This window comes from Piliocolobus tephrosceles, chromosome 20, assembly GCF_002776525.5.
Source record: "Piliocolobus tephrosceles isolate RC106 chromosome 20, ASM277652v3, whole genome shotgun sequence".
NCBI lineage: Eukaryota > Metazoa > Chordata > Mammalia > Primates > Cercopithecidae > Piliocolobus > Piliocolobus tephrosceles.
Window position 1 is genome coordinate 2,941,853 of NC_045453.1, and position 139,256 is coordinate 3,081,108.

The 139,256-nt window shown below is 44.6% G+C and overlaps 2 protein-coding genes and 1 pseudogene across 5 annotated transcripts; 1 reads left to right on the plus strand and 2 right to left on the minus strand.

Annotated features, from left to right (window-relative positions):
• The first annotated feature begins 2,731 nt into the window (after nt 1-2,731).
• Nucleotides 2,732-8,070, plus strand: TMEM74B (transmembrane protein 74B). Of its 4 annotated transcripts, XM_023220215.1 has the most exons (3): nt 3,971-4,360; nt 4,714-4,891; nt 7,066-8,070. In XM_023220215.1, exons 2-3 carry the CDS (start codon nt 4,861-4,863, stop codon nt 7,803-7,805), a joined length of 771 nt encoding a protein of 256 aa, XP_023075983.1. In that variant the 5' UTR covers nt 3,971-4,360; nt 4,714-4,860; the 3' UTR covers nt 7,806-8,070. The 4 variants fall into 4 exon arrangements, with proteins under 4 accessions (XP_023075985.1, XP_023075984.1, XP_023075983.1 ...); XM_023220217.2 differs by lacking the exons at nt 3,971-4,360; nt 4,714-4,891 and adding an exon at nt 2,732-3,506; XM_023220216.2 differs by lacking the exons at nt 3,971-4,360; nt 4,714-4,891 and adding an exon at nt 2,964-3,271.
• Nucleotides 8,071-20,300: 12,230 nt separating this feature from the next.
• On the minus strand, nt 20,301-64,402 carry PSMF1 (proteasome inhibitor subunit 1). The gene is made up of 7 exons (XM_023220357.1): nt 64,031-64,402; nt 57,262-57,414; nt 55,404-55,486; nt 47,472-47,657; nt 24,730-24,783; nt 23,449-23,607; nt 20,301-22,893 (listed from the first exon to the last, which is right to left on the minus strand). Exons 1-7 carry the CDS (start codon nt 64,157-64,159, stop codon nt 22,842-22,844), a joined length of 816 nt encoding a protein of 271 aa, XP_023076125.1. The 5' UTR covers nt 64,160-64,402; the 3' UTR covers nt 20,301-22,841.
• LOC111548106 lies at nt 24,792-27,422 on the minus strand (annotated as a pseudogene).
• Nucleotides 64,403-139,256: the final 74,854 nt, after the last annotated feature.

Sequence of the window (139,256 nt, forward strand, 5' to 3'; positions counted from 1 at the left end):
TGTGTAGTGTGTGTTGCATGTGTGTATGTGTGTGGTGTGTGTGTAGTAGGCATGTGTAGAGTGTGTGTGTTGTGTAGTATGTGTGTGTAGTGTGTGTACAGCATGTGTGTGGTGTGTGTAGTGTGTGTGTGGTGTGTAGAGTGTGTTGCGTAGTGTGTGTGTAGCGTGTAGAGTGTGTGTGGTGTGTGTGGTGTGTATGTAGTAGGTATGTGTAGTGTGTGTGTTGTGTAGTGTGTGTGTAGAGTGTGTGTGTGTAGCATTTCTTTACTTTCTGGCACTATCAGATGCTCCAGGCTCATCTTGTAGTATTTCCTGCCCAAGTCCTATAAACAGCAATTTCTCCAAGGAGCCTTGGATCCTTTTATTGGAGAATGGTATTAGAAACCAAATTTCAGTGCTACGTGTGCTTGTTGCTACGGAGTATCCTTGCTTCTAAGCCCTCTCGCCTGACAGTAAGGAAATATATGTGTGTATACTAGCCCGTGTGTGCGTGTGTGTGTGTGTGTATATATAACTTTCTATATGTAATAATCTGCATCTATATTAAGCTAAACATGAGTTCATTCTGGTATCTCCAATTCTAATCTGTTGCCACATGGATCATTCTAGCCTCCTCCTCAGGGGTCATTTTTATCAGAAGCAATGTTGCTTAGTAACATAGCAGACATATGTTTATCTGTTTCTAGGAAACAGAGCTTCCAAAGGTCAAATTCTCATGCAAAAGAGGAAAAGGTTTTGTTAACCCTTTACTTATATTTATCAGTGAGGCTCTCCACTGCTCTGAGGATAAAGAACAAATTCTTTGACCTGAAAGGCTCTGCAGTGACCTGGCCTGGTAATTCCAGGCTCATCTCCCACCACGTTCCTTATCGAGCCCTCCATGACAACCACACGGGTCTCCTTCAACTCTCAAACTCATCACACACTTCCTTCTACCCCAAGTTCTTTGCCTATGCTAGGCCCTCTGCTGGACTTCTCTTTCCTCCCCTCTACCTGGCTGCCTTCTACTCATCCTTCTGATTCAGCTCAACCCACACTTTTACAGGAAGCCATTCCTATCCCCAAGACCAGGTTGGCGTCCTTGTTTGAGGCTTGCACTGTATACTTTTATTTTGTAGCACTTACTATAACTGCAATGTTACATTTACTTATCCTTTTCTTCCACTAGAATATGAACTATTTGAGTGTACGGTTGGAGTCTACCTAGCTAACTAGTGTATAATATCTGCCCATTTTCTCTGTTCTTTATTCAATGAGCACTTATCCAGAGCTTCCTAGGTGTTAGCCCCTTTTCTAGTGTCTGGGCATACGGCAGGGAGGGAAACAGGCAAAAACTCTCTTCTCTTGGCACTTATTTTTTAGTGGAGGCGGCAATAAGCAGACAGAAACTAATGTCAGTTGGTAAATGCTGTAGAGAAAAATTCAGAGTGAGGGAGTAAAGAGTGCTGGGGCACTGCTATTTTTGAAAGGAGGGCCTGGAATGGTGTCTCTGAGAAGGTGGCATTTGAGCAAAGACTTGAAGGAAGTGAGGGAAGGGGGTGAGGGCGGGAAATATCAGAAAGAAAAACATCCCAGGCAGAAGGAACAGCCAGCGCAAAGGCTGAGGTTGGACAGCGCATGACTGAGGGAAGGAACAGTGAGTGCTTTAAGGGAGGTGTCTCATCCCATTCCCATAAAGCTTCCCGCATCCATTTCACAGAGGAGGAAACCGAGCTCCAGGAGGGGAGTCCTTTACACCAGGGCACCCAGCTGTGGGGGTGGAGCTGGGGTTTGAACAGTAGTGTGGTGCCAGGGCTAGCATCCCTCTGAAGTCTCTAACAACAGGCCAGGCCTCTGCCAGACTGGGAGGAAACGGAGGCCTTCCCAGCCCTGGTGGACCTGCCTAGAGCTAGGCTATGCTGGCCTTGAAGGCACAGGCATCCATCATCCAGGGTGACTTCCAGTCTCCTGGTTGGTGAGGACTGCACAGAACTTTGGAGGAGGATAGGTTAGGCTCCGCTCATGAGGTGGCCGAGGAGGACATGGCACTCATTTGCCTGTCCTTCCACATGGCCAACTTCTGCTGGCCCTCCCACAGCACTTGAAGCCTGCACATTCACGATCCTCATGGACAGAAGTGTACACAGGCTCAGAGGCCAGAAGTACTACCCGAGGCCACACGATTCAGCTGCTCACCGTGTCTTCCCCGAACCTGCACGATTCAGACCAAAGCTTTCTCTGGGGTTGGCGTGTGTTACCCCAAGAGGGAATGTCTCCTTGAATTTGGTACTCTAGGCACTTCACTCGACTCATCTTAACTCCAGCCCTGCCCTGCAAAGGAAATAAGTGAAAGTCACTCCTATTCACAGCCTGTTCACCCGCACCCACCTAGGTCGTTCTAGGCGATCAGACATGGGTCCTGTTCTCCAGGAGCTGCCAATCCAATGGAGGAGGCTGACACTGAAACAAAATCACGACCGTCAGAGATCAAAGCAAACAGTGCAGGCAAAAGGAGAGCCCAGACGGAGGGGTCCCTGGGGTGAGTGGGTGTGTGTGCCCAGGGAGGGCTTCCAGGAGAAGAGGCCCCACAACTGGGCCTTGGAGGGTGAGGGTGTGTTTGGCCATTGGCAATGCCCCCAAGAGAACACCCCTCTTGGGCGGTGCACTCCACTGTCCCACAGAGAAAAAATTGCAGAGAAAAGAGGGAGGGGGCTCGTCAGATTCTTTCTCGCAGCCTTCAGGTGGCGCCCTTGAGCCACGGAGTCGCAAGCGCCGGAGGAGACTGTCCCGACCTGAGGACCTCAGAGAGGACCCAGGGTCCTACCTGGGGGCTGTGTGGGGTGGGGGGTGGGGGGAAGGGGAAGTGGGAGAGTGGGAGTGAGCAGGGGGGAGGCACCTGGGCTTGGGGCAATAGGGGCTCTCCAGTGGTGTGGAGAGGCAGGCGGCGGGGGAGGGGTGTTCTCCAGCACCCCCCCGCCCGCCCCGCCCCTACGCCCGGGGACCGCGGGCTGGAAGCCCCAGTTCACTAAGCCCGGGCGCTGGCGATCCAGATCTGCCTGGAGGGGAGGGGAGGACGATGGATTGGAGCCCCCGCACCCTCACCCCAGACCATCACACGCCTTCCAGTCCCTCTCTGTGCTAACTCTCCGGGCGTCCTCGCCGGCTGCGGGCGGAGCTCGCTCCGCTGCGCTCGGCGATCCCCGGCCCCCGCCCCTTCTCCTGTCCCTCTGTCCCCGGATCCCCCCCCCAGCGGCCGCCACCGCCGCCGTACAGCTCCGCGCGGCGCGAGCAGGTACGTGCGCCTCGGCAGCTGCTCCGGGCCGGGCCGGGAAGGGGGCGGGAGACCGGGAGGGCGAGGCAGTGGCGGCCAGGCCCGCGCCCTCCGGGCTGCGCCGCAGGAGAGACCCCCGCAGGCGGACGCCGGCTGCTGGAAGGCGGACGGGCACCGGGAGGACGCACCCTCGCCCGCCGGCCGCCGGGCGCCCTTCGCCCCCGCGTGGGGGGGCAGGGAGGGAGGCCCGGCACAGGTACGCACGCGGAGAGGGGACTGCGGGGGGCAGCTGGAGGCCGAGGGCCGGGGGCGGGGAGTGGGGGCGAGGGACAGCTAGACTGACCTCGCGGCCCGCCGAAGGACATGCGGCCAGGGGACCCGGCCTCCCCGGGCCTCCGCCTGGTCCGATTCGGCCTGCCCCGGCCCGCGCCTGTGGTCAAGGGCAGGAGCAGGGGGTGTGGACTGCGGGCCAGCGGGAGCTGGCGCGGTGGGCAGCCAGCGTGCTGGGGCTTTCTGCGCGCAACTTTGGGTAGAACAGCGTGGACCTGCGTGTGCGTATCTACGCGCCCCAAGGCTTTGTGTACAACTCGTGCGTGTGTCTATCGATTGGGTTTTGTGAAGCTTCATCCACAGCCGCTGTGCGTCCCTCTCTCCGGGTGTCAGTGCGCGCGGTTGGTGGGGTATTGGGCTCCTGCGGGTCTTGGTGGATCTGGCTTGGATCTTACTCCCAGGGGCACTTAAGAGTGTGTGTGTGTGCGTGTGTGTGTACTCGCGCGTGCGTGTGACCAGTCCTACCCCCTCCCAGGGTATGGGTAATCGTGTGGCCGGAAGATCTGAGGGTCACACTACGTGGCTTCTGGGTGTCTGTGGGTACTGCTGTGGGAACAGCTGCTGGGGGAGTGAGTGTGGAACTGGAGTGTTCCTTTCAGGACCTGTCTGACTGCAGATGAAATTAGTAACTGGTGGGGTCGTGGGGTGTGAACGGTGAGCAGGAGCAGCTGTGTCAGTTGGTGTGTTTCTGTTTCTGTTTGGGTAACTGGGCACGGCCTTTGTGTAACTGGTGAGTATCTCTGAACCTGTGCATGAAACAGAGAGATGTCCTAACTCTGGGTGAGAGGAATCCTCTTTTTTCTCTGCCCTCTCACTGTGGCATCCTAAGAAAAAAGTTTTGGGGTCCTGCAGCATGAAGGAGAGCCCTGCTCCCAGAATTTGGGAGCCCCAGATTTCTTCCAGGTTATGGAGGCATCAACATGTCAGTCTGGGAAAGGGGTTCCTGGGCCACTCCAGGAGCTAAGTTGGGTGGAAGGTGCTGAGGGTGTGGTTGGGGGCCACTTCTGAGCACCCACGTGGCACCCACTGCTGGTACTTGTTTGTGGCTGGGCACTCAGGAAAATATTTTTGGTGCTGAGAGTAAAAAGCCAACCAATAAACAAATCTCCTTTTTCTGTCTATTCACTGGAAAGTAAGAGGAGTCTGGGCCCAGGCTAGGGACCCAGATGGAACTGAAACTTATCCCTGCTCTCAAGGTGCTCACGGTTGCTGTTAAACAGCCAGATAAAATGAAGGGTCTATGAGTGAGGGATGCAGAGCCAGGGAAGGCTGGTGGAGTGATGCCACCAGCACGGGGGTATGAGTTTGCAGGTTTGTACGTGATACTAATTCTTAGGGAACCTGCATTCAATTCCTGTCCCACCCTCCCATACAGGCCATGGGATCTTGGCCATGTTTTATGAAATGGAGACAGTAATTCCGGATCGTGGGGCTGGGGAGGGTGATATGAGATACTCCTGCATGAAGTGTCGGGTACACGGCTCAACAGCTAGTAGGTGCTTGGTAAACATTTACTAAAATGGGACTCTGGAAAGAGAGATGTAGTGATAGAAACGGGTTGTAAAGGGAAAGGAGCTTTGTACTCACATGAAAGGCCCTATATGTGCTAAGAGGAGGTGTTTGATGCTAGTCCATATTGACAGGAAGGTCAGAAAGATTGAAAAACATGTCTTCCTGCAATGAGGCTCTTTGAGTTTCATTCATTCATTCCATTCATCCTCACTTCATTTGCTCACATTTACACATACACACACACAGACAGAGAGAGAGACTGAGACAGAGAGAGAACCACAGTGCACTGGAGAATAAACTCCAACATGAAAATGCAGAGAATCATGTGTGTGTGCATGTATGTGTGTGTAGACACACTGGAGCATGTGAGCCACTTTGCACCTGGGGGTCTCTAGCCCGTGGACTTGTGTGCCTAGGGCTCTGAGTGTATGTGCATGTGCCCTCAGGCCATCAGTATATACAAGAAATGATGCAGTTCTGCCGTGGATCAGGAATGACACATGCCAGGCAAGAAAGGGGGCTGAGGTAGGACCTGCCAGGGAGAGGCTAGATCTGCCTAAAAGCCCCGATTGCCAACTCCAGGTGAGTGTTATAAGGGAACAGGGGCCTAAGGTGGCCAGACTCTTTCATTTTGCAGGAGAAGCCAGGAATCCAACATTTAAAATGTAAAATCTAAAATCTTTTGCTTTTTATACATTTGCAACTAATTCACCAAAAACAAATGAACAGGCCAGGAACAAAACAAAGCAAAACTTCTGTCAGCCAAATATGGTCCCCGGGCTGTCAGTCAGTATCCTTCAGCGGGAATGCACATGTGCTGTGTCTGGGTGGGTGTGTGTTCAGGCTGTTGGGGGGGGTAAGTCCTCTTGCAGCACAGAGAGTGTCCCTCTTCTCACCTCTCCCTCCTGGTTCCCCTCCTGTGGTCCTAGTCCAGGTCCCCACCCTTCTGTTTACATAAAAGCATTTGGCTTTGACCTAGTCATGGCTCTCCAGTCTGCCCCTTCCTCTTGGCCCTTTCAGCCATGCCATCCCCAACCTGCTGGCTTCCTTGCTGGACCCCCGTCCTTTACTTTGCCCCCTCCCATCCCATCAGTCCTCCTTTCTTCTGAAGCCGAGGCAGATGTCAGCACTTCCCGCTCCAGCTCCTCAGCTCGCATGGCTCTCAGGCTCCTTGGCCTGGCTTTCAGAGTCCTTTGTGAGCCGGCCCCAGCTGGCCTCTGAGGCAGTCTGTTCCCCTTTCCAGAATGCCCTCATCACCTTCCATTGCTGGGAAATATCCAATTCATCTTCTGAGATCTGGCTCAAATGCCACCAACTCCCAGAAACTTCCCTTCCTCTGTTCCCACAACTTCTGCATTTCTACCCCCTCCCCCACCTCTGTCATCCTTCCCTCATACAATAAGTTTCATGGATTGCACTGGCCAGGGTCTTGCATGCACTATTTTATGAAATCCTCACAACAGCCTTATGAGGGAGGCATTTGATTCATTACCATTTTACAGATAAGAAGAAGACCGAATCTGGAGAGGTCACATCACTTGCCCAAGCTCAAGTGGTAAAGCTGGGATTTGAGCCTGATGTTCACGCTATCTACATTCCCTCCATCATAATAGGAGCTCATCGCTAACACTGAGCACTCAGGGTTCTGAGCATTTTGCATAGGTTATCTCGATCCTACTCCAGCTTTGTGAACTAAAGGGGAGTAGTAGGATTATTTTATAGGTGGGGAAACTGAAGCCAAGACAGGATTAGTGAATTGCCCACAGCCATACCCCAGCTGGTGGTGGAGTGGGATCTGGGCCCGGATCACACTGTTCTGTCATTGTCTTATTCCCTGTCTTCCCCTCTGTCTGGCAGACACCCCCAAGTGGGAATCGTGCCTGACTCACCTTCATGTGCTTGGGGACTGGTGTGATGTCCTCCACAACGGGGAGAGGTTGCTACATTCAAATGACTTCTGTTTTCTCTTCCAGCTGCCAAGGGGCCAAGGGATGAGCTGGGGCCCTCCTTCCCAATGGCATCTCCCCCTGGTCTGGAACTGAAGACATTGAGCAACGGTCCCCAAGCCCCAAGGAGATCAGCTCCCCTGGGCCCGGTGGCCACATCCAGGGAGGGTGTGGAGAATGCCTGCTTCTCCTCAGAGGAGCACGAGACCCATTTCCAGAACCCTGGGAACACGAGACTGGGCAGCTCACCCAGTCCCTCTGGGGGTGTCTCCTCACTGCCCCGATCCCAGCGGGATGATCTGTCCCTGCATTCAGAGGAGGGGCCAGGCCTGGAGCCCGTGAGCCGCCCGGTGGATTATGGCTTTGTTTCCGCCCTCGTTTTCCTGGTGAGTGGGATTCTCCTGGTGGTGACAGCATACGCCATCCCCCGTGAGGCTCGAGTCAATCCGGACACAGTGACAGCGCGGGAGATGGAACGACTAGAAATGTACTACGCCCGCCTAGGCTCCCACTTGGACAAGTGCATCATCGCAGGCCTGGGGCTGCTCACGGTGGGCGGCATGCTCTTGTCGGTGCTGCTCATGGTCTCCCTGTGCAAGGGCGAGCTGTACCGCCGGAGGACCTTCGTCCCCGGCAGGGGCTCCAGGAAGACCTATGGCTCCATTAACCTGCGCATGAGACAGCTCAATGGGGATGGGGGCCAGGCCCTGGTGGAGAATGAAGTTGTCCAGGTCTCAGAGACTAGCCACACCCTCCAGAGGTCTTAAGTACTCCCACCTTATCTGGCTGCTTTAGCTCCATTGCCACAAGATCCCCCCACACCCGCCCCCCGCCAAGGCCTGGGGTTTCAAACTGAGCTCACATAGGGGCTTGTGGAAGAAGTACTGGGTACTGGAGGGAGAGCTCAGGGCCCAGCCCATGCCCCACATGGGCAAGCAGCCCACTGATCCGTTTTGTAGCTGAGGTTTTGCATACGGTTTTGTTTGGAGGATGGCTTCTGCTGCTAAAAATACAAAAGTTTGGAAACCGCTGCTCTTGGAGGATGAGGTTTCTTGGCATTTCTGAAGACCGGGAGCTGTTTGAAAGGTCGCCCATCCCGTTCCCTCATGCCTTGGGAGTGAGGGACCTCTTCTGTCCTTATCGGCTGAGTGAGGGTGTTGAGGGGTCCCTTTCAGCCCTGACCATCTGAGGTGGGAGGTGGCTTCATGATGAGGGGAGAAGTCAGCACCAGTGACCCCCAGTACCCCCACTGACTAAACTGTGATCCTACCCTCACCAGGCCTCAGTTGCCCTGCCTTCAAGTGAGGGGGTTGGACTGGATGACGCCTGAGGTCCCTCTAGTTCTTCCCTGGGAATGGGAACCCAGTCTCTGTCTCCAGTCACCCCTCCAGGGGAGGAAGGCATCCACCAGGCACTAACCATTCTCCCTGCCACTTTCTGGCCTGACTTCAGGGACCACCACAGCCAGCAGCTCTCATGGTCTCAGGAAAGAGCTCCCTGGTGGGGTTGGGTTCAGTTCAAAGCTTGCGACAGCCTGGTTTTCATCTTGGGGTCTAATTTCTTGCAGTGACACATTTTTACAAAGCCAAGTGCACAATATTCCCCAGTTCTTTGGGCAAGAAGGATCTTTTACACAGGAAAGGGTGAGGGCTTTATTGTATTTCTGTGGGCATGATGCAGGCCTTGATCACCTTCTCCTCAATAGTATGTCTCTTGCTCCTGACCTTATTCGGATAGCAGGAAAAAAATTTTTTTATGTTGAATTTGTAACCTTAATCTCCCCCACTCTCCCACTGTAAAGTGAAGCCACAGTTTATTCGGGGTAGAAATCAGGCACATTTGGGTGGCCTAGACATGCTGGCCACATTGCCATTTGTTTTTTTCTTATGAAATGTTTCTAGGTTCCTGCAGACTCTCTTTAAACTCTTGATAAGGAAAGGAAGTAGGCCCTGGGGCAAGAAGATATAGGTGTTTGAGGACTGTGGGGAGGCATCCTTCAGTTTGAATGGCCCCCGAGGGCTTCGAGAGCACATGCCTTATAAGCCACTGGTGTAGAGACCCTACAGGAGTCATTTTAGTGAACCCCCTGCCCACTGTAGGTCCTACTTACTCCATCTCAGTTGGCCACATGGGCCGAGGATCCTGGTTCTTGGGGATGGGAGGGTGGGGTGGGCATGGAGTCTGCAGGGTAGAGAGGCCCTGATGAGCTGTAACTTGAGCCTTCAGTCCAGTAAGTTGAACATCTGGGGAGTGTAATATCACAGCTTCTATGACAGATCAAATATCTGCTCCTACTGGTAGGTTTTACCAATTGCTGAGAGCTAGAGGAAGGCTGGAAGGGACAAGGGTTGTTTATCTTGGCTTCCCAGATTTTTGTTGTGGTACTGAAGGGGTGTGGTTTGAAAAGAGCAAAGCTCCAAGATGGTAAAAGATTGACAAGTCCTAGGCTTCCGCTGTTGTGTCGCTTTCTCCCAGGCTCCAAGCAGGCACAGCCACAGAACGTGGCATGAGCTGTTCTAAGTAAACTACAGAGGATTGGACATCCCAAATCATGGGCTAAGGCTTTTCAATCCATAATGATAATAAAAAAAAATATCAACCAAGTCATATGGATTACTGTGATGGTGGCAGTCTCATTTGGATACTAATGATCTGTCATACCTGTTGAGTGAATGCATCTGGGACCATCAGTTCATATCAGTTTAAATGCAACGAGTTTATTTAGGGGAGAAATCAGACACATTTGGGTGGCCTGGACATGCTGGCCACATTGCCATTTGTTTTTTTCTTATGAAATGTTTGGTGTTAATCATCAAACAGATTTAGGGGCTAAATCTGTTTGATGATTAAATCCCAGGAATCTCAGGTTTTTCTAAGCCAGAGAAGTCTGCTTTGCATTCTAACGTTGAAACTCTTTTAGAAAATGTGTATAATGGACCAAGGCAGTTATTACCTTGTCAGTGAACTAAGAAAGCTTGAGAGATGACAAAAACATTTCCCATGATTACATCTGAGATCTGCCAGCTGGTGGATCAGAAACAGGTTTAAGGAGGAGGTGATTAGGAACATGGAGTAGGGTGCTGAGAACTTTCTTTGCAGGCATCCCAGGGGCCCCTGTGGTTACTGAAATGTGCCTCTCCTCCAGGAACTGCCTCTCCCACCCAACCCGCTCCTAGGGCCCCAAACCTTGCTTTTCCTGGTGCATCAGAACAGATACCGATTTTGGAATCGGTAAGACTAAAGTTGGAATCCAGGCTCTGCCACTTACTGGCTGTGTGACCTTGGGCAAGTTACTCCACTTCTTTGAGTCAGGATTTCTCTATCTGTGAAGTGGGTTTAATGAAAGCTCTGCCTCAGGGTGGTGGTGCAGATTACAGATAAAATGGAGAACTGCATAGTATAAGGTCCAGGAATGATGATGCTCTCCTTCCCCACCTCAACTGGGGATAGCTGGATTAGGCCTCAGATGCTGTGGCCAACCCTTCTGCCTTTCTCCTGTCACACTTCACATCCCAGATCAGCACATCTTGTCAGCTCCACTTTCAGAATCTGATCGCTGTCCACCCTCGGCTGTCACTGCCAGTCCGGGGTTGCTCACTGGTGTTCTGGCTTTCTCTCTTACCCGCTTCTCCTCCCCTCCTCGCCGTCCCACCACCAGGGTCATCCTCCACTCAGCAGCCAGAGGAAGGCCAGAGGGTGGTCAGGTCATGCCACTCCTCTGCTCAAAACTCTCCTATGGCTCCCTCTCCAGGCAAAAGCCAAAATTCTCACCACAACCAGTGGCAGATTTATAGCAAGACTGGCAAAGCGTAAGTGTCCGGGCCTCTCTCTAGCACAAGCCCCTTCCAAGGCCCTGAATTATCTATCTTGAAGATGCCCCCCTTGGACTGCATAAGCTTCAGGTAACCCCAAACCGGGGTTCATCCCTCACAGTGGCCTACAAGGCCCTAAGCAATTGGGCCCCTGTGCTTCTCTGACCTTCTCTCTCACCCCTTACCCTCTTGCTTACTCACCCCGGCCACACTGGCCTCTTGACCATTCCCCAACCTTACTGGGCACGCTTACATCCAAGGGACTTCAGACGTGCTGTTTCCTCTGCCTGGAAGGTACTTCTCCTCAATATCTGCAAGGCCCACTCCCTCACCTCCTTAGGGGCTTTGTTCAAATATCTCCTCTTCAGTGAAGCCTTTGCTGAACACCGTATTTAAAATTGTACCCCACCCCACCTCATTCCCTTTTCTCCTTCGTGGCCTTATTTTTCTCTGATCACTAATCATGACCCAGCAGGCTGAGCCTTGTACTTGTCTTTCCCACCCACGACCTCCCCTACTGGATTACAAGCTCCATGAAAGCCGGAATTTAGGTCTAACTGGTTCTTGCTGTACTCCCAGTGTTAGAAACATGTTTGGCACATTATAGGTGCTCATTGTTGAATGGATGGATGAATACATGTAACAAAAGCTTCCTATACCTGCCGGTGCTGCAGAGCCATATGCAGGACTCAGAAGGCCCATGGCTCCTTCTCAAACTCCTGGAGCCCTCTAGGGGTGATGATCAGTTGTGCAAAGGATCACATGCCTCAAAGGCGCTGATTTTGTCACTGGACCCTGCAGCTGGGAACTTGGGAACCCATTTGCCTTCCTCTCCCTGGGCCTTGGTAGGGCTTTATGTGGAAGGGTTAGAGGGGTCTCCCTCATGAAGACCCTTCTCCCCCAACCTTGTTGGGACATAGCCAGCTTCCAGCTAGACCTGGGAGACATTTGCTGGGTGTTTAGGGGCCTGTGAGATAAACCAACTGGATTCTTCCCATCCAAGGACCTTGAGTGCCCAGGCCTGGCCCTTTGGAACCCCAGTATCCATGATCACATCTACTCACTTACCTCAGGCATCTCCCAGCCAAAAATGCCAGCTGCCTGAGATTCCACCATTATTATTACTCCCTTCCTTGAGAATGAGCATTAATTTCCCTGGGATTCTCTTTAAAATGTCCTCCCTATATGTACATATCTATACACACGTGCATATGTGCATGAGCACACACATGTGCATGCACGTACACACACACACACACACACACACACACAGAGCTTTCTCTTGTCTGACTTAGCCCAGAGGCCAAGGACACCAATCTTGTAAAGCAGCTTCAAGCCAGGACATCCTCTGGATGATTGACGATATTTTCTGTTTCTCCACCAGCCATAGGCCTTACAGTTCCCAGGATGCCAACCTCACAGCAACAATCAAGTTTCTCCTCCCCAGGTGAAGCTGGTTTCTCTGTATTCTTCCTGCTCCCCGCACCCTTAGCAGGATGGGGAGAGATGTCCAGAAGCGTTTCTGTCCTGGCATTTCTGGAGGGGACTGTGTGGTCCTGAGCTGGGAACCAGAACTAGGTCCTGCTGGTCACACCTTCTCCCTGTGGGCCTTTAGGCAAATTACTCCATCTCTCTGGTCTACCAGAGGAAAATTGGAAACCTTCCCACTCTGTCGTCTCTGAAAGCTGGGGGATCAGAGAACACAAGCGGAGGGCTTTCCGAAGTTGAGAGCTTGGTACTCTGGGTCTGGAGAGCTTTGAAGGGGCAGGAGTAGGGGGGAAAGGAGGCATTATTAAGAAGCCACAGGAAATGGGGTTCTGTGTCAGGTTCTGTCAGGAAGCACTCACAAAGTCAGGGAGGCCCTCCATCTGGGCCTGCTCATCTCTCCTGCAGAATGGACTCCTTTTGACGGTCCCCAGGAGGTACATTTCAGCTAGAGAAAGAGAAACTTGCTGAGATTTGGGCTGGAGTGGTAGGGAGCTTCTTGTCAGTGAAGGTATGTTAGCATCTACTGGTCAGGTGTTGGATATCTTAGGGATGGAGCACAGTGGAGATGGGTAGGATTTAGCCAAGAGACTCCCCAAGCTTCCAACCCCCGCTTTGAGGGGAGCCAATGTCCCAATGGCCAGAGGCCTGGCTAAAGACAGTAACAACCCTGGCCCTGTAGTATCTTCTTGTCTTTGGCCCAAAACCCCTCTTCGCCACATTATTTCTCTTCTAGATCAAGCTGTTCCATGAGCAAATGGACAGGACCAGGACACCTAAATGGTGCAGAGGGTTGCAGGATGACCATCTTCCTCCTCCCAGAGGGCCAAGTGATTCTGAGCTTTCTCCCTACTCAAATCTCAGAGGGCTTGTCAGAGGCAGAGTCCCTTACAGAGGAGGTGCACTGAGGATGGTCCGTCAGATGAGTGGGACTGCCTGGATGCTTGGTTGTAGTTTAATGCCTCTTAGCCTGTTTCCTCATCTGTAAAAGGGTGGTGCCAATAACAGTGCCTTCCCCATAAGGCTGTGGTGAGCAGAAAATAAAATGATACCTGTAAAGCACTTAGCACGGTGCCTGGCACCCCATAATTGTTTGATGTTAGCTATTCGTGTTCGTTTTCATTCATTCATTCACACACAATCTGCATTCCTCCCTGAGCTAGGCGCTGTAGGGTACACATAGACCCTGCTCTTGAGTTGGTCACAGGCTGTCTGGGGAAACAGGACAGTGATTGCTGCTGTGATGGTCATGCACAGTGGACTCTGTGTGTGGAGGAGAGATCTGATTGAACTGGGGTCAGAAAGCGTCACCCTTCTTCCAGGAAAGAAGGGTGTGTCTAATGGGAATCTTAAAACAATGAGGCAGTACCAGTGTGAAGAGAGAGTGGAGAGAAGGAAAGGCACTCAGGGCAGAGGAACAGCATAAGCAGAGGCTCAGAGGCTACACAGCCTGGCATGCACTGTGGTGGTGGTGGCGGGGGGGGGGGGGGGGGGGGGGGGGGGGGGGGGGGGGGGGCGGGGGGTGGAAGGGAGGTCTGCATTCTGGGCTGGAGTGTGGGATGAGGCATACTGAAGGGCATGCCTCAGCGTTTCATCATCTATAGAATGGGGACAGCCACAGTACTGAAGTCACAGGGCCATTATGAAGACTCAGTTCACACAGAGACAATGTATAGCACATGGAGAGAGGTCACTGTCAGCTACTATAAAGCTTGCAGATGTGTGTGGCAAGAAGAATCTTCTGATGTCATGCACTTTAGGGGTGACACTGGCACTGGGGAGGCCCATCCATGGGACTGTGGACTCCAGTATCCCCAGCCCTTCTCTCAGAGATCCTGCTGCAGCCAGAGGACATGACCTCAAGCTCCAGGTACTTCATCTCAACAACCTGTCCCTACTTGGGCTCTGAGCCACCAAGGTCAAGGTGGCGGCCGCTGCTCTCCTGGGCTGACGGGGAGGTTAGTGAGTGCAAGGAAAGCTGGCCCCAGGGGAGCAGGGAGGGCAGAGGAAGAAGGCGGCTTCCATGCCAACCTCTTCCCGGGTGGCTCAGTGTCTGGGCCAGTACTGACTTAGGGCCAAGGGCATTTAGCAAAAGCCATTTCTCTCCCATCTCATCTTTCTTCTCCTCCTCCAATCTCCCCCTATTCCTCTCTTTTTGATTCCTTTTTCTGTCCGCATTTCATTTTATTGAAGTCACTCATGGGGGTTAGGCACCCACGGGAGAGTTGTTACTACTGCTGACTCTCCTCCTGACAGTCCCCACCCTTCCTCATCAGATTAAAGCAGGGACCCAAGTGCAAATGCCTGCAGGGCTCGGCAGGTGACATTAACAAACTAAGCAGGTGGCTGTGACAGCGGCAGGATTAAAGGGGAGGTCTGCTTCAATTCCTGCTGGCTGATGCCCTGTGGTGGATGGGCTCAGGGTTACCAGAAGTCCCGAATTTTCAAGAGCAGCTGGACTGCTGGACTTTTGTGTGGGTAAAAGAATGCTGAAAGGGATTATCCCGCTGCCTGAGAATGGTGGTTGAGGACAAGGAAGTGTCCAATGAGATGCCACCTGCTGGGACCAGACCTCCACACCCTTCCCCATGCCCAGGACTTACTAAATCACTTAAGAAGGGGACTGATGCCTGCCTCCCAGCTGCAGGGCTAAGCTGCAGGGCCTGTGGACCACCTGAGTGTTACCCATCCAAGCACCCTTTATTCATTCTTTCAACAAAGATTTGAGCACTCTGTGCTAGGTTTTGGAGATACTGCACTGAACAGATAAAAAATGTAAGGAGGGTATTCTTGAGAGGGCTTGAAATGTATCTTCTGGAGCTCAGAAGAGTTTGTGAACATGGAGATGAGGTCTATTTCTGACCAGAGAATTCCTGAGGTGGGAAGGGCCCCGTGGGAACAGCCCATGCTGACTTGAAGGGATGGTGGTATTGGGGATTAGGGAGGAGGAGGGACAGTCCTACCTCCCCTCGCAGTGTCCTAAGGCCCTTGTAGGTAGGTAGAGGACCCCAGTGTTCCTGGGGCTCCAAGCACTGATGCAGCAAGGTGAGAGGAGGCTGAGCTGTGGGTTGCACAGGTGACTGCAGCCCAGCATACTACGTCAAAGAGATGGGCTGTGAGCCTCTTAGATAGGACAGAGATCCCCACTCCTCTCTGAGGGTCCAGGACAAAGCACTCGCCACCACCCCCAAATTATCCATATACTCTACTGAAAACCCCAGCATCAAACCAAACCAAACCAAACCAAACCCAAAACCCTAGCATGAATTAGAGTAAGAACACCTGTAGCTAGGCATAGTGGCTTGTGCCTGTAATCTCAGCTACTCCAGAGGCTGAGGCGGAAGGATCACGAGGCCAGGAGTTCAAGACCAGCTTGCGCAACATAGCAAGACTCCCATCTTGAGGATCACTTGAGGCCAGGAGTTTAAGGCTGCAGTGAGCTTTGACCATGCCACTGCACTCTAGCCTGGGCAACAGAGACTCTGTTACTTAAAAAAACAAACAAAACAAAAAACAAAAAACAAAAAACAAAATCTCCTCTCACCAACATCATCATGGCCACTGAAGAAACTTTACTTTTCTCCCTTCCTCCCCCTCACCCACCACAATGGAGGAGCAAGAGACCTCAGAAGAAGCCAGAGACTACCTCTTGGAAGTTTGGGAGTTGGAAAGTTTAAGCTGGGCTGGACTGAGTTTGAAAACCAAAGTGCCCAGTTAGTTACTGGCTGGGCCCAAGATGTTAAGAAAGGAGTATTTGATAGAGGTCAGCTGGATAAAAAGAAAACACTTCATGTTTGTACACTGCAATGAACCAGTTACTTATTACACACATTAAGTCACCCAATTTTTAAGCAATAGTGTTCTCTCTGTGCCAAGCCCTCATCTATGTCTTTACATGTACTAGATCACTTAAAACTCACAACAATCCTATAGAGGGGTCCTATCACTACCTCCATTTGACATATGAGGATGCTTTGGCATAGCCAGATTAAGTGACTTGCTGAAGGTCACACCACTGGTAAAGAACAGAGTCAAAACTCAAATTTAATAGCTGCCATCATGCATCTTTCAAATTTAATAAAATGCCGCCAGTCAGAGCACATTTGTGGGCAAACCTGGGCTATCAGCTGTCACTTTGATGCCGGTGGTTTACATGTAAATTGGGAAGCTCTGTGGGGAAGAGGAGGAGGGCAGGTTAGGGGAGCACTAAACTCAGTCCAGCCCATGGCCCACTTAGTCATGGACTCTCACAGACAGGCAGGATCTTGGGGAGGTGGGTCCATCCTTATCTACATTTTACAGATGGGGAAAGCCAAACTTGTCCAAGGCCACCATGGCTGAGGGCCCCTGGGCCATCCCTCTCTTCATAGGCTTCTCACTTGAATTTCTGTCCTGAGAACCAAGAAACCTAGAGGATGGAACTGCTCCCATGCTTCCTTCTGAAGGAGGAGAGGGCAGGGATCTGTATTGGGTGGCAAGAAGCCTAGGTCCAGACCCCCTCCTCTCAGGATGCCTGCCTGTCCCCAAGAGTGGGCCATCCTGGGTGAGGAAGCAGCAGACACTGACCTGACCTAGCTCCAAAGGCCTCCTCCAGCACCTTTAGGGAGGCTGGCCGCTGACCAGGGTGCTGAACCTGTACAGCACTTTCCTCTTCTCAGCCTAGCTGCGGGAACTGGGACGGGGAAAGAAGGGGTCCCTCATATTTTTGTCACTCAGGGACCTCCATGACTGATTTGGGCAGTGCTCACTGGAAATGCCTTGGACTTGGAGCCACAATTTGTGGTCTGCGTGGCCTTGGGAAAGTCACTCAACAGCTGTGGACCTGCTTTCTCATCTGTCAATAGGGAAGAGTAACTGCCATCCTACTGAACTCAGAAGGCTGAGGTGAGCAGCACATGGGGCCAGGTGACAGAGCCCTGCGCAGAGTCTGAGCCCATTCCTGCGGCCCAGGGAAGTCTCTTAGGAGCTCCCTGTCACATATGGGCTTCTTGAGCCTGTTTCTTCCTCTGGGGAATGAAGGTTGTGCAGGTGGTTTCAGATGCTCCTCCTAACCACGTGCTCTGGGCACTGTGGCTGCAGGTGGAAGTACTCAGGAGCATAAGGCATGCTGTGCAAACAGGACTGACTGAGGAGCCTTAAGACCATCCTGGGGATTATGAAGAACACAAGTCCTGACGTGGTTTCCCAGCTTCTGGAATGGGTTTTGCCAGGGACCCATGTACCTCACCTAGAGAGGATGTGAGGTCTGGGTACAGCAGTTCTACTGAAAAGAGCACTGACATGGGTTCCAATCATGATTCTGCCACCCCAGGGGGTATGTGCAGCATCTCAACTAATGCCATTAGCTGTGTTTACCTTGGGGTTGTCAGGGGTAATACATGTGATGAGGAGAAGCCTAGCACACCGTGTGCACCAGATAAATACTTATTTCCTGCACCGGGGGATATTCCAAGGTTCTTCTCTTGTCCTTGAGTCCCACCCTTATCTACCCATCTGACTTCAGTAACAATTGCAGCAAGCACCCACCGAGCCCCAACTCTCTGTTAATAAGACACATTATTTGGTTGGATCTTGCAAGAATCCTGCAGATAGGGGTGATGCTCATTTTGCAGATGAGGATGGCCACACACTGACAAAGGGAAGGCTGTGAGTAACCCATGCTTGACAGAGTCTGAGACTCCTGCTTGACCTTGAGCAAATTACTGGACCTTTCCAATCCTTTCTTTTCTGGTATAGGAAATGGGGATAACACCTCATTATGGTTATGATTTGAAGATACAATGTATGCTATAAAGGTGCTGAATTTTAAAAGATACATGAAACACATTTGAGTGACCCATGGGGGCAAAGGAATGGAGTGGATCCTGGGGGAAAAATCAATGAAAACTTCAAATCAGAGTTCTAATGTGCCATTAACCAAGAGGACTGACTGACTCAATTCTTTGTACTTGATATTCACGTAAAGGAAAAAGACATAGTACATGTGAGCTTCTCACACTTTAAGTGTACACAAATCTCATGGAGAACTGTTTGCGTCAGCAGCATCCTCTCACTACCTTGTCCCTCTAAACCCATGGTGACTCTCACAACACTCACCTTAGGTGGCTCATCTGGAGCACAGCTGTTCAAATGGCCATCCAGTGTCTTCTACTGCACTGCACCGTCAGCCTCATGCTCCTCTAAGCAGGGGCTGGGCCTTCCACTTTGCGCCTCCCACAGGCACTGCCACTTGTGCGGTGTTCAAATCTCCTATCATTGTTGCTGGGTCTGTCCTCAGTCAGCTAGGCCTTGCCACCCCTCCCTGCCTACCATCCTACCTGCCACACTTGCCTTTTGACCCACCCTCCAGGACAGATTCAGGACCAAGCACGGCTGCAGTGACTTGGTACATGTGTCCTGGGGTTAATACAGTGACGCATTAGTCCTAGGGCTCAGCCGCAGTAAACAGAAATTTACCTTTTATAACCAAAAAGGTTATGGTCCAGAGAGCAGCAGGATCACATCATCATTGCTACAATCTGGGGATTAGGAACTCCAGAGCCACACAGCAGCTGCCTATATCTGTGCCTTGTGGTATCCCAAGGGCAATAAAGGGCTGGGGACTTGGATGTCTGTCTTTGAATATCTCCTTTGGTACAAAAAGTCAATAGTGGTTTACACACATACAAGTTTTATGACAGATACACTGGGGATACACATGTGGGGAATCTTCCCTTGCCCTGGTGGAGCCTTATTGGAAATGTACAGAAGTACACAAATTTAGGTGACAAAGAATACAAACTGCTCCACAGATTCTAATTTTCTCCTGTGAAGAGAGGCATGGATCATTAACAGAATGTTATTAACAGTAGAAAGGGAGGCCATAGGAGAAACGAGGTTCCAAAGAGTGAGGCTGCGTGGAACTTGCTACCTATTTCCTAACTACATGTCAACAACTAATGACCATCCAGCACAGGCACACCACCTCCACTGGGAGCACAATACATTCTTGGAGTTTCGGTCTCGAGAGACGCATGACTTCACAATGAAGGCTGACAGACACTGATGACTGAGGAGATGAATGCAGTAAGAAACACAGCTAACTCTTAAGAATTGGGGAAGACACAAGCCTCGGAAGAGAAGGTGAGATGTGGGGGCTGCTGGTACGTCATAGAAATGGTCCGAGATGGTCTATAGCACTTCACCACCAAAAGACAATTTAGAACTAGATCTTTATTCTACTTGTAATTCACTGGATAAACAAAGAAATTTCAAACCAAACCAAAGTGATGATGTGAATCTCATTAGATCTGAAAAGGTCATGAGAACTTTCTCTAGAGACAGAACCTGCCCTGTATCACATCCAGCCCAGAACCATCCCCAAAAGTCTAATCAACTCCTCTGCAGCTCACCAGCCATGTTCATCCCAAGGTGGTGATTATCAAAACCATAGACTGCTCCCCAAGGGGCACTGATTCTGGTCTCTGCCTTGCGTGGTGTAGGTCAAAATTCTTTTTTAAAAAATGGAAGAGAAGACCACAATAAGATGCCACTTCACACTAACTAGGATGGCCATAAGCATGAAAAATAACAAGTGTTGGTGAGGATGTGGTGAAACTGGAACCCTCATAAATTACCAGTGGAAATGTAAAATGGTACAGCTTCCGTGGAAAACTGTCTGGCAATTCCTCACAAAGTAGAATATAGAGCTACCATGTGAATCAGCAATTCCACTCCTCGGTATATACCCAAATGAACTGAAAACATTTGAAACTCAAACAACTGAAAACTCAAAAACTGGTACACAAGTGTTCTTGGCTGCATTACTCATAATAGCCTTTTTGTAGAAACAACCCAACTGTCCATCAACTGATAAAAGGATAAGCAAAATGTGATACATCCATACCATGGATACATGCTACAGCATGAATGAATCCTGAAACCATCACATGAAATGAAAGAAGCCAGACACACAAGGCCATAATATTGAGTGATTCAATTTATGAGAACTGTCCAGAAAAAACAAAAAGAAATCTTTAGAGATAGATGTTAGTGGTTGCCTGGGGCTGGGGGCAAGGTAATGGGGAGTCATGCCAATGGGTGTGTGGTTTCTTTCTGAGGTGGTGAAAATGTTCTGGAATTAGAAATGGTGGTGGATGTGCAACACCGTGAACACACTAAAATCCACTGAATTGCATACTTTAAACAGGTATGTAAATTATGGGTATGTAAATTATATCTCAATAAAGCTGTTATTTAAAAAAGGAGGAACAGGTCACTTAGTACTGATGTTTATTGCTAAGGCTCCAATCTTTTGGGTTCTACAAAATATACACCTGAAACGTTCCAACCTCCTGCTTGATGATTACTCATGACTGGAAGGAGGGAAGTGGCCCAGACCAAAATAAGCACCATCAGCTTGACCAGGAAGTTCCTAAAGGCTCTATTCACTTCCTCCCATAGAACACCAAAGAAAATGACTGTGTTTCTCAGTGTCCTTGATGCAAGGAAACTCACAGAAAATGGCTGATTCTGCAGATGAATCACAATTTTCTGTTTTCAGAAAACAGAATTTTGTATATGACTATCTTTTCGACCTTTGCCACTAGAAAATCTAAGTGGCAAATTTATTGTTTACATTTTATCTTTTCCTCACATCAAGATCCTAAAAGTTATCTACCTTCCCTGCTTCTGTCTGATGGTCCCTATCATCCTTTAAATATTTCCTTTTATAATAAAGGATGTTTTTATGAGCAAACTGCTCTAAGTCCTTTTGGCTGCAAGTATGGTTCAATTCCAAAACAAAAACTAACATTCCTCCCATTTGCCAGCTCTCAAAAGTTATGAGTAATGATTGAATCTGCACCTCTGCCTGATCTCTGGGTCTTTCTTCAAAGCAGAGATGTTCTAAAGGTTTCAAGGTGGTTGGCTTCCCTGTCTCTGGGGTCTTTTACTAAATCACTGCTTGCCATGGGGACTGACAGAAGTACCCAGGTTGTTGCGCAGGACAGCCTCCCCACCCAGGCCCAGCTTCCATCTGAGACTGACCCTGGGCCTAGGCATCGGTTTAGTTTTCATCTACCTGTTCTCAGGCTAAGAAGATAAGCAATCTGAGGCTACAGAAAACAGCCCAGCAGATACCTCAGAAGAGCTACAGTAGCTTGTTTACCTGCAGGTAAATAATAGGTCCTAATTTAGGGGAAGGAATCCAAGGAGCTGAGAAATCAAAGGACCTACATATGGTTGAAATGCTAGCTGCAGAGCGGAAGTGACTACCGCCTTGATCTCGTGCCTCTTAGCCTGGTGCTCTATCGTGCTCTTTCCACTCCAGAACAGGGCTCATCACTGCCCGCGTCTGTCAGGCCTCGGGCTGAAAAGGATCCGGAGAACACCAAAGGTCAGGTGGGCCAGGACGCAAGGCACAGGACTACCTGCTCCTCCCGAAGTTCAACACCATACTCAGATGTAGTCCAAGCTCCTGTGCTCGGTCTGGGCCCCATGGGGTCCAAAAACCAGAGTTAGGCAAGAACCACACAAGGTTCAAGGGAAGTATGGCCTTGAATCATCATTCTTTTCCTCTGCCCCAGTTTACAGGGGTTACCAAACACCGAATGAGACATCCAAATGCTTCAGAGCAGGAAAGCCACCTCCAATTTCATAGGGTTGGCACAAGGCCCTAAGAGGAAGGGACTTGCTTAGAGAAGGGACTTGCTTAGGGTCAGTCACTAAGTTACTGGCAAAAATAAATTAGCCTTCAGGTCTGCTCTGTTTTTTCCTTGGCTTTTTGACTACTGCTGCCCATGCACAGATGGACCTACAAAACTGGCCCAGACAGGAATAGCTGGAGGATTTTGTCTCATCAGAATGATGCAGTCTTTCCACAATGTTCCTGCCCTTGTGAAAGTCATCCTTGTGGCCTATGGGATTCCAGTCACTCACTTCCATTCATGCAGCCAGATGGGGACCCATCTTAGTGATGTCAGAAGCAATGGCAATTAATGAACGGAAGGTGCCTGCGAAGCAAGAATGGGCCCTGGGCAGGAAAAAGAGTCATTCAGCCCTACAGAAACTCAAACTCTAAAGTCTCATAAATGGAAGGAGCTATGCATTAATGTACAAAGAAAAGTGGGAAGCCGGCAACAGGAATTCTGTATTGACATTTGGTTCTTAATAATAACATCCAAAATGCATTCTGTTCTTATAGCACTGCATCTGGTGGAGGATATATGTTGCTGAAGGTTGCCGGAGTCTCCCTTGGGAAGTGGGGAGGAGTTGGTGGTGAAAGGGGAGGAGCTGGTGGTGAAAGAGACACACTGATTTCTCTTTGGGAGCTATCCGCAGCTAGGTGGAGAGCTGCAGCGGGTGTCTTGGCTCTGGTAAGGGGTGGGGAGGCTATCCCAGCCGGCTTGCAAACATATGAGCAGAATCCCGTGCCCCCAGCCTGCAAGAACATGGTTGCTGATGGGGACAGCAGTGGCAGCTCCAGGAGAGTGGAGGGAAGCCTGGGATGTTACATTCTTGAGGCCTTCACAGGTACATGTCATCGTAGCCCGGCGGAGGGAGATGGTCTGGGTTAGGTCTGGAATGGAAAGAGGGGCTGATGAGTTGGAGTGATGGAGAGACCAGGGGGACATGGGCAGACGTGACCCTGCACTGAGGGAACCTGCCCTTCAAAATGATGTGATGGTGTGAGGAATTTAAAAACATGCACTCAAGAGCCAGACAGCCTGGGTTTGAATCCTGACTCCCCCACTTGGTATAAGTTACCTAATCTTTCAGGGTCTCACTTTCTGCATCTATAAAATGTAGACACCACTATCTACCCAAGACTGCTGAAGAAAGGATCCAATGAGTTTCTGACACATACTTAACTTTCAAGAACTGTTAGTTCCTCCTCCTACTTTGAGTTCTCCCCAGAGGGGAGCTGGGGAAAGAGAGGCACTGAGGGATAGGGAGCTCCTAGAAGGCTCCAGGGAGGCATCAGGCAGGGACCTGGAGGAGGCTCCACTCTCCTGGCAGCAAAAGGTGAAGGCAGAGGCAACTGTGTGCCTGGGGCTAGAAACCTTCGTTGCTGCCACACTGAGCCAAGCTGCCATCAGGTCCTACTTCTCAGCATACCTGAGTGACTACCTACCCAGGTGGGCTGGTCCCAATGGGTCCGAAGGGGTCAAAGCGAGCTCCTGGGGGCACAGCGCCTGGAGGAAGCCGGTTTGGGAGGCCTGAGGAAGGGTCAATAAGTGCTCTTGGGAAGCCAGATCTCAGGGGATCCACAATCATGCCACCTCTCCGATGCCTAAGGCAAGAAGAAAAGCTGGGTAAGCAGGTGTGGTAAGGACTGCCCTTGGAGAACAGGTGAGGGAGGTGAGAATGGACCAAGAATGGCTGGGTTGTCTAATGTGGATGGCCCAAGCAGACATGTGGATGGCTGCCTGAGAGCCAGCAAAAAGTGGGCAAGGGCAAGAACACAAAGCCTATACGAAGAGCATACTTCACAGCTGAGTACTTTTGGCTCTGCAGGGGTTGGTTCTTCTGCACAGTGCTTTTGGTTCTGTAGGGCTCCTCAAAATTGAGATCCCTGCCACATCCTGTACCTAAGAGGGCCAACTTGATCCAAGACCAAGAGCCAGAACTTGCCAAGGTCAACTTCAATGCACTCACAAGGTTCTGCAGGGTGCTACTTTAGGTTTAGGACTAATAATAGCATTGAGAAAATTTGTGATGTTGGTTTTTTCTGCTCTTTCCCTTAAGGGCCTCAGGGCAATTTCTGACTGCCTGTAGATTGCCTAAGTCTGGCTCCTGACAGCACCTGTCCCTCATGGAATTCCATGGACCTGACCTCATGTGCTCAAACTAGGATGAATGAGCTGATGGTTCCCAAAATTTTGAGGTCACTGCTTAGTTGTATCCCCACTGTCTATGAATGAGATGCTGAAGTTGGGGTCACTTTGCAGCAGAGGTTAAAATCTAGTTGGAATCATTCAGGGAAGAGAGTGGAGAGCAGAGGCTATAGTAACTTTGTTGGATGCATGATAAGAACCATCCAGAGTCTAATGGGGCTCAGAGGCTCCCTTTATCAAGTAGGGTAATCTCTGAATGGCCCTGAGCTGCCCTAAGGCCCACCATGTGCTCTTCACTATACAGTTGATAAACTAGGGTGGGCAGGGGGACCGGGAAATGGCAGAAGAGCTGCCTGCTGGGCTTGCTCACCTCCTTGCCAACACTCAGCGCTCTCCTGCACTGCTCTAGCTGAGGAGGGGCAGCGCATGTGGCAGTGCTTTCTCAGCCGCTCAGCAACAACTCCCTCCTCCACCCCAAAGGAAGAGACTGACTGAAAACTCTAAAATTAGAAGACGAACTGGGGCTGAAAAGCCACAAGAGCAAGTTGTGTGGCTGCCACCTCCCCAGCAGTACTCACCCAAAAGGGTCTAAGTCTTCTCCCCCGACAGCAAATGGGCCCAGGGGATCACACCTGAAACAAACAAGAGATAATTACTGCAAGTCCCAGAGCAGCCAGGCACCTGATACATGTGGGATCAGAAACACATTTGCAGGCACGGCAAACCCCTGCATGAGACCATAACACAAAGGATATTTCAGGGTGGTCCTTGGCTCAGATGAACAGTGATAATCCTACAATGACAATTATGTAAGAAGGGCGGAACACAAACCTAAAAACATAGATTAAAATATTAAATAGTAATATTTTAAAATAGTAATATTGGTAACGTCCAGATAAATTTTATTCACATCTTTCTCAGTTTCTTCAACTTTTTATAATGAACCAATAAGTTTTACATCAGAAAAATATTATTCTTAAACCCAAAACCAAAATCCCAAAGCTAAGATTCAGACAGAAGCTTCCAAGGTAGAGACAGGTGCATGGAGTCACATACAGCTAGAACAGTGCTTCTCAACCTTTTTGTCAATATAGCCCCTGTATAAAATTTTAGTACTATAGATGTACTGCGTATCTGCGTATCTGTTTATGCATTGTACCTGAAGGAGGGCCACAAACCACTGTAATCTCTAGGACTGCCCCTGACCCCAATAGCCGATTTCTGCCTTCATGGAGAATGCATGAGCTGGAAAGCACATAAATGACTGCATGCTTTCTGGAGAGTAATTCTATATTATCTCTGTAATATATATAGATAGAGATACACATAAAAAAACATAGTCCTTCAGAAGTTTTATATGTCTTTTTTTTTTTAATGGCAGCACTTTTATTTTTTCTTACACAATGATGTGCTGCTAGGCCTAATGTTCTCACATAACAGTAAAAAAAACAAAATTTGTTGTCATCTCTTAAAGACTCAAGAATTGCATACCAAAAAAAAACCTTACATAAATGAAAAGGATGAATAAATTTACAGGTGTAAATGCAAACTGCTTCCAACTCAAGGCAAGTAACAGCCCATGGTGTTCTGGCAGGAAAACATCAGCTAAGAAAGGAAACTGGGTCCTACAGGCAAGACAGAAATGACAACTGGTTCAGGAGCCCTTGCCAGCCTCTAGAGAAATCCCAGAATACTCAGCCCTGATACATTAATACCCTGCACCAGTGGGAGACTGCCAGCCACACAGACCCACCAAGTCATGGACTTGTCCTCCACAGGCATGTTCTCCATCTCAGTCATGAAGTGCCCAAACCACATGTGCCAAGGGTTGAAATCAAAGACATGAACAGAGTATTAAACAAATACCAAGAGAACAGTTAACTTGAATACAAGGTCAGAATCAGCAACAAGTTCTACAATCCACTGCTGATCAAGCTTCAAGGACAAATTTCTTTCCAAAAGCTTATTCCAGTTTTGTGAGACTGGCATGAGGTGTATACATTTGTCAGGGGCAAATTTATACATCTGAATTACCCTATGCAGCAAATGCTACACATCTGCTTGTAGTCCATTTAGAAGCATTTGCGGTGGACATGGAGGGGCCCAACTCGTCATACTCCTGCTTGCTAACCCACATCTGCTGGAAGGTGGACAATGAGGCCAGGATGGAGCTGCTGATCCACACGGAGTACTTGCGCTCTAGGAGTGCAATGATCTTGATCTTCCTTGTGTTGGGCACCAGGGCAGTGATCTCTTTCTGCATCCTGTTGGAGATGCCTGGGTACATGGTGGAGCCACCGGCCAGCACCGTGTTGGTGTACAGGTCCTTGTAGATGTCCACATCACACCTTATGATGGAGCTGAAGGTGATCTCATGGATGCTGCAAAATTCCACGCCCAGAAAGAAGGGCTGGAACAACGCCTCCAAATACTGGAACTGCATGTTGCCAATGGTGATCACCTGGCTGTCAGGTAGTTTGTAGCTTTTCTCCAGGGAGGAGGATGATGTGGCGGTGGGCATCTCCTGCTCAAAGTCCAGGGCGACATAGCACTGCTTCTCCTTGAGGTCATGCACGATCTCCCGCTCGGCCGTGCTAGTGAAGTTGTAGTCACACTCTGTGAGAATCTTCATGAGGTGGTCAGGTTCTGGCCAGCCAGGTCCAGACACAGGATGGTGTGGGGAGGGCACAGCCCTCGTAGACAGGCACTGTGTGTGACTCCATCTCCAGAATCCATGATAATGCCAGTAGTGCGCCCAGAGGCATAGAAGTATGGCCTGGACTGCCACGTACATGTCCAGGGTATTGAAGGTCTCAAACATGATATGAGCCATCTTCTCTCTGTTGGCCTTGGGGTTTAGGGGGCCCTCAGTCAGCAGCACCAGGTGCTCCTCCAGGAACACATGCAGCTTACTGTAGCCAGTGTGATGCCAGATCTTCTCCATGTCTTCCTGGTTGGTGACAATCCTGTGCTCGATGGGGTACTTCAGTGTCAGGATGCTGTGCTTGCTCTGGGCCTTGTTGCCCAGGTAGAAGTCCTTCTGGCCCATCCCCACCATCATGCCCTGGTGTTGGGGGCACCTGACGGTGGAGGGAAACATGGTTCGAGGGGCGTCATCCCCAGCAAAACCAGCTTTGCACATGCTGGAGCCATTGTCAATGACAAGTATGGCAATCTCTTCTTCCACTGTGACTGGTGGAGGAGCGGGAAGAGCTCCTCCTTCTAGGCGGCAGAGCAGCGGGAAGATGTGGAGCACAGGCCGGCAGTAGTGAGTGAGACCCTCTTATAGATCTCTATATTCTTTGATCTGATAATTTTATGTCAAAGTGTTCATTTTAAATAAAGAATAAAGAATTTAAATTAAAATATATTCACAAAGACATCAATCAAGGAAACTGCAGTCAGCTTAAATGGAGACCAGTTAGGAACGTCATGGCAGGTTCCTAAATGTAGCCATGGAAACAATAAAAACCATGTTCTGAGAATGTTTTAAAAATGATGTGGAAAAACACTCATGCTGTCGTGTTAAGTATCGAGGGGAAATGGGGTTTATCAACAGCCTAGGGAAGTTAACTGTGAAAAATGTGTGTATGCAGGGTAGTGGTGGTGGTATGTATAATTACAACTAGAAAGAAGCGTACTGAGAGTGTAAACAGTGACAGTTACTCCTGGGTGGCGAGGTATTTCTTTATACTTTCCTGTTTTTTCTGTAATGGATATGGATATAATACAACAAAAATCTTTAGTATTTTGAAAGATGTGCTTTGGAATCTTCGCAGAGCCCTGGCAAGCAATACAAACCTGACAGTTTCGGGGCAGTGGCAGGTTCCTGCCAGACCTTGGGAAAGCCTTATATACAGCAGCTAATCTAAGCTTACAGGTAAGAAGCCATTAATTAGAGAACTGGGAAAAAATCCAGAAGTAGGTGCTCCTCCAGTCAGTTCCACCTGATGGGTTGGAATCGCAGAATACTGTGATTTAAATGGACAAGGCCAGGTTTCCTAGGGAAGGAATTTTTCCTGACCTAGGTTACTACTCCCAAGCCACAGTTCATGGAGCTAGCAGTCAAAGTTTCTAGCAGCCTCCAATATCCTGCCCAACTGGAGGCAGACCAGGTGGTGCCAGAGGGCAGTGAGCATCTTACCTGACTCCATGAAGTGCCCCCCGACAGAGTGGCAAACATAGGGGGCTTCCAGTGGCTGTTAAAATGCTTGGGAATAAAGAGTCTTGATTGCTCTGAAATATGCAACCATCTCTATTTTTTTCTCTGGACCACGAAATATGGGGAGGAGAGAAGAAACAGAGAACCAAGAAAGGCCAGAAAGGCAGTTGCAGGCTGGGCATGGTGGCTCATGCCTGTAATCCCAGCACTTTGGGAGGTGGAGGTGGGCAAATCACTTGAGGCCAGGAGTTCGAGACCAGCCTGGCCAGCATGGCAAAACCATATCTGTAAAGGCCGAGTGCAGTGGTTGATGCCTGTAATCCAAGCACTTTGGGAGGTCGAGGTGGGATGACTGAGAGTCCAGGAGTTCGAGACTAGCCTGGGCAACACAGTGAGACCCCCTATCTCTATTCCTAAGGAAAAATAGGTGCTGTATTTCCTAAGTTGTTTTTGCTATTAACATTTTTAATGGCCAATACATATTCAAGAGAAGTAAATTTTAAAAATTTACTTAATTTTCTATTGCAAGCATTGATGATGTTTCTGGGGTATGCATGTGTAACTACAAATAACACTGTACTTAATACCTTTCATGTACATTTTTTTTTCTCTATGTTAGAAAACACAGATATCTTACCTTCTGTCACTCCACTACTATATGATGGGAACAAAGAACTAATGTTTCTTTGGTCAACTAATTGAAAGGAGTTGTGCTCAGGAGCCTCAACTACACCTGACTGAGATGATTAGGCCTTGGTCCTTCAAGTTAATGAGATCTAGATAACATTTTAGACTGAGTTGATGCAGTAATGGGTTAAGACTCTTGGAAACCTCAGGGGAAGAAAGATATATTTCATATTTGAGAGGCCAGAGAAAAGACTGTGGTAGATGGAATTCAATCCCCTCTCAAGACTCCACAACTCCTAATCCCCAGTACCTATGAATGTGATGAGAAAGCAATACTGTGATTGTTTTGTTATATGGCACAGTTGACCTCAAAAGGGCACATTATCTCAGTGGGCTAATCTAATAAACAGGACCCCTTAAAAGCACAGAACATGGAATGTGGCAGAAGAAGAATGCCCAAGAAGAGACTCAACACAGCACTGCTGGCTTTGAAGAGGAGGCAGCCACATGAGAAGAAATGCAGAAGGTCTTATGGAACTGAGGGAGAGGGATAGGAACCTTAGTCTTATAACCACAAGGAACTGAATTCTGCTAATGACCTGAATGAGCCAAGCAAATCCATATTCTTGACCTAGAGAATTATGACATAATAAGTGGGTGCAGTTTAAAGCCACTAAGTTCGTGGAAATTTATGATGCACACATATGCTGCAAACACTTTCCTCACTTTACTAGCCTTACACTTTGAGTTCAGTTAGCTAACAGATGTTACGAAGACACTGTTTTTCTAAGTAATTTAAAAGAATAATGAGACTGACTCCAGCATTGGTAAGGATAGGAAAATGACACTGAAACATAGAATGTCAATTAACACAACTGTTTAGAAGGGCAACTGAGCAATAAGTATGAAAATCTCTATAAACAGACTTGGTCCTTAATGTAGTAATTCTATAGGAATCTATTCTAAGGAAACATTCAGAGACGTGCTCCAAATTGCATAAAAGTATGTCCATAAAAGTAATGAATCATTAGTTATAGTAGCCCCAAACCAGAAATGACAGGCTAAAAAAAGAACTTGCATCGTCCTTGAGTTTTCTTCCCTTCATTAAGCCAACCCATCGGCAAGTCCTGCCAGGTGTACTTCCAAACAGACCCTAGAGCCACCTGTCTTATATACCACCATCTACCACCGACCACCACTATTCCTTGCCTGGCTGCCTGTGTCAGCTTCTTCTCTGGGTCTGTTTTTACTCTTGTCCCTCTATAATCCATCTCTACAAAGGAGCCAGAGGGTTATTTTGTTTTTTAATACAAACAATATGAAGTCCCTCCCTTGTAAAACCTGCCTAGTGGCTTCCCATTCTCCTGATCTTGACCCCATGGGCTACATGCACTGGCCTGTGCTTACCCCATGGTGTCATCTCCTATGTCTCTGCTCCACTGCTGTACTGTGTTCCAACCAGTACTTGGAGCAATCCAAGCCAAGCCCATTTCTTTGTTCTTGGAGCAATCTAAGCCAAGCTCATTTCTTCTGAAACAACTGCCAATATATGTATCAAAAGTGGGAAATACTAAGGGCTGAATCCTGCTCCAATGCTCATGAGATATGTTGCTTTGGGCAAGTCAAGCTCTTGGTGCCTCAGTTTTCTTTTGCACAAAACAGAGATATCAAGAGCATCTACCTCATTCTCTTACGAGGCTTAAAAGAGATTGTTTTACATATATTTTACACTTACTGTAACTGCTCAGCCCACAGTAAAAGCTCAATAAATATAAACCATGTTAACATGTACACTGTCAGAATATGACTGGGATTCTTCAAGAGAAAAAAAAAAATCCGTGGTTAACCGAGTCCCAACCACATAACTTTTCAAAACATTGATGGCTCCCATCACCCCATGGATCAAATCCAGCTTCTTAGCACACACTGGCCTTGTGATTTGGTCCTCACATTCATCTTTTCTCCCTTCACATGCTGACATGAGTGAAACAAAAACTCCCCCACTTGTACAGGATGATTTCACAGCCCCATTGGTACCCATCGTTCCCTCTGCATAAAAGTCAATTACCGTCAATACCATAGAACTTTTATTGGTCCTTTAAAACTTAGCTCATCAGGCATCATCTCTATGAAACCTTTCCTTCTACCCTTCAGATTAATCACTCTTCAATGAGGTTCAGCAGATCTCAGACATACTTCTAAAATTGTTTTAAAAAGATTTATGATCCGGAATGAAAAGGGCAATTAGCCCCAATCAACTGTGAGCTCCTTGAAGGCTGAGTCCACACCTCATGACATACTCCCAGTAAGTGGCACATGATGGACTCAGGTTCAAATTCTGGCCTCACCATTTCACAGCTGTGTGACCCAGGGCAAGTTATAAAATCTCCAAGCCCTAGCTTTCTCTTGTGTAAAATACAGATAATAGTATCTACTTCACAGGGTTGTTACATATATACTAAATGAGAACGCTTACAAAAGTGTAGTGCCTGTACATTTAGAGTCCAATAAGTAGAATTCAATAATTTACTATTATAATACAACTTTTCCTTCTTACTGTTGTGAGGAAGTTACTTACTGCACATGAACTTCAGCTTCCTTACCTGCAAAATGGGGAGAGCCCTTATCAATCTCATGGAATTGTTGAGGGGATTAAATAAGAGCACAGGGATTAAATGCCCAGCATTTGTCTGGAATCATTGGCACTTAATAAATAAATACTGGCTATATAAATGTTATTGAACTTTGCTATCCACAGGAAAAAACCAAAGGGATATTATGTGACTCCAACGGGAAAAGAATGAAAACAAATTTTAAGAATAGAGAATAGTTTCACAAGTAATGAAAAATGAAAATTAAATTATTAAAGTAACATAGGTAGAGGACAATCTTTTCAAAATATGGTGCTGGACCAACTGGATAGCAATGTGGAAAAATATAAATCTCACACCACACATAAAAAATATTTTAAATGGATTATAGATCTAAATATAAAAGGGAAACCATTAAAGCTTCTAGGAGAAAATATATGAGGATTTCTCCATGACCTTGGCATAGGGCAAAGACTTCTTAAACAAAAATCAAAAGAGCATGAAACAAAGAGAAAGAACTGAAAAGCTAGATTACATAAAAATTAAGAATGTTTTAACAATAAAGAGAACCCCATTAACAGGGTAAAAAGGCAAGCTACAGAGGGGAGGAAGACATTTGTAATGCATTTACTTAACGAAGGACTTAACTTCAGAAAGTATAAACAATGTCAACAAGTCATAAAAAGACAAGCCAATAGGAAAATGAACAAGAGATTTGATTACCTCTTCACAAAAGATGAAATCCAAATGGCTAGTAAACCTCAAGAAAAAACAAATTCAAAATGTGGCTCATGGACATGAGCCACATTTTACCATGAGGTCAAAACTATTTTATCTCAGAAACTATTTGCTTTTTTTGCTGTGTTGACATTTGCACTGATGGTGCAAAAGCAATAGTGGGTGGAACTGCTGATGCCATAGTATGACTCAAAGCAGTAGCACTAACCTGGCAGTCACTGCATCCTCCCTTACCACTCACTCACCCACATCTAGCTTTACTTTAGCATGTACTTGATGAAGAGGTATAGATTGTCAAGTTTTGTAAAATTTCAATATTTGAATATGTCTTTTTAATATTCTGTGTGAAGTGGGAAATGGGCATAAAGCACTTCTTTTTTTGTTTTTTTGAGACAGGGTTTTGCTCTGTCACCCAGGCTGGAGTGCAGTGGTATGATCATGGCTCACCACAACCTCCACCTCCTGGGCTCAAGCAATCTTCCCACCTCGGCCTCTCAAGTAGCTGAGACTCCAGGGCCACGCCACCACACCCAGCTAATTTTCAGAGACAGAGTTCACCATATTGCCCAGGCTGGTCTCAAACTTCTAGGCTCAAGCAATTCACTTGCCTCAGCCTCCTGAAGTGCTGGGATTACAGGCATGGGCCATCACACCTGGCCTTGCATAAAGCACTTCTACTGCACACAGAGGCACAATGGTTGTCTTGATGAAAAGTACTTGTGCAGTTGTTCAAGTCGCTAGCTGAAGCAGTCATTTTTTCACAGAAAACTTTTTTTTTTACTTGAAAGAATGACAAACCATGCTTATTCAGACTTGGCTACATAGCAGGCATCTTCTCCAAAAGGATGTGAGCCCATTACTTCAAGGAAAATAATGAATGGTATTTACTGCCAATGTGAAAATTCAAGTTTTCAAGCAAAAATCAGCAATGATATTATATAATAAAATGTGTCAACTTTGAGAGCAGATCTGCATATCTCAGTGAATCAATATTTTCCAAATGACCAAAATACACGATCTTCTATAACAGTATTATACACAGGTAAAAGGTCCATTCAAAGGGCATGATAGACCAGTGGATTTTAATGTAACAGATATATAAAAAAGTTCACTGATATGGATTCAGATTCCACATTACAGTTAACCCTTACAAAAACTACTACTTGTCAAGTTGGTTCAACAGTAAAGAAGAGGCCAGGCGTGGTGGCTCAAACCTGTAATCCCAGCACTTTGGGAGGCTGAGGTGGGCAGATCGCGAGGTCAGGAGATCGAGACCATCCTGGCTAACACAGTGAAATCCTGTCTCTACTAAAAATACAAAAAAAAAAAAAAAAAAAAAAAAATCAGCCAGGCATGGTGGCAGGCACCTGTAGTCCCAGCTACTAGGGAAGCTGAGGCAGGAGAATGGTGTGAACTCGGGAGGCGGAGCTTGCAGTTAGCCAAGATCGCGCCACTGCACTCCAGCCTGGGCAACAGAGCGAGACTCCGCCTCAAACAAACAAAACAGTAAAGAAGAATATCTATAATTATTTGAAAAGGTTATTAAACTAGTCCTTTTTTCAAACAAGTGATATGTGAAAGGCTTCAATGAAAACAACATATCCCCTACAGACTGAATGCAGAAGCAGAAACGAGAATCTAGTTGTCTTTCATTAAGACAGACATTAAAGAGATTTGCAAAAATGTAAAAGAATGTTAGTCTTCTAAATTTTGTTTTGAAAAGATATTTTCAGAGAAATTTGTTATTTATATTAACAGTTATGGGCTTATTTTTAAATGAACGAATAAATGTGCATTTTGAAAATATCATTTGTAACTGCTAATGCAGTAAATATTGATACATATAACCCATATAAGAGCTCTCTGGGGTCCTCAATAATTTTTAGAGTGCTAGAGGGCTCCTCAGAACATAAAGTTTGAGGTCCTCCAGTGTAAGTAATATAATTCAAGGAAGTAAAAGAAAAAAAACCCTAATACACAGGGATGTTCATAGCTGTACTATTTACAATGAAAAATTAGAAATGCTTGAAATACCCCATAGAAGTGATATAAACCATAGCATACTAGTAAAATGAAATATCAGATGCTAAAAGAGTTATGTTTAGCACTTTAGTAAATGGATTACGAAATTTAAAAAGAAAATGCAGAATGCAAACTATTTGGAACATTTATAAATATGTAAAGATACAGACTGGTAGGGATTAAAAATGAATTCAGAATGACATAAATAAGAGCTTTATATCTAAAGATTTATTTTTAGAGAAGCTGGTTAAGCATAGAAAAACTGTTTTTTTCAAAACATGGAGCAAGATTTGGGGCATACAGTCTCCTGACTATCAGAGGACAGATGAAGCAAAAGAAAACAGGTTAGATTTATAATGACAATAAAAAGTTAGGCTGGATAAAAAAATATTTTCCTTACAGATGGGTTGTTTTCAGTAATTCTTTCCTAGACATCTCAGGAGTAGGAAAGACCTGCCCACCTCCAATTTTCCACTACAATGGAATGTCTTCTCTAGCTATACTCCTCGCCTAGACACACCCAGTATCACAGCAGACCTAGAATCCTTTACAAGCTGCAGCCATACATCACTACACACCTAGGGAAACAAGTCTCTACGCTCTAGGGCAGACAATCCCAACTTTAGTTTGTATTTGGAAATTTCCAGGTGTGAGATAGGCAAAACAAGAGCGTTTAAGGCGAGGGGTGAGACACAGGACTGTGTCCTATGGGAAGGAGCAGAGGCTGCTATTTCTGCTCAGAGCACCAGCCAAGGGTGTTCAGTGATGGCTGCTCAGTGATGGGATAATTAACACCCTGCAGCAGACAGAGAGGCCAGCTGCTGTGCTGCTTTTTGCCTCCTTCCTGCCTGTAGCTTCACCCCAAAACTAGGCATTTCAGGGAGAAAGGAAATGGTGGAAGTTTGAGTGCCTGGTTGCTGAGCAACGTGGTGGTGATGCAAGCTGAAGTAAAGGAACCACAGCTATCTGAGCTCACGGACAAATGGGGCTGGCCAAGGAACAAGCAGAGAGTGGGGGCAGAGGCAGGTGAGGTGAGTACAGAGGGGAGATCTGATAGGCTGCCAATTTGCTAGAGGCTAAGAAAAAGGCTCCTAAACATTCTGCCTCCTCTTCCAACCATCTCTCCAGTTCAGTGCCTTAGTCTTGTGAAATAGGTCTGCCTGAGAAAGATTTAATTGAGGAGGGGAAAGGAGATAGGCTTTTCTCCATAATCAGTCTACACTACATTGAATTTGTACACACACTGCTTATTACATGAACTAACGCCGACAGGTGCAGTGGGAAAAGCACGAGCTGCTGAGTTAGACCCACTTCGGGGTAAATCCCAGTGCTCACCCTCCCAGCGAGGTAACACTGAGAAGCTACGTGCTACCTCTCTCAGCCACTGTCTCTTCCACTGTAAACAGGGATGCCACTGATCTTCTTGTAGGGCTGTCCAGAAGATGAGCAACCATATATTAACATACTTGGTTCACAGACCAACACACGTTGAACAGCCAAGAAAGGGAAATTACTTCTGTCCTCAACACAGGGTGATGATGATGATGGTAACGGAAACAATGTCTATAATGGACCTGGGCCTGGGCCTAAATACAGTTGCTGAACACCCTCTCTGGGCTGACACTCTCACACCTAATCCTACATCAAATCTGTTTTGGGGGGAAGATGGTAGTATTTAAAAAAAAATAAAACAAGGTTATTTTTTGAGAGACCCTCTACTCATTAAACCTTCAACCTTCTTCTCATCTTTGCCAGCTACCTGAATGGGAATCCACTGAATATTTTTTTTCCAGTGACCAGTTACTAGACCACTGAATAATTACTGAATGTCAACATGTGACATCCATCATCACATTCAATCCTACAAAACCTCTGAGACAGCTGTAATTATTCCCAAGGTGCAGATGAGAAACCTGAGGCTCCAAGAGGCTAAATGTGCTAAGAGACAGGGAAAGGTACAAGCTCAGGGTTTGAACACAGCTGATCAATCTCCAAAGCCTGTGCTCCTAACTGCCACAAAATACTCTTCGTGACATGGAGGGAGAGGTGAGGCAGCAAAGGAAGGGGACCAAGTTCTTCCTTCAGAGTGGTATGGAGGAGGGACAAGCTTGATCTTCTGCCTGATCCTCTCCAACCCACCAGGCTCTTTAGCCAAAGGCACTGTTGCCCTCAGAATCCTTCAGTGGTTTCCAATTGTCCACAGGGAGATTCATGTGCTTCACATCAGGGGCTTCCCCAAATCTGGCCCCATCCTCCCTAGCTGGTATATGCTAGGATTCCAGAAAAATTATTTTTGTCCAGTTGAAGTTCAGGGACAGCCCCATGTTTTTAGACCTTGATGCCTCTAATCTACTCTTTCCTCAATCTGGAACAACCTTCTTCATTAAAAAAAAAAAAAAAAAAAAAAATCTGTTATGTAGTAATTCACACATGAAAAGGCCGAGAGAGTATAAGAAATAATTCCCTTTCCCGTGAGACACAGCACAGGCAGCACTTCCAAGTAGCCTTTCCCAGGATACTCATGAAGTATCTCTGTGTTAACCTCTGTAACAAAAATTCTCTCTCTTAACTTACTTATTTCCCATGCCACAGGGGAAGTGCATGCCTCTGTAGTAGGGGCCTAGCCCTAGGAATCCCTGAACCCACAGAGAAACAAATATTTGCTGAACAGAGGACTCACCAAAAATGTACAATGCACAGGTCCAAGCAATGGGTGAAAACACAGAGCAAAGAAAATACGCGCTTGAAAAAAGCCAGTAATCTTGAGATCAGACAAAAATAACTGAGTGGTGGTACTGTCAAAAGTAGGGTGAACTCCAGAGACAGAGAACCAGAGGTTTCTGCCAACCAAAACCAGGTTGGGGCAGGACTTGCTGGACCTGCAGTAGTCCAGTGGTTGACTGGTACCCTCCTTATTTTCTGGGCCTAGTAGAATATCCACATCTTCTCTGAAGCCTCCTCAGACCAGAGACTCAGAGCCTTCACTTAGTATGGATTCACTGAACTGAGGCCTACATCACTTCTTGGTAATTTTCTACCCTGGTAAAGAGTATTGTATCCTTTCCCTTACCCTAAGTGGGGAAGCTTGACCTGGTCTCAGCAACCCACTTAACGACCCCTGCCCGGCTCTGGCTCCACTGCCTGTCCTTCCAGGGCTCTGTACAGAACAGGCCTTCAGGCTAAGATGCCCCTTCTGCCCTACTCTCTGTCTGGCTAACATCTCTTCCTTATTCTTTAGGAGTCTGCTTAGTGGTCAGTCCCTTCCTTGGGGAAGCCTTCAGGTACAGCTCAGATTCCTTTCCCTATGTGCTCCCAGTCCATTGCTTATCCCTGACTAGATGATATGAGGACAAAAGGCCTCACTGGCCTTTGTGAAACACTCAGGGCTAGAGCCACTGTCCCCCTACACACAGCTGACTAAATACCATGGACTTAAGAACCTAAGTGGCTCTTCAACATCTAAATTTTGAGAGCTCTTTTACTGTCAAATAATTAAAGATTCACAGGGGCCCAGACACAGTGGCTCATGCCTGTAATCCCAGCCTTTTGGGAGGCTGAGGTGGGCAGATCACTTGAGTGCAGGAGTTTGAGACCAGCCTGGCTGACATGGTAAAATTCTGTCTCTACTAAAAATACAAAAATGAGCTGGATGTGGTGGCAGCCATCTGTAATCCCAGCTACTTGGAAGGCTGAGGCAGGAGAGTCACTTGAACCCAGGAGGCAGAGGCTGCAGTGAGCCAAGATAGTACCACTGCACTCCACACTGGGTGACAGAGGGAGACTCTGTCAAAAAAAAAAAAAAAAGATTCACAGAGGTTGGAAAAACAGTACAAGAGGTTCTAATACATTTCACTCAGTTTTCTCTAACAGTTAAACCACCACAAAGATCTCTCTCATGCTACTCCCCTTAATAACCACACCTACAACTCTGCCCTCATAACCCCTGGCAACCATTAATCTGTTTAGCACCTCTATAATTGTATCATTTAAAAAATGTTATATAAGTGGAATCACACAATATGTGACCTTTTGGGAATGGCTTCTTTCACTCAGCATACTGACTTTGATTAAGCAAATTGCTGTGCTTCAACAGTTCATTCCTTTATACTGCCGAGTAGTATTCCACAGTACGGATACACCACGGTTCCTTTAACTATTCATTACCGGAGGAGGGACATCTGGATAATTTCCAGCTTTTGGCTATTACAAATAAAACTCCTCTGAACATCTGTGTACAGGTTTTTCTGTGGGCACAATTTTCATTTTTCTGAGATAAATGTTCAGGAGTGTGATTCCTGGATCTAACTATTAAGTACATGTTTAGTTTTTTAAGAAACTGCCAAATGATTTTCCAGAGTAGCTGTAACACTTGACATGCCTGCCAGCAGTGTACATGATTCAGTTTTTCTGCCCTCTCTCTAGAATTTAGCATCATCACTATTTTTAATTTTAGCTATTCTAATAGGTGTGAAACATCCCATTGTGGTTTCATTTGCATTTCCTCTAGCTTAATGGCTAGCAATGCTGAGGATCTTTTCATTGCTTCTTTGACATCTGTACGTGCTTCTCAGTGTATCACCTCTTCATATCATTTTTCCATTTTTTCTTTTCTCTGGGGGGACGGAGTCTTGCTTTGTCACCCAGACTGGAGTGCAGTGGTGCCATCTCGGCTCACTGCAACCTCCGCCTCCCAGGTTCAAGTGATCCTCCTGCCTCAGCCTCCTGAGTAGCTGGGAGTACAGGCATGCACCACCATACCAGCTAATTTTTGTATTTTTGAAGAGACAAGGTTTCGCCATGTTGGCCAGGCTGATCTGGAATTCCTGGCCTCAGGTGATCTACCAACCTCAGCTTCCCAAAGTGCTGGGATTACAGGCATGAGCCACCATGCCTAGCCTTCATTTTTCAATTTTCTAATTAGATAGTTTCTTAAGCGGTTGATTTTTGAGAGTTCTTTATCTAGATATGAATCCTTTGTTAAACATACGGTTTTCTAGCATTTCCTCCCAAACTGTAGGTTATGCTTCTATCCTCTTAACAGGGTCTTTCACAGAGTAAAAGTTCTAAATTTCGATGAAGTCCAATTTAGCATCTTTTTAAAACACTGTGCCTTTAGTGCTGTATCTAAGAACTCTTCACTAAGCCCTAGATACTGAAGATTTCCTCTTGTGTTTTCTTCTAGGAGTGTTGTAGCATTGTATGTTACATTTAAATCAATGATCCAATTTGAGGTCATTTTTACATAAGGTTTAGGTCAAGGCTCATATTTTTGCTTTTGATTATCCAATTGCTCCAGCACCATCTGTTGAAAAGATGTTCCTTCCTCCATTGACTTGTTTTTGTACCCTTGTCAGAAGTTGGCTGATCTTATTTCTGTGCTCACTATTCTGTTCTACTTATCTATATGTCTGTCCCTCTGCCAATTCCACCATCTTGATTACTTTAGCTATATAATTAGCCTTAATATTGGGTAGAATGACTTCTACTCTATTCTTTTAAAAAATTGTTACAGCTATTCTAGATTCTTTGACTTTCCATATAAATATTAGAATTATCTGTTATATCTTGCTATATCTACAGAAATTCTTGTTGGGATTTTGATAGGAACTGCATTAAAATAGTATATCAATTTGTGGAATATCTGACATTTTTACTATGCTGAATATGTTATGTCTCCCCATTTATTTAGATCTTCTTTGATTTCTTTCACTAGCATTTTGTAGTTTTCAGTATAAAAGTCTTATACAAGTTTTATTAGAATTATATCTGAGTATTTCAGCTTTTTTTGGGGGGGGGGGGAACGGAGTCTTGCTCTGTCGTCCAGGCTGGAGTGCAGTGGTGCAATCCTGGCTCACTGCAACCTCCGCCTCCTGGCTTCAAGCGATTCTCCCACCTCAGCCTCCCAAGTAGCTGGGATTACAGGCATGTACCACCATGCCTGGCTAATTTTTCTATTTTTAGTAGAGATAGGGTTTCACCATGTTGGTTGGCCAGGCTGGTCTCAAACTCCTGACCTCAGGTAATCCACCTTCTTCAGGCTCCCAGAGTGCTGGGATTACAGGCATGAGTCATCATGCCCAGCATACCTGAGTAGTTTTTGAACAACTACAAACAGTATGGTATTTTAAATTTCATTCCATCTGTTTATTGCTAGTATATAAAAATATAATTAATTTTTCTATGTTAATCTGGTATCCGGCAACCTTGTTAAACTCATTTTTATTATAATTTTAGGTAGATTCCCTGGGATTTTCTATGTAGATCATTATGTCATCTGCATATATAAACTAGTTTATTTCTTCCTACCTTATCTGTATGATAATTCTTTTTCTTGTTTTAATGTGCGGGCAAAACTTCTAGTATTATGCTGAATAAGAGTGGTCAGAGTGGTTATCCTTGCCTTGTTCCTTAGGGGGAAGGCATTCAGTAGCTAACTTTAAATAAATCACTTCTGCTGGTATGATGATGAATCCTTAAAATATTGTTTAGGTACTAACAAACCACTCTCTAGCTGAAGGAAAAATATTAAAAAAAAAAAAAAAAAAAAAAAAAGCCCCAGTCATGGGCAGTTATTATCGATTCTCTTGGACTATGGTTTGATCTCAAGGAAATCATTTCTATCATTATATATTTGTGTTTCCAATTAAGCCAACTCTAGGACTTCTGTAAAATACCCATTTTTTACAGCTTTATTGAGATACATTTCACTTAAAAAATTCAACCAGCTAACATGTATAATGCATGGTTTTTAGATGTTCACAGAATGTGCAAATATTCTAATTTTTTGGAACATTTTCTTCACCCCAAAAAGAACCTTGTACCCATTAGCAGTCTCTCCATATTCCTGCTTTCCCATCCTCCACCTCCACCCCGGCAACCACTAATCTGCTTTCTATCTCTTGCCTATTCTGGACATTTCACATTAAATAAATCATATAATATATAGTCTTTTATGACTGTCTTCTTTCACTTAACATGATGTTTTCAAGGTTCATCCACGTTATAACATGTATTTCATTTTTATTGCTATAATATATTCAATTGTAAGCATGTATCATATTTGCTGTTCATCAACTAATAGACATTTAGGTTGTTCCTACTTTTTGGCTATTGCAAATAATGCTATTTGTTGGTTTGGATTTTCATTTCCCTCATGACCAATGTTGTTGCACATCTTTTCATGTGCTCATGGACTGTCTGTACATCCTCCTTGGAGAAATATCTATTCAAATCCTTTGAACATTTTAAAATTGGGTTTTCTTTTGTATTGTTCAGTTGTAAGCGCTCTTTATACATCCTGGATACAAGTTTCTTGTCAGATATCTGATTTGCAAATATTCTCTCCCATTCTGTGGATTATTTTTTCACTTTCTTGATACTATCGTTTTATGTACAAAATATTTTAATTTTGACAAAGTTCAATTTGTCTATTTTTTCCTCACTGCTTGTGCTTTTGACCTCCCAGGTGCTGTGTCTAAGAAACCAGTCTAACCGAAGGTCAGCGAATAAGACTACCCAAGGTAGACTTATTACTAGGTCTAGAAGTTTTATAGTTCAAGCTCTTACACTCAGGTGTGTGATTCATTGTGAGTTGAGGAAGCGACCCAACTTCATTCTTTTCCATGTGGATATCCAATTGTCCCAGCACCATTTGAAAAGACTATGGTTTCTCTACTAAACTCTCTTGGCACCCTTGCTGAAATCGATTCCCTATGAATGTATGGGTTAATTTCTAGACTCTCAATTCCATTTCCTTGCTCTATATACATGTTTATTCTTATGCCAGTGCCATAGTGTCCTGATGACTGAAGCTTTGTAATAAGTTTTGAAATTGGGATCTGGAAGTCTTCCAAATTTGTTTTTCTTTGAGATTGTTTTAGCCATTCTGGTTCCCTTGCACTTCTACCTGAATTTTAGGATCAGCTTGCCAATTTCTGGGGGGAAAAACCCAAAATCTGCTGGGATTTTCATTGGGATCGCACTAAATACATAGATCAAGTTGGGGAGTATGGCTGATATTAACTCTTCCTAGTCGTGAGCACAGAATGTCGTTCCTTTATTTAAATCTTTAATTTCTTTCAATAATGTTTTATAGTTTTCACTGTACAAATCTTGTACAATTCTTTCCCAAATCTTTCACAGTGCACAAATCTTTTACAATTCTTCTTTTGTTAAATTTATTTTTAAGTATTATATTCTTTGTGGGGTTGTTATAAATGGGATAATTTCATTAATTTTTAAATTGTTCATTGCTAACGTATAGAAATACAATTGATTTTATCGATTTTTTTTTTTTTTTTTTTGAGATGGAGTTTCGCTCTGTCGCCCAGGCTGGAGTGCAGTGGTGCAATCTCAACTTACTGCAAGCTCTGCCTCCTGGGTTCACATCATTTTCCTGCCTCAGCCGCCCGAGTAGCTGGGACTACAGGCACCTGCCACCACGCCCAGCTAATTTTTTGTATTTTTAGTAGAGACAGTGTTTCACCGTGTTAGTCAGGATATCAATTTTATATCCTGCTACGTTGCTGAATTTGCTTAGTTCTGTTTTTTTAGAGGATTCCTTAGGATTTTCCGTATACAAGATATCATGTCATTGACAAATAGAGATATTTTTACTTCCTACTTTCCATTCTGAATACCCCTTATTTTTTTTTCTTGAGTGATTGCCCTGGCTAGAATATCAAGTAAGTACAATGTTATATAAAAGTGGCAAAAACAAAAGCAAACATGCTTGCCTTTTTCCAGATCTTAAGAGGAAAACACTCCATCTTTCTCCATTAAGGAGAGTGTCAGCTATGAGCTTTTTGTAGATGTTCTTTATTGGCTTGAGAAACCTCCCTTCTATTGTTGTTTTTGTTGTTGTTGTTTTTGTGTGCATGTTTTTTGAAACAGTCTTGCTCTCTTGTCCAGGCTGGAGTGCAGTGGCGTGATCTCGGCTCACTGCAACCTCCACCTCCCAGGTTCATGCAATTCTCCTGCCTCAGCCTATCGAGTAGCTGGGATTACAGGCATGCGCAACCATGTCCAGATTATTTTTACATTTTTAGTAGAGACAGGGTTTCACCATGTTGGCCAGGCTGATCTTGAACTCCCGACCTCAAATGATCCACCCACCTTGGCCTCCCAAAGTGCTGGGATTACAGGGGTGGGTCACCATGCCTGGCCCCTTCTATTGCGAATGCGTTTTTTTTGTTTTGTTTTGTTTTTTGTTTTTTTTGAGACAGGGTCTCACTTTGTTGCCCAGGCTGGAGTGCAGTGGTGTGATGACAGAGTGCGGCCTTGACCTCCCAGATTGAAGTGATCCTCTCACCTCAGCCCCCTAAGTAGCTGGAACTACAGGTATATGCCATCGTGTCTGGCTAATTTTTAAATTTTTTGTAGAGACAGGGTCTCACTGTATTTCCCAGGCTAGCTGAATGCTTCTGTCATGAAAGGGTATCGACTTTGTTAAATGCTATTACTCTATCGAGATGAACACGTAGTTTTTATCCTTTGTTGTATTTTTTTTTCTTTTTCTTTTTTGAGATGCAGTCTTGCTCTGTCACCCAGGCTGGAGTGCAGTGGCACCATCTCAGCTCACTGCAACCTCTGCCTCCTGGGTTCAAGATATTCCTGTGCCTCAGCCTCCTGAGTAGCTGGGATTACAGGTGCCCACCATCACACCCAGCTAATTTCTGTATTTTTAGTAGAGAAGGGGTTTCACCACGTCGGCCAGGCTGCTCTTGAACTCCTGATCTCAGGTGATCGACCTGCCTCAGCCTCCCAAAGTGTTGGGATTACAGGCATGAGCCACTGGGCACCTGGCCTCCTTTGTTCTATTGATATGGTGTATTGCACTGATTTATTTTCAGATGTTAAATCAATCATTCCTGGAATCAATTTCACTTGGTCAGGGTATATAATCCTTTGTATATGTTGCTGGATTTGGTTTGTTAGTACTTTGTTAAGGGTTTTTATATCTGTATTGATAAAGGATACTGGTTTGTAGTTTTCTTGTGATGTCTTTGGTATTGGTATCAGGACAATTCTAGCCTCATAGAAGAAGCTGGGAAGTATTCCCTCCTCTTCTATTTTTGGAAGACTTTGTGAAGAACTGGTATTAATAAAAAATCCTTACTAAGGAAATTTTTTAACATACCAAAAAATAGTAACAACAGTATCATGAGTTCCTGTGTGTATTCCCACCTAACTTCAATAATTATCAATAGTCCACCATTCTTATTTTACTTATACTTCCCCTCTCCCACATCTTACTCTTTTGGGGGGCTGAAGTTATTTTAAAGCAAATCCCACACACATCATTTCACCTTTAAATACTTCAATGTATATCTCTAACAGATAAAGACTTCTTTTTTTTTAACATAAGCAGAATTATTTCACCTAACAAAATTGGCAGTAATTCATAATGTTATCTAACACCTGGTCCATGCTAAAATTTCCCCAAATGTTTAAAAAATAATTTTTTGAATTGGTTTGAATCAAGATCTAAACAAAGATAGTTGGCATGACTCTTTCCATAACGGCCTCTTTCTCCCTTTTCTCCACACGCGATTAATTTATTTGGTGTAAAAACAAGGTCAATTTATCCTATACAATTTTTCTGTATTCCAGTTTTGGATGTTGTATCCTTATGTGTCTGTTTAACTCATTCTTCTGTCCTTCATATTTTGAAACTGGGAGTTAGATCTAGATTGAGGTTGCTGTGAACTTACTATTGCATAATATTAGAAAACCGTATCTGGCTATCCCACTTTTAGCGTTAAGATTAATCAATGGGTTCAGACGCTACTCGCCAGATCCACCTATTATAAAGTCCCCTATCAACCTTTACTTCATAGTTTTATCAACCATTGACAATTTGTGACTAGGTACATTATTTCAGCAGAAGTTGCAACATAGTGATTTTCTCATTCCCTCAGTTCTTCCAAGCCTAGGATTTTTACTTTCACAATTCTATACTCTAGGTCTATGATTCCTAAATAGGGAAGCATAACCTCCAGGTGCCATAGTGCAAGCCCTGGGGTCATTTTTGCTTGTCACAGTAGTTGGAGGGCCTTCTCGGCATTTACAGGCAGAGACTAGAGATGCTGGATATTCTACAATTGATAGTAGAGATTGACGAAATGCAGAATGACCTACATCCCACACAATTTTCAAATGTCTTGTTTAGATATTCATGGAGGTGTAAGCCTAAATAAATAATCTGAATGTAAGGCCATTTTATGTATGAACACAAAGTATTTTTTTTCTGCTACTTTAAAACAAGCACATTTTTCCAGGAATGTAACTATGGCATAATTGAAGAAACAATATTCAATCACTATTTTGTTTGCAATTCTCCTAACAGCTGTTTACCATTTCAAAAAAGTCATGTTAGTAACAGCAACAGAGTTTTGTGGTATTTGAGTTGTTGACATAATACATCTGTATACAACAGCTTTTGTCACTGTTGAATTCAAGATAATATCACATACACATGTAAACATCTATGCTCTCCAGTGTACTCATGCACCTACACATGGAATATACATCATCATCTTATTAATTACTCTCTTTTTCTAATTTATGTTATAGTTAGGACTTTATACTGATTTCCTCTGAAATGTGCATGAGGTAAGTTAGAATACCTATGAATTCCATTTCAATATAGTAAGAGCTATTTCACAGAATATTTGTTTTGAAATGGGCATTGGGTCTAATAAAGCTGAGAACTACTATTTACTTCAGGTATAAAATTTTTTCCCAACCTGACTTCTGACCAGGGCTTATTCTTAAATCTTTCCACCATGGAAAGGTGGTTAGATCACATCTGTTTACATCACAGGCAGAGCACTGTGCAGGGAGTAAGGACACCTAGACCCCAGCCCTGGCTCTACCTCTTTATTGGTGGCTGGTGAACTCAGGCAGGTCATCTTATCTCTATTTCCTTTGGTAAAATAAGATATATCAGACAAGTCATTTTCAATCTTTTCAGCCACTTTTTCTTATTCTCCATTGTCTTCACAGGTCTCAATATTTTTGGTAAAGACTTTGCCAGAGGCCGGGCGCGGTGGCTCAAGCCTGTAATCCCAGCACTTTGGGAGGCCGAGACGGGCGGATCACGAGGTCAGGAGATCGAGACCATCCTGGCTAACATGGTGAAACCCCGTCTCTACTAAAAAATACAAAAAACTAGCCGGGCGAGGTGGCAGGTGCCTGTAGTCCCAGCTACTCGGGAGGCTGAGGCAGGAGAATGGCGTAAACCCGGGAGGCGGAGCTTGCAGTGAGCTGAGATCCGGCCACTGCACTCCAGCCTGGGCGACAGAGCGAGACTCCGTCTCGAAAAAAAAAAAAGACTTTGCCAGAGAGATATGCCAATCATTACTTGTAATAATTGAACTGATTTCCCATTTTTAGCTAACTAAAGGCATATAATTATGCACCAGAATAAAATAACAATGGTAGTCTATATTTATTAAGTGCTTATTTATGTCCCTCACAGTGAACTCTGTCCCTTATCCCCACCAACAGTATGTTTCCACAGTATGGGCTCCACACTGAGAAGTGGTATCTCAGCTAGAGACTAGGGTCTCCTGGTCCTTGTCTCCTCCCTCTCTGAGCAGAAGTCTCCAGTCCTAATGCTGCCATCCTAATCTGCAAAAACCTTGGAATGTGACTCACTCGCACCCCACGCTATTTTGGAAAACTTCTGAAGTTGATAGCGAGAGGTTGGGGGACTACAGTGAAATGAAACGAAATGGGCAAGACACTGGGACTGCATCTCCTCTGGGTTAGTACCTCTGCATCTTTGCATTTTCTCAAACAGACTGGCCCAGGGTCCTGTCTAGACAAAGAGCTCTGGGATGAATTAGCTGTGAATTACCTGGGCAGCAACCCTGGACTACTGCACATAAGCCCCAGAGGCACTCACTGATCCTTGGATAGACTCAGGGGCTCTGTGTGGCCTCCAGAAAGAAGTCAGGCAGGCTTAAGATGTTGGGTAATCAGGGTGACTAGTAGCAGTTCAAGAACTCACTGCTCCACTTACGTCTCCACTTTCTAATTCCATGCACCCCAAGACATTGATCATTTTGTTGAAAACACACACGGGCCAGAGATGGGGTCAAGTGGCAGGATGGGGATAGCTGGCTGGAATCCCTCTGCAGAAGCATGGGCTTCCCGCTGGACGCTCTGTACTCACCAGGTAGGCTGCCGGCTGGTGTGTGGGTGGTGTGGAGGAATCCGGAGTGGGTCCACCTCTCTAGCGGTAGCAGGGGGGAACTCCCGGTGGGGACTGCTTACACTAGCCTTCTCCCACTGCTCATGGATAGGTGTGATGATTCCAGACACAATACGAGACCGAAGCTCCTCACTGTTCTTGTAGGTCCTGCAGGAAGCAGACGAAGAGTCAACTGCTTGCAGTTGGCTAGGAACCCTGGAAGCGGTATTCTGGCTGCAACGATGGCAGCGGCGGCCCTGATAGCTCCTGGCGTTGCGCTTGGCCTGTTTATAAGTGGGGGAACAGGCCGCCTGGTGGACCTGGGTGAGGGGGGCAACAGCCCCACGCTGTCTCTGAGATTTGGGCCTAAGCTTCTTAGGCATCTGAGTTGCCCCTCCTCATTACCACCCCATTAGAAAGAAGTGAGGGTGTAGGGGCACAGAGCCTGGACTGGCTACTCCTCTGTTCTCACCCACCTCACCCCTCCCTCAGCTTCATTGTGTGTTCATCACGTGTCATGGGAAGGGTCATGGAAGGCAAAGGCTCCACGGGGAGGATGAATCAGGTTCCTGGTCCAGGCAGGCAGAGCTCTGGGGGCTCAAGGTCCAGTTCTGGCACTAACTCAGGAGTCCTCAGAAGGCTGCCCCTAACACCTATCCCATCCTGCCTGGGCCTCTTTTTCTTTGCCTGTGAGAGACAAGTGATGTAAGCCACAGCTGAGGTGTGGAGGCAGGCTGAGGTAGCAGAATGGGTAGGACTCCAGGCTTCCTAAAACACTGGTATTTTAAAATGAACCACATCCTGCCCATAAGGCAAAGCTCACAAATGTAAAATAACTGAAACCATACAAAGTATGTTCTCCAACCATATGGAAGCACAACAGAAATCAAAACAAAAAGTTAACTCTCTAAATATATGAAAATTAAGCAACATACTTCTAGAAAATCCTTAGATCAAAGTCCCAAAAGAGAAATATATAGCACTGAATTAAAATGAAAATAAAAACATATGAAAATATGCAGGATATAACTAAAGGATTGCTGAGAAGAAACCTCATAGCACTAAATGCTTACATCAAAAAAGAGGAAGGAACTCAAATCAATAACCAAAATTTTGACCTAAAGAACCTAGAAAAAGAAGAGCAAATTAACCCAAAGCAAGCAGAAGTAATAAAGGTAAGAACATAAGTCAATGAAAAAGAGAAACAAGAGAAAATGAAACAAAAAGTCAATTCTTCAAGAAAAAATGAATACAATTGACCAACTTCTAGCAAGACTGACAAATATAAAGAGAGGACACAAGTCACCAGTAACAAGAATGAAACAGAAGATATTACAATAGATCTGTAGCCACTGAAAGGATAATAAGAGAATACTAAGAACAACTTAATCCAACAATTCAGAATAGACCAATTCTTAAAAACCGTAAACTACAACTCAGCCAAAATGAAACAGATAATCTGAATAGTTTCATTAAAGAAACTGAATTACACTTAACATTCTAAAAAAACAAAAACAAAAAACAAAAAACAAAAATATCCAGCCTCAGATTGTTTCAGGGAGAATTCTACCAAACATTTAAGGAAGAATTAATATCAATTTTACCATCACTTCTAGAAAATATACGAGGAGGGAATACTTTCCAACCCCTTTCATGGGACCAGTATTATTACTCTGGTATCAAACCCCAGGCAAAGACCATACAAATAAATAAATAAATAAATAAATAAATAAATAAATAAATACAGACTATTATATCCTATGAACTTACACACATAAAAAATCCTCAACAAAATATGAGCAAATTGAATTTAAAAATGTATAAAAAGAATTATATACCATGACCAAGTATGACTTGTTCTAGGCATGCAAGACTGGTTAGTAGTCACAAATCAATCAATGTAATCTACCATATCAATAAGCTATGGAAGAAAAATCATATGAATGATCATATCAATTGATACAGGTAAAAAAGCTTTTGACAAAATCCAACATGATAAATCCATTCAAGATTAAAAACTCTCAACAAACTAAGAATAAAGGGGAACTTCTTTAATCTGATAAAGAATATTTACAAAAAACCTACCCATAACAATAGACTTTACTGTGAAAGACTGAATATTTTGCCCCTAAGATTGGGAACAAGGAAAGAATGTTCTTTCTTGTCATTCTTATTTAACGTAATATTGGACATCCTGACCACTGCAATAAGACAAGAAAAAGAAAAGGCATTCACATTAGCAAGTAAGTAATAAAACTGTCCCTATTTGCAAATGACATGATAGTCTACCCTGAAATTCCCAAAAAAATTCAAAAAAAAAAAAAAAAAAAAAAAAAAAAAAAATCCTAGAATGCCTTGAATTCAGCAAGGTGACAGGATACAAGTTCAACATAGGAAAATCAACTACATTTCTATATACTAACAATGAACATCTGAAAACCAAAACAAAGGACAGAATGCCACTTATAATCATCTCCCTTTCTGCTTTAAATGAATAACAAAGTATGTACAGGATCTATATATTGAAAATTACAAATGATACTGATGGAAATCAAATAAAACCTAAACATTAACATGGAGAGATAAGATACACCATGTTCATAGCAAGAATGTCAATTCTCCCCAAACTAATCTATAGGTTTAAGGCAACTCTTATCAAAATCCTAGCAAGGTTTTTCATAGATATAGACAAGCTTACCCTAAAGTTTATATGAAAAGGCACAGAGGCCAGATGTGGTGGTTCACGTCTGCAATCCTAGCACTTTGTGAGACTAAGATGGGCAGATCACAAGGTCAGGAGATTGAGACCATCCTGGCTAACACAGTGAAACCTGGTCTGTACTAAAAATACAAAAAGTTAGCCAGTCATGGTGGCATGCGTCTGTAGTCCCAGCTACTCAGGAGGTTGAGGCAGGAGAATCGCTTAAACCCAGGAGGCAGAGGTTGTAGTGAGCCAAGATCACGCCATTGCACTCCAGCCTGGGAGACAGAGTGAGACTCTGTCTCAAAAACAGAAAAAAAAAGAAAAAAAGAAAAAGGACAAGGCACAGAACCTAGAATAGCTAAAACTATCTTGACGAAAAAAAAGGTGGGAGGAATTATTCCACTCAATATTAAGGCCTACAATAATCAATACCGGTAGAGTAATACTGACAGAGGAAGAGACATAGAGATCAATGGAAAAGAACAGAGGATCCAGAGATAGATCCACAGATGTACAGACAACTGATTTTTGACAAAGTTTCAAAAGCAATTCAATGAAGGAATAACAAATGATGTTGGAGCCATTGGACATCCATGGGTAAAAAAAAAATGAGCCTTGATCTAAATGAGTAAGTAAGCCACTGGACATCCATGGGTAAAAAGATGAGCTGCTTGCCTGCCCAAGCTGGGTGCGGGGGTAAATTCAAATCCTCTTTCCTTTTAGTCGGATCAGAGGGAGGCCTCTGATATCCCTAGGCATGTGTAAAATTCAGGCCTGATTAAAAAACCACCAGGTCCTGAAGGAGAGGTTCTCACATAATTTCTAAGCCTTGACAGAACAACTGCGACAGCCTATCATCTCATCTGACACAGAAAGGGTATAGCAGAATGGAACACAAGAGGTTTATATTTCTTAGCAAATCACAGTTTGCTCACTGAGGAGCAAAAATTCGGTGGCTCAAGCTTGTAATCCCAGCTCTTTGGGAGGCCGAGACGGGCGGATCACGAGGTCAGGAGATCGAGACCATCCTGGCTAACACGGTGAAACCCCGTCTCTACTAAAAATACAAAAACTAGCTGGGCGAGGTGGCGGGCGCCTGTAGTCTCAGCTACTAGAGAGGCTGAGGCAGGAGAATGGCGTAAACCCGAGAGGCGGAGCTTGCAGTGAGCTGAGATCTGGCCACTGCACTCCAGTCCGGGCGACAGAGCAAGACTCCGCCTCAAAAAAAAAAAAAAAAAAAAAAATTCCTAGAAGAGTCAAGACATGCCACAATGACCTAACAAAGAGGGCTACGTGGAGGAAGCTATGGTTGAAAGGCAAAGGAGGGAGAGAGGGCCTCTGATCAGGAGGCAGAGCCATACCTCAGCTTTCACCGCCCATTTCCACGGAGATGATTCCTGGTGATCAGATTTTTTTCCCCTTTGTGTATTTTACTAAAAGCTGGACTAAGCACTAAGCACTCTATGTGCTGACATCTCATTCCATTCTCAGAAAAACCCTGAGGTAGTACTATTGTGTCCCTCATTTCACAGTAATCAAAAAACAAAACAAAACACAACACACATCCTCTCCCTCACACAAAAACCCCTCAAACAAATGTACTTAAAAAACAGAGACAAGATCACAATTCTCTCTCAGTATTACTGAGCAGACGGAATGCTCTAATGAACATGAATGGCCAATATAATGCCTAGGTTCTTCCACAGGTTTTGTCAATTTCTCTCCCAATGGAACTCCAGAGTGAAGAAGTCAAGAGACCATTCTCCAAATGTCCCTCCCTCACCCACTAAGAGGGTTCAGTGTCAGGGTGTGTGTAACACCCAGAGGAGCAGCATTCTGCTGGTCAGGCCTGGCTCATTTCCCCTTTTCCCCTCTTTGTCTACAGTACGCAAAAGTGACCCAAGCCCTGCCCTCAAGGAGATCACAGGCAAGGGAAGACCAACTCTTAAGGAGGCAAATGTAAAATATCTACTGATTGATTAAATGCTTAAAAAATGATGTTTTGAACCAGGGCAACACAGCAACTACAGGTCTTTGTAGAGAACTCATCTCTACAAAAAATAAAAAACGGGCAGGGCATGGTCGCACATGCCTGTAGACCCAATTATTTGGGAGGCTCAGGTGGGAGGGTCACTTGAGCCCAGCAGGTTGAGGCTGCAATGAGTTGATTGTGCCCCTGTACTCCAGCCTGCCTGGGCAACAGAGGGAAACATGTCTCCAAAAAAAATTGTAAAATGTTTTGAAGCTTTAAGCCTGGGAGCCAGAGGAAGCTTCTCTGAGGAACTGACATTTAAATTGGTAACCAAAAGATAAACAGGAGTTGGCTACATGAGATCAGGGAGAGCACTTTATGCAGAAGGAAGCAGTCTGAAGAGGGCAGAAGAATGACACTGTGGCTGAAGCACAGGGATGTGGGGAAGGCCGTACAAGGTGAGACTGAAGGGGTGAATGCTAGGCTTTAAGGCCTCATCAAGGATTGTGTTCTTTATCCTAAGAGCAATGAGCATTCCCTGAAGCCTTTTAATGGTGGTAAAATATGCATACAATTTACCATCTTAACCATTTTTAAGTGTTCAGTAGTGTTAAGTACATTAACACTGTTGTGCAATCACCTACCATCCACCTCCAGATCTCTTTTCATTTTGCAAAACAAACTCTGTACCCATTAATCCCTAACTCCCCTCCCCATTCCCCTCTTGCCCCAGTATCTGGCAACCATGATCTACTTTCTGTCTCTATAAATTTGACTAATCTAGGTACCTTTTATAGAATCATACAGAATTTGTCCTTTTGTGAATGGCTTATTTCATTTAGCATAATGTCTTCAAGGTTTGTCCATGTTGTAGCATGGGCCAGAATTTCCTTCCTTTTTAAAGCTGCATAATATTCTACTGTATTTACATACTACCTTTTGTTTATCCATTCATCTGTCAATGGACAGCCAGGTTGCTTTCACCTTTTGGCTACTGTGAATAATGCTTCTATGAACATGTGTGTACAAATATCTTTTCAAGACCTACTTTCAATTCTTTTAGGTATATGCCCAGAAGAGGACATGCAGGATTATACAGTAATTTTTTGAAGAACTGTCATATTGTTTTCCAAAGTGGCTGCACCATTTTACATTCCCAAGAGTGCACAAGGGTTCCAATTTCTCCATATCCTTGACAACGCTTGTTTATTTTCTGGTTATTTTGATAGTACTCATCCTAATGGGTGTGAAGTGGCATCACTGAGGGGTTTTAAGCCAGAGTTGTAACCATGATCTGATCTATGTCTGAAAAAGACTGGTCCGACTGCTATGAGGGAAATACACTGGAGAGTGGCATGCAGGAGGGGAATATGTAAAAGACCTCCTCACACAGAAGCTATTTATAGTGATGCCAAGCTTACTCTAAAACCCTGAGGATGGCTGGGCGTGGTGGCTCACACCCGTAATCCCAACACTTTGGGAGGATCACCTGAGCTGGTGGAACACTTGAGGTCAGGAGTTTGAGACCAGCCTGGCCAACAGCAAAACTCCATCTCTATTAAAAACACAAAAATTAGCTGGGTGTGGTGGTGCACACCTGTAATCCCAGTTACTCGGGAAGCGGAGGCAGAAGAATTGCTTGAATTGTCACACTGTACTCCACCCTAGGTGACAGTGCTAGACTCCATCTCAAAAAAATAAAATAAAATAAAATAAAAAATAAAACCCTGCGGTGGTCAATGAAGATGGGGGAAAATTCCCTATAATGGAATAAAGCAGACATAAATCAGCTTAACTATCTATAAAACAGATAACTTCATTATACTGATTTAGAAAACAAGCACTAATCTAAGTACCTTTGGAAGACACTACTCTGCCTACATCTTTTGTGGGACATAGTTAAAACACAAAAAGAGGGCCGGGCACGGTGACTCAAGCCTGTAATCCCAGCACTTTGGAAGGCCAAGACGGGCTGATCACGAGGTCAGGAGATCGAGACCATCCTGGCTAACACGGTGAAACCCCGTCTCTACTAAAAATACAAAAAACTAGCCGGGTGAGGTGGCGGGCGCCTGTAGTCCCAGCTACTTCGGAGGCTGAGGCAGGAGAATGGGGTAAAACCCGGGAGGCGGAGCTTGCAGTGAGCTGAGATCCGGCCACTGCACTCCAGCTGGGGCGACAGAGCAAGACTCTGTCTCAAAAAAAAAAAAAAGACAAAAAGAACTGGAAATAAATCATTTGGAACTTTACTTAGTAGGTTTGTTCTTGGTAGGCACTGATGTAGTTCAGAAAGTATTTGTGTGTATTCTAGGATAAAGTAAATAAGTAAATATGTTGATGCTGTTGGGAATCAGGGTTCTCACCACAGCAGAAGGGACATATAAGTACGGAATAAGAGAAAAAGAATCCTGTAGTGTTATATTAAAAACAGAGGTGGCAATTTAAACTCATAAGGAAAAATTTTCCTAGCTCTATCTGCTGAAAAGGCCTAGAATGTACTACTGTATGATACCAACTATATGACACTCTAGAAAAGGCAAAATTATGGAGACAGTAAAAAGATCAGTGGTTGCCAGGAGTTAGTGAAAAGGGAGTGAAGAATAGGAGGAACACAGATTTTTAGGGTAGTCAAACTACTCTGTGTGATACTATAATGGTAGACACACATTCTCATCTATCTGTCAAAACCCACAGACTGCACAACAGCAGGCTTGAGCCCTAATAATGATGTGTCAATGTAGACTCATCAGTTGTAAGGAGTGTATCACTATGTATGGGATATTGACACGGGGAAGCTATAAGCTGTGGGTGTATGGGACCAGGAGGTAATATGGGAATGCTCTGCACTTTCTGCTCAATTTCGCTTGTACCTAAAACAACCCTAAAGAAAATAATTTTTTTTTTTTTTAAGTTGGAGATTGGGGTTGGGGACCCAATGAGGCACACATTCTCCCAGGAGTCTGCTCTGGCTGAATGAGTTGGCCTGGCTCCACCTCTACTCTGCAGCCACCACAGCACTTGTGGACTCTTGATTGCATCATCTTGTCTCATGTGGCATTTCCTATGTGAGTCTCCTCTTCAAATACATAAAAAACAGAAAAGAAAATTAGGAAGTTGTGCCCAGAAATAAAAGGTTCTTCCATTCACCTTCCTTAATTTTCTGGACACATCTACCCTATTGCTTATATCTTGCCATTGGTTCTCTCTTTCCCAGGGAAGAGACATCATTTAGAAGTACCTGTGGAAGTCACCCAGGTGTTCTGCATCGATATAATCATCCAAGTTCAGGGTCAAGTCTGCCACTTGCTGTGAGCCATATTCCTAGATGAGTGAAAATAGAAAGTGAGAGACTGGGATATTTCTAGGCTAAGAGTGGGAGGGTGGAAGGAGAGTCACAGAGTCTTCAACCTAAAGAAATATTCACATATGTCCACAAAGACATATATAAGGACTGTTTATATAAAATACCTTCCTAAGGCTTGGAGACTTCTCTAATTTAGGAATATTGCCTTTCCAAGGCAGAGGCTAAAACACCTACTTCCCAGGCTCTTTCACAAAAGGGCTCAGGCATGGTAATTGAGGTGTCGAACTGATGCATCAACTTTGAGTTGCAAGTGAGAAACATGAAGAGGCAGATCCAGCAAGGGGCAGATATCTTGCTAATGAGGGTAGCAGCAGAGGCCAGGGGGTCATATCAGCAGCTTAACAGAAGGGTGCACCAGGGCAGACAGAATCAGCCAGTACCTAATACTGGGCAGTGTTGGTGGCAGCAGCGGTTTCTGGGGCATGATTTGGGACACTGCTTCTGGAAACCTAGCCTTAAACCTGTTTCAATGAGCTATCCTGGTTCTTTTTGTTTTGTTTTGTTTGTTTTGAGACAGAGGCTCGCTCTATCGCCCAGGCTGGAGTTCAGTGGTGCAATCTTGGCTCACAGCAAACTCTGTCTCTTGGGTTCAAGGGATTCTCCTACCTCAGCCTCCCAAGTAGCTGGGATTACAGGAACCCACCACCATGCCTGGCTAATTTTTAAAAATATTTTTAGTAGAGACAGGGTTTCAGCACATTGACCAGGCTAGTCTCAAACTCCTGACTTCAAGTGATCCACCTGCCTTAGCCTCCCAAAGTGTTGGGATTACGGTGTGAGCCACTGCGCCTGGGTGATCCTGGTTCTTTTAATAAACCCTTTTTGATTAAACTAACCCAAGAGGTTTTTGTTGTTTGAAACCAAGAACCCTATCTGACACAAGATCTAAATGTTCATCAAAAGAGAAAGGAATAAAGAAATTACGGTGCTATGAGAAACTACATAATAGTTAAAACAAATAAAGTACATCTATATGTATTTCCATGTCAAGACCTCCAAAACATTGAGTGAAAAAAATGCAAAGTGCAGTATAATACATATAGCAGGATACTTCCACATGGTCACACACAAACCACTAAGACAAAAGTTAACAAAAAGAAAGTCCTTGTGGCACATACAGTCCCATGGCAGAATAAAAGCAAAGCACAAATAAGTACACAATTACAAGCTGCAATGAGTGTCAGGCAGGAAAATAAAATGATGGCGTAGAGACATAATTTAGATTTTTTTGGCAGTAGGAGTGGTAGGAGTGGGTAGTCAGAACTGAACTTTTTGAGGAAGTCAAACATGAAAAAGAATTGTCCAGGCTGAAGGAATGGTGGCGGGCTGTGAGAGGGGCAGATGGGGGAGGGGAAGAGCCTTCCAGCATAGGAAATATAAAGTGCAAGGGCTCCAAGGCAGCAAAGAATTCAATTTATTTAAGGAACTGAAGCAGCCCACTGGAGTTACCTAAGTTTTTTCCTTCTATCTTGTCACTGAATAGATTTACCTTATTTAACCATTTCCCTGTTGACAGAAAGCCCCTCCTTTTTAATTCCAGGTGGTGAATACCTTTGTGTACAAAGGTTTTTTATACTTAGGGTTCTCACCTTAAGATAAATTTCCAGAAGTGGGATCACTGGGTAAGGGCTACAAGAACATTGGAGCTCTGGATCCAGACTGTTAAATGGGTTTCAAAACAGCCATTCCTATCCTCATCTCATCAGCAGACTCACGTGTCTCAGAGACTCACCAGCACATTGAGGATCATGCTGCTCTCCACGGTGATGGCTTTCACAAGGAGCTTTCTGGACCCATCCTTATACTCATACCGGAGGACATACAGGTCCTTATTGTTGTTCCACCCAGCTGGCAGCAGTTCTGACTTCTTATCATCGGGACCCGGCTGGGAAGACACCACAGTTGAGAGGAGAAAGATCATGACCTCAAAACACAGAATTATAAAGAACCTCCCAAGATAAGCTAATCTTACCCGCCTCACTTCACAGATGAAGATGTGGAGGTCAAGAGAAATGACTTGCCCAAGATCCTACAGCGAGAGAGAGGTCTAGGGCCCAGGTCTCTGGGCTTCTGTTCTACTGCGCTCTTCCTTTCTGACACAGCATTGGAACCTGTCAAGAACCTGCAGTGTTGGTTTAATAATCATCTGTTCCCTATCCCTCTGCTAACGATTAAGCCAGTCACCTTGAGGAACACTGAGAAGTTCTAAGTAGTGTTTTTCAAAGTTTGGACCTCAGGCTAACTACAATAGGATTACCAAGGTGTTAACTAAAAACACAGATCCTAATACACCCTAACTGACTGCAGTGATATACAAAAATTATAATTTCATAGTACACAAAATGTAGCATATGTACAAATAACAAAGAATTATAAAATGTCTCTACCACCAGCTTAAGAAATAGAACATCAGCAATACTGCTAAAGCCTTGGGTAGCATACTCCAATAAATGTCCCTCCTTCCCCTTCAAGGGTAATCACCACTCTTAAACAATTTCTTTAGTTTACCCTAGAGTTATATTACTCTACATTGCAACCATAAAAATATACTGTTTCAAATGTTTTTGAATTTTAAATAAACAGCATCACTTCTGTCATTTGCCTTTTTTATTCAGTATTGCTTTTGGAAAGGCATCCATGTCAATGCATTTAACTACAGCTGATTCACATTCACAGCTACAAAGCATTCTGTATGACTATGCTGCAATTTATACATCTACTTGTTGATGGTGATTTGGAGTATTTCCCAGCTTATTTGTTTTGCTATTATGAACAATGCTGCTATGAACATTCTTGTACACATCTGGTACATATGTGGATAAATTTCTTTTTTTTTTTTTTTTTTTTTGAGACGGAGTCTTGCTCTGTCGCCCAGGCTGGAGTGCAGTGGCCAGATCTCAGCTCACATATGCATGGAGGAAAAGCTTTTAATTTATAAGATAAAGTCAAGTTGTTTTCTAAAGAGTTACTGATTTATACTCCCACTAGCAACCTATGAAAGCTCCTGTTGCTCTGTGTAGCTGGCAACATTGTTATTGTTGCTTGCCAATCTAGTAGGGGTAAAATGCTTGCCATTTTCATGCTTGTCAGCCTGGTGGGTGTAAAACACATCTTTTATTGTGAGTTGTGATGTCTTCCTTTTTTCTTTTTAAAAAATCCTAAGACTTTCTATACTAAAGTTTGAGAAATAGTTCTCAAATTATTTCTACAGGAAAAATAATACAGTGATTTCCAGGTGGGGAAGATTTCTTAAACAAGATTAATAAAAGAAAAAAAAAGCTGCCTTTGACATTGTAATTGAAAGCCTCTGTTCAACAGAGACACTACTAAGTTAATAAGCAGCCACAGGCTAAGAAGAGACATTTGCTATGGCTGCAAAGGAAAGAAATTAATAACCTCTACATAACGGGAATGCCTGGAAAATGAACAATAACAACTGGGAACTCCAAAAAGTGGCAAAAGATACGAACAAGAAAAAGAGCAGTTAATAGTATCTAAAGAGTTATTCAATTTTACTAGCAATCAGAGAAGCAGAACTGAAATAATGAGACACTAAGTTATACGATTCGGACTGTTATTACCCAGTTTTCTATTTTTTGCCAGATGTCTGTGTAGGTGTGGGGAGAATGGGGACCTCTAGTCCCTGCTGATGGGCATTTAAACTCGTACAGCCCCTTTGGGAAGCAATCTGGCAGTTTTTAGTGCAATTAGGTAAGCCAATATCCTATGATTTAAAATCCCTACTCCCAGAAGAAACCCTGTGCACAGGGTCCATAACAAAGGATCTTCATTATAGCCTTGGCTAAGGTAGCCAAAGTGGAGATAAAATGCAGAATATGCTTACAGTGGAATACTATTCAGCAGTCAGAAGGAACAAACCAGATCTAATGATAGTATTATACGTAAAATAAAAAACATGATTTAAAGAAAAGTTCCCCCCAAAATGAGGTTTACACTCCAGTACCTTTATGTAAAAATTTTAAAAAGCACAAAAAAGTTAGAATCTTTTTTCATGGATGTATGTTTATATTGCTCACCATGGGTCAGGTGGACTGGGAAGATCTGCAGTCATGAGAATACAGCAGGAGGGAGTGGGAGATGAAGAAAATGGAAAAGACAAAGGTCCAGCAAAGCAAAACTTCACACACCAAGGACAAGGGGAGACCACACATTGAGAACAGCTGGCCTGTCCCCTTTGGTCACCCCTGGTGCTCAGAAATCCTTTGGGGAAAGAGAATCCAAATAAAATTCAGGATGTCACAGCTGGCATGGTTTAAAACCTGGCTGGATGAGGATGAAATTCACAGGCCTGAAGCACAGAAATGAGAGTGAGGAAAAACAAAAATGAAACTAATCAAACCATTCTTCTGAGAAAGAGAAACTATCCCCTCACCCCAAACTGGGTAACTTTCCCAAATACGTTTAGTGTTCAGTGTTATGGATTTGTTTACTTTGGAAGCCAGAAATTTGATGACATCCTCATCTTTGCTCTGTCAAAGGCCTTTAAATTTATATTATATCCTCCATGTACAGCATTCAAACCACCACAGTTCTCTCTTGGAATAGAAACAATTTGGTCTGCTCACCACCCCATCACCTTTGGCTTCCAGAGTTACAGAAAATCCCTGAAGTCAGGTGAAACTGCTGTCTCTAACTGCAGTGCAACTGATGATTCCCAGTAAACAGAGCACAGACCCTGGGGATATTAGGCCAAACACGGCATGCAACTGCCCTGTAAACCCTGACATCAAATATCAAAAGTTCCAGAAAGCCACAGTTGGAAAGTAGCCTAAGTACACAGTCACATGGTTTAACTTCCTCTGATGAAAAATCAAAGGCCTGAGGCTGAGTACAGTGGCTCATGCCTGTAATCCCACCCCTTTGGGAGGCAGAGGCAGGTAGATCACTTGAAGTCAGGAGTTCGAGACCAGCCTGGCCAACATGGTGAAACCCCGTCTCTATTAAAAATACCAAATAAAATTAGCCAGGCATGGTGGCGGGGACCTATAATCCCAGCTACTGGGGAGGCTGAGGCAGGAGAATTGCTTAAACTCAGGAGGCAGAGGTTGCAGTGAGCCAAGATCACACCACTGCCCTCTAGCCTGAGTGAGAGTGAGACTCCATCTTGAAAAAAAAAAAAGAAAGAAAATTCTAAGGCCTGAGAGGGTCAGAGAGCTGACCAAGGTCTCAGCAAGTCAGCTGTAGGGTTGTACTTGGAATTCAGAGCTCCTGATTGCCCAGGCTATGGCTAGAGGTTTTCCCCAGCCAGGTCCATAAGACTGGCCCTAAAAGAATAAAGATAACTGTTTTCCTAGGCAAAATCCTGGTACTGGAAGCGTTCTTTAATGGCCATGAGTTTGACCCAATGCCTCTGAGCTAAAATGCACCCAAAGAAACTTAAACAGATCATTTTGAGCATTTTCTCTCTTTCACCACAATCCTTACATTCCCCATAACAGAAAACAAAATTATCTAACTTATGTTGATGACCACCTAAGTCATCCCTTACCTATCTATCCCCTTGCCACTTAAACCACTTGACAAAGCTGTAAAGTTCTTGCAAGGAGTGGTTCTGACATCAAGAAAGAAATCCAAATTCTAACATTGGATTTTTCTTGAAGCCAGTGGCTGCATTGGTCTTCTAATCAAGTTTTACGTACATAATTCCCCTGTAACAGAGGAGGCAAAACCTAAGAGAAAGCAGGCAATCTAGCTTTCCATTTAACTGTCAACTTGTGTAGTCAAGCATACACTCTTGGACCCTCCTCTCATTATCACTCCCAGAAGGGTGGAAACAGGAGATGGCAGGAGAGGCAACACAAATATCCTCTGAGCTTGGAAAATACAATCAAGTCAGCTGAGTTGGCTGGCCCCAGGCTGAAAAATTGAACCTCCTTTTAAATAAACTAACAGGAAAGATGCCTCTCCAGCTTCCACTCTGAATGAAAGTAGACTCAGCAGAAGTGACAGGAGGACAAGTGTAACCTGAGCCCCACTGGCAATCAAGGAGAAAAGGCAGACAGAAGCAAAAATACACCACGCTCTAGTTTGCAATCCAAACACCCATTCCTTCAAGGGCATGCAAGATTCAGGAAGAAAGGTGGCAATGCCTTAAAAAACCCCACTCCCCAGGCTCCTGGGCCTCCCCAAAGATTTCTGAAACCAGCATCTTTTTCTGGCCTGCAGAAGCTCAAAAAATAGCACCATGAACAGAGAAAAATCAGATGGACCTTGGGGAATTGGTCAAGGACCTTTTTTTTGAAAACAACAACAACAACAGAAAAAAACAGTATTAAAATGAGATTGTATTCTTTCTGTACATTTCATCTGAAAATTTTGCAGCCTTGAGTGTATGGAAAGGTGATAATGCCAGCTAAAAGAAGGTATCGACTTATGTGAACTGATGTTCCCAAACTGTCAAAGTGATTCAACAGGATGAGTGAGGGTAAGAATGGTGGGGGCAGATTCACAGTGATTGATATTTATTTGTGGAATGGCAAGAAGAGAAGGGCATCAGGCACGCGCTCTAGAACAAGTTCCGGAGCAGAGGTGGACAGGGTTCTGACAGTGTGGCAGAGTAGAAGTAGCTAGCTAGGGGTATATAAGGGGAATGAGGTCCATGAGAAGGGACAGTGCAGAGCACAGCTGTTCCATCTGAAGGACAAGGGAGCTGAGGGCCAATGGAGGAGCTCCCAGGTCAAAATCAAATCTTACTCCTCTTCTCAGCCCCACTGTCCCCTGCACCATCCCAGATACCAGTTTCTTTGAAGAATCTAGGAAAAGTTGAAATAAAATGACTGGGGCAAGTGAAGAGCTGCTCAAGATTAAAAAGCTGGAGTAGGGCAAGTGGGGAGACAAGATTTCTGTTAGGGGGACTATGCACTGAAAGAGGGGCCTGACACCGAAATGCGGGGGCGCTGTCTCTACCTGGTACTAAGGTCTGAAATGCTGAAAGGCATTTGGAAGGTATGTGGAATGAAGAGCAGCACAAAGAGAAGGGACAGGGACAGACGTGTTTGGGAAGGTGAAATGGTTCCTGCTTCCAGGTATGTGCGTGTGAAAGGCTGGCTGTTCTTTTCCATCCTCATCTCCAGTCATAGAGCCCATTTGAGAGATGAAGTGTGTGTGAGTTTGGAGGTGGGACTGGGGATCCTGAGTGTGTACCTGGGGTCCCAGTGAGATAACTGAGGTTTGGGGTGGGAGGGGGGGAAGAGCCAAAATCCCTGACAGTTCTTGGACTCTGATTCCTGCTGAAGGAGGTAAAGTGTGAGGGGGTATTGTGGTCTTGGTCTTTAGTTCTAAGAGTGAGAGGAATAGGGATAGCAGTGAGGGGTAGGGGAAAGGGGACACTTGCCTAAGTGCTCAGAATGTACAAAACAAGTTTGAAGACAGATCCCTAAAGCTATGTCAGAAGAGGAGAATTAAGACTCTATTTGAGAAGCTAAAAAAATGATTAGAGGAGTTGAGAACTGAAGCAGTCAAAAAGGAGAGGAAGGGTGAAATCTCACTGCAAGATGCAACAGGTGGGGTGGTCTGTTTCCCATAGCTGGTCTTGGTTCTGAGAGTGAGAGAACAGTGACAGTGAGGGGCAGGCATGGAGGCAGGCCCAGTTATCCCAGGAAGCAGATGTCTAGGATGATGTGGATGTGGGGGATGAGGGTCACAGGGAAGAGACAGGAAAGACAGAAGAATGCTAGAGCAAAGAATAAGTGAGGTGGGTTGGGCCCAGCGGTCCTGGAACTCTGTGGGGATGACAACAACGTCCCTAGCTGTAAGAGGTGGAGCCTGGGGATGGGAGTGGAGGGGGCTGGCCCTATGGGGACAGCTATGAGGAGAAAATCTTATATGCCTCTCACATCAGTGTATGTGTATACGATTCTGGGGGGAACTGTTTCCTAGAGCTTGAGCTGGGGATGGCAGTAGCGAGTGGACTACGCTGGGCCCTTCAGTAAAGCGTGAAAGGCATGTGAACTCTCTGGGCCCATGCTAAGGGGTGCAAAAAGGGCCCTGGCCTGGGGCTGAGTAGGTCAAAGCTCACTCCCGTACCTGTGCTTGGATCCAGAGTTTGGTGGAGGCTCTAGTGTGGTATGAGGGCGGAACTGAGTCAGTCCCCTCACCCCGAGGTTGGGTGGGAAGGAATTCAGAGGAGATTAGGTGGGTGAGGAGTGCTCTGGGGAGCTAAACTCCTGTCTGGATTCTTTTCCATTCTATGGAATACTAGGTCCACACAGTCCTGGCCTGAGAGGCTGCCAGGCTGTGTTGAAGCGAGTTTCTGCCCTTGAGTTTACAAATCATGTTGTGCCAGCTGTGCTGTGAGGGACTCTGGGCTGGGTTGGAGCAGGTGAGCAACCTCCGACCCGCGGGTTTTACCAACGCTGTCATGTGCCCCAGGCCCTGCATTGGGAAAGGCGGGGAAATCGGGCGCTCTGGACCAGGCCTCCGGTCCTGAGTTGGGACAATAGACAGTTCCCTCCTCCACCCTGGCCGGCTGCGTGGCGTACCTGGTCACCGACACCCAAGCCGTAGTAGCCGTGTGTCACCATTTCCCAATGCAAGAAGCAGACGAGCGCGTCCTGCGTGCAGGTGATGGCCGGCGCTGCCGATGCGAACAGTACCTCCAGGCCCGCCATGAGCGCCAGCGACTTCGGCGTCTGGAGGAGAGAAGGGGGAGGGGATAGTGCAGTGAGCCAGCTCCGCGGCCGGGATAGCTATAACTCCGCTTCACTCCTGCGCTAGCTCTGGCCGAGTCTACACCTGAGACCAAAATGGAGACGCCCAGGGGCGGGGCGGGGCGGGGAAGCCGGAAGTAGCCCCAGGAGCGGGCGCAACTGCTTGAGGCGCGCCGGGCTGGCAACGCTAGCGCAGAACTAAAAAGTTCCGCCAGCGACCGCGCGGGGCGTGGCCCCTCAAAGCTGGAACCTGGGTCTTCGCCGCGGCGGACAGGATCGCTTCACGCAGGCACAGCGCCCTCCAAGAGGCCACCTTGCTGAGAGTCAGACTTCCCATGCACAAACTGGGTTATGCTAGGCCGGGGAAGGGGCTGGGAAATGTGGCTAAAATACATTCTTAATAATCGTTAATACGTACGCAGTGCTTACTACCGGCCACATTATTCTAAATGCTTTACTTGTATTCATTTATTTAATCTTCACAACCCAACTGTATGCAGTTGATATTAACGATTAATGTGCCTCATTGCACAGATGAGGAAACTGAGGCACAGAGGGCTAATTTGACCAAGATGACAACAGCCAGCCGGTGAATGGCTGAGATGGTTACAGGAACCTAGCAGTCTGGCTTCTAAGATAACATTTATTAAGTGTTTATTGTGTGCTACATCCTGTACTAAAACCTTTACATCACCTTCTCAACAACTCTATGATGTACCATTATTATCCCCATTTTGCAGATGACAAAACGGCTGAGAGTTGAAACCATTTCTCCAAGAAGACACAACTGCTGCCCGCAGAGCTGAAGCTCCTGACCCACTACCAAATTTCAATCATTTATTTGCCTACCCCCTTTGTGATTTTTACCACCCATTACGTCAACAAGTTTCATGAAATTCACTTATTGTTTTTACCCGAATAAATTTAGTTTCCGCATCCCAGTCACCAACCCGGTTCAAGCTCCTGTCATCTTTCACTTGGATGCCTGGCATCAGCCTCGGAACTGCCCATTCCATTCCTGTCTCTCTCTAGTCTGTACTGCACTTCGCAACCAGAGAGATTCTGTTAGAAAACAGGTCAGGGCCGGGCGCGGTGGCTCAAGCCTGTAATCCCAGCACTTTGGGAGGCCGAGACGGGCGGATCACGAGGTCAGGAGATCGAGACCATCCATCCTGGCGAACACGGTGAAACCCTGTCTCTACTAAAAAATACAAAAAAAAAAAACCAAAAAACAAAAAACAAAAAAACTAGCCGGGCGAGGTGGCGGGCGCCTGTAGTCCCAGCTACTCGGGAGGCTGAGGCAGGAGAATGGCGTGAACCCGGGAGGCGGAGCTTACAGTGAGCTGAGATCGGGCCACTGCACTCCAGCCTGGGCAACAGAGCGAGACTCCGTCTCAAAAAAAAAGAAAAAGAAAGAAAGAAAGAAAAAAAGAAAACAGGTCAGATCGGCCGGGTATGGTGGCTCACGCCTGTAATCCCATCACTTTGGGAGGCCGAGGCAGGTGGATCACTTGAGGTCAGGAGTTTGAGACCAGCCTGGCCAACATGGTGAAAACCTGTCTCTACTAAAAATACAAAAATTAGCTGGGCATGGTGGTGCACGCCTTTAGTCCCAGGTACTCAGGAGGCTGAGGCATGAGAATTGATGGAACCCGGGAGGTGCAGGTTGCAATGAGCCAAGATCTCACCATTGCACTTCCGCCTGGGCAACAGAGTGATACTCTGTCTCAAAAAAGAAACAAAAAGAAAAAAGAAAACAAGTCAGATCACATCCCTTGGCTCAAAATCTCACAGGGTTCCCATCACACTCAATGGAAAAGTCAAGTCCTCTCCGTGGTCTGCAGGAACCTGCATGTGGTCTGCCACCTCCTGCCCCAGCCCTGCCAGTCCTGTACCTCTCTGATTCAATCTCCTTCAACTGTCCTCTCATCCCCTTTATACCTGCAATGACCTTGGCTCCCCTTCTTCTCTCACAGCTACATCTGGTCCAACAGCAAAGCTAGTTGACTCCACTCTCAAAATATATTATGAATCTGACCACTTCCCATCACCTTCACTGCTTCCACCCTGGTCTGATCCTCCAGCATCTCACACTTAGACTATTGCAGTAGCTTCCCAACCACTTTCCCTCTTTCATGTGTTCTTTTTTTTTTTTTTTTTTTTTTTTTTTGAGACGGAGTCTGGCTCTGTCGCACGGGCTGGAGTGCAGTGGCCGGATCTCAGCTCACTGCAAGCTCCACCTCCCGGGTTCACACCATTCTCCTGCCTCAGCCTCCCGGGTAGCTGGGACTACAGGCGCCGCCACCTCGCCCGGCTAGTTTTTTGTATTTTTTTAGTAGAGACGGGGTTTCACCATGTTAGCCAGGATGGTCTCGATCTCCCGACCTCGTGATCCGCCCGTCTCGGCCTCCCAAAGTGCTGGGATTACAGGCTTGAGCCACCACGCCCGGCCTCATGTGTTCTGTTTAGGCCTTTGCATTCCTCTTCCTGGAATGCTGTTTTCCCAAATATCTACATGTCTTGCTTCTTCATTTCTAGTGGCTCCATCCCTCACTCCTACCATCCTCAATAGAGGGCTTCCCAGACCATTCCATCCAAATAACCTTCTCCAGTCTTTAACCCCTCTCCTGTTTTTTTTTTCCAACAAAGCACTAATCATAACCTGAAACTATATTAGGTATTTATTTCTTTGCTTATTTAATGACTGTCTTTCCACTAGACTGTGACAAAGGAACAGGGAGCATGTCTACCTTGTGCACATATGTACCTGAATGCCTTCTGGGATCAATCTATACTTATTGAAAGAAAGAATGAATACTGAATGAAGGGATGAATTCTTGGCCTGGCCCCAACCCAATCAGGCCACTCTTACCTCTTTATAGTTCACCACTCCCTTTGTCAGCTGGCCCTGTGCCTCTCCAAATTTTGTGTTCCTAGAGTTTCCTTGAGACACCCAGATTCTTGAACTCCTTCTGCAGAGATTCTGGATGAGAAGGTCTGAGGAAGAGTGCATGTATGTTGACCACATTCTGGATGACACTAAAGCTGATGGCTGTGGAACTCCTCTCTGGGATGTACTGCCTGTGGCATAAAGCTATCTGCCCTTTCTACTGAGAAGTTCTGCACTTTCGGGCTTCCCTGCTTTTGCTTGTTCTGTCCCTTCTGTTGTAATACCCTTATCCAGTTATGGAAAAGTTCTACAGATTCACTCCATCAATAAACTTTGATAGGCTGCGCTGCCATGAACCATAGTGCAGGGTGTCCACTTAAGGTGCCTACTTAGTGGCAGCCCATTCCTAAGTGCCTAGTGTGGGCCAGACACAGATGAACAGGTTCCTGTCCCTATAAGGCTCACTGTCTAGTGTTTAAAAAAAAAAAAGCACTGGCCAGGCGCGGTGGCTCACGCCTGTAATCCCAGCACTTTGGGAGGCTGAGGTGGGCAGATCACGAGGTCAGGAGTTTAAGACCAGCTTGGCCAAAATGGTGGAACACTGTCTCTACTAAAAATACAAAAATTAGCCAGGCGTGGTAGCAGGCACCTGTAATCCCAGCCACTTGGGAGGCTGAGGCAGGAGAATCGCTTGAACCCAGGAGGTGGAGGTTGCAGTGAGCTGAGATCAAGCCACTGCACTCTAGCCTGGGTGACAAAGCGAGACTGTCTCCAAAAAACAAACAAACAAACAAACAAAAAAAGGTGGATTAAGGAGCAAAAGGTGTTCCAGTAAAAGGAAACAGTATGTGCAAAGGCATGGTGGAATGCAGCTAGCTCTGTGTGATTAGAAGGTCAGTGTTGCCTCCTGAGTGAGGTTTCCCTCATCTCTTTGCCCATGATTAATTGCTCTTTCCTCAGTGTGCTTGGCATCAGTGGGGTACCAAGGGGTGGGCATGGGACAGTGAGAGCTATCAGCCTTAGTCAGGTGGAGAATTTTATCATTGAAGTTGATGTAAATTGCTGGTTCATGATGATAGCAAAAAGTGGACTGACTTTGGGTCTGTTTTATTACTACTTTTAAGTTTTTTACAGCAAATGTACCCACTCCTTGTCTGCACCAGGGCAGGCAGCTTCGTCATCCCCACCCCTTGGTTCAACACTGCTTTGCATACAGTTGGTTGTAGCTGGCATCTTACAGAACGCTGGCTCCCTCTTCTATACCATCACCCCTGTCTTAACAGTATTCTCTCAGAAGCCCATGGTGAGACAGGGATTTGAGTGGTTTATCTGGGAGCTGATTCCAGGAAATGGCAGTGGGGGCAGTGGAGTAGGGAAGTGAGACAGGAAGGAAAGGCAGCCAGCAGAGGGAGTGTGATGAAGCCAGTTACCTCTACGGGCAACTGGACCGCACGCCTACTCGGGAACTCTGGGAGGCAGTATGGGGCATGTCTCAGAGCTCTTCCATTTGAGGGCATCTGCCACAGGCTGAGAGCTGCTTCTGGGGTCCTGGAAGGCCCTCAGGCAGAGAGTCACATAATTTAGAGAAAGCAGTCTGCGTGTAGAGGTGACTGCTGAAGGGTGACGAGGGTGTTGTGCGGTCTGCTATGTCTTCCCACACCCCTGACCAGGGGTGAGCCATACCTTGGAAAGTCTGTAACCCAGCAGCCAGCATGGAATAGGCACTGGCGTCAGTGTATTGAAAGAATGAGGTAAACTCTATCTCCTGAACCAGGCTATGAATCCCCTGAAGGCCAGGACTATGTTCCACCTGTCCTGAACCCCAGGGTCCTCCAGGGATGGGAGCAAATGGGAGGACCTCCTGGGGCTGGTGTGTGTGTGTGTGTGTGTGTTGCCCCGATTCATCCAGCACTTTCTGTGGACTTACCTACATCAGCAAGAGTCCCATTCTGCCCTTGTAAGTGCTGTGAGTGGCTGAGAAGGGAAGCAGGTGGCGGGTGCCTCCCTGTCTGGGCCCCCACTACCAAGAGTCCATGCCAGAGATGAGGGCCCAGGATGATAGAAAGAACTGGGCCGGTGGCTGCAGCCACCAGCTCCTGGTTGCCAAGTGACAGCAATGTGGGTATTCCAAGCTCCCTGCCTCCCTGGAAACCATGAAGAACTGAACCAAGGGGCAGTGCCTAGATGGGCACTGAGGTGAAATCATTCACTACTGTAATTCTTCCTCGGCCTAACATCAACCCAACCATATCACCTCCTCCAGGAAGCCCTCCATGATTGATATTGTTCTTTGCTTCTACCAAGTATCTGATATCCAAGACTTCCCAACTTCCCATTCCCCTTGTCAGTGGGGTACCCAGCATATTTGACACCCACAGCAGATACCTCTTTTCTTAAAAAGATGATAATTTTTAGGCCGGGCACAGTGGCTTACGCCTGTAATCCCAGCACTTTGGGAGGCCGAGGCAGGTGGATCACGAGGTCAGGACATAAGACCATCCTGGCTAACACGGTGAAACTCTGTCTCTACTAAAAATACAAAAAAATTAGCCAGGTGTGGTGGCGGGTGCCTGTAATCCCAGCTACTCGGGCAGCTGAGGCAGAAGAATGGTGTGAACCTGGGAGGCAGAGCTTGCAGTGAGCTGAGATCGCATCACTCCAGCGTGGGCGGCAGAGCAAGACTCTGTCTCAAAAAAAAAAAAAAAAAAGAATTTTTTATGTAACTCTATTAGTTTTTTAAAGTTTTTTTATTGTGGTAAAATACACATAGCATAAAATTGATCATTGTAATCACTTCAGGTCTACAGTTTAGTGATATTAACCATACTGTTTTCCACGGAGGCTGCACTATTTCACATTCCCACCAACAGTACAGAAGCATTCCAATTTGTCCACCTTCTCAGCAACACTTGTTATTTTGTGTTTTTTTGTTTATGTTTTGTTTTCATAGTAGCCATTTAGCCATTCTAATGAGTATGAGGTGGTATCTTCTTTATTTTTTAAATAGAGATGGAGTTTCACCATGTTGCCAAGGTTGGTCTTAAACTCCTGAGCTCAAGCCATCCACCCATCTCAGCCTCCCAAAGTGCTGATATTACAGGCGTGAGCTACCATGCCCAGCCAGTGGTATCTTATTGTAATTTTGATTTGCATTTCCCTAATGATTAGGGATGCTGAGCATCTTTTGATGTACTTATTGACCATTTGTTTGACTTAGGAGAATGTTTGTTCAAGTCCTTTGCTCATTTTTTAACTGAGTTGTTTGGTTTTGGTGTTCAATTTTAGGTGTTCTCTATATATTTTGGATATGATTCCCTTATCAGATATATGATTTGTAAATATTTTCTCCCTTTCTGTGAATTGCCTTTTACTCTGTTGATAGTGTCTATTGATGCACAAAAGCTTTTAATTTTTATAAAGTTCAATTTGCCTGATTTTCCTTTTGCTGCCTGTGCCTTTGATGTCATTTCCAAGAAATCACTGCCAAATCCAATGTTGTGAAGAATTTGCCCTACATTTTCTTCCAAGAGTTTTATACTTTTAGGTCTTACATTCAGGTCTTTGATCCATCTTGAGTTCATTTTTGTGTGTGGTGTGAGGGAGGGGTCCAGCTTCATTCTTTTTATATGAATATCCAGTTTCCCCAGCATCATTGGTTGAAAAGGCTGTTCTTTCCCTATTGAATGGTCTTGGCGTCCTTGTTGAAAATCATTTGACCATACATGTGAAGGTTCATTTCTGGGCTCTTTATTCTGTTCCATTGGTCTATATCTCTGTCTTTATGCCAGTACCACAATGTTTCGAAGTAGCTTTGTAGTAAGTTTTGAAATCAGGAAGTATGAGGCCGTCAATGAAGCAGATCACTGATTAGCACCTCCCTCCTCATCTATGAAGTTATTTTCAGCAATAACCAAATGATAATCAGTAAAAATTATTATTTCCCTAATTCATTCTTCTTCAATGAAAAAATATATACGTATTTTTTTTTTTTTTTCTTTGAGACAGAGTCTTGCTCCATCACCCAGGCTGGAGTACAGTAGCACGATCTTGGCTCACTGCAACCTCCACCTCCTGGATTCAAGAGATTCTCCTACCTCAGCCTCCCAAGTAGCTGGGATTACAGGCACGCACTACCAGGCCCAGCTAATTTTTGTATTTTTAGTAGAGATGGGGTTTCACCATGTTGGCCAGGCTGGTCGCGAACTCTTGACCTCAAGTGATTCACCTGCCTTGGTCTCCCAAAGTGTTGGGATTACAGGGGTGAGCCACCATGCCTGGCCAAGAATATAATTTATAGATTATACAACTCCCCCTTTTCAGTGTATAATTCTGAGTTTTGACAAAAGCACACAGTCTTATAACCACCATATTCTCTACATATTTCCAAAAAGAAAGGATATTTAAAAATTCATCTTTATTGAGGTATAATTTACATACAATAAAATCACTCATTTTAGTTGTATACTTCATGAGTTTTGACTAATGTATAGACCAGTGTAACCACCATGACCAAGATATGACTCTAAAATATTTCCTCATGTGCCTTACTAGTTAATCTTTCCAGCCCCTAGCTGAGGTGTTAGTCCATTTTGCATTGCTATAAAGGAATACCTGGGACTGGGTAATTTGTAAAGAAAGGCACTGCAGGCCGTCTAGCATGGTACCAGTATCTGCTTGGCTTCTGGTGAGGTCTAGGAAGCTTTCAATCATGGTGGAAGGCAAAGGGGAAGCATGCATGTCATATGGAGAGAGAGAAGGGAAGGGAGCAAGGAAGAGGTGCCAGGATCCTTTAAATAACCAGCTCTCACATGAACTTACAGAGTGAGAACTCACTGATTATCATGGGGAGGACATCAAGCCCCATGACCCAAACACCTCCCACTAGGCCTGCTTCCAGCATTGGAGGTCACATTTCAGCAGGCGATTTGGAGGGGACGAAACATCCAAACCATATCACCAGGCAATCACTGATCTGTGGTTTTTGCATCTATATTTTTTGTGTCTACTTTTGTCTCTCTTAAAAGTTCATATAAATGAAATGTATATGTTGCCCCAGGAAGCAGATGTCAAGATGGAGTTAGCAGTGTTAGAGGTTTACTGGGGATAAGTCACAAAAGAAAAAGGGGGGTGGGAACAGGAGTATGTGGGGAGAACCTTCAGGCCTTTCTGCAGATCTGGCACCTACGAAAGAAGAGATGGAAGGAATAAGGATTAGTGAGAAAGTCTCAGCCAGCCCAACGGAGAACTCCAGCACCAAGAAACGTCATAGAGAGTTCCCTGTTGGACTGAAATGGCCAGGCCTTAGTGCTCTCTCTGCTCGGTGGGCTGCCTGTAAAGAGCATGGCTTCAGCATGGTCCCAGTGGTCCTACAGCTGGAGGATGTTAGCAAACTGCACTCCTCACAGCTGCATGGCAATTATTTTCTTGAAGAAGGTTCGGCACCCCTCCATAGCTGACACATAAAATAATTCTCCTTCATGCCTGGCTTTTTTCACTCATCATCATGTCCAAACTTCATCCACGTCGTGTGTATCAGTCTCTTCCTTTTTACTGAATAATATTCTGTTGTATGGATGTGCTAATTTGTCCAGTCCCTTACTGATGGGCATTTGGGTTGTTTCCAACTTGGGGTGATGATGAGTCATGCTGCTATAGACATACATGGACAGGTCTTGGTATGGCCTTATGGTGTCATTGGTCTTGGATAAATTCCTAGGAGTAGAATTGCTGGATCTTATGGAAGAGTGTATGTTTATAGGAAACTGCCAAATGGGTTCCCAAAATGGTCATACCATTTTCCACACCTGCCAACAATGAATGAGAGCCCTGGTTGCTCGACATCCAGCAGAAGGGGATTTAAAGGGGAAAATGTGGTGCTTACTGAGCCAGTGAATGGATTGGAATGTAAAGATTAGGGAAAGCTGCCACCAACTTTCAGAAAGTCTGGACATTGCAGGAGCTTCAGGAAACCACCAGCAGTGATCACAGCTGCCTCCCATCCTGGGGCAGCATGTGTGTATGTAGGGTGGTGGGGAGGCCTGCAGAGGCTGCTGCCAAACTGAAACCTGAAACTCGAGATTCTGCCACTGCTGTTGGAGAAGAAATGATGTGCCCCTGCCTCTGCTGCCCAGTGGCTGGATCTAACTCAGAACCCAGCTGGCAAGTCATTTTGAAAAATGCACTTGTTAGGTTTCAGGCACCTGCAATGCTAAGGAAAGGCATAAAAGGTGTGAGTGTGTGTGTGTGTGGTGGGGGTCGGGGGTTGGTACTGAGGCTTTGACAGACAAATTAACCAATGTATATTGTCTCATTTAATTCCCAGAACAACACTTTAAGGTAGAAACTATTATGATCTTTGCTTGAAAAATGAGAAAATTCAGGGAGAAGTTGTGTCATTGTCCTAAGCAGCAGGGTCAGGATTTGAGCCAGGCAGTCAGCCTGCTTGCCTCCTCACCACAGTGCCATGCCTCCAACAGCATTACTAAGGACCTGTGGGATTCTGAGCTCTGAGTTTCAAGATCTACACAGGAAAAGGCAAGATTCATGACTGAGGACCATTTTTCAGACCTCAGGGACAGAAAAGGCTGGGAATAGAAAAAAGGGTCAAGGGTCCAGGCTGGGAACAGAGAAATGGTCTAGGCATGGGAAGCTCCTCCAACCACAAGGGCACATGAAGAGTCTCTGCAGAGACAAGGGAAGCCACAAGAGGGCACCCTGGCCCACCCAAATGCCCGCGGACGGCAGCCACTGAGCAAGAGGCACACTCTCCTCCATCCTCACTTCATTCCACCAGGAGGTTCAGGGAAGCCCTAGACCAGAGTCCCCCAGCAGGCTCTGTCCACACTGCAGTCAGCCTTCACACCTGGAAATACCTGATTTTAGCTCTGGGGATCGTTGCCCTCAGGGATAGACAGCCTCAGAGAACCCAAGTCCTTGGAGGCACAGTGGGTCGGTTTCTGAGGCCACTCTCTTTTCTGTACCCCCTACTTCTCCTTGTCTCCATCTTTCACAGACTTGGGCCTGATCCTTGCCTTGCCCCCATGCCACCCATGTCCAGCTCCAGCCCCAAAGTTCCATCAGGCACTTTCCTACCTTGGTCAGGCAGGTGGGAGGGGTGACCAGCCTCACATTGAAAGGCTAGAAGTTCTGCCTGATGCTCCCCAAACCAGAACATCAGCTCCACGAGCACAGGGATTTGTGTCTGTTTGGTTCACTGCTATAGTCCTGGCACCTAGAACAGAGCCTGGCATACATAGTAGGTGCCCAATAAATATGTGATGAGTGAATAAATAGATTAGCAGGTGCATAGTTGTAGAAAAGTGTCTAGACCTTGGAGTCAGGCAACCTGGGTTTACATCTTGACCTCTTTGCTTACTCACTGTGCAACTTTCGGGAAATGGCTTCTCAAATTGTCAAATAGGGGTTATAGTGGTGTCTTCCCAAGGGCTGTTGGGAGGATTTCTGATTTCTGGACATGATGTCAATAAAGTGTCTCCCACAGTACCTGGCTCATGGTAAGGGCTCCTAAGAGGTGGTTCATTATTTGAGATAACGAAGCTTTGGAAAACAGCAGCTATTTATTGAGGATTTACTATGTGTCTGGCACGTGGCTCATGTTATCTAATTCAATTTTCTTAACAACTTTTAAATGAGAAGTTAAGTAGCTCAGAGAAATTAATCAACTTTTCCAGGGTCACACAGCTGAGAAGAATAAACTTGGGTCTAAGCCCAAGTCTTAAAGCCTGCAGCACACAAGTTCGCAAGTCAGACTTTCTGGGCTCAAATCCCAGCTTTTTCACTTACAAGCAGTATGATCCTGGGCAATTTTCTTAGGCGGAGAGCTAGGAAGGGACAGAAATAGGCCACCACCTAGGCCAGGACTGTTCTTTAGGATTTGCAGTAGTCAAAGACACTACCAACAGTACTAACAGTGCTGCTGCAGTCTCACTCCCTGGAGACTGTGCAACCTGCCAAGGCCCCTGGAACCTGCTCTTTAACCACAGCATCACCTGGCCCCCACCAAGCACCACATTGTTTCCAAATGTGTTCCTTGTACTCCACCTGGAGCTGAATTCACAACCTGGTCAAGCAGTCAGGACACACACACACACACACACACAGAGCTTGGCTTTCCTGTGTAGACTTGGGCAAGTTGCTTTGCCTCTTTGAGACTTAATTTGCATATTTGTAACCTGAGTGGTGATAGGTAGCACCCCAAATGAGGATTACCTACAAAATGGGACGGCGCCCTGAGCACTGGAGGTGAGCGAGGAGGAATGGGAGGGTTGGTTTCCAGAACTACTTCAGTAAGAATCAGGCATTGATTTCTAAGGCTCTGTTAAAAGATAATTTTCAGAAAAAGATTAAAACCATGACTCTCTCACAGCTATAAAAATGAACCCATACTGAAGACTTTACTTTGCTTGTTAACCAATGAGGGGGCAAGACAGATGTTATAATTCATTCAAAAGAAAAGTACAAACGTATATAGAGTAAAATAGACAGATGTTACAACTGGGTCAAAGGACAAGTCAAACAAGCACAAATTTATATGGAATAAAGGACCTGAATTACAATTGCAGGCAGAGTTAATTTTTCCACAAAGGGATGGAAGTCAATTCCATCAGACAAGACAAAGTTTGTATGTCTATCAGTTATCTGCAATTTACAAAGTGCAAAATATCAAGTTCAGAGACAATGAACAAAACTAGAGTCACACATTCCCCAGAAGGGTGTGCTGTAGTTTTCGCTATAGAACTTTTTGGCCTGGAGATTCCAGGCTTCTCATCCAGCACTTCTCAACTTTTCTGGGTTTCAGTTTCCTCATCTGTAAAGTGGAGTGGCTAATTGTAATGCTTCCTGGTTGCATGAAGATGAAATGAACTGGTAGAGTAGAACACTTCACATACAGTGAAGCCTTGGTTCCCTAATCAAAGGTTATAGCAGTCTCTCTTACACTGGATTGTGAGGAGGATGAAATGGGCAACACACACAAACAACCCTGACCCATGCCCTCACTTAGTGTGCGTTGACACCTTGTAAGAATAATTCTGACCACTTTGAAAGTCAGCACAAACTGGGTTAAAACCCAAGCCTGTCTGGTCTCGCAAGCCACGTGATTTTGTTGAACACGAGATTTTGTTGAGCACCTCCTCCCCTGGTGGGGCCTCAGTCTGCCCATCTTTCCAGGAGTGCTCAGTCAACCGAACTCCTGAGTGACATCGTCTCCTATTCCCTCCACTGTGTGAGGCACTTCACAGCTGCCAAGCTGTCCAGGACAGAGCAGCTCTGGGAATGGCCTGGCAGGCAGGTGGCACGGATGTGGTAGGTCAGAATGACTGGCTGTCAGGGATGTGGCAGGGATAAAGTCCAGCCTCCAGCCCATCCAGAACTGTCATAGTTTCCATCTTGCTCACATGGCCTGGTGGAAAAAGATTGGCCCCAGCTGGACTTTAGCAAGAGGAAAGGAAAAGATGTTTCCCAACTGCTGGGTCAGGTCTCAAGTTGGCGAGGATGGGAAGGACAGGGCAGAGTCCAGCTTCATCTGAATCTGAATCTGTGTCTTCTCCCTGCCTTGTCTGTGGCCCAGCTGTCGTCCTGCACACAGCTGTCATCTTAGAGCATCCCTGTGCCAATTGCCCAAGCAAGGCAAGTAGTCCTGCTTTGGGTCTGGGCCTCCGATTCACCCAGCTCCATGCCAAGACCTTTGGTGGGGTCAGAGGAGGAGCCCTTGCCTTTGGAGGTTCAGCTCTCGAGTCTTCACTGAGGGCTGTGATCATAGGAATGCTTAGTTTGCAAAGGAAGGAAAACAAACTGGTTTGGGCAAAAAAGCAATTTATTGTCCTAAGGGGGAAAATGAAGTGGGGAGAAGAAAGGGAGGTTAGGAGTGAGGCATTTTATCTAGGGAGTCCAGGGAAGGCCTCACTGAAAAGGGCTGTTTGAGCAAAGACCTGAAGAGGTGACAGAGTGAGCCCTCTGATGTCCCAGGTGGATGGAGCAGCAAGTACAAAAGCCCTGAGGTGGGAGTGTGCCTGGCATGTGTGTCAGGAGCCCAGGGAGGGAGGTGAGCGATAGGAGATGAGGTCATAGGGGTAACTTGGAAGCCTGATATTAGTAGGGCCTCATAGGTCAAAGAAAAGATTGGGAAAATATTTTCTTTAACGAATGCCCTTTATTCCATGGACTGAAAGCAGAGTCAGGTTCCTGCAGGCTTTGGTGGGAGGGGAATTAAGATGGGGAGTAGAAGTGAGAGGAGCAGAGGATGGAGCAAAGACTTCCCCTTCTCAGCCTGGCCTTCCTTGGTGTTGGGCAGCACCGCCCAGGAGCCAGAGGGGGAATTAGTGCTCTGGGATCCACAACACAAGTGAAAGGATCCTGTTGCCAGTGGCAGTCCCGGCAGGCAAAAGCCTCCTCTGGAGTCACCTAAAGCACCCAAGTGACTAGGCTGGGCCAGAGCAGTTTGTGATGGCTGCTGCTGCCCACTACGGAAGAGCTCTGGGAGGACAGGGTACCTTTCTTTGCAGCAGCAGTGCCCAGGCCTGGTCCCCATGCAGGGGTCTTAGTTTTACGTCTGGTGGGCAGTTCTCACTCTGGGGAAAGGCTAACTCTTGGAGAAAAGAGGAGATATCAGTCAACGACTTCATTTTACATATGGGGAAACTGAGGCAGAGAGCGAGTCATGCACTGAGGCTCACATAACTTGACAGCAGCAAAGCTGGGACTTGAACTCAGACTTCCTGACTCCCACAGCCAGTGCTCCTTTCCCACTTCTAGGGAGACAAAAGATCCCAGCGAGAATTCCGGGCCTAGAGTTAAACTCTGCATTTGAATCCTTGCTCTACCACTTGTTGGCTGTGTGAACTAGGGCAAGTCACTTCACCTCTCTGTGCCTCAGATGCCTCATCTGTAAAATGGAAAAAATAAAATAATAATTAAAAAAATCAATACCTGCCTCATAGGGTTGTGGTGAAAATTACATAAGGCAATATGTGGCCTTAGAACAGAAGTGAGTGACATCAGTAAAAATGGTGGAGGAAGACTGGAAAATTCTTTCCTCCAATGAGAAAACTGGAAAAAATGGTCAGAATCAACTTTTTCAGAATCTTGAAATTAATCACAGGTTTGCAGCAATTGAGGGAGCATGTATTCAAGAAAAAAGGCTAAATCTTGATAAGAACAGTGACCTCTGTGATGTTCTTACTTGCCCTATTCCCATCCCCCTCTTTTCAGCTCTGTGGTAGCCTTGGAAACCAGTAGCCCACATTTATGATGAAAACTATCAAACTGGCAGCCACCAGAGGGACAGATTAGAGATGAAGCTTCTTCAAAGTCACATACCCTGGAATTGTCCTTGTTGGCCCATCTGGTGACCCCACTTGCAAGACTGTCTTCATTTTAGCTCACTCAGAGCTTACCCAACGCAAAAAGTTTTTCTTGCCTTTTCACCGGTGGTATTTGTCAAAAACGTTTAGAGGCAATTATTTAACTTTGTGATTGCACTGGTTGTATATAACATTTGGGGCAAACAATAAGTTAACCAAAAAGCTTTAAAGGAAAAGCTGGAGAATAAGATGTCGTATAGGGGCTTTGAAAAGCTCTGACATTTCCTGGGAATCTAGAAGTCCATGAGCATGTGTGGGATGGTACAGTTGGCTAGGACTGTCCATGCGCACAGGGAAGACTTGAGAGGGCCCTAAACTATTACCTCTGGATGACCTTGAGGCTCTCCACAAGCAGAACGTGAAGGCTAGGGCAGAGTTATCAATTGCCTACCTGAGTTTTGAATATGCTTCAACATACAGACAGACCCTAAACAAAAGCTGGGAGACATTTTAGTTGCAGGCATTTAAGGAAATTTCTGCCCAATATTTCATTATCACACAGAAAAAAGGATCCAATCTTTATAGAAACAGTTCAGAAAAGTCACTTAAAAAAACCAAACACCACAACATCAACATGTGGGGGACGGGGGCTAGAATATAATTTCCAGAGCATCCATAATACATTATATAAAATAGTCAGGTTTAAACAAACAAACAAAAAAGAGACATGAAAAGAAATAAGAAACTATGGCCAGGTTCATGGCCATGTGGCCGGATACATTTGTAATTCCAGCACGTTGGGAGGCTAATGAGGGAGCATTGTTTGAGATCAGGAGTTCAAGACCAGCCTGGGCAACATAACAAGACCCCATCTCTAAAAAAATTTTTAAAACTAGCCTGTGGTGGTGTGCACCTGTAGTCCTAGCTACTTGGGAGGCTGAGGCAGGAAGACTGCTTGAACCCAGGAGTTTAAGGCTGCAGTGAGCTATGATCACACCATTGCATTCCAGTCTGGGTTACAGAGTGAGACTCTGTCTCAAAAAAATAAAGAAGAAGGAGAAGCAGGAGAAGAAAGAGGGGGAAGAGGAGGACAAGAAGGAGAAAAAAAGAGGAGAAGAAGGAGAAAGAGAAAGAGGAGAAACTGGTCCCCACATAGGAGAAAAAGGAATCAATAAAAACTGTCCCTGAGGAAGCCCAGACATTGAACTTACCAGACAAAGACTTTAAATAATCCATTTAAAATACATGCTGAAGGAAATAATGTATAAAGAACTAGAGGAAAGTAGAATGATGTCTCACCAAATAGATAATAACAATAAAGAGATTTAAAATTACATTTATAAAAGGACCAAATGGAAATTTTGGAGTTGGAAATCACAATAACTAAGATTAAAACTTCACTAGAGGGACATAACAGCAAATTGGATCACACAACAAGAAAATCAGCAAACTTGAAGATGAGTCAATTGAGAGTAGTCAATCTGAAGGACACAAAGAAAAATGAATGAAGAAAAATAAACAAGTCTCAAAGACCTATGAGACATCATCAAGCATAATGCCATATGCATAACAGGAGCTCCAGAAGCAAAGGAGAGAAAGATTCAGAATATTTGAAGAAATAATTTGATGGAAAAACATTTATCTACACATCTAAGCAGCATAACAAACTCTAGGATAAACTCAGAGACCTACACATAGGCACATCATAATCAAACTGTTGAAAGTGAAACACATGGAGAGAATCTTGAAGGCAGCAAGAAAAAAAATTACTCACCAGGTACAAGGGATCCCCAATAAGATTAGCAGCTGATTTCTCATTTGAAACCACGGAGACCAGAAGGTAATGAAATGACACATTCAAAGCACTGAAAGAGACTGTCAATCAAGAATCCTATATCCAGCAAAGCTTTCCTTAAAAAACAAGACAGAAATTAAAACATTCCCAAATAAACAAAAACTAAGAGACTTTATTGTTAGCAAATCTGTTCTTTAAGAAATACTAAAGAGAATTCTTCAGGCTGAAAAAAAGGACTCTAGACAGCAACTTGAATTCACAAGAAGAAATAAAGAACACCAGTAAAAGGATACAGTAGAAATACATGTTATGTAAATATTTACATATTTTTATAAACCTTTTTCCTCTTATCTGACTTAAAAGATGACTGTGTAAAGAAATGGTTATGAATCTATGTTGATGATCATGCAGTCTCTAATAATTTGTATGATAATAACAATACAAAAAAATAAAAGGCATCTATATTGGAAAGGAAAAAGCAAAACTATTTCTATTTGCAGATGACATCATCATGATCTTTATAAAATCCTAAAGATTTCACCAAAAAAAAAGCTAATAAGGCTAATAAAAGGATTCTCCAAGGCTGCAGAATATAAGATCAAAATGAAAAAATCAATTACATTTCTATGCATCAGCAATGAACAATCCAAAATGAAATAAAACAATTCTATTTATAATAGCACCAAAAAGAATAAGATATTTAGGAATAAATTTAACAAAGAAGCAGAAGACTTGTATACTGAAAACTATGAGACATTATTGAAAGAAATCAAAAATTTAAATAAATGGGAAGTCTGGGCATGGTGGCTCATGCCTGTAATCCCAGCGCTTTGGGAGGCCGAGGCAGGCGGATCACGAGGTCAGATCAAGACGATCCTGGGCAATAGATTTTTGATAAAGATACTAAGATAATTCAATGGGGAAAAGAATTGTTTTTTTTTTTTTTTTTTTTGAAATGAAGTCTTGCTCTGTTACCCAGGCTGGAGTGCAGTGGCACCATCTCAGCGCACTGCAACCTCCGCCTCCTGGGTTCATGCAATTCTCCTGCCTCAGCCTCCTGAGTAGCTGGGACTACAGGTGTGTGCCACCGTGCCTGGCTAATTTTTTTTTTTTTTTTTTTTGTATTTTTAGTAGAGACAGGGGTTTTGCGATGTTGGCCAGGCTAGTCTCAAACTCCTTACCACATGATCTGCCCACCTCAGCCTCCCAAAGTGCTGGGATTACAGTTGTGAGCCATCATGCCTGGCCAAAGAATAATCTTTTCAACAAACGGTCCTGGAACAACAGAATACAAAAGACTAAAGGTGGATTCTTATCTTAATCCATATATGTAAATTGACTAAAAATGGATCAAAGTCTTAAATGTGAGAGCTAACACTATAAAGCTCTTAGAATAAAATTTAGCAGTAAGTCTTCATTACCTTGGATTAGGCAACGGTTTTTTCAATGTTACATCTAAAGCACAACCAACCAAAAGAAAAATTAAAGATGTTTGTAATTCAAATAACACTATCAAGAAAATGAAAAGACAACCCACAGAATTGGAGAATATTTCCAAAACACATACCCGATAATGGTCTAAATATCCAGAATATATACTCCTACATCTCAGGAATTAAAAAACCACAACCCAATTTAAAAATGGACAAAGGGAGGCCGAGGTCAGTACTTCAAGACCATCCTGGCCAACATGGTGAAACCCTGTCTCTACTAAACAAACAAAGAAATACAAAAATTAGTTAGGCGTAGTTATGGGCACCTGTAATCTCAGCTACTTGGGAGGCTGAGGCAGGAGAATCGCTTGAACCTGGGAGGCAGAGGTTGCAGTGAACTGCGGTCGCACCATTGCACTCCAGTCTGGGCTACAAGAGCAAAACTCCGTCTCAAAAAAAAAAAAAAAAAAAAAAAAAGACAAAGGATTTGTGTAGACATTTTTCCAAGGAAGATACACAAATGGGCAATATACACATGAAAAGAAAAGATGATCAACATTATTAGTCTTTAGGGAAATGCAAATCAAAATTAGAATGAGATACCATTAACATCCACTAAGATGCTATACTAAAAAAAGAGGGGCAATAACATGCTGGTGAGAATGTGGAGAAATTGGAACTCTCGTATGTTGCTGGTAGAAATGTGAAATGATGCATACCTTTTGGAAATGATTTGGCGGTTCCTCAAAGAGTTAAACCTAGAATTCCCATGAATATAACCCATGAATTCCAATCCTAGTTATACACTCAAGAGAAGTGAAAACACATATTCACACAAAAACTTGTATATGTATGTCCATAGCAGCATTACTATTACATGTATGTCCATAGCAGCATTACTCATATTAACCAAAAGGTGGAAACTATCTAAGTGTTCCATCAACTGATAAACAGATAAGTAAAATATGACATAGCCATGCAATGGAATATTATTTGGCCATCAAAAAGAATGAAACACTGATACAGTACTTTGTTAACTTTGTTGTGACAATGTGACAACATGGATGAACCTTGAAAACACAATGCTAAGTGAAAGAAGCCAGACTGAAAAGTCCACATATTGTACAACTCTTCATATGAGTCCAGAATAGGCAAATCGTTAGAGACGTAAAGTAAATTAATGGTTGCTGGGGGCTTGTGGGAGGGGGAAGTGGCAGTGACTGCTAATGGGTATGAGGTTCCTTACTTTTTTTCTTTTTTAATAGACTTTTTAAAGAGCAGTTTTCAATTTACAGCAAAATTGAGTGGAAGGTACTGAGATTTCCCACATACCCTCTCCCCCCATATATGCATGGCCTCCTCCACTATCAAAATCCCACACCAGACTGGTACACTTGCTACAATCAGTGAATCTACACTGACACATCATTATCACCTAAAGGCCATAGTTTAAATTAGGGTTCACTCTGGTGGGAGGTTTTTAGGGTGATAAAAATATTCTGGAAATAGCTGGTGGCAATCGTTGCACAAACCACTGAATTGGATGCTTTTAAAAGGGTGAATTTTACAGTATGTGAATTATCTCTTAATTTAAAAAAAGTTTTAGACACTGCTAGACACAGGGTAAGCTCATTAAATACTAGCTGTTTTTTTTTTTACTTTAAAAATAAGGCTTAGGGGAATGGGGGAATAAATTAACTGTCCTATATCGACCTCCACTTGTTAGAGAAGAAAAAGCAGGAAAGAAAGAAGCAGAATAAAATGACTCTCAAGTATGTGTGGCTCTTTTAGTTTATAAAGCATTCTCAAATCTTTTTCTCAAGAAGCTGCCCCACCTGCCACGAGGCAGTTATGACCCTTAATCATTACTGTGATTATTTATTCATTCCCTTGTTATTTTGTCTCTTTTCCTTTTCAGAATGTTAGCAGACACTTTGTCCAACTTATCTGGCCTCTTTGGCACACGGTGGGCGAATCTATTGGTTGTGTGAACGGATGAATGAATGAATGAACACCCCTATGATCTCACTTGAACTTCAAATCTACATTGTAAGGTTATACTGGCTTCATTGCCTCCAGAGTTAGATAAATGAGGCTCAGCAAAGACAGGTGATGGGCTCAAGGCATACTTAATCTGTGTAGGGGTAGGAACATGTTAAGCCCATCTACCTCTGTTATCTGGGGTCCTTCCACTGGCCAAGGCTGTTTCTCTTCTCAAACTGACTGAGTGTAGGACCACTCTTACAAAGCTCCAAGCTCCTCCAGCAATCTCCGAGGAGTTAATCTCGACAGTGTGTTTTGTCAGGGCTCATGATCATCCTGTTTCACAGATGACTGGGTCATACTTCTCCATTAATGATCCTGAATTTCATTTTCTTATATCTAAAATGGTTATCATCTATGTTCAGGTTTGTTCAACTTGCAGTGATGTCAGCTTTTCCTGATTGGACATACAAATTTAATGCAATCTTGATCAAACCCTAGGAAATTTTTCTTTCTTCTTTGAAAAAAGAAAAAAGCTGATTTTATTCTAAAATTTACATGAAAACCCTGAGCCAGGAATAGCCAAATAAAATCTTGAAGAAGAAATTAGGAGACTTTACTCTAGCAGAGATGTATATTGTAAAATCAATAATTAAGATAAGGTAGTATTGGCACAAAGAGACCAATGGAATGCACAGAATCTGGAAACAGCCCCACCTGTATGTGATGATTTAGGACAAAAAGCAGACTTTTCAGTAAATGGTAATAGGGCAATAGGATGTCCATTTTGGAAAAAATAAATCTTTGATTCCTGTTAGGAGATGAATGTTTTTGTCTCCCTTACCCTTCACCCCACCCACTGCCAAATTCATATGTTGAAGCACTAACACCGAATGTGATGATATTTGGAGATGGGATTTTGGGAGGTAAGGAGGTTTAGATTAGATCATGAGGGTGAGCCCCTCTGATGGGATTAGTGCCCTTTTAAGAAGAGGAAGACAGAGAGATCTCTCTCTCCATGCACTCACAGAGGAAGCACCATGTAAGCACAGCAAGAATGTGGCCATCTGCAAACTTGGAAGGGGACCCTCACCAGAAGCTGAATGTTGTCATCTTGGACCTCCAGAACTGTGAGAAATAAATGTCTGTTGTTCTAGACACTCAGTGTATGGTATTTTGATATAGCAGCCTAAGCTAAGACAATTCCCTACCTCACACCATTAAATAAATAAATAAATAAATTCCAGGTGATTTGTGAATCTAAATGTGAAAATCAAAACAACAGGTAAATACATTCATGTCCTTAGGTTAGGCAAAGATTCCTTAAACAGTTCAGAGAAACACTAATCATAAAGGAAGATTGATAAACTGGATTTTATTGAAATTAGGAATGTCTGTTCATCCAAAGACATTATCAAGAAAGCAAAAGGTAAACTACAGAGTAAAAGAACACATTAGATGTATGAACAACCAAAAAAGGACGTGTTGAATAGAACATATAAAAAGTGCCTTCAGTCATTAAGAAAAAGGCAACTCAATTTAAAAAGGGACAACATACCCAGACAAGCTCTTCACAAAAGAGAATATCCAAATGACCAATAAACAAATGAAAATGTGCTCAGCTTTACTGATTATCAGGGAAAGGAAAATTTAAGCCTCCATGAGATATCTCCACACACTCACCAGAATGGCTAAAAAGGAAAAGTCTGACAATACCAAGTATAAACAAGAATGTAGGGCAACTGAAGCTTTTATACATCTTACTTTACATTAGTACAGCAGCTTTGGAGAATTGATAGTATCTAATAAAGCCAAATATATGCATACCCTGTGGACTATCAATTCTACTCCTAGGTTTATGCCTAACATAAATGAGTACCTATGTGCACCAGAAGACAAATACAAAGTGTTCATAGAATTCTACAAAAGCCCCAAACTGGGAATAATATTAAAATATATTGCCAGTAAAATGAATAAATAAATTGTGGTTTACTCATATAATAGAAAACTAAAGAGCAACAAAAATAAAGGAGCTTCTACTTTGTGTAACAATATGGATGAATTTCACAATTATAATTTTCAATGAAAGAAACCAGACACAATACTGTACTGTACTGCATGATTCCATGTACATAAAGTACAAAAACAGGCAAAATGAGTCCATGGTGTTAGAAGTCATGAGAGAGGTTGCTATTTGGGGCAGGGAAGGGGAGGGAACATGAGGAGGGAGGGAATATGAAGAGTAACAGTCACTTGGTGTGTTCACTTAATATCACTTTGATGTTAAGCTGCAGACTTAGGGTTTGTGCACTTTTCTGTACATGAATTATACTTGAATAAGATGGTTTATTTTTGAAGCAAATATATAATGATAATATCTACTATTGTGGGGAATACGTGAAAAAAAAATAGTAATCGCTGAGATCATTGATTTCTACTTAAGTTCCAAGCACTGAGTAAATGCTTCCCAGAAGTATGAGAAGGACTAAGATTTTGAAATATTTCATTGGGCTTTTCTTCTTTCCCTTTCCTTGTCCCTTAGCTTTCCCCCAGGAAGCCAGAGGTATCAGTGGTGATCAAGAGTGTTACAGCAGGAGCTCAAGGGAAGAAAAGTTTATGTTGAACCTTGGACCTTCCAAATAGGAATTATGGGTTCCTCACAAAGAAATAGTCTTGCAAGCCAGTCTTTTCTTTTTTCTTTTCTTTTTCTTTTTTTTTGAGAGAAGCTAATCTCCCCAACTCTTTAGGGTCTCATCGATACACGAAAATCCTGGCCTGCTGGGCAGCAAGATGGATCCTGACTTTTCTAAGAAAGATCAAAAGCAAGATCTACTTTTCTACCTATTTTTTCATAGGTAGAAAAAAAATCTAGGATAAATTGTTAGGGATGTCCTGTGTGTCTAGGAAGGAAGATCAGGGAAGAGAAAAAGAGAAGTCAGGGAAAGAGAAGTAGAGAGAAGGAAGTAGAGAAGAAGTAGAGAGAGGAGAAGCAAGATCCCCAGGAGCTTCTTACACACACACACACACACACACACACACACACACGCACAGAGATCCATTAGAGAAAGTAAAGCCTGCATCATTTGTGCACATGTGTGTGTCATGGTAACACCTAGCCCTATACACACATGCTCTCATTTCATCCTCTTAACAATCTTGTTACCTCTATTACTGTTTCAATTTTTCACCAGTGGAAAGAGGTTTAAAGAGTGATATGCTTGCTCAAGGTCATAGCTCGGCTCCAGCACATTGCTCTCCTCTGTGATGTTGCACTATTCATAAAACACTTAGTGGAGCATCCAGCATGTTAGAAGATATCGTTGTTATTACTTTCTCAGTACTTCCTCCCAAGTAAATTGTAGGGTACATTATCATTAGAAATCAGAGGACTCAGATTCTAGGAAGACCTAATTCTGCTACCAATGAACTAGAAGCCCTTGGACAGTGACAACAGCTAATGCTTGCCTAGGTTCCTTACTGATCACCACGCCCTATCCTGTCTGCCCTTTGAGGGGGTCCCTTAAAGGTGATGTGGGGAGACATCACTGCCATCCTGGCTTGCAGATAAGAAACCTGGGAGACTTGAGCTACTTGCCTTAAGAAGGTTTGTGATATAGCAGGGCACTGCTCTTCCCTGGGCTTCAGTGTCCCCATCTGTAAAATGGGGAGAAGGACACATAGGATGGACAGTTTCTAAACTCCTTCCCCTCGTTTGAAGTTTCTGGAGTGCAAAAGAAAGAGAAAAGGGAGAGGAAGAAAGAAGGAAGAGAGACAGAGTGTTAAAGGAGTGGTTTGGATTTCAGCTTTTATTTTTTTAGGCCGTAATGAGAAAAGATTCAAACCAGATGTTGTCTTAGTGACTTGCAGTAGCTGAGAGTGGAACTGTGTTGTGATACTACCACATTAGCAAGAAGCAATATATCTATCAACAGTCCCAGTCAGAATAAAGCACTTGGCATTTCCAGGGACTGAGTACCCACGCTTGAGTTTAGCGTTTGAAAGGACCTCAGACCCCAACTGGGTTTCCAGACTCTTCCAGGAAGGGCCCATTCTTCAGAGAGTACCCAACCCCCAGCTCTCACTGGACCCCAATCATAGGAAAAGGCAGGGACCCTAGCAACTCACTTGGCGACACATTTGAAGCAGGCTGGAGAGGCAGGAAGAGCAGCAGCCCAGAAGAGCCAGGCTCAGTGGGGGCCAGTGGAGCGTGGCCCAAACAGCCCAGAGGGGCCCAAACAGCCCACAGGCCATGTTGTTATTACTTTTTAATTAAAATGGCGTCTTTCTCCCTTATTACAAAAGCCATGTTTGTTTATTTTAGCAAAATTAGACAGCACAGACCAGGAAAAAAGAAAAAATTAAAAAAGACTCATGACCTAGAGAGAACCATAGTTAATGCCTGGGAATATTCAGACTCATGAACTAAATGCTTATGGGGCCAGGCAGTTGATGTAAATTTGAATTGGGTGGTAGCAAAATTAATATAAATGTGTGCATAGGGTGAGTTAATTTATACAAATACTAACACAAATATGTGAACTTTTACATTAAAAAATCAGGAATGTCTGAATCTGTGAAGTAATGGAGAATACAAAGTCAAGTGTAAACGAATTCAAAAGTCAGAGAGATTTTAAATATTGATTTTCGCTCCAGGGGCCACCAGTTTGAAATCCCTGCTACGTATCCTTCTATATCTTTATGTATGTATGTATGTGTATGTGTAAAGATACACATATATGCATATACACACATATATAGGTATACATATATACATATATGTACGTAATAACCCCCACTTATCCTTGGTGTCTGTTACCTAAGGTCAACCACGGTCCAAAAATATTAAATGGAAAATTTCAGAAATAAACAACTCGTAAGTTTTAAATTGCATGCCATTCTGAGTAGTGTGATGAAATTATCCCCTTGTCCAGCATACCCATGCTGTACACACTCCCTGACTGTTAGTTACATAGCAGCTGGCTCAGTTCTCAGATCCAATGTCCTGGTGTTGCAGTGCTTGTGCTCAAGTCACCTTTGTTTTACTTAACAATGGCCCCAAAGCGCAACAGTAGTGATGTTGGGAATTTGGATATGCCAAAGAGAAGCTGTAAAGTGCTTCCTTTAAGTGGAAAGTCAAGATGAAAGTTCTTGGCTTAATAGGGAAAGAAAAAAGTCATATGCTGAGGTTGCTATGACCTGTGGTAAGACAGACTCTTCCATCTATGAAAATGTGAAGAAGGAAAATGAAATTTATGCTGATTTTGCTGTCATATCTCAAACTGTAAAAGTTATGGCCATAGAGTATGATAAGTGCTTAGTTAAAATGGAAAAGGCATTACAATTGTGGGTGGAAGATATGAACAGAAATGAGTTCTGATTGATGGTAATCAGGTTGTTTGGCACTAGTGGTAGTTTCCGGCATCCACAGGGGGTCTTAGAAATTATCCTTTGAGCCAGGCACAGTGGCTCATGCCCATAATCCCAGCACTTTGGGAGGCTGAGGTGGGTGGATCACGAGGTCAAGAGATCAAGATCATCCTGGGCAACATGGTGAAACCCCATCTCTACTACAAATACAAAACTTAGCTGGGCGTGGAGGTGAGCACCTGTAGTCCCAGCTACTTGGGAGGCTGAGGCAGGAGAATTGCTTGAATCCGGGAGGTGGAGGTTGCAGTGATCTGAGATTGCGCCACTGCACTCCAACCTCATGATACAGCGAGACTCCATCTCAGAGAGAAAAAGAAAAAAAGAAAAGAAATTATCCCTTGAGGATAAGGGGACACTACTATACAGCAAATATAATTTGATGCATATGCTCAATATAATACTCCAATAAAAGTGGCAGGAAAATTGGGGACCAGTATCTCCACCTCTTCCTCCACCTTCCTGCTCTAACAGCAGCCCCTCAATAACTCTGGGCACCACAGGAATCTGGTTTGAAAATCAGTCTTTTATTCCAGTGCTTCCTAGTGTCCATCATTTCATGGGGCAGAAAATTCCACCTTCCAAAAATTAGGGTTGTTGTGGGGCTGACCTAGGCTTGCCAACTTTCTTCCCATTAGTTATGGCAGGCATGCCTAGCTGCTCGCTCAGTAACCATTTCCTACACCTCTATCCCTTTCTTTCTTAGTTTTGTTTGAGGGGGTCAAGTACCCTGTCCTGGGCAATTAATCATCATTAGTAAACCTGACATGGTAATCCCATTCCCTCTGCCAGATTCTTGATTTCCTAGACTCCCTTGCAGCTAAGGGTGTCCTTGTGACCCAGTTTAGCCAATGAGATATATGAGGAAGGGAAAGAATCATTGGTTCAATTTCATCCTCCCTCTTCCTACCTTAAACATGAACACTCTGCCAAGAACAGTGACAGCCATGGTGGGACCATGAAAGAAAGGGCCAGAGAATCACAGAGACCCCTACCTGCCTAGTGTTGATGAGCACTGACATTTTCCCAGGGGTGTCTACCTCCAGACTTCTTTTCATGTTAAAAAATAAGCCCCTATTTGTTTGTGCCATTGTTAATTGTATTTTTTGTTATTTGCATCTTGGAAAGATGAAATGAGTTGACATCCATTATCATCACCAAGCCAAAGAAGTTGAGTAGAGATGATGTTACAGAAAAAAAAAAAAAGTTTTGTGAACATCTTGGTGTTGTCTCTGTTTTTCTGATTTTACTATAGACTAGCAAAAACATTTTCATAGAGCAGCCTTAGCCCGTGGACAAAAATGCCTGGGAATTACCAATCCTTACCACAGCAGCAGATGGAATGACTGAAGGGCCATCCACCATCACACTCATTACACAGGCTGGGCTTCTACTGTGGGACATTCAGATTGTTTCCTATTATTTCCTGTATACACAGTGATGCAATGAACATGTGTGAAACTAAATCTTTGCTCTCATCTTTACTTTTTCTTTGGATGAATTTCTTTGGATGAATTCCTAGAAGTGCAATCTAGCTCATTTTACCCAACTGCCTTCCAGAAAGAATACACCAAGTTATACTGTCACCTCCCCATGGCTGCTTCACACAACCAATTTGGACTGATAACATGTGTTGCCCCAGGATCCCTTCCTAAACTGCACTTGGGCCAATGTGGTTGGAGTTGGCTGGCTTCTGCTCCCTACAACCAGGAGTCCTGATTCACACATCTGTATTACCCTTCAGCCCTCCAAGATCAAAGCCATTTGCACATTTACAAGTGGTCACTCCCCATCGTAAAATCTTCCCCTGCCCTTCCCAGTTTCCACAGAGGTGGAGAAGAACATCAAACCTTCACTCAGTTTCAGCTGTAGAACTTAAAACTGTGGGCCAGGCACGGTGGCTCACGCCTGTAATCCCAGTACTTTGGGAGGCCAAGGCAGGTGGATCATGAGGTCAGGAGTTCAAGACCAGCCTGGCCAAGATGGTGAAATGTCATCTCTACTAAAAAAATTAGCTGGGCGCAGTGGTGGGCACCTGTATTCCCAGTTACTTGGGAGGCTGAGGCAGGAGAATCATTTGAACCTGGGAGGTGGAGTTTGCAGTGAGCCAAGATCATGCCACTGAACTCTAGCCTGGGCGACAGAGCAAGACTCCATCTCAAAAAAAAAAAAACAAAAACAAAAAGCTTAAAACTGTGTCACCAGGGCCTGCCGACATCCCCAGCTCCATCACCCACTCCTCACTGGCACATCCAAGCACATGGTGTCATTGACTGTGCTACAACCACATCACAAGCTTTTGTACATGTCGTTCTCATCCATGGGAAGGCATTTTCCCTCTTTTCAGCTAACTGGTGCTCATCTTTTAAAATTCAGCTCAAACATCACTGCTACCAGGCAGCCTCCTTGACCTCCTTAAGCTGAGCAAGGGCCTGTATTTGGACCCCCACCCCCTATATAATGCTTCCCTCTATAATGACATGACCACACTCACGTATCTATCTCATTCCCTCACTAGACTCTTAGGTCCTCAAAGGAAGAGAGAGCCAGAGAGGGAGAGCTCCTTTGGAGAGAAACTCTGTCCTCCCTGCTCTCCACACACACAAACCCTACCCACCCCATCGACTCCTTTTGGAGTCTGACTCATGTGACCTACCTCATTGCCAGAGAGTGCTGGACCTGGTGCCCAAGGCCTAGAATTGTGCCTGTGCAGGCACATCCTTCCCTCTCCGTACCTGATCAGAGGAATAAATCAAAAAGGAAATTGTCAACCAGCCATTCCAGCTCTCACAGTGGGTGTCTAATAATGGTTGCACCAGACCAGAAGATGCTTGACAAATCATTCTCCCAGAAGTTCTAGCAGGAAGTAGAACTCAAAAGGGTTCATCTTACTTCCATTCCTTTTTCTTCTGGCAAAAGTCATGGTTTTCTTTTTGGGATTCAGTCCTCTCCTTCCTTCAGCCTGGGAGGGCGAAGGTGGAGTGCTGATCTCAAGTCAATCAGAGTTAGGTATTCCCTGAACTGTGGTGATTTGTTCAGGTATGTGGGCCTGTGACATGAAAGCCCATCAGAATTAGGTATTTCCTGAACTGCAGTGATTGGTTCAGGCATATGGCACATGAACTGAGAGCCAATTAGAGTGAATCCCTAAACTACTGGAAGATTGACATTGCTTTGTGTGGATTTGGAATCCAGAAGCTGTAGTCACCTAGATTGCTGGAGAATGAAGTCCACACTGATGGATCAAGACAGAGACCAGATTCTGCCTAGGGTTCGATTCACTGAGTTTGAATGGAACCCAGTCAATTCATTGTTCGAATCCTTGCGTCCAGCCTCTCCTGGACTATTTAGTTCTCTCTTCCTCACCTTTCCTCCTTCTTCTCCTCCCTTTTATTTCTCCATCTTCTATCTCTATTTCTTCCCCCGCCCTCGCTTCCCTACCCATCGTATTGCAGACGTTTCTGGCTTTGGTCTGTCCATGTGCACTGGCCTCACTGCTCCCTTGACTCACAGGGGTGGGAATGGGGTCTTCAGAGGGGCCAGAGGAACAGAGGGCAGAGTGTGCATGGAAGGGGTGGAGTGACTAGGTGACAGCCAGTGTTTCTGGAATCTTTCACAGGGTGTTTCTTTATTCTGGGCTCATGGCTCAGTTGGTGTCAACCATCTTGTTACCAACTGAGGAGCTTACATTCATTGTACTGGCTCTGTGAGTTTTCTGCAGCATTGTTGGGGGAAAACCTTCCTCCCTGCCTGTTCCATTTGCTCGTTACCAGGACTGTTCAAAGGCAACACCAGACACTGACGGGAGAATTAAAGGCAACGGTCTCCATTATGGTTTTAACATCCTCCTTGTCATGTTGATTGGCAGGCAGCACAGAAGACAGTTATGCCTCACCTGGATTCATACGTCTCCTCACCCAAGCTTGGGCCCATCATCTCTTCCTAGAACTGTTGCCCTTCCAGGCTGGCCCTGCCACCAGCTTCTTCTAATTTGACCTCTAAATTACTAACAATGTACTTTGTCTGAAACATAGTCTATTCAGGCCACTTCACGAATTCAGGGAGTGGATTAGTTATATATGACCACATGACAAATTGCAAAACATAGTGGCTTAAAATCGAAGTTGACAAACTAAAATCCTCAGGCCATATCTGGTCTGCTGCTTGTTCTGTAAATAAAGTTTTGTTGGAACACCACCATACCTATTCATTTATATATCATTTATGGCTGCTTTTGCAGAGTTGAATTATTGTGACAGAGACTATATGGTTCATAAAGACAAAAATATTTCCTTTTAGGCTCTTTAGAGATAGTTCATTAACTGCTGGCTCTGTACACAACAGTATTCTTTTACCAATCTCTCGTGGTTTCTATGAGTCAAGAATTTGGGAGCAGCTTGACTAGGGGGTTCTGGCTCAGGACCTTTCATGAGATTGCAGTTAGGTATTGGCTGGGGCTGTGCTCATCTGAAGGTTTGATGGGCTGAAAGATCCACATCCAAGGAGACTTACTTACATAGCTGGACAGTTGATGCTGGCTATCGGCTGGGTGGGGCCTGTGTTCCTTTTTACATGGGCCTCAACACAAGACAGCTTAAGTGTCCTTAGGGCATGGTGACTGCTGTCCTCAGAGTGAGCAATTTAAGAGAACGAGGTGGAAGCTCAATGCCCTTAGGAGCTAGATTCAGAAGTTACACACTGTCACTTCCACCATATTCTACTGATCACTCAGGCCAGTCGTAATTCAATGTAGGAAAAGACAACACAAAGGAATGAATACCAGGATGTGGGATCATTTGGGGCCATCTTAGAGGCTGGCCACCATATGGAAGACACAAATCAATGCTCCCATGAGCATTTTGGCCCACAGATGTGTTTTGTTAGGTTTGTACCGTGCTTTAAGTCAATATTTTAAAATTATGAGATTTCACAAAATATCTAAAATATTTAAATTATTCCATATTTCCACATGTGACAATAGGATGCAAGTGAAAAACAACTTCCGTCTTTGCAAGAGACATAATTCTTTCTAGTTTACCACAGATCCTACCATTCCTAACTGTATCCTTAAAGGGGAAAATGAATTTCAGGGATTATTAACAATAATCCTGGGGTAATTTCCTTACTGTAAAGAAATACTTCCCTGAAAACTCTTCTATATCAAAAGATGGCAAAGAAAAATACACTAAGAGAATCTCCCATTTTAAAAATAATCAAGGGGGACCACATTTCTTAATAGGAAAGAAGAATGTGTCTGTATATTTAATATGCATAAAAAGTGTGTGTATTTTAAACAACCACAACCATGACTTGTACAAATATCACTGCTTAGCCTGTGGAGGTCAACCTCCTTAGCCTGGCATTAAAGATCTTCTGTATTCTGGTCCCTCCATACCTTAAAGGCAATATAGCATGAGGATTAAAAGTTCAGATGCTAGGATCAGATTGCGTCAGTTCAAGTATCAATTCAACCATTCACTAGTTGTGTCCTCAATTTTATCATCTCAGAAAGGGAAATCATAATAGTACCCATCTCAGGGGGTTTTATGGCTACCTTTTCAGCTCCATTTAAGCCCTACCAGTACTCTAGCTACCGGAACTCCAAACTATTTTATTCCTTCGTGTCTGTGTACATTCTATTTCCTATGTCTGCAATTCACATGTCCTGCTTCTCTGCTGCAAAGCTCAGTCTGCAGTGAGGTGGCTTTTCGCCAAACATGTCTGTATCTCCCAGACACAATGTAGGATACTGCTTATTGGTCCCCTTGTGGTTGGATTGAGGTTATGTGATAAGATCTGCTCAATGAGTTGTGGGTACAAGTAACACATCTCTTCCAGGCTGGAGCATTTAACAGCGGGTTTGAAACCCATGAGAATTCTCTCTTCTTAGGCCTCAGCAACTGGGCCCTGGAGTAAGGATGATGATGATGGTGTGAGCAGAGCCACAGCCAAACCATGACACATGTGTTGAGCAAAGTATCTACCTCTGTGGTTTCAGACTTCAGGGTTGTAACAACAGTATTAACCAGCTTACAATTACTCCTACATCTGCTCTCTGTAGTGTTCCTTAATCCTCCCAAACATGGCAACAGTACAAACCTCTATTGACATATGATCCCCCTTCTGCCCTGTATTAAATAACTGGCATCTATGTATCATGGTGCCCACAGGCACTGTTCCCTCCTCAGAGTGGCCTTCCCTAAATACCTATTGTAAAGATGATCTCTCTCTCCTCGCTGGATGACTACTTAGTTTGTACTTTATTCTCAACAGCAATTGTTTTTATTTGTTTAATTCTTGTCTGCCTCTCCCATTAAACACTAAACTTATAACCCTGGGGCTTAGCTCAATGTTTGATCCAGGGATATTAGTAAATGAATGACTGATTGAATGATTGATCAATGAAAACTGTACATCCAGTGTTTAGCATGGTGCCTTGTGAGCCTGAATGAATGAATGAATGAATGAATGAATGAATGCATGGCCCCTGGTACAACTCAACAACTCACCCACACTTGATCATGTTTGCAAGTTTCCTCTCTCAGGCCACAGCACAACTTGAAAGGCTGCAGAAGTCCCAGTGTAAGAGGCTCTAGCTGCTGCCTTTGTGTTTTCCCCCTTTTCTGCAAAATGTTCTGTGACCGTTTAAAGCCAGGAAGCAAAATCAAAGGGCCCTGAATTCAAAGACACTAATTACCTTTCAAAGAATTCCCCTTGGCTTTAGCCACATGATTCCTGTCAAAGGCTGTGGGAGTTTGTGGTTCCTGTGCTGAGCTTTGAAACAGGGAGGGATTAATGGGGCTTGATTAAACCACAAATGTCAGGAAGTGCAGAGGGCAGCTAGGAATGCTGGCCACCTCTGTCCTGGAGTAGGAGGAACGATCACTGACCTCCAGTCCCCGCACTGGGCTTGATCTTCTGATAAAGGGGCTGAAGGGGGAGGCATCTTCTTCCCCCTCCTCTCAAGGGTGCCGTTTTCATGCCTATGATGACGCTCATGTACATGGAAATGACTGATGTGCTAATGAGAGTTTAGTTTTGCTTTCGTTAAAGCAACACCTAAGGAGGCATAATAAGAAAACTGCCTACTAATTTTCAGTGGCCTGACGTCATAACAGCAACCTCCTCGGCTGCATGACAACAGGCTTGTGCTAAAATAGTGAGAACAATGACAATAACAGGTACTGGTTCACTGAGCACCTATCTTAGTACTAGGCACTGAGCTCATTGCTTGATATGGTGAACCTTATTTCATCCTCATATCTGCCCTGGGGGAGATGGGGGCTTTCATTAACCCCATTTTACAGAAGAGGAAATTGAGGCTCAGAGAGGTGGAAGTGACAGACCAAAAGTTAACCCTGGGTCTCTCTCACTTCAGAACCAGAACCGTTCTCCCTTGCTCACTCTGTTGGTGAATTCTAAGGGCCCACGTTCCTGATATTCCCAGATGAATGATTCTGCAGAAAACATAAAGACAGACAAGAGAGTGGAAAGACATGCTGGAGAAGTTCATACCAATTGTGGTGAATCCTTATCTTGTCTTTGAACCCACTCTGGGCCTAAATCATACACTATTTTATTAATTCCCCCCAACTACTGAGAAATAAACTGGTAACACTTTCTGTCAGGAAGATTTTTAGCTACGATAAGCTAGAACTGAACTCAGTGAGGAAGATGCTTTGGATATGCTTGCCCCATATCCCTTCCTTGCCTGTCTCCATTAAGGAGGCTGGAAAAGCTGAATATCCACTTTACCGCCAGAAGTGGCCACATGGCCAATTCCAGCCAATGAGAAATGAGTAGAAGTCTCTACTTTCCTGATAAGAGAAACAGACATTGCTTGCAGCAGCCTTCCCTATCTCCTCCTCCTGCCTGGAATATGATGTGATACCTGAACTGTGGCAGCCATCCTGTGTTCAGAGGGAGCAGCCAAGAGAATCACAGACATTGATGAGCCTGTGATGACCAGCATCACAGTCACTGTCAACTTCTAGATTTTTTGAAAATGAGAAGGATAAAATTTCTATTTATTTAAGCCTATGTTAGCTAGATTTTTTACTGCTTGAAATAAAAAACACTTTAGTGGGTATCGCCTTTTTTCCTATGTCTTTTATTAGAGTGAGGAAATTCCTCCATAAGCCCCCTTCTTGCCTATTCCTCTCACATCTCTGTCCAGAATTTGGTCCAACGTCTCTTACTAAGCTAATTGCTAGTCAGGGCAAGGAACCAACATGGTTCTTAAACTTGAAGTATATCAGTATTTTATCTGGGGGGCTTGTTAAAATCCAGATTTCTGATTCTTATCCCCAGAGTTTCTGATTTAGTAGGTCTGAGAGGGTATCTGAAAATTTGCATCTCAGGGAAATGTTTTGCTCCACAATCTATACATGTAATATTAGAGAAAGTTTGCTGCAGGGAGAAGTAATCAAGGAAGACTTCTTGGACATGGGATCATAAGTTAAGACTTAAAACTTAAGGATGGAAAAGAGGTGTTAGAATGGTAGCAGAAAGGAATGCCCTTAGTGAGAAACAAATGGCCAAGAAGATGGTAAGTGGAGCATGAGGAGGTGTGATCTGGAGTAAAACGGAGAGGATTGGATTGGATAGGTACTGTAGTTTCAACTGATGAAGGGCTTTCACCATTAACTCCAGAATCCAGGAGTTGATTTTGGAGGCAAGAAGAAGGTAGGTTTATACAGGAAGTATAATACTCTTATAGGGAGCAAGAGAGAGAGCTTTGGGAACTAAAACTATGGTCCATTCTGTTGTTAAAAGAAAAACTTTAGACAAATTAAATTTAGCAGAGTTTATTTGGGCAAAAAAGTGATTAATGAATTGGGCAGCACTCAGAACTAGAAGAAGTTCAGAGAGCTCCACTTTACCAATTGAGCAGCAGGCTTTTATAGGGTGAATGTGGAAGCAAAGCAAAGACAGTACTTCACTGGCTACAGGTAGGTGTTTGCCTTATTTGGGCATGATCTGGTGGAAAGTACCTAGAGGTTAGTTGGCAGTTTCAAATCGGCTAAGTCTCTAGTATCATTTTATTGTTTACATTAGGCTTTGATTTGCTTACGTAGGAACCAAAGCACTGGAGCTATCTCAGCATAATGGCACCTCAACTTAAAAATATTAACACTGTCATTTTGAAAATAGCCACCCCGTTTTAAAATGCTGTCTAATTTACATTGTTCATTAATTTAGTTTTGTCTAAAATTGGATTATATTGTAAATTAAATAGGGAAGAAAATGACTATATTTATAATATTGAGTGATCTCATCCATGAATTTGCCATATTTCACCGTTTACTTAGGCCTTCATGTCCCTCAATACAGTTTTCTTTTCTTTTCTTGGTACCTTACAGTTTATGAAGTATATTTAATTCTCCAGAAACTCTCTAAGTTGCTAAGTTGCTATTTTGATTATTCTTTCTTTCTTTTTTTCTTTTTTTTGAGACAGGGTCTCACTCTTCACCCAGGCCAGAGCGCAGTGGTGCAATCTTGGCCCACTGTAGCCTCTGCTTCCTGGGTTCAAGTAATTCTCATGCCTCAGCCTCCTGAGTAGCTGGAACTACAGGTGTGCACCACCACGCCCAGCTAAGTTTTGTATTTGTAGTAGACATGGGGTTTCACCACGTTGCCCAAGCTGGTCTTGGACTCTTGACCTCAAATAATCTGCCCACCTAGGGCTCCCAAAGTGCTGGGATTACAGGAGTGAGTCACCATGCCCAGCCGATTATTCTTTTTCGATAAATGAAGAAATTGTGGTTTACAGAGAGCCCAAGTTCATTTTACTTCTAAATAAGGCGTAGGTGCCTGTGACCAAACCAATCAAAGTGGTTTTCAAAATTGAGAAACCCAGGCATGGCTGAATCTGTAGGATCTTACTGGTAGCCTAGGTGCAGTCTTCCTACCTTTATCTCTCAGCTTCAGTGTTTTGTTTGTTCGCTTCATTCTCAAGCAGATATTCCCCATATGACAGAAGGATAGTTGTCAGAGGTTCATTGCCATTGGCAACCCTAGAGAAAACCTGAGACTGTATTTCCCCAAGCATTCCATGTTAATCTCTGAGAAGGACTCTGATTGGTCAGTCTGGCCTGGTGCTCACTCTTGCATATGACCACATGATTGACAGCCCCATTAAAATCATCTGGAGACATACGAGGGAGAGTTCCCTAAAGGGAAAGAAGGGCTGAAGGAAAGTGATGCTAGGCGGCCAGAATGAATGGCAGATGCCCATTGTATCATGCAGTCCCCACTGCCCTTCAATGGGGTGTGGAGGGTGGAGGCTTGCATCCAGTGTTGGCTTTGCTACTAGTAATTTTGGCATATTATAACTTCTGGGACTCTTACTTTGCTCATATGACAAATGGGGAGCCTAACCACACAGATGGGAATCAAATGAGGAAAAGCATGGAAAAGGAGATCAGCAAAATAAAGCACTCTGTAAGAAATTGCTTGCATCATCACTGGCCTTAATTAGTGAAGTTATCCCTCAGCTCAAGAACCTTGAATGGTTCCCTACTGCCTGACTCATTAAGTCCATGACTCTTTGTGGGGCTTGCAGGGCTCTGTAGTGTTCAGTCACACCTGGCCCACCTCACTTCTCCCTAACCTACCTCCTTCAGTCTAAGCAAGCTGGTCTTCTCTTGTCCTGCTCACTTGCACTTTGAAGTCAGTTCCCCAGTTCCACCTAGTATGAAACCACCCATTTCCTTGGGTGCACCTGGAAAGTTTTGGATCTTCCGTGAAACTCAGTTTTCTCATCTCTTAAACTGGAATAATTACCTCACAGGGTCATTGTGTGTATTACATGAAAGTTCATTGGCTATCCTTGTTTCCCTTGTGTATTCTTTCCTGTGCATTCTTCTAGGGATCACCTCTGAGACAGTGATGTGTAAGGAAGGTATTCCCCACTTGGGAACACCTTGGGCCCATCAGAGGCACTTATGACAGATTGCCTAGTGTCTTAGTCCGTTCATGTGGCTTGAACAAACTACCATAGACTGGATATCTTATAAATAATAACAGAAATTTAGTTCCCACAATTCTAGAGGTTGGGAGCCCAAGATTAAGGCACTGGCAGATTTGATGTCTGGTAAGGGCCTTCTTCCTTGTTCATAGTCTTCCGACTGTGTCCTCACATGGCAGAAGGGACAAGAGATCTCCCTGGGACCTCTTTCATAAGGGCACTGAACCCATTTATAAGGGCTTTATCTCCCAAAGGGCTCATTTCTACATCCAACACACTGGGTATTAGGTTTCAACATATGAATTTTGGATGGACACATTGAGTTTATGGCACCTAGAAAAAGAGTGAGATCAGTCCTTTAAGTACAAGGACTTAAAAAATGTCCTCCTAGAGAGGAAGAAGAAGGGACAATGGTTGGGGCTTTGGGTCCCTGAGGAAAAGGATGACTCAGCCGTGGTAAAGATGTGTTCTGGGGTCATGCTGTAGCTTGGGATGGGCCCAAGTCTGTGGTCAGGGGAGAGGAAGGCCGTGAGCAGGGAGCATGCTAGTGTCTGGACCAGCAGTCCCACATGGCCATTTGCTCCAAGGGCAGCCCACCCAGGCAGGCACCCTCTGTCTGGGCTCCATACCCATATACATATTCTGGGGATGTTGCTGCATCAGTTCACTATGTGAGCTAGACCCTAATCTACTTCCACCCTTCAGAGATGCTGCCAGCAATGTTCTGGCCAAATCCAGCCTGCAGACCCATTTGGTGTGGCCCACACAGTGTGTGGTGCTTTTATAAATGACTGCAAATTCGTTGATGCTCTTCCTAAATGGTTGCAAATTCATTGATGCTCTTCCATCAAGAGGTGGGCTCTGTGCTCCCCTTCCCTTGAATCTGGGTGGGTTTGTGGCTGCTTGACCAGTAGTGTATGGTAGAAGTGACACTATGGAACTAGAGTCCAGGTCATAAAAGGCCATGCAGCTTTCATCTGCAGCCCCCACTCTCAGGACACTCCGTCTCAGAACACAGCCACCATGCTGTGGGAGGCTCAGGCCACATGGAGAAGCCATGTGTAGGTGCCCCAGTGGACCGTCCCAGCCAAGCCCAGCCTTTGAGTCATCCCAGCCCAGAGAGCAGATATGTGAGTCGAGAAGCCTCTTTATGATTCTAGCTCCAGTCATTTGAATCTTCTCAGCTGAAGCCCCAGACACCAGGGAGCTGAGTCAAGCTGTCCCCACTTGCCCTGTCCAAACTTGACACAAAGAATCCATGGACATCATAAAATGGTTGCTTGACGTCACTAAATCTGGGGTGATTTGTTACATGGAAATATTAACTGGAAAATAATGCTTCTAAAATCTGATTTTCTTGCCAACATTTAAAGTTGGGAGCTTTCACATGCAAACCTGAATTTCTGACTTTTAATGAAAAATAAAATAAATCTGGCTATACTGGGTTTTCATCCTTGTTTAACAAATATTAGTCAGAGCTACCCCCTTGAGAAGGGATATAGATGGCTTGTCTGCTTTGGCCCCCACCTGGTCACCTCTGCTTATTTAAGTCACAGGGATCAGGCTACTTGCCTGGTCCCTGTAGGCATGTGGCTATGTTGGCCCTAAGCCAGAACCATCCTGTCACCTCTTGGGATGCCCAAGTTCTCAGAGCCTTTCCTCTCCTTGATGACTTAGACATCCCTGACCTCTGTGGGTGCTCCCCTTTCATCCCTGGAGCTACATAAACCTACAAAACCATGCCGGGTTCTATCCTTCTGTTTGTTTGGAAAACTGCTTATGTGAAATAAAAACCAGGTAGGGCCCTGAGGTGGTGATGGCCATGTCTGGAGCTTGCTTGTCACTGTAAACAATTTCCTGGTGATAATCTTTTCAATTATCCTCCCAAGCTGGAACTGCTGTGTGAAATCAAGCTGGGTGCCCTTGGCTTATCCTGTACATCTTGGAGTCATTAAGATCTGGCTTTATATTTTAGGGTGAGTTGTCCAGAGCCACTGAGGCCAGGAATTCTAGGATCCTTAACACATGTCATGGTATTACACAAACTTAGAAACAAGTCCAGGACAGATCTGATAAACAGCAAGACTTAAAAATCAATCTATCTTAACAGCAAATATAGATGAGCCAGGTACAAATTCCAGTGAATAGCTTTCTTTATTTTTCCTATACAAACCATTTATTTTTTAAGCTTCCATTCATGCAGCTAGCAAAGACTTAATTAATTAATTAATTAATTCGACAAATGTTTATCAAGGGCCTCTACGTTCCAAGAATTTTTTTGGAGGAAGGAAGAAATATAACTGCAGACACATCAGATAAAATTTCTGCAAATTCAACTCCATATTAAAATATGAAGTTTAATTTGCAATCCAATGAAAGTGACAGATGAAAACCAAATAAACAAATAAATGTATGATAGAATGTCATAGGTGGTGATAAGCACTCTGAAGAAAAATCAGTCAAGGAGACGGGCTAGGTAGTGATGGAGAAGGAATGTTGTTTTATACAGAATGGTCAGAGAAAGTTTCCCATGAAGGTAACCGTATATAGAGACCTGGAAGATGTGGGAAAGTGAGGCCAAAGAGGCTGGGCACAGTGGCTTACACCTGTAATCCCAGCACTTTGGGAGGCCGAGGCAGGCAGATCACTTGAGGTCAGGAGTTTGAGACCAGCCTGGCCAACATGGCGGAACCCTGTCTCTACTAAAAATACAAAAAGTAGCCAGTGTGGTGGCATGCACTTGTAAGGAGAATGCACCTGTGGGAGAATCGCTTGAACCCAGGAGGCAGAGGTTACAGAGAGCTGAGATTGGGCTTTTGTACTCCAGAGGCCAAGGGAGCCCTAGGGAAGAAGGCTTCATCTGGGTGGGAACAGAGAACAGTAGGGATTGAGGTGGCAACCACAGTCAGTTTAAGACTCTTCTTCCCCACCAGCTTGTTTAAGTCCTGAGAGGCTCACAAAATCCCAGAACGGGAAGAACATCTAGTCCTATATGTCATCCCTTCATGCCGGCAGCTCCTGTGCCCTCCTCACCCTGATTTCCAGCCAGGACTATTAGCTCTTGATGCCTCACCTGTGCCGCCTTGAAATGTCTGGCTCTTCTCGATTCTCTGACCTGCAGAAATCTGCAAGAGGCTGCTCAGCACTGTCTGTGTAGACACCACCTGCAGAATTACCTCAGTTTCTGTCCTGTGCCAAGAAGGGGGAATCTGAATGGGAGTCAGCCTCTGCCTGTCTTTTTTAGTCCTGACATCTCTTTGGAGGGATGACAAGGAGAAAGTGGAGGGCGGAAGTAGGGCTGGATCTAGTTTTTTGTTGTTTGTGTTTGAGACAGGGTCTTACTCTCTTGCCTAGGCTGGAGTGCAGTGGCACAATCTTGGCTCACTGCAACCTTTGCCTCCCAGGTTCAAGAGATTCTCATGTCTCAGCCTGCCAAGTCTCTGGGATTACAGGCACCCACCAAATTGGCCCGTGTCCATCTAATTTTTGTATTTTTAATAGAGACGGGGTTTCACCATGTTGGCCAGGTTGGTATCAAACTTCTGACCTCAAGTGATCTGCTCGCCTCAGCCTCCCAAAGTGCTGGAATTAGAGGTGTGAACCACCGCGCCTGGGCTGGATCTAGTTTTATGAGACCTTAAGCTTATACTAGTTGGGATTACCCTCTTTTAAAAAAGAAAAACCATGAATATACATTTAAGTGTGAATGGAAACATTTATAATATGTAAGACAAATGTAACATAAAAGGATAAAGATAAATAGACATACAGGGTGTAAACTTTCTATATTTTACTTGGAGTGGTAAAATATTGACTCTAGACTCTGACAGGTCAAAATAGAGCAATCACTAAAAATAACTATACAAAGATATATAGTAAAAAACACAATAGAGAAATTAAAATGAAATACTAAATCATGTTCAAACAACCCCCAAAAGAAGCTAGAAAAGGGAGAACAGTGGAATGAAAAATAGAAGTAACAAACAGAAAATAAGTATTAATAATAGACTTATTATTTAGGTAGACCTAAATCCAAACAGATGAATAGCTACAATAAGCATCAATCGTCTAAATGCACTAATCAAAAGACAGATGGTCAAGAAGGATTAAACCAAATAAACAAAAAATGTCCCAACTACATGCTATCTACAAGAAATTCACTTCGAATGTAATGCTATATCCAGGTTCAAATAGAAAGGATGAAAAATGATATGCCATGCAAATACTAACAACAAGAAAGCTGAAATGACTATATTAATATCAAAGTGAACTTCAGAACCAAGAAAATTACTAAGGATAAAGAGAAACATTAAATAACAATAAAAGAGTCTATTTACTAAGAGGCAAAATCCTAACTTAACAACAGAGCTATAAAACATAGGAGGCAAAAACTGACAGAATTGAAAGGAGAAATAGATAAATCCACAATTATTGTTAGAGACATCAACCGCAGTAATCAATATCAATAGACATAAAATCAGCAAGGATGTAGAAAAGCTGAACAATGCCATCAAACAAATGTATCTAACTGGCATTTATAGACAGTCTACCCAACACCAGCAGAATACAAATTCTTTTCAAGTGCACATGGAACATTCACTAAAAAAGACTTTATCTTGTATGAGGAAATGAAACAAATGACAAATAAAAAATTGTAGAGGAAAATCCTTTAGTTAATATCTTTTTTTTTTGAGATACCAGTCTCACTCTTATCACCTAGGCTGGAGCGCAGTGGCGCAGTCTTGGCTCACTGCAACCTCCACCTCCTGGATTCAAGCGATTCTCCTGCCTCAGCCTCCTGAGTAGCTGGGATCACAGGCACATGCCACCACACCTGGATAATTTTTGTTTTTTAGTAGAGACAAGGTTTCACCCTATTGGCCAGGCTGGTCTTGAACTTCTAACCTCAAGTGATCTGCCCCCATCGGCCTTTCAAAGTGCTGGGATTACAGGGGTGAGTCACCATGCCTGGCCCCTTTAGTTAATATCTTAAGATGAAGAAGAAAATAAAAAATGTAGACGAAAATCCTTTACTTAGTATTTTAAGATGTGCTACTACTTACAGTGTTTCTGAATCTTGGAAACAAATCCAAAGAATCCTTGAAATATAAACACAGATTCTTTGGAAATGTAGTTTTATTTACTAGCTGTTGATCCTAGAAGTATACAATAAAAATATTAGAATCTTGAATATTTTAAAAGCACAGAACTTAGAATAATTACCTAATAGATTTGTAGAATCTTTTTAACAAATGGACTGTTAGATACTTAGAGAGTATCTAAGCCAATTATTTTCAAAACTGAGGTCCCAGAAGATAGTACTATTTCAAAAAACCTAAAAGAAATTACGCCTTGTTAAATACTTAAGTATTTAATAAACTTACTTAAAATAACTTACTTAAGACAAAATACCTTTCAGAACTTGGAACCCGTGGAAGAAAAATACCATGTATCCCTTGACGTCAAAAGGCTGAGAAGCTCTCATGTAGTCCAGTGTCATTATTCTACAAATGGAGAAATTTGTAAACTAATGCAAGAGATTGCATTTTTATGGGAGACCGCATTACTGGTCACAATTCTTCACCTTTCTCTGTATCCATGCCCTCTGCACTTCCTCCCACAAAAGAAGTGACTCTGCACTGAGCCATGTGACTTGTTTTAGGCAATTAAATGAAGTGGAAGTGGCAGGGTACCAGTCTGAAGCCTAGGCCCCATGAAGCCTCCTGTGTTTCCGTCTACTGTCTTGTGATTTTGCCATCACCATGAGAAGAATGTGTCTGGGCTCCCATAGGAGGAAAATGAAAGATATGGAATGGAGCTGCCCCAGCTGATGAGTGCTGGTGGAGCCCAGCCTCTGGGAAAGTCCCAACAAACCCACTGTCACATGATCAGACCTAGCCAAGGTCAACGGAGTTCTGGTTGATGCACAGATGCATGACCTACAACAGTAAATGTTGTTTCAAGTCACTGAGCTTTGAGGTGGTTCTTATACACCAACAGCTGACTACTGTTGGGAAGTGACTTGCTCAAGCCTCACAGTGGTAGTGGCACCAATCGTTCTTCGTCCAGTTCTCTTTCCACTGTGTCAGTGTCTCTTAAGTGTGGATGGAGTTCCATGAGTGTACCCAAGGTGACCCAGGCAAGCCTCAGATGGGACCTTGAAAAGCACTGACTCACATATGGGGAGAGTTATTTCATTTCCAGTTCTTCACTAGTCCTTCTGATAACTTTAAGGAGAAAGTCCCAGTTGGGTGCTAATATGTCCTCCTCGACAGCTCTCCAACACTTGCTAATCCTTTTTTTTTTTTTTTTTTTTAAATAGAAAGAGGGTCTCACTATGTTGCCTAGGCTGGTCTCAAACTCCTGGGCTCAAGTAATCCTCCTGCCTCAGCCTCCTCAAGTGTTGGGATTACAGGCATGAGCCACTGCACTTGGCCTTTTCTTTTTAACAGAGAGAACATGCCTCGGGTTCAAATTTTTCAGGTAGGTGAGAGAATCTAGCAAGAATTTAATAACATTATTTCGTTTTAAGAGTATTTTTATAAATACCTTCTAGGCATTGCAAGAGATAGATCCTGTTTTTCCACTTGTAGTTGAGACGTGATCATTCTTCTTGGAAAGATCCTTTCAACTTGAAAGCATGGGTGATTTCATGACCTATCGTTCCAGTTCAAATAATAAATACTCTTCAAAAAAGATCTCTTCTCACTGATCCTAAAAGGACTTTCCACTAATAGTATCTTTATAGGAAACCAGTAAAACATGGTATTGATCCTGGCTTCGTTCCAGAACCATCTCTTTGAAGTGGAATATGGAGACAATTGTGACAGCAAAGCATCACGCTGGCCACCACCACACCATGCCTGGAGGAGCCAAAGCCACTGTCTCAACTAGCGGGCTGGACTGCCACTCATTGCTGCTCTGCCTGCTAGGCACCCTGACTGTTTTTTTTTTTTAATTTTAAATACATTTACTTAAATAAATGTAATTAAGTACATTTAAGTTAAAAAAAGAAATTTAAATAAAAATATGAAGTTAATCAAAGCATAGATGTTGGTGGTTCTGGCCAGAACTGTGCCATGGAACCTCACAATTATATCCCATTGGCAGAGGGCACAAATAGGCACTTCAGGTGGGTGCTGAACTTGGGGGAGTGGAGATTGTTTGAGATACACATCCACCAGGTCATGGGTCTGCCTTGTGTGGGCCTGCCAAAACTCTATTCTATAATGCATCTTTAGAGATTCATTTGTATTATGTGAGGACTCAGGACCATGATTTGGATCCAGGAGGGCCCAGCTCTCCTCAGCTCTCCATATGACGTTGGCTGGACCCCTTGCCCTATCTGGCTTTGACTTAATGCTGGCATTCTCTGTGATACAGTTTGGATTTGTGTCCCTGCTCAAATCTCATGTTGAATTGTATTTTCCAATGTTGGAGGACGGCCCTGGTGGGAGGTTATTGAATCACGGGAGTGGATTTCCCCCTTGCTATTCTCATGATGGGGGTTCTGATGAGATCTGGTTGTTTTGCTGTTATTTTGAGACAGGGTCTCACTTTGTCCCCCAGGCTGGAGTGCAGTGGCCCGATCTTGGCTCACTGCAACCTCCACCTTCCGGGTTCAAGCAATTCTCGTGCCTCCGCTTCCCTAGTAGCTGAGATTACAGGTGCACACCACCATGCCCAGCTAATGTTTGTATTTTTAGTAGAGGCGGGGTTATGCCATGTTGGCCAGGCTGGTCTCGAACTCAGAACCTCAAGTGATCTGCCCACCTCGGCCTCCCAAAGTGCTGGTATTACAGGCATGAGCCACCATGGCTGGCTGAGACCTGGTTGCTTAAAAGTATGTAGCATCCTCCCCTTCTCTCTCTCTCTCCTGTTGTAGCCATGTGAAGACATGCTAGCTTCCCCTTCCCCTTCTGCCATAATTGAAAGTTTCCCGAGGCCACCCCAGCCATGCTACCTATACAGTCTGTGGAAGCATGAGCCAATTAAACCTCTTTTCTTTATAAATTACCCAGTCTCAGGTATTTCTTTATAGCAGTGTAAGAATGGACTAATACACTCCATGTCTAAGTATATCTAAGTGAAGTGAGACTAAGTTGCTGGTGGACCTGGTTGGATTCAGACTTCTTCTAAAGGAAAGCTGCTCATGCCTGCCTGCTCCCCTTCCCTTACCAGCTTCATTTGGAGATTTCTCCCTGTCTGTTTTAGCAACAGGGTGATTAGGGGCCCTCAATACTGCCTCAGAGAAAATTCAGATAATAAATGTGCCACTACTCTCAATGGGAACATGTCTCTTCTAGAAACACTTAAAGAGATGTGGGCTTGGGTTTGAGTTTCTTCTGGGGCCTCAAAGGACCTTGGGGCCTAGAGGTTCTCTCCCAAAGGGGAACTAGAGACATCCAGTGTTATGGATTGAATTATGTTCTCCTAAAATTTATATGTTGAAGTCTTAATCCCAAGGATTTCATAATATGGCCTTATTTGGAAATAGAGTCATCACAGATGTAACTAATTAAGCTAGGAAGAGATCATACCAGAGTCGGGTGTTTCTTTGATGCAATATGCCTGGTGGCCTTATTAAAAGGGGCAATGAGGACACAGACATGCCCACAGGTAGAACACCATGTAAAGCTTTGGAATTTGTTGTCATAAGCCAAGGAACTGTCACAGTCTAGGAGAAAGACCTGGCAGGCATGAGCAGCTTTCCTTTCCAAAGGATTTTTGAAGATAATACAAAGCTATAAAAGAGAGGACTGTAGGAATTCAAAAGAGCTTTCCTAAGCTGTGGCTTTATTCTAAATTATCTCCTTCTAAATGTTCAGGTAAACTAATTTAACATAAAAATGAGCCCCAAAAGTATCCAGGTCAAATCCTATACAAAATAAGAAAAATAGACTATGGGGAATAACATCCTTACAGATTTTGAAAGCACTTCAGAAAGACATGTTTGTAAGGTAGATTAGAACTGCAATGTACAATGTTAAAGTGAACTAAAAAGACATTAGGAAAAACTTATCGATTGTATTTAGAAATAAAAGAAATGTAATTTAAGAAATAAAGTCTAAACTAGAAGGAACAGAGTGACTGTTCATCATATGCAGAACCAATAATACCTTAAGAAAAAGATAGTTGAAAGGAGGAAAGTTTTTAAACAAAAAATGAAGAAACATATAAGAAAGATTCATGAGAAGAGACAAATATTGGTAGGCAAAGAAGATCCATCATAGAGATAATAGGAGTCCTTAAGAGGGAAAAATTGAAGCAAGCAAATAAACAAAATAAATACTATAATAAGTAATTAAAATCACCTTTCTTGAAACAAGAAATATTTAAATTTACATATTGAAAATACATATTGAAAAAGCACAATGAGAACATTGACCTCTATTGACCAATGCCAAGATACATTCCAGTAAAACAACTAGTCTTTTTTTTTTTTCTCTTTTCTTGTTTTTTTGAGACTGAGTCTCTCTCTGTCACCTAGGGAGTGCAGTGGTGCGATCTTGGCTCACTGCAACCTCCACCTCCCAGGTTCAAGCAATTCTCCTGCCTCAGCCTCCTGAGTAGCTGGGATTACAGGTGCACCCCACCATGCCTGGCTAATTTTTGTATTTTTAGTAGAGATAGGGTTTCACCATGTTGGTAAACCTGGTCTCAAACTCCTGACCTCGTGATCTGCCCACCTTGGCCTCTCAAAGTCCTGGGATTACAGGTGTGAGCCACTGCCCCCAGCCAAAACAACCTTTAAAGACAAATTTTGAAACTGGGCATCTAGGCAAAAAGAGTATATAACATAAAGAAAGACCATTAGAGTATTATAATTTTTTGACAGAAATACTTTATGGTAGATGAAAAGGAATAAAATATTGAAGATACCTTAAGGAAAGAAAATATGAACTCAAGGATTTTTTGTTTTTAGATGGAGTCTCACTCTGTCGCCCAGGCTGGAGTGCAGTGGTGTGATCTGGGCTCACTGTAACCTCTGCCTCCCAGGTTCAAGCAATTCTCCTGCCTCAACCTCCTGAGTAGCTGGGATTGCAGGCACCCGCCACCATGGCCAGCTAATTTTTGAATTTTTAGTAGAGACAGGGCTTCCCCATATTGGCCAGGCTGGTCTTGAAGTCCTGACCTCAGGCGATCTGCCCGCCTCGGCCTCCCAAAATACTGGGATTACAGGCATGAGCCACCGTGCCTGGCCCTCACGGATTTTATATCCATCAAAATTGGCTTTCAATACAAAGGGCTTAAACTGTCATCAACCTACAAGAAGTCAGGAAATGTTTTTTCCATGAGCCTTTCCTGAGGAATCTCCTACAATACGAGCATCAGACAACACAAATAAGTAGAGAGATGTCAATATAAATGTTGATTTTGAGCATTGATATATGCTCACTTGTGGAACTAAGACTAGAAAGAGAGTATATGTTAAAGACTTTATTATTTGATTATGTAAATATAAAAATGGGGAGGGAATGGAATAGCATATGCAAAATTTTTTAAACTCTTGTCAGTAATTAGAATTAGGATTGGTAGTATTGTTGTGTGTGCAACATGGGATAAATTACATAATTAAAGACTATTGACCTCCCAATTACATCACCCCCTGTGATATTAAGAACCAGAATTCTCAGAATGTAAGAAAAAAGATTCAAATATAGTGTAAAAGAAGTCAAGTGAACAATCTGGGTTCTAAGTTAGAACTGAACTCATTGAACCACTATGAATTCATGAGTTATTTATATATATATATGTATATTAGCTTTGCCCACTTAAGAAGCCTAGACTTAAGAGCAGCTCAGGAGCAGTGAACATCTCTAGCATTCATATTATAGTCTTGAAATAAAATTTCTCATTAGAAGGACCCAGGACTCCTTGAAGAAATGGCTGATTCTAGGTACAAAGCAGGAAATGAAGGTAGGACAAGCCTGGAATATTTTGTCATTCAAGATACAGAGAAGCTTCAAGGACTAAGGGAGATAAGTCAAAAGGCCTCTGGAGCCAAGCCAAAGAGCTTCTTACTGTTCAAAGATGGAACAACTTGATTGTCAATTAGAATAAAAATGCAATGGATTGAAAACCATAAACTATACTTAAATCCATTATTTAATAATAACAAAAGAATTTAAGTGGTAGCCTTTGGAGAATAACAGGAACAAATTCAGTATCTCGAAACCTGTTAAATAAAGAGAATCAAGCAGTTATCTTCTCTTTTATGTATTAATTATACCACTTGGATAATGGTGTTAGTTTGCTAGGGCTGCCAAAACAAAACACTGCCGAGTGGGTGGCTTACACAACAGAAATCTATTTTTTTCACAGTTCTGGAGGCTGGGAAATCCAAAATCAAGGTGCCACAAAATGTGGTTTCTGGTGAGTCTTCCTTACTGGCTTACAGAGGGCTGACTTCTCACTGTGTCTTCATATGGCCCTTCCTCTTTGCAAGTGTGGAGAGAAGGACACAGACCACTGGAGTCTCTTTGTTTGGTAAGGATGCCAGTCTTATTGGATTAGTACCCCACCCTTCTGACCTCATTTAACCTCAACTACCTCCGTACCAGCCCTATCTCCAAGTACAGTGACATTAGGGGCTAGGCTTCAACGTATGAATGAATTTGGGGAGGGATACAATTCAGTTCCTAGCAATAACCAATGGAGAGTGAGAAAAGATCTCTTTATAAAATTATTCCAGTAAAAAAAATGAAAAAGATGAAATTAGAACACCCCCTTTTTCCAATCCCCAATGAATTAATAGATCTAACCTTTAAGCGTCACTGCCTTCTCAAAGAGAAGCACCCAGACAAGATGTGCCACATGATAAAATAACACAGTGTCTGAACTTGATCAAGCCTCTGGACCAGCTGTCCATTTACAGTAAAGACATTAGACAGAGGAATCTGTTGAACTTCACCAAGACTTGCAATCAGCAAATTCCAAACTATGGGACTCTGTACAGGTCAAATGGCCTGGCTTCTTCAACAGATGAATTCTAAAGAAAGAGAAGAGATGGAAAGGGAGCCTGTAGATTAAAAGCGACTCAAAAGATATATCAACATATTTTTTAAATGGCAAGACTAAACCATAGTGTCTGGGGATGCACACTTGGATGATAAAAGAAGCAAGAAAGTGATTGATATGAAAGTCAGGGTAATATTGCTTTTGGAGAGGAGAGGGAGCTATAATTGGGATAGGACATATGGAGGGACTTCTGAATGGCTGGCGAAGTTATGTTCTTGACTTGAGTAGTAGTTTAAAGGGTTCAGTTTATAATAATTTACTAAGATAAACATTTGCTGTGTGAGATTTTTAATATGTTTTATTTTACAATAAAAAGTTCTAAAACATTTACAAATGTTTTATTTTACAATGAAAAGTTTTAAAACATTTACAGGAAAATGATTTCTCTTAATTGACAGACAAAAAGACAAAGATAATAGACTAATGACAAAGTAGGAGATGTTTGCAATTTCTAAAATTGACAGAGGACAAATCACTAGAATATTCAAAGGAGTCCTTTAAGTTGGCAATATATATACTCCATAATAAAAAACTGTCAAGAGAAATGGATACAATTTATGGAAAAAGAAACAATCCAACAAGTAAGTGAGAGATGCTCAAATTAATTAGTAATATGATAAATAAAACATCAGAGAATTAGCACTTTACATTTATTAACCAGACAAAAACTAAAAGGCTGCTAATACCTGGCAAAGATGTGGAGATAAGCGCCCACAGGCATGACTGGAAAGAATGTAGACTGGAACAGCCATTCTGGAGAAATAATTTGGCTGAACTTAATCCAAGTAAGTATATGCATATGCTATGACCCGGGAACAACATGTCAGAAAACTTGAGCAGATTGGAGAGCAATTTGGGAGTGTCATAAGAGATCTTCCCAACTCCCTGAGAAATCACACCAAATAACAACTCTATTCTTGTGGAAGGGAAGGGTATTTACAAAAACTTGGGCATCTCTTTGGAGTCTAGCACATGCCATCCATGTGATCTTGGATAAAGTCTCAGTCTGTATTACCTATGCTAATAGTATTATTTCATTGAGTTAAACTGATTAAATGTGCTTTCATTGCTGTAAATGTGGGTATCTAGAGAGTGTCTAGAGCTCATGAGATAATTTCTAGCTAGAATCATTTGAGAGTCATAAAATATAAATGATATTTAAAATCATGAGACTGAACAAAAGGGTTGCTGTGGTCTGAATGTGTTCCCCAAAACGCGTGTGTTGGAAACTTAATTGCCAGCACAACAGTGTTGAGAGTGGGGCCTTTTGAAAGGTGTTTAAGTCATGAGGGCAGAATGGATCCAGGTACTGATAAAAGAGCCTGATGGAGGGAGTTTGTTCCTTTTTCATAATTCTGTATCTTCCACCATGTGAAGATACAGATTTCCTCTCCTCTGGAGCACAACAGCATGAAGGCACCATCTAGGAAGCAGAAGGCAGCCCTCACCACACAGATGAACATGCTGGTTCCTTGATCTTGGACTTTCCAGCTTCTCGAACTGTGAGAAATAAGTCTGTGTTCTTTGTAAATTACCCAGTAGAGGTATTAAGTTATATACAAAGAGAATAAGGAAAGCATCTAAAAGGAATATATAGAAGGAAAAGAAAGAGTCCTAGGACTGAGTTCTGGGGGTCTCCAACACTCAGATGTCAAGAACATGAGGAAGAACCAGCAAAGAGAACTGTGTCAAATGCTTCTGAGCAATCGACTTCTGTGAACTGACCTCTGGATTTGGCAATGCAGAGGTAGTTGGTGACCCTAATGAGAGTAGCTTTGAAAGAGGAAAACCTGTTTGGCATAGAAGGAAAGAAGATGCTGATAGTGAATATATACAATTTTTGAGGAGTTTTGCTTCAAATGAGAAGAAACAAAATGTAGGGGTAGCTGCACAGAGATATTGAGACAAGGGAGGGTATATACTTTTTAGAAGATGGGAGAATAATGGTATATTTGTCTGCTTATGGGAATAATTTAGCAGACAGGGTAAAATGATTCATGGAGGGATGATTATAGGAGCAAAGTCCTTGATTAGATGAGAATGATGGGATCCAGCAGACACATGGAGAGAGAGAAAGGGAGAGAGAAAGAAAGAGAAGGAGAGAGAAGTATTAGAGAGATGTGGTGATGGACTAATGTGGAAGTTTTTATAAAAAGTTATTATCATTCCACTTGCTTTCATTTGTGAGCCATCAGTTAGAAGTGAGGAGAGAAAGGAGGGGTCAAAGATGTGAGGAAGTAAGAGAAAGTGAAATGGTTGCCCAGGAAGTGGAAGAGTAAATTGACTAGAAAATATATTATAGTAGCATTGTCAGATATCATAGGATTGGAAAAAATATACAACTTGCTAAAATTCTGGAAAGGAATGAACAGCAGGGGAGTGAGCTGAATTATATAGCTTCTTTTACCCCAGACCATTTTCCAATTCTAGGCAAAAGCAGGATGCTGAGAATCCAAGTTTTATACAGCACTGGACTAGTGTGGAAGAAACCAGCAGAGCCTTTGGCAGACTTGAGAGCTCATTGATCTCTCAGGACACTTGCTGGATTCTGGGATACCTGGTGCAGGAGGCTATAAACCCAGGCATAAAGCCTCTGAGAAGAAGTGTTCAGTGTGTGACTGATTGAAACACAGGGAGACTGACCTTCCTGGGGTTACCTTACAGTCTTGACTTGGTACAATCCCTGACTGGTTTACGATGATAAGCCTCACTCTGTGCCTAGCAGACGGTAAATTTTCTCTAGAAGAACATATCATCTGGAGTCTCTACATTATACGTAATAAGTGGCATTCTATTAAAATTATTAGTTATGCCAAAGCTAGGACATATCTGAAAACAAAGAGAATAAAATAGACAATAGAAACAGATATATGATAATGACTTTGACGTATTAAGATTAATATGTTGGCTGGGCGCGGTGGCTCAAGCCTGTAGTCCCAGCACTTTGGGAGGCTGAGATGGGCGGATCACAAAGTCAGGAGATCGAGACCATTCTGGCTAACACAGTGAAACCCCGTCTCTACTAAAAAATACAAAAAAACTAGCCAGGCGAGGTGGCGGGCGCCTGTAGTCCCAGCTACTTGGGAGGCTGAGGCAGGAGAATGGCATAAACCCAGGAGGCGGAGCTTGCAGTGAGCTGAGATCCAGCCACTGCACTCCAGCCTGGGCAACAGAGAGAGACTCCGTCTCAAAAAAAAAAAAAAAAAAAAAAGAGAAAGATTAATATGTTAAAAAAGCAGAAAAATATGCACAAAATACTTGAAAACATGGAGAATTTAATCAGAAAATTAACAGCTATAAAAAAAGAAAAAATGATACCTCTAGAATGAGAAAATATAATATCTGAAATCAAAAATTAATTAGATGGGATTAACAGAGATTTGATACAGTGGAAGATAGGATTAATACACTTAAAAAAATTGAAAAGTGTCCAAACTAAAGTATATACAGAAAAATAATAGAAAATACACAAATGTGTCATAGATGTGTGGGACCTAGTAAAAATATATAACATACATTTATTTGGAGTCCTAGAAGATGAGGATAAGAATACAAAATTAACAATATTTGCAGAAATAAGAGCTAAGAATTTTTTCAAAACTGATAAAAGATATCAACCCACAGACTCAAGAAGCTCTGACAATCCCAAGTAGGGTAAATACTAAGAAAGTTATACATAGGAACATCATAGTAAGACTGCTGAAAAACAAAAATAAGGAGAAAAATCTTAAAAGTAGTCAGAGGTAAATGACATTACCTACAGAAGAGCAACAATAAGACTGATGGTAGACTTTTCAACAGAAATGATGAAAGCCAGAAGACAATGAAATAACATTTATAAAGTGCTAAAAAAAATAAATAATTGACAACTTAGAATGCTATATCCAGTAAAAATACTCTTCAAAAATAAAGGCAAAATCAAGATGGTTTTAGACCAACAACAACAACAAAACCAGGGCTGAAATTTATCACAAGATGACTGGTACTAAAATATTCAATAAAGTTATTTCTAACCATCAAAATAAAATTATCCCAGAGTGGCCAGGTGCAGTGGCTCATGCCTGTAATCCCAGCACTCTGGGAGGCCAAGGTGGGCGGATCATGAGGTCAGGAGATCGAGACCATCCTGGCTAACATGGTGAAACCCTGTCCCTACTAAAAATACAAAAATTAGCTGGGTGTGCTGGTATGTGCCTGTAATCCCAGCTACTTGGGAGGCTGACGCACGAGTATTGCTTGAACCCAGGAGGCAGAGGTTGCAGTGAGCCAAGATTGTGCCACTGTACTCCAGCCTGGTGACAGAGCGAGACTCTGTTTCTGTCTCCAAAAAAAAAGGAAAGAAAATTATCCCAGAGTACAGAACTTCAGGGAGGAATAATTCAAGTTTACCAAGTGATAGGAAGGAAAATTCAAGTTTATCATACTCTTCAAATAATGGCCCACTATTGTCATCAAGATATATAAATATTCTCATTTGTTCTTCTATTGTTCTTCTCTTCTTTCTAAATCAATCTTTCTATTCCCCTGCCTCACCACCCCCAACCCCAAGAAGGCAACCTCCTTAGTGTGTATGCTGTATCTTCTTGATATATATGCATTGCAGAAAATTATAAAATTTTGTGTATTTTGATGTGTTTTACATTTATACAATATTAAAACACATATTTTGGGCTATCAATCTCAAAACAAATATATAATATCAGATGATAATAAACACTATGAAGAAAAATAAAGCAGGGTACAGATTCACGTGATCAAAGAAGTTGTCTCAGAAGAGGTGATAATTGAGAGAGATCTGAATAGAGTTAGGCAAGAAGTAGTAAAGGAACTAGTAAGTGCAAAGGCCCTGTAGAAGTAGCATAGTTAATGTGTTTTAAATAATCTTCATAAGTTTCTTGGAATCACCCATTAGTCTACACTGGATACTGTATCTTGAGCCCCGGTGACCCATTTGGTTCTAATTTTGATGATTTGTAGCACCTGGTGCTGGGACACAGCTGCCTCTGGAGTTGTTAACGCCTTGTAAATCTGTCCCTTTTAAGCGGCACCATGTGTGCATGCTTTGGCACAACTATAATTGCAGTTTGGGTTTTAATTAGAGGAAGCCCCCTGGGACATTAGCTATGCACTAGCAAAGGCAGACATCCTCCTGCAGAGTGCTCCTAAACTAATGATATACTCTGGGCAGACTGATCCACTGAGGTCAACTGGAAGCTTAGGGCTGCAGATGTGGCAAGGGCAGCTGAGAGATGCCCTCCACCTGATGGTGCAGGTGGCCACCAATCTTTTCTTCCAGGATGGATTACCTGTGTTGGCAGCAGCTCTCTTGAAGGGGAGATAAGAATTGCTTGACCCATTTAATGGGGAAACCAAGGCAAGACTTTCTTAGATTTCCTTCAGACAAATGCCATTCAAATCATTCATGAACCATTTACTGAACCTTCATTCAGGGCCAGGCTCTGTGCAAATGCCAGGGAAAAGAGTAAACAAGCCACGATTCCTTTTCTTTTTTTTTTTTTTTTTTTTTTTTGAGACGGAGTCTTGGTCTGTCCCCCTGGCTGGAGTGCAGTGGTGCGATCTCGGCTCACTGCAAGCTCTGCTTCCTGGGTTCCTGCCATTCTCCTGCCTCAGCCTCCCAAGCAGCTGGGACTACAGGCGCCCGCCACCGCGCCCGGCTAATTTTTTGTATTTTTAGTAGAGACGGGGTTTCACCATGGTCTTGATCTCCTGACCTTGTGATCCGCCCGCCTCGGCCTCCCAAAGTGCTGGGATTACAGGCGTGAGCCACCGCGCCCGGCACAAGCCACAATTCCTATCATCAAGGAACTTAAAAGCATTTTCACATTTTGATTTTGCTACATGAATAGACTGTCTTGAGTAGAAGCAGTTATGAACTAGCAAGCTGGAGCCTTGAAATCTAATCTCTAATCTGAACCACCTCTTGGGTGGAAGCAAGGGGTATCTGGTGTGTAGTTCCTGGGCTCTGAGTATTGCTAGACCTTCCTTTCTCCTCCCTCCTTTTTCTTCCTCTTTTCTCTCCCTCCCTAAGTATGTTTTGAACACCCACTGTGTCTCATTCACTCTTCTGGGCACTGAGGTGTCAACTGTGACCAAGACAGTCATGGTTCCTGCCCTCACAAAGCACACATCTAGTGAGAAAGACAAATAATAAACCAATATATTTACAAATCAAATCATCACCAACTCTGATAGGCACTAAAAAGAATATAGAGTCTTATGATAGAGCATAACAGGTGGGTCAGGGAGACACTTTAAGGCAGTGATACTTAAGCAGACCTGAAAGATGAGAGGTAGCTGGCCAAGCAGAGACCAAAGGGAACAGAAATCCAGGTTAATGAAATAGTAAATGCAAGAAATAACTGAATGTATTTAAGGGACAGAAGGAAGGCCAATGTGTTTGGAGCACCTAAGCCAGGGAGAGAGTGAAATAGACAAGGTTGAGAAGAGGATAGGATCTCACTGGCCATGAGCAAGAGCTGGGATTTTATGCCCAAGGTGACAGGAAGTTTTGCAAGACTTTAAATCAGGGTGTGTCATGGTCTGGTTTATGATTTTAAGAGACCATTCTGGCTGCTGTTTGGAGGATGCATTGGTGAGGGAGTAAAGAATAGAAGTAGGGAGGTGAGGATGCTGTGGAGACTACCCAGGAAAGAGTTGATGATATTCTGATGTAGGTATTAGCAGTTCAGGCAGAAAGGAGAATTTAGGGATATGTTTTGTAGGTGGAACTGACAGAATATGTCAAAGGATTGTATATGGAGGGGAGAGAGGAGCCAAGGATAACTCCAGGGTTTTTACCCCAATAAACTACAGCACACGGATGGAGTTGTTGTTTGCTGAGATGGGGAAGATAGAGAAGTAGCAATTTGGAAGTGAAGATTCAGACTTCCACCTTGGATGTGTTAACTCTGAGATGCTTATGAGTCACATAAGCAGAGATATCGAGTGAATAATTGGGCATACTTGGGCTGAAACTCAGAGGACAAGTCTGGGAGAGGGAAATAAATGTAGGTGTTACTAGCGGGTAAGTAGTATCTAAGCTAGGGGCTTTCAACTTTAGCTGAATGTTGGAGTCACCTGGGGGAGGCTTTTAACTCTAGGTACCCAGGACATAATGCAGACCATTAAAATCAGAATCTCTGGGGGATGAGATCCAGGTGTCCATATTTTAAAGCACCCCGGGTGATTCCAATTTGCAGCCAAGGCTAAGAAACAAGGCTCTAAACACCAGTTGAGGTAGAGCAGTGAGAGGTTCTCTAGGGGTGGTCCCAGGACCAGCATCATCACCATCACCTATAAATTGTTAGACATGCAAGTGTGCAGGTTTCACCCTAGAGCGATGAAATCAGACACTGTGGGAGTGAGACCCAGCAATCTATGTGTTAACAAGCTCTTCCTGTGACGGCGATGCATGCTAAGGTTTGAGAAACCTGAGATGGAAAGAGAATGGGGGTGGGAAGGAGGAGAGGAGCTCGGATGTGAGTCCTGAGTCAGCTGGCATCTAGAAACCAGGTAGATGGGGAGAAGCCAGCAGAGGAGACTGAGGAACAACCAGGGCTGTGAGGATACAGAAGTCCAGACAGGATCATGTGTCAAGGAGGGTGCTGTCAACTGGGTTGAATGCTCAGAGAATTTGAATAAAATAAGATCAGGAAAATGAGTACTGGATTTGGCAGCATGGGATCCTGGTTGGCTTGGCAGAAGCTGTTTTAGCCCGATCGAAGCAAGTCCCTGGAGGAGGAAATGGTCTTGCAGGCTTGCACTTGGCATGGACTTGGGACTCAGGCTGGGCTCAGACAGTAATTACTTTTCCCTTCACCTTCGGAAAGTTCGTTGTTGAACAAATGCAAAGTACTATTCTCTTCCAATATTGATTTTTTCTTAATAAGTCACAAATAATAATAAAAAGAGATTATTGTCTTATAAGCTTGTGGCCTTCAGAGTGCTACTGGCAGTCCAAATTTTCACAAAAATTCTGTGACGTAGAAAGTTAGATCAGGAGTGGATATTGTGAGTTGATTACACAGCAGCCAATTCTTACCCCTTTCTTGTTTGCTGCCTCCCCCAAGGAAGGCTGAACAACAACAAAACCCTGATATTGACATTCCCACTTCACTTTCCTGCTAGAGTGGCCATATGATCCATGGCCCAGTAAATGTAAAAAGAAGCTTGTGGGAGGCTTTAGGAAAGACATTGTGGAAATATTAAGGTTGGTGCAAAAGTAATTGCTGTTTTTGCCATTGAAAGTAACGGCAAAAAACACAATTACTTTTGCACCAAGTTAATAGAATGGGGAGAGGGAAGGAGGAGAAACAAGAGGGTGTGAGTGAGCACTTAGTCCTTCATCACATCACTGAGCCAATAAACCAGCCCTGGAGCTTCTTGCTTCCAGGAATCCAGTTTGTGAGATATTATTGTTTTAGCTACTATTAGGGGTTCTGCTACTTGCAGCTGCAAACATTCCTAACTGATATGGGAAGATATTTTTATTTACTTTTGGCAGATAAGAAAACAGCAATAGAAAAAAGATAAGATTTTCTTAGGGCCTCACAGCAGTGAGTGGCAGGGCCAGGGTTGGGTTTGGATTCAAGGACTCACCCATATAAGTTTGTTTGTTGGGTCACTGTCTCCTGGAGGCAAAGCCTATGGCCATGCAAATCTTTGAGGAGATGACATTTCAGCTGAGATCTGAAAGGGGTGGGAAAGGTGTATGTCAGACAAAAAGTACAGTGTGTTCAAAAGACTGAAAGACTACAAAGGTCTGAAGGTTGCAGGAATTGACCTTGAGCATCGGGCTGGTGAGGAAGGATCTTGAAATGAGTTTGGAGAGGTTGGTGTTCACCAGCAAGCATCTGTGTCACAGTAAATCATGTTATTCCTAATTTTCACCTTTTCCTATATCCATGCTGTTTGCCATGTGACTCATCAGTTTTCTCCACATGTAATTGATGTTGAGCTTGGCGATGTGACTTGCTTTGGCTGATGGAATGTGGGCAGAAGTGACAGCACACTAGCTCTGAGCTAAAGCCTGTGAGGTCCTGCCTGCTTCCAGCTGTCTTCTGTGGGTCAAGGAGGACAAGAGATGCGTGGAGCAGATCCGCATGCATACCTGGAACCCAGCCCAGTCTAGACCACCAGAATGCCAGCTGACCTACAGACCCATGAGTGAGAATAAGTTGTTGTTTCAAGCTACTGAGCTTAGGGGTAGTTAGTTTGCGGCATTGTTGTGACAATCGCCGAGTGAGACAAATGGGAATGCATGACAGCGGGAAAGGTAAATAATATGATCATACTACCTCACAATCTAGGAGGAAAGTTAGTCATAGACACGTGCAATTAAACTCTAGAATGATTGATAAATAAAATGCTAGAGGGAGGTACTTGAAGTTGTGGGAAGGTGGAGGGGTAGTCTAGCGTCATGGAGAGAGACAGCCAGAGAAGGCTTCCTGGAAGATGTGGCAGCATTATCCTGATGGGCAGAATGGAGTGGGGTGAGGGGTGGGTAAATGGTGTCAGAGGGCACAAGATTACCAAGGTTATGCAGACGTGGAGGCATAAGAGGAGATGCCACATGTCAAGGGTGACTGGGAATTGCTCTTTGGCAGTGACCTCTCTACCTTGTGTTCTGCTACTCACAAACATCTCATGGAAATGAAACATGTAACATGTAAAATCTACCAACTTGAGTTAGTTTTTTTTTTTTTTTTAATCTTTTCAATTAATTGCTTGAGCCTCTCCATGCCTTATTAAGAAGTCTTGGTGTGTTCCCAGCTGAGATACTCGTCCCATCTCCCCTAGTTTTCCAGGGACTGAGGAGACTTTATTCAAACATCAAGTGGAAAGAACTAGTAGAGCTCAGTCTGCAGCCATTGCTGCCTCTTGCGGCCACATGGTGCCTCTGTTGAGCCCTGGCCTGTGCAGGTGGATGGGGAGACTGCTTCCGGGGTCCCAGGGCCTTTCCCAGGCTCACTGGTGCCCTGTAATTGTGTTCTAGAGTTTTAACTCTTTCTGGTCTACATACCCATGATTGTCATCATTCCTCTGATAGGATAATGTGAGAATTAAATGACCAATGTGGCTAAAAAATTTGGAAAAGTGCCTGGTGTATGTTAAGCATGTAATAGATGCCACTTGTTTTCATTAGTCCTCACAGCATCACCTCTGTACGAGTGCGAGTTAGTTCAAAGAGACTTTTAGCCTCAGCCCCATAATGTGCCCATCTGAAACCCTCTCCACGAACCCATGGCCCTTAGTGCGAATGGGGTGGGGGACAGAGGAGACTTCTTTTCTTGAGGGGCTTCTTTCCTCCGGACCTTAGCTTGGGCCACCCTGATCCACCAGGACAGGTCTCCCTAACTGTGGTTGCCATTATGTTGAACCGCTTGGAATTAAATAAGTGACCCCAAGTAAAGTGGCACTCAGAACTGAGCTGACCCTGGAGGACTTGACAACTGAAGGCGGGGGAATCATGGTCAGCCGAGAGCCTTCAGCATCAGCCCCTTCAAGGTTAGCCTCAGCTTGAGAGGGCCACTTCATCCCAGGCCACGCCCTTCCTGGGGCAGCCTGTATTTGGTGAATAGTGAACTATCAAAATGAAGTGGCTGAGACAAAAAGTCTGGATATTTTGGTCTCTTTTGGGATTCTGTGAGGGGTAACTCTTTAATTTTAATTTTTGTGGGTACATAGTAGGTGTATATATTTATGGGGTACATGAGATGTTTTGATACAGGCATGCAATTCGTAATAATTACATCACGTAAAACGGGGTATCCATTGAGGGATAATTTTTGCTCCCGACTTCCTCACCATGTTGGCCAAGGCTTTACTGGGTCACATTGCAGTTAAGTATCTCCTCCTGCTCAATCCTGATTCCTGCCCCTCTCTTTTGCAGATATTGATCCCTAATAAACACCTTGCACCTAAACTCTATCTTCATGTCTGCCTGATAGAACCCAACCTGCAACACAAATTCTGATTCCCGGAGGTCAGGTATGGGCTCTTCCACCTCTTCTTCCTGTAAGATCCAGGTCTCCTTACACATACAGGTCTCCTGGGCATGAGCTTGACAAACAATGGAGTAAGGGGAAAGGGAAAGCTGTCGGGCCTCAAAAGCCTCCACTGCACCCCATCCCAGACAAATGATGCCAGCTCGCCTGGCATTCACACAGTCAGTGTATCTTTCCTTGACCAAGAGAGTCTAAGGCATCTTGTTGTTTCCTCCTAGTCAGAGCAATGGGTGATGGCTTCTGTCACCTCATTATACATCGTACTTACTTGTACTTCATCTGTCTGTCCCATTAGTGTGGGAGTTCCCCCTTTCCTTGAGGGTATGGAATATTTTACTCATATCTATACAGAGGATAAATGTGTGTTGAATGAATGCCTGAGTTTTGCTTCCTCCCCTGGACTGTGAGATACTTGAGGATGGAAATTGTGCCTTATTCTTGCTTAGCACCCCAAGGCTTGGGGATGGCCACAGAAGGTGCTAATTAAGATTGGAGGGTAGATGGATGCATGAATGATTGCATGTCATGAAGACTGGCCTCTTTAGGGCAAAGGTGGACTACAAATGCCCCAGTGAGCATCACCTGAAAGAGAAGGGATAATTTCAACATGCCCTTGGGGAGACCTTTCAGAAGAGGGAGATGCTGAGCTGCACTAGCGGGAGTATGTTGGGCTGGAGATGGGGTATTTCATGTAGAAGGGAGGGTATGAATGTGAAACCCAGCTGTTATTTCTGTCCTCTCAGCATTCACAACCCCTTTGGGAAGTATCTCCCTGATCTCCCTTGGAGGAACAGCCCCCAACTCTCAGTCCAGGTGGGGTTGACCCCTTCCCATCCCTGAGCTACAAAGGTGGGTGGGCACAGGATTCAAGTTTGGCCACAAGATTGGTTTGGGGATGAACTCGTGGACTAAACAGGCCCATCACTACCAGTCTGCCTCAGGACATTTGGTAAAACTTACGGAAAAAAGAACAGGATCTGTTAGAATGTCTTCAGCTGCAATTACAAAAACTACACAGCTGAACAGGCTGAAATGTGAAAATGTATCATTTCACATAAGGGGGAGTTTGTGGCAGGGCAGCTTCAGGGCTGGTTACTTTTATTGCTCAAAAATATGATCAATGAGCCGGGTGCGGTGGCTCACGCCTGTAATCCCAGCACTTTGGAAGGCTGAGGCGGTTGGATTACCTGAGGTCAGGAGTTCGAGACCAACGTGACCAACGTGGCAAAACCCCATCTCTACTAAAAATACAAAAATTAACTGGGTGTGGTGGTGGGTGCCTGTAACCCCAGATATTCAGGAGGCTCAGGCAGGAGAATTGCTTGAACACAGGAGGCAGAGGTTGCAGTAAACCAAGATCGAGCCATTGAACTTCAGCCTGGGTGACAAGAGTGAAACTCCATCTCAAAAATATATATATATATATATATATATGATCAATGGCCTAGGTTTTATCTACTAGTCGGCCATTTAAAGCATATCAGCCTGTCCTCATAGTCACAAAATACCTGCCACAGATCCAGGCATTATGCCTATCCATGATAAAGACCAAAGGTGAAAAAGGGAAGATTTCCTCCTCTGTGGTTCTCACATCTAAGGTCTACATTAGCCTCACATGCCCATGTTCTAACCAATCACAGACCAAGTACATTGCCTTAGGCAGTGCATTCTCAATGGGGCAATATTGCTCCTAAGGCTGTAAAAATTAGTTTAGAGTAAGGTATGATAAAATCTCAGATATGACAATAGTTTGTGACCTTCCAAGAAACCACGCTACATAAATAGATATGTCTGTAGTATATATATATATATTGTGGGAGGCACTCTTAGGAGAAAAAATTCTTAAAACAACTCTTTAGGAGGTCAATAATGAGGGGTAATAATAAAAAACTGGAGAAATATTGCCCTAGACAAAACATGGTTCATTCCCTGTATTAGTCTGCCTGGGTGACCATAACAGCATACTACAGACTGGGTGGCTTAAGCAACAGAAATGTATTTCCTCATAGTTCTGGAGGCTGGAAGTCCAAGATCAAGATGTCATCAGGTTTGGTTTCTGGTGAGGCCTTTCTAGCCTGTAGATGGCCACCTTCTCACTGTGTCCTCATGTGGCCTCTGCTCTGTGTGTCTATGTGAAGAGAGAGCTCTGATGTCTCTTCCTCTTACAAGGACACCAGTCCTATTGGATAGCACCCTTGTGACCTCCTTTAACTCGAATTACCTCCCTTCAGACCAGGTCTTCTAATATAGCCACATTGGGCTTTAGGGCTTCAACACAATTCTGAATTCAGTCCATAACACCCCGAGACTGGAGTTCACTTCCTCTGAAACACATGGATCTGGGAAGGCTGAAGCCAGGACAAAACCAGGTCCCACCATCAAAGAAGCAACACAAAGGCTATAGTCTAGAAAGTCACCTGAGAACGCTTCAGGAGCTTCTTTTCCCCTGCAGTTGCCAAGGGGGGAGACTGGGATCTTGGAGTTGCTAAGATGGAGGGAGACAGCTGCCTGAGGAGCTAGTGAACACTTGGATTTACACTTTCTTTGTCTCTGTGTCTAAATCCACTTGAGTGAGGCATCTGCCACTTGTCACTAAACAACGGCTGGTTACACAATAAGCAGGAGCTGTCATTGTGTTCTCCTACATAACAAGCAGTCAGAGGTTTGTTGTGGGGAGTCAGAGGTAGCCTAGGCCGCCAGCACCAGAACGATGGGCAGGGAAGCACAGAGGATGCCCCCTGTGGCTGACTCTTCTGCAGTTGGAAGTGATGACTCCACACATATGCAGGCTAGATCTCAGGATGGTGTCAAGGAAAAAAGGTAAGAAGCCATGATATGAATAGCATTTATGTAAATTAAAATCATACACACAGATGACAACATTGCACATTTTCCGAGGGCACGTGCATGTTTAAAGACACATGCTAAACACATTAGGGGGGTGTCCACATGAGGGAGGGATGAGAGTAGGGATGAGGCATGAAAGGGACACATAAAATAAGGGGGGGGGGTCTCACTCTGGTGCCAAAAGTGTGACTGGAGCTAAGGCCTGTGATCAATCTAACTCTCTGCACCTGGCTTCCAATTGGGGAATAAAGGACGTAAGCATCCACTTGGGGATCAAGGGGCAGGTCTGTGTGGCTGGAGGGTGACAGGAGGAAGGTAGAGGAAGATGAAATTTGAAATCTGAGACCCTTCATGACCCGTGTCCTGAAAGGCTCTGAGGCTGGCGTTTCATGGACAATGGGGAGCTTTGGAAAATTTCAGAGGCAAAGAATCATATGATCTGAGTTAGGCTTTTGGAAGGTCGCTCTTTCAGCTGTGGACAGTTGGACTGGGGTAGGGAAGAAAGTGAGAGATACTTTTAAAACTGTACCTATTAAGAAAATGACATCTGACAGCATGTTATAAAGTAGCTCTTGGTAGGGAAATGTCAACGAAGGGACTTTGAGTCCCTTGACATTTTCTTTACATAATTACCTCAAAATCCAAGCAGCGAGTATGCCCAGTAACTTTGGATATTGATGGACACTTAGATGCCCTGTGCAAAGTATACTGCAGGCCTTTTCTTGTCTGATCTGCACAGCACCCCAGAAGGTGGGTGCTGTAATGGTGTCCATGGCAGAGATGCAGGAAAGGAGAGCCAGAGTCCACCCTCTGCACCGAGAGCAGGCTGACACTCAGCCCACCCCCTTCCTATTTATTTTCTGTTTTCTAGTTTAATTTGGGGCATATTTTTCTATTTAAAGTTATTTGCTGGCAACAGAATGCAGTACTCAAAGAGACAAAAATACTCAGAGTCTCCCTAATTAAGAACAGGGGACACTCCCTTAGGGAGAAAAGGAAGAAACAGCTCTAGGCTGGCAGAGCAAGGCCGGGAAAGAGGCTAGGACTGGGAGAGGTAAGATGGTGACAGGGACTGAGAAAGGCCCTTGGGGTGAAAGAAGAGATTGGCCGCCCTCACCATTCGGGCAGGAGAGTGCTAGACACCTCCCCTGCTTGAACTTCTGATTTCCCATCTGCAAGACGAGACAGAACGTGGATGAGGAGATTCGTTTACTACACAGTGCCCAGAATCTGCTGTGTCCACTTAAAACACAGACTCCTGGGCCCCAGCCTAGAGTTGCTGGGTCATTCAGACCAGGACAGGGCCTGGCCATCTGTATTTATTTTCAAGTATACCAGGTGAGCTGGGTGTGCCGGCAAGGTTAAGCTGCTGTTCCAGGGTTCTGGAAGCAATGAAAAGTTGCCCATATCCTCTTCCTCCTTTTAAAAATAATATTATGGCTGGGTGCGGTGGCTCACGCCTGTAACCCCAGCACTTTGGGAGGCCGAGGCAGGTGGATTGCCTGAGCTCCGAAGTTCGAGACCAGCTTGAGCAATACCATGAAACCCAGTCTCTCTTAAAATACAAAAACTTAGCCGGGCGTGGTGGCGTGTGCCTGTAGTCCCAGCTATTCAGGAGGCCGAGGCAGGAGAATTGCTTGAACCCAGGAGGTGGAGGTTACAGTGAGCCAAGATCATGCCACTGCACCCCAGCCTAGGCGACAGAGGGAGACTCTGTCTCAAAAATAATAATAACAATAACAAGAATAATTGTATTAGCCTCCTTCCCCCAGGACCACCACTTTGATTACTTGATTACAAATGTATTTCCTTGATTCTAAGACACCTCTCTACTCTTCCTGCCCTGCAGAGTTTAACTACCAAAATCAGAATAAGTCTTACAATCTAATGAGGTAGTTTTGTTCTTTCTTCTCAAAAACTGCTATTAGGTGGACAGTGCATTTTATAGTTAATAGCGTCATACAATTAGGAAACAGTATAACATACTTCCAAGCTGAGAGTTTGGAAAATAGAAAAAAAAATCACAAAGATCACAAAGAAGACAATAAAATCACCCATAATTCCACCCCAGAGGGATCTACTTCCAACGTTTTGTAATATTTCTACCCAGTCTCTTATTTTTGTTGTTCCAGGCTTGCTTCTATCATCAATGAGTAATTATTGAGCACCTATTATATGCACTTCACTTACATTGGGTTGAGGCTGGAGAGTTTAGAAGTAAAATAAGTGCTAGCCCTTTTTGTTGTTGCTGTTTTGGTTTTTGAGAGAGTCTTGCTCTGTCACCCATGCTGGAATGCAGTGGAGCCACCTCAGCTCACTGCAAGCTCCGCCTCCTGGATTGAAGTGATTCTCGTGCCTCAGCCTCCCGAGTAGCTGGGATTACAGATGTGTGCCACCACGCCCAGCTAATTTTGTACAGGTTTTTGCCGTGTTGGCCAGGCTGGTCTTGAAATCCTAGGTTCAAGTGATGGATTTTTGCCATGTCGGCCAGGCTGGTCTTGAACTCCTAGGCTCAAGTGATACGCCTGCCTCAGCCTCCCAAAGTGCTGGGATTACAAGGTGTGAGCCACCATGCCCAGCTATGTGCAGTACTTTAGGTACATGATTGCTTCATTTCACAGAACAGCGTGGAAGATGGAGGATTTTATTTCTCCTCAACACAGGAGGAAACAAGCTGAGGAGATAAAAGTCTTGTCTGAGCTGTCATGCTTGGCGAATGGCTGAACTGGGATGAGACTACAGGCAGCTGGAGATGATGCTGCCTCTCAGGGCAGAGGCCTGTCTGGCTGGAGGAAGGAGGGTTCGTGGATCGGGTCAGCTGGGATTGTGGGACAGGGCTGTTTCTCAGTGGATCAGGGGCCTTCTGGAGAACCATACAGAGGCTCTGTTAGCAGTAACATGGCTCTGCAGCTGAGACCTATGCAAATTCAGAACCTTGTCTTACAGATCATTTAACCAGTTTGAGTTTCAACTTCCTCATCGGTAAGATGAAGATGAATAGGCTACAGAAAGGATGAAAAGTGACATATGCAAAGCACATGGTTCAGAAAGAATACTTAATATAGAGAAACTAGAACCACTGGAGTTTGGATCAAGAGTAGAGACAAAATACTGGAAGTCTTTATGACACGTCATTATAAATATTCCAGGATGATGTGGTTATGTTAGCCCAATTCTTTTTTGGTATTTTGGCTAAAAATCTAGGAGATATAATGGGGGCTTCTATTATGAACTGATTCACTCATAATTTGGGAGGAACAAAAAAATCAGTTTGGTTCAGTTAAGTAAAAACAAAAACAGTCTTTAAGTTTGAGGTCTGGCATAGTAGTCTATCTCCTCTGGCTTGGGACTTATCAATCAGTTCGAGTTCAATCCAGAACTTCCCTCTCTTCAATACAGGTGTCTGTGATTTTAGGAGCAGCCGCAAGGTGCTGGGCCACCTGAATCTGCCATGCATGGGCCATGGACTCCTACCGACTCTCCTGATGCTCACAGTCCTGGCACTGGGGTCGGACAGTGGGGACAGGACACAATAGTGCTGCCAATCCCTGATGCCCCTGCTCAAGACCATGAGAGGAGGAAAGACCAAGGTGAAACTGGGGGAAAGGGGTGAGGACTTGTGGAGTATCTGCAGGGGGCCAGGCTCTCGAATAGAATTGAAAATACTGGGGCTGGGTCAGGATGCTCCTCCACCTCCCTATTCTTTGTCCTGGAGAAATTTTTAATCTCTCAGGCCCTTTGTTTCTCTCTGCAAAGCAGGTTGTTGTGCAGATGCAGTGAGGGGGAGGCAGGGAGCGCTTGGCTCAGTGCCTGGCACACAGTGGGATCAGTGGATATTCACCGTTGTTATCAAAGTCTCCTTGATTTGTCATTGCGACACTAAGAGATCAGTGCTATTGTTTCTGCCATTTTACAGACGATGAAACTCAGGCTCAGAATGGTGAACTGGCTTGCCCAAGGTGACAGAGCTGAGTTCCAGTGACGGAACTCAGATCCGTCTGCTCCAGAAAATTCTGTCCTGCCCTTTCTTGGACAGGACAAATCAGTTCATGGAGTTCCAGTTTGTAGGTGATGACACTGAGATTTGCACCCTGATCAGCCCAGCCCTGAGGTCTGCGCTTTTGGGGGCATAAGAGAATCTTCATCCTTTGCTTTTGGCTTGGGCCACACCAGCCAGACAGGACCCCAAGGAGTCCGGGCTGCGGAGTCTGTAAGATAGAGGGTTTTCAATAACTGGGCCTTGTTTGGGGCTCGTCATTTTGGAACAGCAGAGCGGGTGGGGGGCGACAGGAGGTACAGTCTCACTCCCAGGCATATGGGAGCCGGCTGTCAGCTAATATGGAAAATGATTAAGACAGCTTATTTTTTTTATTTTTTATATATACTAATAATGAAGCGGGAGGAATTTGGAGGGGGAATTCCACAGGGAGAGGGAAAGTATTACAGATGTTGAAATCACGCATGGGGACAGCTCTGGCCTGGTGGTACTGCAGCCCCTGCGGCCAGGGTGGGAAGATCTGGTGACATCTGATCATGGGGCTCTCAGTGACTTGGAAATCTTCCCTAGTTTGTCCAGGGGCAAGAGCACTTCTGGCCTCGGGTGGACAGAGAAGCAGGGGCTCTTCTCTGAGTGGGTTCTATTCTCCAGGTCCTGGCGGATGCTTACTCACGCCGGTGGGAGTGCCGGGGAACAAACTGAACCTTGGCTCCACAGGCATGATAAAGCAGATGGGAGGTGGGCCAAGGGGGTCTGTGGGACTGTTGGTGGATGCTGTGAGGCCTAAGAGGGCTTCCTGGAGCAGGTAGAAACGGGATAGAGAGGCTGATAGGGGTGAAGAGGACCAGCATTTATTGAGCACTTGCTGTGTACCAAGTACAAAACTAAAAATTAGAAATGCATTCATTCAGCAACTACTTATTGAGCACCTACTATATGCCAAGTACTTTCCTGGGCTCTGGGGATAATGCAAGGGAACAAAACAGACGGAACCCCTGCCGTCATGGAGCTCACATTCTGGTGGAGGAAAGGGACAATAATCACATAAGCAAAAAAATACCATGTTGGGTGGTGATATGTGTTACAGAGTAAGAGGCAGACGGAAGGTCCGTATCACTGACGAGTGCCTACTGTGTGCATGCGCAGGCACTGGTCTGTGCTCTGCCACTGTGACTCCTGCTTCAGTGCTAGCTCACATTGACCACTTACCATGTGCCTCGCACTGATGTAAGTGTTTTCAATGCATTAACCCATGTGATCTTGATGGCACGATAGTGGGGAGGTGCTGTTATTGTCATCTCCATTTTACAGATGAAGAAACCAAGGTGAAAGAACTTATTGAGGGTCATGAGTAATCAGAGGGTGGGATTTGAACCCAGGAAGGCCCCAGGACCTGTGTGCTTCACAGAATGTTATACCGACATGGACACAGATTCAGAGAGGTTGTGTGTCGTGCCCAGGGTCCTACCCTAGGCTGCCTCTCTTGCTACCACTCGCTTTCGGCCTTCCAGACAGCCTCCATCACCCTCCTTTCCACCCCCAAAGTACTCCCCAGTCCCCGTCTGATCTTCTTTCCTTACTCAGCATGGAGTCCTTACTCCACTCTAATTTGGCACTGTAGACCTCTGGTGCCCTGACCTTTTGTGTTCTCTCTCCCTACCAGCTATGCTGTGTCCCCAGATATCCAGTACGGGCTGGATATCTGTCTCCTGCCCCAGTATTTGGGAGCTGCTTGGGTACCAGCGACTGTGTTTGAGCCCTTACATGCTATTGGTGCCCACATGGAACCTGGCACAGAGGGGAGCCTGTTGAGTGTTTACGGGGCACGTCCACAGAAGGGGCAGAAGAGGAAGAGCGGATCACCCCCTACTGACAGCTTCCCAGCTGCAGGCAGGCACTGTGCAGCTAGCATTGCGCTACACACATTTAAGAGTCATAGAGCACCCATGGGTGCCAGGCCCTGTGCCATTCCCAGGCACACAGCAGTGAATGAGACAGACACAGTCCCTGCCTCAGGGAGCTGACATTTCTAGTAGCGGAAGTCAGACAAACATCAAGTAAATCAGCCATTACAGATTATATATTGTTCAAGACTTAAGGAGAAAAGGAACAGGGAGATAAAATTAAGAGTAAAGGGAATTAGGCCGGGCATGGTGGCTCACACCTATAATCCTAGCACCTTGGGAGACAGAGGCAGGTGGATTGCCTGAGCTCAGAAGTTCAAGACCAGCCTTGAACATGGTGAAACCCCGTCTCTACTAAAATACAAAAAATTAGCTGGCTGTGGCAGCATGCACCTGTAATCCCAGCTACTCAAGAGGCTGAGACAGGAGAATCACTTGAACCTGGGAGGCAAGATTGCACCATTGCACTCCAGCCTGGGTGACAGAGTGAGACTCTGTCTCAAAAAAAAAAAAAAAAAAAAAGGGAATTAGCAATGGGGGCGACTAGAGAGGGAGAGGGAGAGAGGACACAAAAGCTCAGGGCACCAGAGGTCTGCAGTGCCAACATAGAGTGGAGAAGGGCCAGGCAGGCCCTTCTAAGGTGAGACTAGAAGGATAAAGGATTAGGTATACACAGATCTTCGGAAATAGATTTTAGGTGAGGAGAATGGCAGGCGTAAAGGCCCTGAGGTGGAAGAGAATATGATTCTCATGGGTTTAGGACAGGGATTATGTCTAGCAGGTGCACCTGTGTATCCCCAGCACTTTAAATAGAACATAGTGCACACTAGGACTCAATATTTGCTAAATGAGGGAAAACAGCCTTCTAAAGCTTCAGGCCCAGCTCTCAAAGCTCTCCCAGAGCCTGTGATTCCCCTCACCTCACCTAACCCCACCTTCTTACTCTTGATACACTGCAGAGGGAGGAACTGTGGCCCATTTAAGGGAGACATGAGGATGGAGGAGATTAGGACAGGCCTGGGAAACCCAGTAGAGGAGCTGAGATTGGATATTGGGGAAATGGAGAGTCAGCAAAAGTTCTTGACCAGGGAGTGAATTCCCCAGCAGTGCTTGTTCCATGGCTGATCTTTGGAAGATCTCTGAGAGGCCCCAGCTCATAGCCAAGCCTGGGTCAAAGAGGAGTTTCTGGAAATTTCAGGACAGTGGGGAAATTGAACAGATGCTTAGCGTGGAGGGTGTCATGGAGGCAGAGTCTGCCTGAGTCAGCGTTCTGGGTATCTAGTGCTGCGTTACCCATCACCACTGAACACAGTGGTATCAAACAGTGATTCATTGCATTCACATATTGTGTGGGGCATGAATCCAGAAGGGCAAGTGGGTAGATTTGTCTGTGTTCCATGGTGTCTGGGGCCTCAGCTGGAAGATTTGATGACCGGGGCTGGACTGATTCCCTCACGGGTCTGGTGGTTGATGCTGACTGCTGGTTGGGACCCCGGCTGGGTAAATGTCGGCCAGAACATTTACCTCTGGCTTTTCTAGGAGGCCTGGGCTTCCTTAAACCATGGTGGCTGGGTTCCCAGGGTGAGTGTCTCAAGACAAAGAGCCAGGGAGAAGCTGTATTGTCTTTTCTTACCCACCCTTGGAAGTTACACAGTCACCTCTGCTGCATTCTATTCATCAAGGCAGTCACAAAGTCCTGCCAGGCTCCAGGGTAGGAGAAATAAACTCTCCCTCTTGATGGAGAGTGGCAGCATTCATGAGGAGCAGGAGGGAATGGAAATATGGTTGGGGCCATTTTTGGAAATGAAATCTGTTATACTCCGCCACCTGACAGATGGAGAAACAGAAGCACCTCCCTTCTTCCCAGGGGAATAACTTTTCTAGGCTCAGACAAGGAATATCCTTGTCTAGGGTATGGACAGAACCCAGAGGATCATGTCTCACAACCTGAGGCACAGAAGTGGAGCTGGTCCCTCCCATCTTCTACCCTGGGAGACCCACTCTGCCCTGCCAGTCCAGGCCTCTGCAAAGACCAACACTTTCCACACTTGATTGGTGGCAGCTCCAGTTGTGGTTAAGGGTGGTTGAGTCCACTTGCAGCTATGTTTCCCCTGCTATGGGGTGGGTAGATGGTCCTTGGAGTGCTCATTCTTCCTCGGCTTCTAGGCTGCTGACCTTCCCCCTACCCCACCATCTCTATCAAGGAGAGGGTCCTGGGGCCCAACCTATTCCCCATCCAGACACACACTGGGGTCTGACAGCCAGGGATGATCTGATTGACTGAGCCCCAGTCAGGGACTGATCTCTAGCTCCATCAGCTAGGGCAGGGGAGGGGTCAGTTTATCAGATAAGTAGAGTTATCAGATAGGCATGAGTGCGAGGTTCTCAGGGAAGGGAGATTAGAAGCTAGACAGATACCCGTAAAGGGTTTGCCAATATATATTGGCTTCTGCGTTAGATTTTGTTCAATGGTTTGTGGGTTATTTGGTTTCCTTCACCTTCCACAAACAACCCATCAGCAAGCCCTTGAAAATGTATCCAAATCCACTCTGTTCACTCACTCTTAAGTCTCCAGCCTCATCCAGGCCAGGATGACTGCACCAGCTCCTCTCTGGTGTGTCCATTTCCGCCTCCTTCCAACTCATCTCTGCACAGTGGCCAGAGGGATCTTTTCCAAGTAGGAACCAGATGGTATTTCTCCCCTGCTGATGGTGCCACCTCCACTGGGGCCCCTTGAAATACAGACTCCTGACTGAGGCCACTGACTGCATGGCTCACCTCATTTCCTCCTCTTGTGCCATTTATTCTGGCCACACTGGTATCCTTTCTGTGCCAACACGTCAAGCTTGGTTCTGCCTTGAGCCTTTTGCACATGCTATTTCCTCTGCCTGCAATGCCCTAACCTAGTTCATCACCTGTCTCTTGGGTCTCACCTGGAGTTTATTTCTCACTCATGCAATGGATGTGCCAGGGCAATGAGTGGCTCTCCTCCATGTGGTGATGCAGGAATCCAGGCTCTTCTAATCTTGTGGCTCCCCTATCCTGGGGCCTTGTTATCATATGAATTCAGCCAGGGGAAAAGTAACAAGAACATGGAGGAAGCTCCCCTACTTCTCAAAAGCTAGGCCCGGATGTGGCACTCATCACTTCTGCTCTCATTCTATTGGCAAGATATGGTCACATGGACACACCTGCATGCAAATAGAGCTAGGAAATGTTGACCCTGCGTGGACAGCCACTTGTGGGCTTCGCCCACATACTGGCAAAGGGGAGAATGGATTTGGTGGACAGTTAATGACCTTGACCATGATCACCTTCTCAGAGAGGCCCTCCCCAACCATCTCATCCAAAGAATGTCCTTCCATTCTTGTACATCTCACATCTCTACTCATTTTTCTTCATATCACATTTTATCTATCTACTTATTTGTCTGTCTCTATCACTGTCTAGAAATAAGCTCTCTGAGAGCAGAAACCTTGTTTGGCTAGTTAATGCCATATTCCTAGCACCTAGACCAGTGCTTGGCCCATAGTATAACCAATGTTTAACAAATGCTTGTTCAATCAGTGAAAGGACAAGCATAACTTCCATTTTACTAGTGGGGATACAGAGGAGACCACTGGCTCCATGGACAGAAAATGCTTTGCCCAAGAGCCTGGCATATAGCAGGAGCCACATTCATGCCCATTCCTTTCTCTCCCCATTGTTGATGCTGAGGCTGTAGGTTTCAGGGAAAGGCTGGGCTATGGTCTGTGAGCTGGACTGAGGTTTGAGTCTGGCTCTGTCCTCACTTCTGTGTGTCCCTCCTCTCTCCAATATGGGCCTCAGTTTCCCAGCCTGTAAGAAGACAGCAGAGCAAGTAGGGCCAGGAAAACTTTCACATTCCTTGTGGCCTGAGAGTAGACGACCACCCCAGAGAACATCTGTATCTTCTTTTTCCAACAGTTGACCTTCAGGAGAAAGTTCTCCTCCCCTTCTTGCTCCCTCTCTGTGGGCTTAATAAGGCTTAATAAGGGGTCTGGATGGGCCCAGCCCCTCAGTGCCCACCAGATCATACTTCCACCAAAGGGCAGGGTTGGGGGAGTGTGGCTAATGACAGGGTCCTAGTGGGGGGTGAGCTGACAGCCTCGGCTGGCCTTGCTGGGCCTCTATTAACAGACCACAGGGGAATGTCTTCCCCGGGCCCATGATTTTCAATTTTTCCACTGGAAAAGGCAGTTGGGAAGAGAGGGGCAAGAGGCTAGACATGATTGTTAATGCTTCTGTCAGCATTATTCTATTCACCCTCCCATCTAGTTACCCACACATCCTTCCACCTGTCCTTTCAGTTGCCCATTCACTTATTCACCCAAGCATCCACCCACCTACCCATACATCCACCCTTCCACCTGACCATCTACCAATTTACCCACCCACATAACTGGTAAACCACACAGCCAGCAATCCATCCATCCTTCTACCTACCTATCCATCCACCTGCTGTTCATCCATTCACCCATCCATTCATCCACACTCCCATCTATCTGTCCTTCCCACACAGGCTTATCCAAGAGCCATCTGACACCAGCTTTGTGCCTTGGACCAAAACAGAGATGGGTAAAGATGTTGCCTAGAAAGCAGGATGGTGGAGCTCCCCAGACCCTGGGCTCCGATACCAGACAGAGCTGTTTTCCAAGCTTGCCTTTCCCTACTTCCTGGCTGTCAGAGTGACTTCACCTCTCTGAGGCTGTTTCCTCAACAATAAATTGGCAAAGCAATTAATAGCTGCTTACCATATAGTAGGCCCTTATGGATAATGTTCATTGCTTACTTCCCCAGAATCCATTCCCCATTCTATCAATTTCTGATGGGGAACATTTTCCTACTCCTTGGTCAGTGTAATCTGGGACATGCCCCCCAGCCTCAGCCACTCAGGGAGGCTGTTGTGCTCCTTGGTTCAGGGTTTGTGTGTGACCACACTGGTCCAACAGACTGTCCCTATGCACTCCACCTTCATAGACTCTGGGAATGAAGTGGACTCTGAAGGATGCTGAGCAGAAAAAAATGGAGAGAAACCCCACCCCAACGACATCACTTGAGCCCTTAGATCCTGCTGCACTGTAGCTCCAGCCTGGCCTTCTCAGTCCAGCAAATCCCATTTTTGTCTGAGCCAGTTTTCCACAACCAAAAGAGTCAACGGATGCAAACTCAGTAAATGTTGGCCGTAGGGCATGGTGCTTCCCTCAGACAAGGGCAGCAAGTTGAAGATGGAGCCTCTTCTTCCTTGGGGACTCATTCGCCTTTGTGTTGCACACTTATGCAAGCTTGGTTGCCTGGATTCAGGACTCCAATGGGGTCCAAATTCTTGCTTCAGAGAATCTTTGTTCTGATGGTAACTTTAATTAAGGGCTTTGCAAGCCCCTCTGTGAAGAGTTGCTCCATTAGAACTTAAGAACTGTCCCCAGAGAGGTCGTTCCTGTTTCCAATCATCCAAACTCCATCCCAGATTTACCAGATGTCGCCCTTAGAGGGCTAACGAGCAGGCAATATGGGGGCAGAGAGGTCCTACCTGTACTGGATACATGGATCCACATTTATCCCATCATACCCCTGCTGAAGGGCATTAAATGCTTCCCTGTTGGCCTGGCATTCAGAAGTTGCAGAGTTGCAATTTAACACCAGCCTCTGCAAATGGAGTTTGCTGGGGTTAAACTGTGAGGGAGATGGGAAGTGACCTTGAAGGGTAAGGGAGAGCTGCATTGGTCAATAAGACTTCCCAGAGGAAGCAGAGCTCGGGCAGCCGGTGAAAGACTTGCAGATGCAGAGGGGAGAGGAAAAAGCTGCCAGGTGGGGGATGCAGCATGGTGCAGGGCATGGAGGTGGAACAGGGTGAGACTGAGAGATGGGCCACAGAAGCTCTAGGTCACAATGCCCAGCGGGGTTCCGCTCCTCTCACTCTTTCTCTCTCTCATCACTTCACCCCTGTGGTCCCTGCAAAGTTGGGCCCATTTCCTCTTACCTGGACATTTGCTGTGGACCCCCCACTAGTCTCCCTTCCCCTCTCTGTAACCTCCAATCCACCCTCCATAGCAGCGATTCATTCACCCATCCAACCATTCATTTGTTCAGCAAATATTCACGGAGGGGCAGGGGCTGTGTCATGCAGGGCCCTGAGGCTGGAGCCCCTCCACTTTGATGACCTTGTTTTCCTTCCCCCACCCATTATGTCATCTCAGGAGACCACTCTCTATTTCTTGAGGGGTCCTCTCTTTTACCCTCTCTCTTTGCATCTGCTCTCCCACTGCCTAGAAGCCCACCCTGCCCTGATCCTTCCCACAGCACTCTCCTCATCCACTGAGGCTGAACTTACCACCTTTGTCTCACCTGCCTTCCTGGGCAGGACATCCCTGTCACCCACCCTCGGGTCACCTCTCATCACAGGACTTACCACCCCTTATCTTTCCAGTGCATATATCTTGACTTCCCCCACTGGATTATGAACTTTTTGAGGGCAGGAGCTTTGACTCCTGGGGACTCAGTGCTGAGTTGGATTAAAGGAAGGAGTTTCTATAAGGGACCAAGATAGGACCCAAAGGTCCCACTGCTTGGGTGAGAATACCAGCTACCGCATTCTTGTGCCATGGGACTCTGTGCAAGCTCTTCATCTCACTGAGCCTCCGTTTCCTCATCTGGAAAGTGGGGATAACAGGGTCCCCCTCTCATGGTTGTCATGAGGATGAAATGAGGGAAGCCACACACCACACGTGGTGGGGCGGCCTGAGAGGTAGACAGTGTGCTGCCGGTGTGAGCCAGTGTGGCATGATCGCTATTGTCAGATAACAGTGGACAGGTGGAAGGGAGGCTGAGGGCTAGCATGGATTCCCTCACCAGACACCCTTCCCAGCTGATAGGACTGCCAGCTGCTGAGCGTTCCCAGCTGGGAATGGCCCTCAGCTGTAGGGACTTGCCCTGCCCAAGGACACATTCGTTCCAGGTGCAGCCTGTGGCCAATGAGTGGCTGGTGTGTGATAAAAAAACGCCTGACCCCATTCCTCAGCTCTGAAGGGCCATCTCTGCTCCAGAGCTCCTGTGGGGTCACTGAGTTTTCTGTTGTAATTCCATTGTGCCAGCTGTTCCCTCCTCCCAGGCCTGTCTTCCTCACTCCTGCGTTGGTCTTACTCCTGAGCATTCTCCCCAGTAAACCCACTGCATGCCAATCTCCATCTCAGAGTCTTTTCCCAGGAACCAACAGAAGATAACAGGCATGGCAGGAGCTCCAGTGAGAAAATGGTGCAGGAACCCAGGAGGGTGGGAGGTGGAAGAGAAGGCCAGGAGAGGAGGGGTGGGCACTGGCCTGGAAAGATGCCATCAGTAAAGTGCTAAGTCTCTGGTACATCTTCCAGCGTTTTTCCTGCCCTCACTCTCATGGTCCCCTTGTTCCCTGGTCTTTTTTTTTTTTTTTTTTTTT

Bases quoted from the DNA above. Each gene is read 5' to 3' on its own strand.
- TMEM74B (XM_023220215.1), top strand. From the start codon at position 4,861: ATGCCACCAGCACGGGGGTATGAGTTTGCAG. The intron at 4,892-7,065 runs GTTTGTACGTGA...TTTCTCTTCCAG, and splicing joins ACGGGGGTATGAGTTTGCAG to CTGCCAAGGGGCCAAGGGAT.
- PSMF1 (XM_023220357.1), bottom strand. From the start codon at position 64,159: ATGGCGGGCCTGGAGGTACTGTTCGCATCGGCAGCGCCGGCCATCACC. The intron at 57,415-64,030 runs GTACGCCACGCA...GTGTCTTCCCAG, and splicing joins GCTTGGGTGTCGGTGACCAG to CCGGGTCCCGATGATAAGAA. The intron at 24,784-47,471 runs GTGAGTACAGAG...TGTTTGTTTCAG, and splicing joins ACCAGCCGGCAGCCTACCTG to GTGTGATCCCCTGGGCCCAT.